This window comes from Echiichthys vipera (genome assembly GCF_963691815.1).
Source record: "Echiichthys vipera genome assembly, chromosome: 21".
NCBI lineage: Eukaryota > Metazoa > Chordata > Actinopteri > Perciformes > Trachinidae > Echiichthys > Echiichthys vipera.
Window position 1 is genome coordinate 18,416,562 of NC_139846.1, and position 144,179 is coordinate 18,560,740.

A 144,179-nucleotide genomic window follows, 5' to 3' on the forward strand; every position below is an offset into this window, starting at 1 on the left:
ATAAGGGAGACGATAGCGATAAATCACACACATGCTGAGGATTGCAGAGGGGGACCGCCAAAATAAATAATTACACAGATGACAAACTTCTTAGAAGAGGAACAGTATTTCTTGTAAGACAAGATCAAAACTGTCCCAAAATGAGGTTATCAAGCACTGTAAAATATACACAGTACACAAAATAAGAAGCTATAGAAACAATATAAATGATATCCTCATATTAATATTACAGCTAATATAAAGTGTCTGAAGTGGGTTCACATTTTTCTGAGAGGGAAATACAGCGTTCCCGAAATCTGTTTCTTTGTATCAGAACAGAAATCTAAATGGAAGGAAGTCGCACATCTTAAACTTTTTTTAACTTTGAATTATTCCAAAAATAACAATTTCAAACAATGATTTAACAAAAAGAATTTTACCCTGCCTGTACTTTAATAATGAAAGCTGTAAAGTAAGAGGAATCGGCAAAGGCCTAAGGTATAGGTCTTCAGAGACCTACAAAAAAAACCTTAAATATTGTAAATATACGTTTTTTAAAGTAGTGAATTTTTCACCCACTCACTCGCAGCCTCTTTAGCAGCCTCCTGTCCTGCCAGTATCACAGACGTGTCCCCGTTGACTTATTTCAGTCCCTCTATAAAGGTCAGGCAATGACGGTACGACGGTAGCGCCGAGGGGCCGTGGACACTTCCATTTTCACACCGTGCTGCTACACATTAATAATACACACACACACACACACACACACACACACACAAGCACACACACACAGACTGTAGGCATGCACACATGAACTTGCGAGCAAACACAGACAATCAGGCATGTACTCACACAGAAACACACATATGCAGCCTCGCGCTTACATACACAAACACATATATGGGGTCATTTCTCGCTCTGGCGCGCTTCCACTTGCTGAAAGACACACACATGCTGAGCGAGGAGGCCAGATGGAATCACAGCGTGGGCTGTTGGCCTTTCACACTCTGGAGACTTGATTTCTTACTGTTTCTTCTCCTTCACCGGCCTTTTTTCTTCTCCCTCCGCATCCCTCTTGCCCCAATTCCTCTGCTCTCTCTCATCTTTGTCAGTGCAGCCTCGCCTCAGTTTCACATTTTGTTTCCTTTCCCTTCTATCTGACCTTTCATTTGTTCTTCGATTGCTTTCCCATTTTGCAAACCTTACACGACAAAGGTTGATTGTGTTGAGCAGATTGTGCAATCTTTTTCTGAAGACACTTTTGACTCCAAAGGTATAGCGGAAAGTCAAGAGTTATCCCACAATGATGCTGGAGAAAAAAAACACCATCATCATCCTGATCTACAACCTGGAAGCGCACTTTCAGTCTGGCTGCAGTCTAACTTAATCAAATCAGAGACAAGAGAAAAGGGGGAGAAATGCTTAGTCCTCCAACCCTTTGGGTTGTCTGTGCCGTAAATATTGATTTCAGGTTAAAGGCAATTAGAATAATGGAGCAAAAACCTTGCAGCCTCTGCCAACCTTCTTGGCTTTGGTCTACAGTTTATAGAATAAAGATGGTGGAGAAAGCTTGCAAGCAGGTCGCATTCTGATTTAAAGAGCTTGAGTGTCTTACCAAAATAAGCCCTTAATAAGTCTTACTGAGTATAATGCACATTATACACCACTGCGCCAAACTTTTAAAAGGTAAACTCGTAATTGGACGAGGAAGTGTTTAAGGAAATCGACCGCCCGAAAACACTGAAGATTTAATTTGCGAAAAACAAGCAAAGGTGTTTCAAGTCCCGATAGTCTCTTTTCAGAGATCCTGGAAGTATCACATCATCACATGACTGAAATGATCATTTTCGTCTGCCCTATGCTGACATGCATGTCCGTTCGACCTACAACAAGCTATCAGAGCCACACTGACGCAGTGTCAGTGACTGCTCATGAACTCTGATCAAACAGTGAAACTAGGCGGCATTGATCAATTATGTATCACCAATCTGTTACTGTATTGCCTGTTTCTCACATTAAGTCTTTTTAGAAACATATTTGACTGTTTAGCTTTAAATTGAGAAAAGTTTCTAACCAAGTCGAGCCAAAAAACATTGATTTACATATACAACATATTTATTTTTTTGGCAGTTTTGTAAGCCTTTTATTATATAGGACATATAGACAGGAAATGGGGTGAAAGAGAGAGAGGGGGAGACACACAGCAAAGGGCCACGGGTCGGAGTTGAACCCCGGCAACTGCCCGAGGACCCCCAGCATCCCATGGGAGGCTTTCAAGTGTTACCTGTCTCATGTAACACTGACAAGTTTAGCTAATATAACTAAAAACTTTTTTTTTTTTACTCAGCTAGATTGAACTGTCACTGTTTAGGTGAGTTTGGTCAAGTTTCATACCACTTGGGAGTGAACTTTTTATCTACAGCTGTTTATATAATAGCTGCGACTCCCATGAAACTGCTCCACAATCTGCACATACCCCTTTGGCAACTAGAGAGCCCCCTGGAATACCCCCGGTTGACAGTTGCGTACTCTGCTGGTGTTGTTGGGTCTCAGGTTTCTAGTGAGTGGCGCTCAAGATGACAAGAAATATTTAATGTGAAAATGAGAACAGTCAAACTTCACACATGATGGTGGGATATGTCTTCGGTGGGACATTGACCATGTACCTGATGGAATAATGACACAATCTGTGAGGTCTCTTGATGCCAGGCTGCAGATGGCAGACTCCCCAGGGTCCTGATTCGAAGCAAAGCATGGGGAGCAGACCTGTTCTGCCTTACAGTCTGCCATACAGCTCAGGGCAAAGTCTGTATCACACATACACACACACACACACTCACTCACTTTCCCTCTGCCTCCCTCTCGACACAGGCTTTGTGTCATACTGTCGTATAAATATTTAAAGTCTGATCAGGGGGACAGTCGGGCAGCCAGAGATCCCTGGAGGGTCTAAACTCCCATTTCTACTTCTCAATGTAATACATTTTCCGTCAGACTCGATGCTTTCCCGTAGGTCCGAGTGTGATCAAATCCAACACACACACACACGCACGCACACACACACACACAGACTTTTTTTTATCAATACAACCATTCAATCAGCAGCACAGTGGGAGTGCTCCGTGGAATATGCTTCTAAACCCATATTGGCCTGAGAAACGTCTACACTAGATAAAACTTTACCCTATACTGAAAATGTTTTTTTTCCTTTAAAATGAAAACTTCTCCCTGAGCTGCACCTCTTTCTTGTCCTTGGCTAAAAAAATGTTCATCTGCCAGACCTAAATCACATACACGCTTGATTTTCTAGGTCGCAGTAAGCGTAGGGGGCATATATCCAACTCTGCTTGTAAGTAACTAACACACATCCACCTCCATTAAGAATCACCTTACTGTAAGTTACTGTAATGTTATTTTTTCCAGCTGAGACCGAATAAAGCGCACTATATGATGATGTTTCAGTCTCTACATCCATAAAGGTCCTACAGCCAAACTCAGCTCTGGTTTTACAAATAAATCAGTCCTGCTTGTCCATTCAGCCCCGGCGAAGGCAGGAATGTAAACTGGTCAACGGTTTCAACTTAAATAAACACGGGGACCCCTGTGGCCCCTCCAGTTTCTCCCATAGCCACGATTCTGCCCTGTGAGGAGGGTTTTAAGGATGGACTGACACATGGATACTTTCAAACTGACAAGGGAGTATGTGCAAGTGCGGGCATGTGGAGGGACGTGCATATTTGCTAACATTAGTAAATATACATGTGCAAACATATGTCCTTCATGGGATTGATATGCCTGTGTTTGTGTGCGCATGTGAGGGGGTGTTGTGCTACTCCCATGAAAGCTAATATTACATGCTTCTATCAGTGGTCTCATTAGGGGTGCGTTATATAATGACACACTCAACAGAAGAGTTTGACGTTTTGGTAAAATACTTGTTTGCTGCCTTGTAGAGAGTTAGATGAAGGGACAGTTACCACTCATGTTTGTCTGCTAAGTATGGAGCTAAAGCCAACAGGCAAGTAGCTTAGCTTAGCATAATGGATGGCCGGACACATGGGGAAACAGCAAGCCCGACAGTCAAAGTAAAATAAACATGGTGTATCTTGTTAGTTTGTTTTGTTAATCCGAACTGAAATGGAGAAAAAAGGCTAGACTAATAACGTGCTCCATCCTAATATTGAGTGTACAGACACATTCCCACACACAACCCTCCTCTGTGCATAGACTGAGGGGCCAGGCTCCTGCAGTAACTGGGCTAACAGCATTTCGCCAGAAATCAATGAAACAAAATGTAGTTATGAAATATTCAGGTTGAGTCCCTGCCAGCAGTGATTCACAGCAGCCTGATGACTGATAAAAGAAGCAGACTGGTCCCATGAACACTAGACCACATAGAATGCTAATGTTCTACTCAGGATACGTTTACATCAAGAGACTGATGTTTTAGCAGATGAGTGCTAATTTAAAACACTATTTAAAATCAGAAGGACTCAGCCTGGGCAAAGTATTATGAATATGCTCTCAGTATTTTCAATCTGGTGCTTTTTTCTACGGAAACCCTAAAAGATCATACATTACATAAATGTATTTCCTCTGTTTTCCTGTGATAACGAGATAATACCTCCATTTTCCCGTGATGAGGAGATAACTTTCCTCCGTTTTCTTTTGATAACGAGATAATTCATTTGAGATCTGGAGAATCAGTGTAGCAATGTCAGAGGAGCAGGAGAATATAGCTGCTTTATTGTATTACAGATAATGTTCACATTAGTGTGCGTCATCGAAGGCGGTTAGTAAGGCCTCAGCTTTACCGGAGGCGTGAGTGAGCCTGATGTCCTCACTAACTATAGTTTTTAACCTTTTTTTTTAAAACAAACTTTATTGTCAACAATATTATATCACAACAACATAAATACCAGTACAGGGAGGAGTTTTACAATGTGCACATAAATATACAGATTACAGTTTAATTTCATAACAGTAAATAACCAACAGAAGTCATCAGTCAGTGTTGTCAATAGTGTTCTGCAAGATATGAGAAGTCTTTACGAGGCATGACATGTCAGTTGTGATGGAAATCTCAGGTCTACACGTTTCACTCATTATCTCTCAAATAAATGATCTCGTTCTCTCAGGAAAACGGAGGGAAATCTTCTTGTTACCACGAGAAAATGGATCAAAATTATCTCGTTACCACAGGAAAACAGGAAATAAAAAGTACGTCATCTTTTTTTCTAGGACTAAAACCTGTTTTGTCACAGCTGTCCAAATTTGTAAACAAATCTCATTATGCAGTTCAGTTTCCTCATAATCGAACAAATGCCGCTACATCTTAATCACAGCAATACTTTTTCAGATGCATCTATTACCCATAGCATGTAGCTAAAATGTGTGCACAGACAATTGGTGGACATGTTCAGAGATTTGTCTTCAAGAAGTCTGTTCTGAAAGTGTTAAAGCGCAAGTTCATTATAATTTACAAGGTCAGGTTGGAAGCCCAGAGCAGGGATACAGCAGTTAAGACACAATGACAGATGTAGTGTAGCTATAAAGTACTGTGAGTTTCCATAAACATACTGATGATATAAAGTTAGCTCATGACTAAGTGACGTTTTTACAGCAATAGATGGTGTCAATGAGCTTTGGGTAGCTAACTCTCTATATCAGCCATATAAATAACAACACTCACATCTTAAAGCTCCACTACAATAAACCAGATAGGTTCAATTGAAAATCTGGCAGAGATTTATGTCCAGAAGGGAAATGGTTCATCCTCAGAGGAGTATAAATATTGGTTGTATACCAGTGCTTTGAGCTAAACCAGTAAGGCAGAAACATATTAACATATTAACATATTCACATGATAACAATGCTAACATACTGATGTTTAGCAGGTATAATGTTTGCCATGTTCAGTATCTCAGTGTAGCATGTTATCATGCTAACATTTGCTAATTAGCACGAAATACAACGGAAAAATTGAGGCTGGTGTGATTTATTTTGCAGGTATTTAGTCATTGACCAAATTCAACTTGATGGTGATGCTATATGAAAAGTTACCAGATTACCAACGTTGTTACAATTCATCCTGGGGGGGACATGAATTTGTGTACCCTTTAAAAAAAATTGCAATCCATCCGACAGTTGAGATATTTCAGCCTGGCCCAAAGTGATAGGCCACCAATCAACATGGCCATTCCTAAACTAAAAGTATAATGATTTATCTTCAGGTGAACATGAATATCTACAGCTAATTTCACAGGAATATGACCTTGAATGTTTGAGAAAACCTATAATGACCTTGTTGGTCAAGTGGAAATTTAACCTAATGGTCACACAAGATAAACATACCCAAAATCAGGAAACATCCTTTTGGACCTATGAATGTTTTTAGCAAAACTCATCGTAATCTGACCGACACACTGACAGATCTGATCAGATCAAAAGTACCACTGTCAAACAAGCTTCATGTATGCTGTTTAAAGCATCAGCCTTAAGTAAGTAAGGGTGGTATTGTTTGACTTTGCATAATTTAAATGAAAACAGTACAAGCGGATCATCTTAAACTGTAGCTGACAGGAGTTCATCTCAGATCCCTGAACTGATCTCACTCACTTCACTCTCTTTGATCCTTGATCCGCCTCTATCCTGCTTTCTGTCTCCAGAAGCCCCAGAGAAGTAAAAAAGAGACACATCAGACACATCAAATGGGAACACTTCAGTCTGGAGACCTTAAACAGGCTCAGAGTGGAGACAGTGTGTGAATGTGAAAGGTGAGATTCTGGGAATATGCTACAGTAGCAGTAGCCTGGAGTAGCAGTAGCTCCATTGTATTTTACTCTCAGATCAGTCTGGTAACTTGCGGCAGAGAAAATTTGGAGAAGTTTGCCCAAGCGACCGAACCAATCAGTGTGGGTTTTGAGGCAGAAGTGTGACGCAGTGAGGAGCGACTGTTCAGTGTAAACAACATGGCAGCTTCCGCACATGAGATGAGCACAGCTATCGAGCATGCTGCGTGTTAACGCTTTTTTTCACTTGGATAGTTCTGTTGGAATATGGACCGGGCACTTTAATTGGGCCTTTCATCCGTAAATTCACGTTACACAAACGGAAAATATCCTTTACCGACATGCTGTGTACTTTGCCTTGACGCTTTGTTAGTACGTCATACGCTTTGTTGATCTGATTGGTTGATTCGGCCTGTCTATCACCGACATAGCGATTTATCTAATCAGCAACCAGTATTTCCGCCTCTTCCCAAAAGATCTCCAACTGAGAGTTCCCAGATGGATATGCAGAGCAAATGTGAATTCTACGAATCAATCCATCTGGCGGAGTCAGGTTACAGAAGTAGAGAGAGAATGGAAAACAATGTATGTACTACATTTTTTTTTTGCATGCCCACATATTGATGTGGTGTGTGTGTGTGTTTGTGTATGTGTGTGTGTGTGTGTGTGTGTGTGTGTGTGTGTGTGTGTGTGTGTAAAAAAAAGGTTTCTGTAATGTAAATATGCTTAGTTTGTGTTTGCACAGGACAAAGGTTGTGTGATATAGGATATGAACAGAGTGTGGGGAGAAAGAGTTGGCGAACCCACTTGGCTGAAATTGCTTCCAGCTTTAAAGAAAAGAGGAAATACCATTCTGGGAGAGAGATCCTCTGCGTCTGTGTTAAACATCATCGGCATTGTTCATGTCTGCAGAGTTTAAGCTGAAACACCTGCTCAAAGAGGCCCCGTCAAGCTGAAATGCCTGATTTTCTGTGTTCTTTATTGAAGTTTGCCTTTCATACAAAAAGATTTGGACTGGAGAGAGTTGTCATATAATGGCCTTGTTTAACCTGCTGGGGCTATTAGCGTTTAGTTCAGCTTAGGAAGCCAGAAATGTTCCACAGACTAAAGCACACTGGACGTCTAAGTAGAAAATCACAAGGACCTGCTTGTATAGAACACGTGCTGCAGACAGAATCTTGAACATTTAACTACTCTTTCAAGGCTACTCCAGCAACTTCAATGCTATTTTTACAACTCACTGGAGCGAGGTGCCACAAACTTACATTATCCACGACTGCTTAGCCAGTTCCTTACTACTACTGCACAAAAAGGTATTCAAAATCCAACCTCAACTGGCTAAGCGGATCTAATAAATTGCATTAATACCACAGACTGAATAAAAAAAATGGATGTAGTCTCCGGGACATTACCTGTAGTTTTCCGAAGAGCCATTGTTCAAGCTCAGTATCGGTGAATCCGTTCGGATCATGGCGGTGAAGGGTAGTTGGAGCTACGGTCTATGTTCATCATTCAAAGCGGTGTAGCCCTTGATAATGCATAACTTTAAGCCTTAATTTAATTTAAAAAGGTGAGTTATATAAAAATGTACCACCCGTACAATAGTGGAGTTGGCTATAGAGACCAATACTGTTGTTTGTACCAGGCTGTAAACATGTTTATTGTTGTTGCAAATTTGGGCAAAGTACAATGTTGGCACTTCTGCGTTAAAAATGTTTTTCAAGTTTCTGCATGATTAATATGCAATGACCTGGCTTCAATTCATTTTTCTTGAAAAGAACATGAAGAGAAAATGTGTGATTTCAAACACCTGTCCCTTTTATTACGACGTTAAACATTGGAAAAGATCTATTGTGCTATTAAGTTAGCATGAACGAGCCTATAGAAAGTCATCATACCCTTTTGAAATGGTCATGTTTTTGTTTCAAAGCCTGAAATGATAATAATATTATTCCAGCGTGATTGTTTTTTTCTAAATTTCTAAAAATTAAATAAAAATGAAAAACTTGAATAGCAGCATTCAGTTTTCATTTCAAAGCCTGCTGAGTCATCGTCAGCTCCCAAACACTCATTGCTGTTACTCATTATTACTTTACTCGTTCATTACTCCGCACTTCACACAGTAATTAATGTTAAAATCACAGATGAGACAGTTAACAGGTGATGTTGGCCTCCAGCTGGTTCACTGCCTTTGTATCTGAATTGAAGTAATATTCAAAACAATTTCTAATACGCCCCAATACAAATATTGCATTAAATAATAATAAAGAATGGACACAATCACTAAAAAAATCCCCTCATATCCAAAAATGTTGCACAAAGAACTCATGAAAGTATTCGTAAAACCCAGCAAAGGCCCCGCATATATAGAATTTGAAAACCTAAACATATTGTGTTAACATATTTGGCTGAGCAGACGTTGATTGAAAGGATCCGTGGAAGCTCAGTGTTCAGAATGTGCTGGCTGATCCAAAGTACAAATGCATTTTTGTGGTAAAGCATATAGAAAGCAGCTGAAAGGCAAACCCCATTAAACAGCTCTATATATGCCAAGAATGAAAAAAAAAAGGCAGACATTTCCTGAAAACAGGCTTGTAGCTGATAAAATCAAACACACATGTTGTGCATACCACGCCAGTGACCAGGTATAAATACATAACTTACAAATTTAAACATTTTGGGGGGAAATGTTGTGTTTTTAATATCTTTCGATGATGATGGACAGGTTGTGATGCTCTATGATGATCACTCAGTAGAGAACATAGTTCACCCACCCACCTTGTCTTATGTATGACTCTTCATCTCTTTCTTTCTGTCCAGAGTGTAAAGTGCACATAAAGTATCTCTTCATCAGCCATTTGGGCCCAGACTGCAGCACCAGATGGATAAAGCAAAAACCTTTAAGACTGTGAAGGGAAAAGAACATTTTGTAACTGGTGAGATAAGAGGCAGGATGTTTTGACACATCCAACTACTCTATACCAAATGGCTTTTTATGCAACCATGCTAATTGATCATAAGTTTGTGACTCCAAGGGAAGGAATGAGAGTAAATGTGCTGAGTAATTAATGGAGTAATATGATGAGTTAATCACAGTCCACAGCTCGAAAATAACAGCATTTTGCTTTTCAGTAACGTTAAGTCTCTGACAGTGTTGTAAGCTAACATCATAGGGTCAGAGTAGGAAAACAGTCAAATATTTATGGACTAGACGCATTGAAACAATCTCCCTTAAAACTGGAAAAGAAACAGCAGCAAAACAGCCGGGACAAATCACAAAAATGGGGTTTTTGACTATAGGAGTACTGTCTGTTGGTTATCTTTCATAAAGTCCTTTGGTAGTGGCGACTTTCCCCAGATGTTTGCTAATATTACCGCGTTAATGTTATCCAATGTTTGAGCTAACTGCCCTTTCAAGCTAACCCTATCCTCAGCACTCTGTCCATTTCTTTGTTATGGGTTATTACATGTTATTTAGCATGTCTCTTCAAAGGTAGTTTTTACGATCTCACAGCTGCCGTCTGTGTGTTGGGTTTGCATTCGGAACTCTTTATGACCAAATCACGGAGTAACAAACATCACATGGGATTAGTCTCAAGCTAAACCCAGGAGAGTATTTTGGTGAACACAATACAAAAATTTCACTGACCACAGCTAAATCAAAATCTGGTACCAAGACTGCTGGTAAACACCATCATATCACCTTGTTGCACATGGCTAACATGGACGTTCCAGTTTTTCCAAGGCTGCTTCTACAAAGAGCTATTGCCATGTTGCAGCAAATACAGCTCTCTTGTGTGACTTTTAAATTGATCTATAGCCTAATGTCCTCACATGTCCTCCTGTTCACCCCAAGGGGCCTCTGAATAAATGGCATTCTTCAGTGTCTCATTGAACCAATCATATGACGACTAAGCTTGCTCGATGGCAGTGATACCCTTGAGGGGCACAATTAACCTAGTGAGTCTGCAGTTATAAGCAAGGATACGCATATATGAACGCGTCAACCCCTTGGTTGGCCTAATGAGACTGTTGCTTGGTGAAGTCGTCATTGATCACTGGACTGTCATAATGATGGACATGTGCTCAGATTCACATTGGGTTTATGGTGAGTTAGAGTTAGATGTTAAGCGGGGGCTGGAGATTTGAAATGCTTTTTTTCAACCATGAAAAGGAAGCCAGAAAAAGAGAAAGGGTAAGAGCTAGGAGCATTAGATGAGATGGTGATGACAGGTCAATGGAAAGCTCATCAGGGGTATGTCAGATATAAGTCAAAGGCTGTTGACAGGCCATACACTGCCTTCCAACCCTCCCGCTTAGATTTATAGCTTACTTGCCCTTGACAAACCAACCTTGAGACACAAAGGATTGTTAGGAGCAGAGTTTGTAGTGGAATATTGATACAGCTAGAGCGTACAAGACCTCTCAGCGAAAGAAATTCTAAAACTTACAGCCAAAGCACAGTTATCGTGCTAAATTGTAAACTGTCTCTGTTGACCTCCCTCTGAGACGCAGAGTAGCATTTCCTGCCAGGTCATTGCCATGAACTTGAATCACATTCTGTTCAGTTATTTTCTCCTATAAGTGCACCATGACACAGATGAAAATATACAGTACTGCAGGTCTCGCAGGAGTGGAGGGAGATGGAACTCATTCTGACAATCTCCAGCGGAGTGTCAGGGGTTGATAACACCCATAACCCCCGCAGTGCGTCCAATTTCTCAAGGTTTCACACTTTGGACATAAAGACACTCCCCTAAGGCTATCATAGAGTTTTATGCCACAGTATACTCTGACTCCATAAAATCTGTTCCCTCATAACTGACAGTGCTACACAAGCAGCAGTGTTTTTTTAAGTGTTTTTATCGATGTTGATTAGGTGTTTTTCTGTTCCTAGAGCCACTTTCATGGCTCCTGCCTGCAGCATGCAATACAAACAATGGGGGGTTAATGTCTTATTTTAGTGGTGCCTTCAGAACTCCTTCTTTGCGTATTAAGATTAGGTTTATTATTATTGCTCTCATAGGTGCACTGTCATGGAAAAAGTTTCCCCAATTCAATACCGCACTAGCAGCAGTGATAGCAACAATGCAAGGTTTCAGTAGGTTCAGAGCGAACTTCAGCCAGTTTGCCTCAAGGAGAGATAAAGAAAATAATGGGAGAGCAACCTGTTGTTTTATGATCCTTTTCATATTTGTCAGAAAATAAACTTTGGAAGACCTTCAGCTTTAATCATACAATATCTTCCAACTACAAGCCAAGAAACAACCATTGTTGGCTACTGGAAAGCTGTGTGCTGGTTTATTTGATCTTATGTCTAACTTGCGATTCTGTTGGAAGAGCTCTTGAAAATATGAAGCTCATTCACAATCATCCTCTTTGAAAGTTTGGTAAAGTCTCAAAAACCTACATGTAGGGACACACCAAACCAACAGTTGACCGTTGGTCAAAGTTGGGAGGATGCTGTGTGTCCCAGACTGTCGGCCCTCGTCAGCGGCTTTTGGCCATGCAGCATGTTGTTCGGCTGTGTCAGTGAGAGAAATCTTGATGGCAGTTCAACTTATGCGAATTTGTGCGCGAGAGAAGCAGATGTGAGGAAAGTGAACACATGGATTTTGAAAAACTAACTTTTTATACCAGATAAGATTATTTCTTTGAGCCATTGAGCTCTAAACCCAAAACTGTTCATAATCATTTGTGGTAAATGTTATTTTTTCATTCGGTAACTGGTTATGTTGTCAATGAGCTACGTAACTGGCTAACTTGAATCTGTCTTTTTTCATTCAGGTGTAGTATTTCTGCTGTTTTAATAGGACAAGAGACGGACATTCCCTTTTAGATTAGGTTAACATTTAAATAGCTGCTTTGTCAAATCAACAAAACCCACATATACTGTATATACATAGATGCCATCAAATGTATGTCTGGTAAATATGAAGCTAGAGCTAACAGCTGTTTAGTTTATTTTAGCAAAAACTGTAATACTGGAAACAGGATTGGCTGAGTGTCTTGAGTTTGAATGTTATACCCTTTCATAAGATGGACTTTCTCCTTGTATTGCTGTTGAATCTTGAGCCTATGTACCAGGGCAGCTGAAACAAGAAGACTGATTCAGAGAAACTTGTAAAAGACCACTGTTGAAAGTCTTAAATGCCGGAAATATTTACTTTTTGTGACACCCCTGAAAAGGGCACTAGCAAAGCAGACTCTTAAAGGGTTAAAGTTTAAATAGTTTAGTACAGTTAAGATGAACAGTTTATAAACTACTCACAACCTGAACCTGCAGCATCCCAGCTTTTTCTACAGCACGGTGGTTGAGTTACATCTGTGCTCACTGCAATACAACAAAGCTCTGCACACTAAGGAATCAACACACCCAGGGAAACACACACAGGGATGAGAGTTAACGTACTGACTGGCTGGGGAAATGAGCTGAACTAAACAGAACAAAAACAAACAAATGAAAATAAACCCGCTCATGAGACGATAAAAAGAAACCCAAAGTGATCAAAAAACCACCAAAATAGTTCCACCGCAAGAGCAGCTAATGGGTCGTTGGTGCTCTGCAGGGAAACACATAATAACGATCTTACAAAAACACATCATTGTTCTAACATTAAAAGACATACTGCTTAAATGTTAAAAAAACAAATGATCTTTAAGATACCTGGTACGTCGGTCTATTTTTACGAGTACCACCTTCAAACCCGTTGGGAAAGGGTTGTTCTGAAATACACGAACAATCATTGTTACTCACTCATTCAAAAACATAACACATGACGCAGAAGTGTCTCAGCCTACCCTTTGTTCCTGCACTAGGCATGAAATGAGGTGTGAACCTGCCTCACGCTGAAACCAACAGCGCTACCTGTGTTGCTCCTGCAGGTAGCCCTGTATCTAACTGATGTAGGCACCGCCCCTTACTGACTCTCTGCCCCCTGCCACATTTTCTTATATTATTGCTCTCTCGGGGGGTTTGTGTGTTGTTGTTTTTTTAATGTTTTTGCCACTATCTTAAGTATTCATACAGTATACTAAATGGCCAGAATGATCTATCATTTTGGGAATTGTTATATAGAGGACATTTGTGTTGATGACAGGCATTAAAACGGGGACTAATTCAGGCCAAGACTTTTATACATTTTTAATGGGAAACCGTTTAAAACAGGTGCTTTGCCAGAGGGCATTAACTGAATGGCCTCACAAATTTCTCCTTGGTAAAAGGAACATTTGGTGGAACCGGTGTTCATATTCTGACACAGCAGGCTGGGAGCCCCTGTCCAAGTATGTCATTAAATCTTCTGTTGAGTCGTGACTTCATTTGGAGGTGAAGAGGGGTTTATAAAAATCATGAAACGCCTAACGTCTAAACGTCCCGGGGAGCATTGTCTACATAAGTCTTTATTTTGTTCTGTTTCCAGCTGATTTGCTGACTGGGCCTGCTTCCAAATTGGTGGTGTTTTTGTTGATTTAAAGCTGATTTGTGATGTTCTTTGTTGTCAAGACTGGTGACTTTGGATTGCCAGTACAAAGATTTAACCCTTTCGAAAAACCAAAAATACAAAATCACCAGTGCAAGAAATTGATTAAATTGCTTATTTTATTTTTTGCTAACATTTGTTGTAGGCTGCAAATATTAGCATGTCCAGCTAGTTAGTTACTAGGTTGCATTCACATCACCTCAGGCAGCTCCGGGGAATTGCCAAAGGGAGTGTCACTTAAATGGCCCGTTTGTGTGACGATGAGTTTTGTATCATGCGGCGGCTTTCGGCACACCTCTAATATTCATCTGATTGCAATGCCCACATTTTAATAACACAGACCTGGATTAAAATGGGTAAAATATCTCTTTAGTGAAGGAATCCATCAGCTGTTGTCCAAACTCCTGGGCAGTAAAGTGCTTGTGTTTCGTTTACCCTCAACGTTTTATAAAACTTTCTTGTGGCAGCAATAGAGGCTAGGATGTTCATCAGGTTTTTTTTGTTTGTTTTTTAAATAAAAACATTTTCATGTTCTGCACAGTCTGGGCTTTACATGCAATGCAAAGACAAGTAGAATAAAATAAAAATAATGAAATACATTTAAAAAACACTAAACAAGGTAATAATACAGGACCTATTCATAATAAATTATACATCAAGGTTGGGTTAGGTTGTGCAACTTAACAAGTCCATATATTTTGGTTTCAGTGGTCTTTTATGCATCACTGTGTGTGTATATGCATTTAAGTTTGATTACAGTGAATAGGGTCAGTGGGTGTAGGAAAACCTTCAGCATAGTAAGTAACAGACTTGCCATCACATTAATTTACATGGCTTAGTAGCCATTGCATTTGGCCAGTATTGTTTTTCACATACTGCACTGCATATTGTGCATGTGATGAGTACAATGCTCGAGAGTCTTTCACTGAAATATAACTATTTTTTGCATAAAGAATACATGATAAATATTCAGGAAGCCCTTAGGCAACTTTTCCATGTACCCAAGAGTTGAGAAAGCACTATTCCTCCATGGCCGCATGTTTGGCCTTTATTTAAGCTTGCATGCGGTTGAGTGAGAAGACAAAGCTGCATTGTAAAGTACAACACCTTTTTTCTCTGAGAACCTGGTGAGCGCAGCTGATGCCTGTACAGAATGTGAGGGAGGATATGTTTTGAAAATGACCTGCAATCCAATCCAAGCTCCCCAGTTCCGACCTGATGGGACTCCTTTGCCAGCCTCTATTTTCATTTTTGAAAAACATCCTGAAGCACATTTCTGTAGAGGAGCGACCTCCTCTACAGGATCACACAGTACATGTGTGTGTGGTGTTGCTGAGCCAGGTGCCCTCGTTCAAAGGAAAACATGCATTTTCAGCATGGTTGTCTCCTGTGGTGAGTAAACCGCGCAGGCTTTTACAATAACAAGCTTTACCAACAGAACTGCACAGGACCTGCATGGCTGGGTACTCGCTGTTGTTAGACTTTCATATCAAATCACAATTGAATGCAATACAAAACTTTTATTCAATAAGATTATAAATGAGATGGAAGTCTTTGGGGGTAATTCTGCACAGAAGGCTTCATATACTGTTTTTCTGGCGCTATAAATATCCTCTGCCAGAATACATAGTGTTCATATTCTGAAAGAGTTCAATATGAATTGCAAATATTACAGTCATGCATTCACACTTTACAAATTCACCTAGAAGCTTGTTTGAACAAGCAGTGAAACATTTAGTCATCACATCTAAACTAGATGATTAAATCGCAGTGCACAGACGTTCATTGTAACTGTAACAATGCTGCTCTGTGGAGTGAGTAATGTAAGTGAAAGAAATGTAAATGAATGACACCTTATGCTTATTTAGTATGTATTATACACAGGGGTTAAATTGGGATTCATAATATCGGGGGTTCTGGTTTCAACATTGCTTTGTACCAAAGCTTGGAACTATCTTGCGTTTTAAGTCATAGTATCATTTTGAAAGCGCAAAACATTAAGCAGAATATTAATATACATTCTGTTATTAAATCTGACCGGTTCTTTTCCCTACCTTGCCATCCACCTATCACTCTCTGGCATCTAAAAAGTTTCTCAGTCACGCATAAAGCCAGAAAAGTCCAGATGATTGGCACTGCTTCCACATTATGGGGCCCATACAGCTTACCTTGCACGGCAGCTGGATGCTCACGATATTACACAAGAATTGTGGGCTTTCATGTCACCACACAAATCCCCATGGAGGTAAATAGGGGAAAAGGTATTTTTAGGCCCAATAGCATCATGTTGGCTTCAAAGCCAAGCGTACTTTGTGGGGGCCAATGTCTGACTGCTAGTAATGAACTGACCTCTTGCATTTTATGTCTGGTGGAAACCAGCTTTAAGGTGCATTATGGCCACGTTGACTGAGGCCGCTGATATGCCGAGTAGCTTATTTTCTTTTCTTTATTTGCAAGTTCTTCCATGCCTCGTTAAGGACTATGTTCTCTACAGCTCAGAAGACAACATGTTTTAGCATTAAGTATTAATACAAAGAAAAATGATGACATGTAGGTCTACATGTCCCAGGGTTTTAAACCCTGATTATAAAGTAACATGGAATAAGGTTAAAACCGGTGCTTTGTGGATCTGGAGAAGGCATATGACTGGGTCCCCCGGGAGGTACTGTGGGAGGTACTGCGGGAGTATGGGGTGAGGGTGTCACTTCTGTGGGCCATTCAATCTTTGTACACTCAAAGCGAGAGCTGTGTCTGGATCCTCTGCAGTAAATCAGATTTGTTCCCGGTTGGGGTTGGCTACCGCCAAGGGTGCGCTTTTGTCACCAATCCTGTTTTTGATTTTCATGGACAGGATATCGAGGCGTAGTCTCGTCTCTGCTCTTTGCAGATGATGTGGTCATGATGGCATGTGACCTTCAGCACTCACTGAAAACAGAAAACGGCTTTTGTTGTTGGAAATGAGGTTTTCCCCCTTCTCCCGACCGGGTTTGGCTTTTCCCTGCGTCGCTCTCATCAGCGTCAGGGGTTGGTTTCGATGTGAGTGGTTGAAGTAGCACATCAATAAAGATGACAGACAAGTGGTTTATCCAGGATTTGTATGTATGAGTGAAGCAAGGCGGAACGAAATTCATCTAGCGAGAGTCAGGTTACAATTATTCTTTTCTGACAGGTAACTAAAGCCGTTATCTATGCTCTCTTCAAAGCCACCTGACTTCTTTGACAAAGACAGTAACTATACTTCACAGAAAACTGGTGTTTCTGTTCTACAGCTGCCACAATTGGTTAGTTTGTTTGTGTTATCGTGTGTCTTTGATGCATGTTGCTGCTAGTGTCCGCTACGTTCCATAGCAACCGCCTTGGTATGTGCAAGCAGTGAGCTCAGGTAGGCCTAATTTATTGTATTATTTATTCATAAAAATCCATTTCATTATTTTAAAATATGTCTGACTTTCATATTGCCATACTTGATGGCCTCCACTTCTTATTGGACCAAACAATACCCCTTAGCTGTAATATATTTGCAACATACTATGGTTTTGCATGAGCTATTGCTTAACTAACCTGGTCAAAGTGGCAATGCTAACATGGTTTAATGCTAACATGTGATATTTAACAGGTATGTTTGTGTCTGTTAGCCATCTTCGTTTAGCTTGTTAGCATGCTAACATTTGCTAACTAGCATTAAACTAAGTACAGCTGAGACTGTTGGGAATATTATTACGTTTTTGTTGTAAAACAAATATTGAAGGTGACGTTTGTATAATAAATGTCTATAAATATATTTTCAGTACAAGAAACCATGTTTTACTTTCAATACCAGTATAGGTTTTTCTTTGATTTTGATTTGTGGTTAAAGCAACTCTTTACGGTTATGTGCCTATCTGCTTACTCTATTTGACACAGATTACATCCAAAGCTGCTCATTGATATGCTTTTCCTCTCTCTGAACTGCAGAACATTTTCAACTGAAGCTTCCTTCGCCTGCAACGGCTCCATCTGGGCACCAAATGACGAGTGGGTGGAGAGAGGTAGAGAGAAAGAGAGAGAGAAAATGAAGTGTGCAAAGTGACTGGAGTCCCTCCCCAATGTCAGCTCTGTAACAGAGACAGATTGCAGTGGGAGGGACATGTCCCATTTCTGAGTGTGAGTAACACTGAAAGCAGATGATAGCATGATCTCAATTAAAGAGGCTGTCAGGGATGGAGGGATCGACAGAGAGACACACATTCCCAAAGTGATCGATGTAACACGGCACACACAGAAAACAAGGAGTTTTGGGGCAAAGTGAATTCAACCCAGAATGGGCCAAACCAAATCTGAAACTATTTGTTGGGGGTAAAGTTTATTTGACAACTATTTTGAAGTAGGCTATGCCAAATTCTAAGAATAGATTTTGTGCAAATACTAAATACATGGTTATACTTTCCATGATTAGTGAATAGCGCCTTTAATCGAAAATCTCAGCAACCATCTCCAGATCAAGTCTTAAACTGTATTTGCATGTTTTGAATATCTCTAACCTCCCAGTAACAGACCACACTGGCACCCATGTGCCAGCAGAGTGATTATTCTGTTCCCACTTGGAACATCTACCCTGCAGCTGGCCACTCTGCTCAATACCCTCCCAAAGACATTGTAAACGACCCAATCAGATAATCCAATTCCACCTGGCTGTCCAAACGAGCGGCTGAGCCGCCTGGATGGTTATTAGGCATTGGTTACAGCACTCATTGTTGTAGATAAAGCTCCAAGCACCCATGTGCTGCACGCCCATACTGGGTTAAATGGATAATAATGCAGAGAGCAATGTGCGGCATTGATGGTAAGATAGCAGCTGCAGCTGTCGGGCTCAGTAGCAGGCCACTAGTAGAAGAAAACATACAATGGATTCATTACACAACACAATGGAAGTAATTGAGCAATTTTTACTGTCAAATGTCACTGTTTTCTTTTATAATGTGATTAATGATGATGAGGAAGTGAGCTGGCCTCAAAAGTCCATCAAGTTAACACACACAAAAGCATTCACACGCTCAATAAAATGAAAGGGGCTGCATATTCAGTTCCTACACTACTACAGATTATATTGCCATCTCTCATCTGGGCTTTTTGTAAGGAAGAAATGTAACAGTGCAAGCTTTGAGCTTCCATCTGTATGCAGACGCCTATTTTTTGATTGGTTGAACTTATGTATGTTTGTTCATTTTCTGGACTCCCTCTAGCTTCAAAATATTCAATACATAGATAATGTAATATTTGCAAATATCTTCTGCTGTCTGGTTCAGACTAGCCTGACTTTTCAAATGAATATATCATCTTATCATGAATACACTTTTGATAGATTTGTTTGAACCTGCGCTGTTGCCATGCTGCATACAAACAGCAGTGCTCCCTTGGGCTGCTTTTTATTTGCTGTGGCATTTTGATGTTCCATGAGCTGTTCATCAGGGTCCGCTCATCATCCTTGGGGAGAAGACAACGCTGACCCCCACTACACACTCAAGGCAAACGGAAGATAGTAATGTGCTCTCCCATCTGGGGGTCAACAATCAACCAATCCAAAAACATAAATGAAAAATGTACATTGTGAGATTTACTGTCAGTGTGTAAACACTTGGTTCAGTTTGGCACAATCAGCTGCTGTCTCACCTCCTCAATATAACCAATGTTGGGAATCCACCAACATCCCAGTTATATAAGATTGATGTAACAGTTAAACTGCCAATACCACATCTACAGTATGTATTTGCTGGTTTGTCTTTCTCCTAGAATTGTATGCTTATCCATGAAACGTTAGACATAAATGCATCCCAATAACATGTTAGCCTTGTGAGACCATCCTGATCTTGCAGGCTCCATTGTATTTTACTCGCAGATCAGTCTGGTAGCATGCGACGGAGACAATTTGGGGCTGTTTGCCAAGCGAACGTTGGTTTTGAGTTGATTTTAGTGTGACGAAACATGAAAGTGACTGTTGAATGTAAACAACATTGCGGCTTCCGCAGATGAGATGAGCGTAGCTATCGAGCAAGCCACTAGCTTAAGCTTTTTTCTCTTGGGTCCTTCTGTTGGAATATGGGCCGTGCACCTGAAATTGCGCCTTTATCCACAAAAATTTGCATTACACAAATGGAAAATATCCTTTACAACATGTTGTTTACGTAATGAGCCTTGCCTCGACAGTGTTAGCACGTGGTAGGCTTTGTTGATCTGATTGGTTAAATGGCCCGTATGTTAGTGATAGACAGATGGTTTATCCAATCAGCAACCAGTATTTTCGCCCCTTCCCAAAAGATCTCCAAACGAGAGTTCCCAGATGAATATGCAGAGCAACTGAGAATTATGGGACTCCATCCATCTGGCGGAGTCAGGTTAATAATATATTACGTACACATAAAAAAAATAGTTTGAAGCTGCCTCCTCTTGTGCTCAAGTGTCCCCAAACGAGCTGTCAGGACTTCCATATGGTTGTGATGTCACAACTATATTAAATATAGGGGCCAAAACAGTGCGGTCACAGTTAGGACTTTCATCAGTACAGGCTTTAGTGAGACAAAAACAAGCCTCATAGTACTTAAGATGGACACATCAGCTTGATATGCATGATTATCCGTTTGGATGATGTACTGAGATCGACCAGACACTAGGCTTATGTCGGGAATTCTCACGTGGTTCAAGTTATTTTTGTCTAATTAAAGTAAAAAAAAACTAACTTACAAACTATCCACAGATGCATGTGTTTAATATGATCAAACTGTTACCGTTAAAAGTTTCCTATGAGTGTAGTGTTGATCACCTCTGTAGCAAATAACTCTATGTTCTAATTCTGCAGCACATAATGAGTCAGACTGTGTGGTACTTTATGTACCAGAGGAAGATCACACTAACTAGATCTGACTTATACTAAAAGGCCAACATACAATAAATATCAGAGGATGTGACCTATTACATTCTCTGTGCAGGGATCCGATGCTGATGCAACACACACACACACACACATAGCACACACATTATACATCCTTCTCCACCCCAGTTGGCAGTTTGGTTTATGAGTCAGGGTCAAAAGCAGCAGGTGAACTTCCTGTGATGCAGTCACATGTGTGTGTGTGTGTGTGTGTGTGTGTGTGTGTGTGTGTGTGTGTGTAGGGGGGCTGCCAGGAAATGACACATTGTCTAGGAGGTGGTGCTGCCAGGTTGCACACACACACACACACACACGCACACACACACACACACACACACACACACACACACACGCACACACGTCCAATACAATCTTGATCCCTTAGAACATGATGCCTGATGTAATTCTATTTGTGCCCTCTTCATATGGACCACATCATCTCAGGGTGGGGCTGGTGGTGTAGGGCAATGTTGCGGATGTCAAGGTACTTTACAAGCTAAAATGATGAGAGAGCTTTATTTCCCATGGTTGGGGATCTGACAAGTTTGTTGGATATAGGCAACATGGTGGACTGAGAGATATAACCCGACACATAGTCCCCAGAAACGTGCCTGCAAATCTTAAGTCTTTTCCTGTAACATTAAATATTCATGATTTAAATAAGACACAATCAAAACAAGACTTATTCGAGAGCCACACCAGCAGTTCTGTCTGTATAAGGCACATCAGTGCTTTGAGCTAAATGCTAACATCAGCATGCTAGCATGCTCTATAATGACAATGCTAACATGTTAACATTTAGTAGGTATAATTACTATTATTTCCCTGATTCCAGTACCCAAACATCGCCAATACCGCATACCGATAAATATACAATGTAAAACTGTCTTTTATTATCTAGTTTGAAAGTCGGCCATAACAGAAAAAGAACATAAATAATCTAAAGTAGATGTTTTTCAGCTATAAATTCTGTGGTTTTGGATTGTTGCATAGACTCTCTTACTTACCAATGCCAGCATTTTAAACAGTATTGGAAGAATCTTAGATACCGGTATTGGTTTCTGAACTACTAAGTAAAAGTTTCTCTAAACTGTCGCAGTCAAAGTCAAGCTGTGGTGGATTGTCTGATGTCTCACTCTGGCAGTCTCAAGACTGTTTAATGTCTTAGCTGCAGGTGCACTCTGTAAAAGATATATTTTTAGGATTGCATTATTTGGTGTTAACAAGCGCAGGGAGCCCCCACTCCTTTCCTCTTACTGCTCCCAGTAGTGTTCCTACTTCTCCACTTTCTTCATCGGAAAGTTGGCAGTGATCTCGGTCAGGAGCATGTTCTTGTTTCTGTGTCACACTCAGACACAGTACCAAACCCTCTGTAGCCCCCCACCCCCACCACGCACACACACACACACACACACACACACACACACACACACACACACACACACACACACACACACACACACACACACACACACACACACACACACACACACACTCCTCACCAGTGTTCCCAATTCACCCTGCTCATTAGCATTTCCCTAAAAATGATCACGTAAAGCAGGTGTTTCAAACTGATCCAGTAAAGGGCCGTGTGGCTGCAGGTTTTCAGTCCAACCAAGCAAAAACACACCTGATCCAACAAATCAACTGTGTGAAGACAGTTCAGGTGATTGAATAAGTCGAGTCAGGTGTGTTCCTGCTTGGTTGGAATGAAAACCTGCAGCCACACGGCCCTTTACTGGATCAGTTTGACACCCATGATGTAAAGTCTTCCTCTTTATATCAGCTGCACATCTGTAGCATTGCCTCCTCATGAAGTGTTTCTTAACTGCTGGAGCAATTTTGTCTTTGAAAGCCCAGGGCTTTTTGCTTACAATTAACATTTTTAAAGGCCTCTCATGTCATAACACCTTTGTTTTAATGGGATCATTCATCTGGGAAGCATCTGCAGGATAATGGTTTTCCAATGTATTTCAGCTCATGATTATTCTTGTCCCAGGGCTAATTAAGCCCATTACATTTTTTAGATTTACATTTTAGACGAGTGGCACACTTTAATCTAGAGCTGCTTACAGTGAGAATTGGAGTAGGCTTCAATTTCAAAATCATTACGTTACCATGCATTCTCTGTATAAATACTTATTATCAGCGGTTAACCCACATTATTCATTATTATGTGATAGGGGTGGCTCATACCAATAGAGAATTATCACCCAGCTCTTGATTTCCCCTCAGCTCGTGTTTTAGCATCCCTCAGGTCATTGCTTTGGTCTTCTGGCTCTTTAGTGTTTTATTTCACTCTCACTGTTCTAAGTGTCATTACGTAATGCAGACGGCTGTTTTCGATGAAAAAGCAATGACAAACCATTGTATGCTACCTGCCTAGCACAGAATGGCACACATTTAGCAGCCAAAGGTATTGAAGACATAAGTACCTCAATAGTTGGTGGAGACCAAACCATAATCAAACACAGAGTGAATGTTGAACTTAAAGCTTGGTGAAACATATTTCTGTCCGAACCCGACCCGAGCCCAAGAGAGTAGCAACTGAGCCCGACCCTAACCTGACTATTGTCTATGTCCTAACCGGACCCAAACCGGATGCGGTTAATGTAAGCTGAAGCTGAAGAGTGTGTGTTATATGAATATTTACCTCCTGATTTAGTCGATATGTTGTTTAAACACAGTGGGTCCATCCATTCTATTTATTTTTACACTATATTTTAAACTTGGCTTGACTCTTGGAGCTCGGGTTGGGTCACCACACTCTACTGTGAACAAGGATTAACTCTTTATTTTATGAGCCCCTTATTAGAGTGAGTAATTTGAAACAACAGTATAATGGTTTGTGATCCTGATTCAATGTCACTTTAAATTTGACTTAGTTTCACAGTTGTCCAGTGCAGCTTGAGAGTGGAGCAGCCCAATGTCAGTATACTAAGTGGGCATTGTTGTCTAAAGAGGCCGTAGTTCCTGTACATTTTCTTTCTCCTCCATTGAGCTAAACACACTCACACTACATGAACCTGCCCAGTCTGGGCCAACAATTCAGACACATTTTCAAAACTATATGGGGCCTGCACTCAGGAGAGTCCAGGTATTCACTCTCCAAACCATTCTGACTGCAGGCTAATCTGGGCTAACAGCTGCACCTACCGCAGTCACACTCAGAATTAAAATAAAACTCATCTAGCGAAACGTAACATTAATTCATATGCTAAGTGTGACAGGTCTGGGCTAACCCACATCTCCAGGCTACAGTCTGCTTTAAAATGTCCCTGTGTGAAACTGCAGAGCCCAAAACCAATTGAGTGCACAGAGTGGGCCAGTGTGAGAAGCGCTTCAGGGAGCTATAATCAATCATAGTTTCTCAAAGTAGGGTTCTAAGTGCATTGCTCATCTTTCTGCTGCACCATTCTTCTTTTATTCAGAAGCATGTTGAGGTGGAGGGCAGGTTGTGAACGGCAGCCACAATGGTTGATCCATCAGTGAGAGTATTCCCACCTTAACGCCAGCCGTATTTAAAGATATTGGCTAAAGTCTTGTGTCATATTACTCACACAAAGCCGGTGTGTTTCCCTTTGAGTCTTTGGTCCCAGCCAACTCCTTATTTCTTCATCACACAAACACACACAGACATTTGGAAAAGATGGTGCAGATATCATTAGACCCTGACTGGTAAATTATAGATCAGTTGGCAAACAGAGCACTCTCTCTCTCACACTGTGCTAGAGCATTTTGTGCTTCTTCACGACAACATTTCGTGGGAAAAATACACCAACCATGAATAATGTATTGGTGGCGGTAATTCATACTCTTTTTATTTCAGTCTCGATGCAAAATAACATGCACCAGCGCTGCTGCTAAGATTCCTGGATCATATGGAGTTGTATAAACGGCAATCATCACTGTCAGAATCGGAATCGGAAAAGCAATTAAGCTTTTTTTTGCCATTTCTTCCTTATCATTGCACTGAAGGTTAATTTGAAATGTTGTTAAAATATCACGTTTTCTGAGCTAGAAAGCAAATATTACCCATAATGTCTCCTATTCCTTCAAGCTTTCATTATGCTCTGTAATAGGAAAAAAACACTCACCGCAAAACCATATTTATATTATTTTTTGATATCTTGACATAAAGTCCAGGAGGTGGGAAGTGCCACTACCTTCTTTAGTGTTGTACTTCCCCTGCAAGTTTCTCCCACTGAAGTTATTAACAGCTCTGTTATGGCATCAGTCTGCCTTATTCCCACAAGCACAGTTTTGAAAAAGAAACTGTTGACCACTCTGAGCCAGAGAGAGAGGGGGAGTTTGAGAGAGACAGAGTTTGCCAACAGCGCCAATCGACCTACTTCCGATTTCGCGCTGCGGATCAGTTTCAGGTTTTTGGCCAACGGGTGGCTGCATGGTACCAATGTTTACCCCGTACAGGAAGGGTGGAAACATTTTTGGTGCAGAGTGGAGACGCTGGGTTTCAGAGCCGCTGTAACCACAACCAATCACTGGGGAAAATCTTCCCAAGCCATGTATTTCTCTGTGTGTGTGTGTGTGTGTGTGTGTGTGTGTGTGTGTGTGTGTGTGTGTGTGTGTATTGAATTACATTCCATTGCCCTAACTTTGAAGCTTACAGTTTGGAGTCTTATCAGATCTATGGTGAGGTACTGCATAACTATTTTTTACATTGAAGTGGCCGTCGGTATAATACTGTATGTTGGCTAATACTATCAATATATGTCAATAGCGATTTCAAATTATGGCATTTTTCAAATGGCCTTCTATTGTAATTGTGGCCATCGGAACAGGCAGCGCCCGGAGTAGTACTGTAACTGAGCTTGACCCGCACCTGAATTCAGTTAATTAAGCTGAAGCTGAAGCGTGTGTGTTATATGAATATTTACCTCCTGATTTAGTCGATATGCTGTGTAAACACAGTGGGTCCATCAATTCTATTTATTTTTACACTATATTTTAAACTCGGCTTGACTCTTGGAGCTCAGGTCACCACACTCTACTGTGAACAAGTATGAACTCCTTATTTTATGAGCCCCTTATTAGAGTGAGTAATTTGAAACAACAGTATAATGGTTTTTGATCCTTAGTTTCACATTTGTCCCGTGCAGCTTAAGAGTGAAGCAGCCAAATGTCAGTATACTAAGTGGGCATTGTTGTCCAAAGTGGCCGTAGTTTCTGTACATTTTCTTTCTCCTCCATTGAGCTAAACTGACAAAAAACTCTCTGTCTGCTAAGTCATGCACTGCGTCACACTACATGAACCTGGCCAGTCTGGGCCAACAATTCAGACACATTTTCAAAACTATATGGGGCCTGCACTCAGGAGAGTCCAGGTATTCACTCTTCAGTCACACTCAGAATTAAAATACAACTCATCTAGCGAAACGTAGCATTATTTCACATGCTAAGTGTGACCAAAAAACATATATCGGAGCAGGCAGCGCACTGGTTGCCTTTCAGCTAGCTAGTTTGATTAACTGGCAAGTTGCCCCAGAGGTAGATCGCTATTCATTCAGTCCTGTTACATTAACGAGTGTGAAGTTTCCTCTTGTTGTGGTTTTTGCTTTTATCTGCAAAGTGACCAACAGGCCAGAAGAAAATCCACTGTCTTCCCCAAGTGTCTAATCTACTGCCAAATCAGCTGTCAACCCTCGCATCCGAACAGCTTCATCTCATTCACACATCTTCTTTTTGATCTCGAACCAACTCATGCTAAGTCCATCAAGTTATGGCTCTTGGGTTCATACAAGTGTGTGAAGCACACCACAACTTTGTTAACCTACATTTTTCTCAACATGCTTCTGCACAGTGGATCTGGTTTCAGGCTGGTTTAAAACTGACTGCATGACTAAGATTATTATGTAAATATCCAATCTGTTCTACGCAGTGGTATCATGCAAGCTGGAATCAGGTTATTTTTACACCGAGCTGACCCATTTCTGCTGTTTGCCTGTACGCCTATGTGTCCAAAGTTTAAACAAGTCAGTGCCCAGCTCGGATAGAGTCATGTGGCAGGGACTTTTGCGTCATGATCAGCTCTCTGCCTGATGTTACCACTTTCAAAAAGAAGGTGCAATCACATCACATCACAGATGGAGTGGGATCAGAGCCAGAGACCCAGATGTGTTAATTTCCTGTGTCATTTGTCCCTGAGAACTAAGCCAAGCAATGACTCAAAATGACTACTGGTTTTTCTATCAGTGCATATGCAGTGCCATATTGTGGCTGGTTAAATGACTTCTTATGAATAAATGTATGTGCAAACTGTAGTGGGGCTGAGCTATAGCAGATACTTGCATAAAGTTTCCCTTTGAAATGCAAAAGGAGTTGGGACGGAATGAGTCAAAACCTTCCAACATTAATTGAACTGAATGACTAAATGTACATTGGCAGACTTGAAATCCAAACTCCTATAAATTCACTAAAAATGGGGAAATTAGAGAACAAATGAAACACTTGAAATATAACATTTGAGCAGACACTTTAACTTGACATTACTTAAGGGGATACAAAAATTGGTTTTCAGTGTATCCCTAGCAGGCGTACATAAAACACAATAACCAAGAAACCCTAATGAAAATATAGAGATATACAGTGTTGGAGAAGGATATGTCGGACTTTATCGATCCTAAGCAGTCCCGAGCAGTTGAGGGTTTGGTGCCTTGCTCAAGGATACCTATGCAGCACCTAGGATGCGAACCTCTCCAACTACCAGTTCACACTCCATACTTGGTTTGTTTACAGGGACTTGAACCGAAGACCCTCCGGTTCCCAAGCGAGTTCTGAGCTACTCCCACCCCTTTTCTGTTGTGACTACTTGAGACTTTTTAAAGATTAAATGAAAAATTGTGACACGAAACAAACAAAAAAAAAGTCATGCTGAAAACCAATATGTGCAACCCTGTGAGGGTGAAAAGCACCCTGAAATGACTTTGGGTTCAGACCCAAGTAAAATGGTCCAACTGTGGAAAAGGCCCTTGTTGGAAGAGAGCAGTTATTTCTTACTTGAGTGTTTTTTCCCCTTTTCCGTTGGCTTCAGCTGGTCATACGATAACACGGCAATCAATCCGAGTCCTTGTTGAAAGGGGCGGCTTCTCACTGTGCTTCTAAGCCGACCCTGGAGCTTCTTCTGGAGAGACTATATGAGCTGATCGAGATCCCGCCCGACATCAGGGTGCACAACCGGTGTGAAGTTTGGGTTGGAGACAGGTTTAACGTCCAAATAAACGAGGGAAATGTCTGCTCCCAATAGCCTTTTGTTGATGAACTGGGGTACATTTGACATTTCAATGCACACAGGAATTGTTCAGTTGCTGAACAAAGGTACTCTAGGTTTTTATTATACCTTGAATACAGTTTTTCCCGAATGCTAAGATACTCGTGAATCTGGGATCCATGTGATTCACATCACCACTTTCTAAGCACAGCAAAAGTGTTCTCTTGCTAATGCGTTCACACTGTTTCATTGGTTCCACATATTTTTCACAACGTTTTTCAAAACAGTTAGCAATCTCTGATGCACCTGTGAGAAACATCTTTTCACAAGTCTTCAGTCAGGAATGAATGAACTAAATGTGAGTATTTCACCTCTTGATTTTGTTTTGGAGATATTTCTATCCATAAGTTGTCTTTGGTTGCTCATATGTTTACTTGTATTTACGGTATTCATACATTGATGACTCTACAAAATTGCCCTTAGGTGTGAATGGTTGTCTGTCTCTGTTCGTCTCTATGTGCCCTGTGATAGACTGGCGTCCTGTCCAGGGTGTACCCCACCTCACGCCCGATGTCAGCTGGGATTTGCTCCAGCCCCCCCGCGACCCCGACACCGGGATAAGCGGTTGAAGATGACTGAATGAATGAATGAATGCATTTCTACATTTTAAAAGGACGGAAACTAGACTTTATGTTGAAACAGTCTGTGAGTAGCCTTTTCTTTAATTTAGGTGAAATTCTTTATTGGTTCTTTGGTGAAGAAGTGGTGCAGAACCAAAGCTGTACCACAATGAATGTCTAGTCGAGTTGCTTACTGTTACTGTTAATTTTTTTTTTTTTACAGTATTTAACAGGGATAAAAAGTCCATGGGCAGAGTGCAGCAGGGTTTGTTTTCTCTATTGTTATCTACTGCTTGACTTTTTTGGCACGTACTATAACTCTGTACAGTATCAACAAACATAATACTCAAACTAAGATTGAACCGGTTCATGTTGTTCAGCTGTATTTTGTTGTTCACTGTTTAGTGATTGATTGAAAGAATAAAGTCTTTTGTTTTTCATGCCTTCATTTGCATAGGACAGCTGGAGTTTTGACAGGAACTGGGAAAGAGAGGTGGGAGCGACATGGCAAAGGGCCGCAGGTCGCCGTCGAACCAGGGCCGGAGCGGGGGGGCTTATAACCCCTGTATATGGGGTTGATGCCCAGCTTTTGTTGCACGTTTTGTGGGTGTTTGTGCGTGAGCATTTTGAACATATTTTGACCAGAAACTTTCAGTGTAGATACAGTATGTGTGTGAACTGTTTTGACAATGCAGCTTCTGAGTGGAACCATGTGTTCAAGTAAATGAGAGAATCTGTAAAACAATCACCTGGAGAAAACTTGCTTTATTGTAGATCACTTACGTATCTCCAGCTTCCTTTTATACACTTTTTTTTAATTCCTCTGCTCGGAGAGAAAAAGAAACAGACGGGAGGCTTTTGATTCATGCTGCCAGGAGATCCAGGAGGTCTGACTGGGAGCAGATGCAGCAGTTATGAGACAGAGTCAGGTTTGGAAAGGGAGGCTTTGAGGATCCTGGCAAAGCTCTTCGCTGGTGGGAGGGCCAGTTGGAAAGGGCCAGAACCTTTCAGAAAGGGTATTCAGGATTATCGAGTGAGAGAGGAAATCATCAAGAAGAGGAGAGGAAGAGAGACGGCGAGAGCGAGAGAATTAGGGAAGGGGAGAGGAAGTCAGGATGAGAAAATAATTTCAACAGCCAGCAAACCTCTAAATGAGCAGAAGGAGAACAAAGAAATGAAGAAAACTTTCACAGTGGAAGAAGTATTGTAAACTTTGATCACAGCTGAGTGCAGTGATTTTGATTAAATCCACAGGATAAAGAAACGGGACACAACTTCTTTGTCACTATTACTTCCTTTCGGGTGTCTTTGTACGGTTACTTCGGCAACAAATATTCAACCAAATGCAATGCAAATTAAACATCATCCTCAATAATGTTAAAAGAGCACACATAATATCCCAGGAAAGTAGTTTATAGTGCATTTCATCTGAGGGCATAATTAGCTATTAGCATCTAACAATCACATCTTTGCGGATAGCTCGCACTGTTACTATGTGTTTATTGCTAATGTTTGTCCAGCTCTGTAATCAATGCTTTACTACTGATAGTAGTAATATCCAGATAGAAGAGACTTCTTTGCTCCTTTCTTGTGTAGCAGACGAACAGCAGGAATTTCATGCTATCGTAACAGTTTTTTTTAAATGCTAACATTATGTGTGTGGACATGGCTTTAGAGCTCTTAATCTGTACTGAACATTGCTGATTTGGGACAGTCAAAGGAAATTTCTTAACTAATTTTTGTGTAGTCTGGGTAAGCATTATTACTGCTCCTAACTTAAGTTTATTGCTGGAATTTCATGCATCGTGTTAGCTAGCTACGGTCAGCACATCTTAAGCACACTCTGTACTTTCTGTGTCTGCCTCTCCGCAAGGGTCCGCTTTGTTCCACAGGACGTAAATGTCATCATCTGCCCTTGACCGCTAGAGTGTGCTAGCATTAAGGGGCCTTCACATGATAAGCTTTTTGCGCTGGGCTCGCCGCGAGGTACGGCGCAGAGACCCAGTAAACGGCTAAATCAAGGTTAGCATTGTAACAACCGTTAGCTTGTGAACTCCCTTTTCACAAACCTGGTTTGATGCTTATAAACCTCCAAGCATTACGTTTTCTTCGGAGATCGTGAAACGACTTTAATGTCACGTTAAATAGTTCAGGAAACTTAGACACACAGTAAGTTTTTCTAACCGACTTAATGCCGCTCTCTGGTTGCCTAGGAAACGTCACACTCAAAGCTTCTATCTCATTGGTTGCGCTTTTGAAAGGTCAGAGGCAACAAGGTCAAAGTTCAACTGATTGGAACTTTGAGCCCAGCGGCAGAGAGGCAAATCTGAGGGGTGCGCCGCCGCCATCTTGGGCGGTGCCGCTACATTGGGCGATACTGTATCTTCCATAGGAAATGAATGGAGCCGCTAGGGTAAAGCGTTTTTACCGCTTATCATGTGTAGGGGACATCACTGCCAGGCAACTTCACAGAGAACAATGGTAGTAAAGTAAAACAGCATCACAAAACTGTTTTTAACAAAATAAGCTCTGGTCTATTCTGACCTAATAACTATAACACCAAATCTGTCAGATTGTAGGGTGTTGTTCACTACCAAGCGGGTTTGTAACTGGAAAAGCTACTGACTACTAATGTTATCTTCACTTCACCTGTTCAACTGACTTTAAGTTTAGATAAGAGACACTTGACTGTCCTACTGTTATTACAGACCTGTGACACACAGACACTTGCCTCGTTCATGGAGCCGGGATGGTGCGGCGCTTCATCACAGGTATTGCATCATTGAATATTGTTCTGTTATCGTGGACACATGAAGACTTGTTAAACAATAATTTTGTCATATCACCTAAGCCTACTTTAGAGGAATACAGAAACAGCCAAATGCAGTTGAACTCTTGGCAATAAATCGCCACGGGAGAGATTAAAATGCCTGGAACGGAAACTGGATCGGGAAATGTGAATGCCTAAAACACAACAGACCAACAATCAATTGTAGAATTGAACCGCATGCATCACACTTTTTTGAGTTATCACTTATTAGGTAAATCAACCGTCTCTGTGTCTTCTATACATCTTTACAATTGTAAACGGGAGCTCAGCTGTGCAAAGAGCAAAATCAACATTCATCAAGTCTGCAGTCAGTATTGTTACGCACTGTATTAACTAATGGTTGTGTAAGTCAGCAGACCTCAGAGCACAACATATCCTTTATCCAACCCGTGATGAACTGTCACATGTCAACTGCAGTATCAGGCCGTGTTTGTCACTTACTGTGTCAAGAAGTATATTTAGTTCACATGTGTAAACTGTGTTATTGGTCCTGTTAGCATGATCATGTTTTTACCACTGTGGTGTGACACTAGAGAGACTCTTGGCTACTCAAGACTCAGCGGTCACACGGGTCAAACAGGTCACTGTGATAAACATAGTGTATCCCTGATGCCGATGTTTTTCCATCTTTAAATGGAGTTTTCCATTTAGTGTGATCAGTGAGAATTCTTCAGAGGATCGTGGTGGGGTGGGTGTGTGTCTGTGTGTGTGTGTGTGTGTTTGTGTGTGTGTGTGTGTGTGTGTGTGTGTGTGTGTGTGTGTGTGTGTGTGTGTGTGTGTGTGTATGTGTGTGTGTGTGTGTGTGCAAAGTGAAACCTCATCAATGGGCTAATGGTGCAGCTCACCTAACTGTGGCACATACACACACACACACACACACACACACACACACACACACACACACACACACACACACACACACACACACACACACACACAGAGACTTGTTCCTGATCCCCAGGTGTTAGTCTGAGTGGAAAATCATTGATCGGACTCATTAGATGTGACCCTTTTCCATTATCAGAGGAGATTATAGAAGGGCTTTTTTATTCATTTTTGTTTGTGTATTATGGGAAAGCCACATGTCATGACATAACACAATTTCTACCTCGCTCTCGCTCTGGCAGCTCTCGCTCTAACATCTCTCCTTAATTGCATGTATAGGTCCTGTTTGTGCATGTGTGTGTATTTCAGGTCTGTGTGTGTAACATGTATAATAATAAGAGTGAAAAAATTCAATTTCCCCGTGCGGGATAAATAAAGTAATTCTTCTTCTTCTTCTACCTTTTTTAATAGAAAGTCATATGTGGGGTTTGCCTCACAGTGGGGAAAAAAAGTTCCTGTTATTCTTATTTTCTATATTTCCCTGTGTTTATATTGTTCATCATTTTTCTAGATTTTAGTGTTTCTTAGTGATGCTTCTTCAATGTTTGCTATCCACTTTCCACTTTGTGGGAGTAATAAAGGGATATCTCATCTTATTTGATCGTATCTTATCTTTATAAATACATGAAGATGATTAGACCTTGATGAAAGGTTTGAAAGCTGAAACCTTGACCACATCACCTACTCTACAGTAACTGCAGTGACAGTCAGTGGCATCATCATCACCTACTGGAAACAACGATGAGACAGAAGAGACTGGAAGACTCGCTCACACTGTACACTGTGGGGTTGTGCTTATTTATCATCGCCCTCTAGTGGCAATGAAAGGCTTTATAGAATAATAACAATACCCCCCCCCCCTTCCCACACCGACAGAAATACAATGATACAACATGCAGTTTTGTATTGGTAGGGTAATATAATAACGACCAACATATCTGCATTATTTAATGAGAAGGCAAAAAAACAAAACAATAAAATAAACAACGAAAACACAAAACCGCTTTTGTTTTTCTTTGAGGACTCTATAACTGACTTTTTTAAAATTCAACCCTAAAACATTTATGTCAGGAAGAAAACTGATTAAGGATATATTAAAGCAATGTTTCCGCCACTTTGGCTCATGTTTTACCCTCGCTATAAATCAGGAAATGTGACTTTTCCTCCTGCAGTTTTATAAATAAATGTTGGCTACCCACAGCAAACCAGGTTAATCACTTGACTGATTGTTAAAATGTGCAATAATGTGAGTTTAAGCTACACTATGCTTTTATTTCACAAGTTATAGCCAGAAGTTGCCTTTGTTGCCTTGCCTTTTTTTTTTTTTTTTTTTTCACTGGACACTTTAACTTGCACATTACCACCTGCACTGGTCATACAAATACAGTCACTTATATTTCATGTATATAATGCCATATGTTTAGTTTTGCATGTGTTCATGTTTATATTTATGTAGGCACTGTCAAATCAAGTCAAATTCCTTGCAATGAAAATTGTCTGGCAATAAACCTGATTCTGATTCTGATTCTGATTCTGTAGTGTGGTAAACTGACACTCATGTGGCTACAAAGGTAAAATGATTTTACTAAAATCATTCAAAAGGTGAATATATTATTTCTTTGCATAAACAATAGAGCTGTAATGGACTGACAGGAGGAAGAGCGAGACTGAAGCTCGTGAAGAAACATTTCAAACACAAAGCAGAATTTGGCTCAGGAATGGGGATGGGGGGCGCTCGTGCCAGCACGCACATGCGCACTGGGTGGGAAAACACGATTGAAAACGGGCAGCTATGCCGCGCGGTGCAGAAAACGGGCTGGACGCGTCCGCTTGGAACAACGGCCGGTGTACCGCAGGACTGACCCGGGGACTGCAGGACCGGGAGGCTGCTGACAGGCGTTAACAGCGACACATTTCCCCGGGGGGCAACCTCCTCGTGAAACCGCGGCGAAAGAAGCGACGCGAGCGCTCGACGGATCCGTTCCTCCCCCCCCTCCCTCTGCTCTCCTCCGCTCCTCGGCACCGCAAGAGAGACACCGAGACATGCGGCGATGGTGCTGCTAAACGCGTAGGATTTATCCCCGTTGTTCGGTTCTTTGTATCCACTGTAAATAAAACTCTACAGAGACAATAAGAGACAGCAGCGGGCTTCACTATGGTCCGCAAAAGGAGATGCCTAAGTAGCTGCTGTATGGGGACGTTATGCTTGCAGTTGTTGCTGTGGATTTTATGTGCCGTGAACGGAGAGGAGCAGCCGTTCAGTGTAGAGGTGAGAACCGGGACCGTTATTTGTTGACATGACAGCACCACTAAATGCACTTCCTCTCCTTTTTTTTTTAAGTCTGCACATTTTTATTTGGTCTCATTGTCAGATAATAACACTGCATTTGAGGCACATTGTCGCCCGTGTTTAGTCCGTGTTGTTGTTTCAGTAACAACAGGGTCTTTGTGAGGCGCCCAGCTGGGTTGTACTTTCGTTATGTCCCTTTCTCCACTTTTGAATTTTCTCTTTAGGGATTTTTTTAAATTTTTTTTTTACAGTTTTAGTTGGGATATGCATGGCAGCATAATAACCCCATTTATAATATTTCCCTATCAGGTTTTTCTTCCCCACGTTGTCAAAGTGGGTTCATAATATTTCATATTTCAGCTGAACAGCAGTGTCACCGAGGAAGATGTCATTTAATTCACTTTCATTTGCTTTCATTAGAATATAAATGTCCCCAGAACACAGTATAGGCTCCGGGGCTAGATTCTCTAATATGACATCTTCCCATATACACTTTAAATTCCCATGTAAATCAATACTAAGTCAACAACAACAACAACAATCCTCCTACAGAGGTCAATGGGGCTGATATTCAGCACTGCTCCAGAGTCAGATCTGCACTCTTAAAGACAGCATATAAAAACCTCCACTTTAGAGCATTTCACTAGGACCATTGTGACAAAAGCAACACATGCTCTGGGGCTGAATTCTACAGAAAGAGATCTCATGGGTTCACAGGCAACATTGTGGGCAGCCAGAGGAGAAAAAACAACGTTTCTTTTCAAAGGGCGCCTTTATTCTGATCTAATATCCCCACTACATGGATTGTTTAAAGCCTTCTGGCTACAAGTGTTGTGCCAATAAACTTTAACACTCAATCAGCCTTTAAAAAGCATCAATGGTTTGTCTTTCCCCCCCTCAAGATTCTGTAAAAGTAACGCAAGCTTTTCTCCTGTGGGGTAAAGAGAGACATTTGGGTCATCTTTTTATTTCCAGAGAAAATCACCTCTGGTTAGCCAAAGTTGAATGCATACGGCTATGATGAAGTGTTACACTGCGACCCCTCGCTGTCTCTCACACTTGGCTGCACGCACAAACACAGAGACAGCGCACAGGAACATCCTGGCATGTCTACTGACAGTCATTCAAGTCCTACATCCACATATCCACATGATTTGCAAGCTTGGCATGCCGCACTGTTCCCTTTGGAGAGACAGGAAGCAGATTTTGTCCAGATGCTACAGGTTATTCAGTTAAAATGTCCAAACTCACATGACAGACGGAGAAAGAGAGTTAGAAAGATGTAAAAGGGTTTGTGTTTGGTACTCTGAATAGGTTTACCATTATTCCCTTAAATTACCAAAATAACCTTTTACTCTGGACCAATCAGATGTCAAAATCCATACTTTTCAATAAGATGGAGCCTTGTTCTTTGTTGCAAGGCATAATCAACAACGCAAATAAGCAGACTGGTGATTCTTGGTATTCTTATCCTCGTCATGTTTTATAATTTATGTCAAGTTCCTAACGTGGCTTCACATTCCCTTCTCCCACATCCTCTGCCTTCACTTGCATGTCATTATCCTCCCCGGCCCTTGTAGCTTGCCCTTTATGTTACAAGCTTTTCTTTGTTATACTTGCATGCAAATGTATTGTAGTCACGGGACTGTGAAGTAACAGCATAAACTGCAAGACATTCAAATGAGTGCTGAGATCTATGGTTAAAAAGAAGAAAATGTTTGCTCTAAGATTACGTTTTCAGAGGAAAAAATGTGAGACTAACAGTCCGTTCATTTCTGCATATATGAGATTAAAAGCATCAAAGCGTTCTGAGTGTACGTTGATGTCTGCCTCCTGCTGTGCCTGTCACGTGTCCTGCCACAGAATGCAGTGTTGAATAAATGTGGTTACGTTAGTTTCATATCTTCGATCGCTGTGTTTTCAGCTTCTGGTGATAGTGTGTGTTGTAGGAATTCAAAACTTCCAAGTTAGTGTAGAGTGGGCTTTTCACTGTAATGCGAGACATTTATGCCCACATAATTTAATCATTATCATTGTCCTGGGTATCCCAGAGATGAGAGGACTCCTTGGGCAGAAACATGGTCTGCCACAAACACACGTTCCTAGTGAACATACTGAATGTGCGCGCTTACGCACCGGTAGAGGTAACAAACGCCCATCCTCAGGGTGGCAACATAGAGCTAATCAGAGCATTTCCATGACCACGGTAGTAAACAAACATGGCGTCTGTGGAGGAACACGTTTACTGCTGTGCTTTCTGCACAGAAGGAAGAAAAAAAGGCGACGACGGAATGTGTGTCTGACTGAAGAGGTGACGAATTGTCATAAATATGCCGACACATATGGGCAATGTTCAGCCAGAGCTTTTTCCATCTGATATTTTGTGTGGACGTAAAACGGAGCACAAGGGGTCAGACCGCAGTTCGTGCTTGCATCGGTTAAGATTTTCAGGTTACACTTTCCAGAATGCAATGATGTATGAAACCGAACTTGTGTAGCTCAAAGCGCCTGCGTTTGTAGTGTGCTTGCGTGGACCATGTTTCTGCCCTTAAGGCTGCAGGAGAGCGTAGCACAAACATTTAAGCCCTTTCCAAAACTGACACACCCTTGGGTTTGAGCATCAAGTTGTCAAAAGTACTAAGTGAGACAGTGTTGGGCAGCTATCAGGTAACTGTGGATGTGAAGTAGGACGTCAGTGGAGACGAAAATGCGAACTGAGTGGGCTTAATGTAAGAGTTAGGAAATTAGGTACAATACAATGCAAAAATACAGTACAATGTTTTGTTTGTAGAGACTGTGAGCGATGTTGAACTGGTTTCATTGGAGCCATTCACTGGCCTTATGTTAACACATTGCTTAGATACAAATAGAGCCTGTGTATTAAACAGTTTCCCCCCACAAAAGACCCTAACAACTAAATGATACCAAGACATTTCTTCCATCCATTAACATGGGTTTAATGGATAAGATACAATAAATAGAAGCAAAGTAAAAATAATTGTTCAGTTTAAAAGGATTTCAGAGCAAGTAGTTAAGAGTGTTTCCTCGCTTCAGGTCCTATTTGCGCCTGTGAGACGAGGCTGAGACGTGAGCCGCAGTAGCCAGTGCCGACAGCGTATCTGCTGTGTGAGACATGCGAATGAAATACGTGAGATGTGGTCTAGACACAAGGTTACACCACAGGTCATAGTTTGTGACAATGAAGAGAGAGTATTTCCCCTAAATAACAGGTGTGGTTTGAGGTGGGAGGTCACCTAAACCCTTCCCTGTAATTGCTGGTCAGACTGCCGTCTTTTAGAAAACGTCTTGGATGGCGGCTTCAGTGCTGACTTCCTGGATTTGACTTCATGGCAAACTGAGTTTACTGTATTGTCAATTTTCTTCTTAATTACAATTTTCTTTGCTCTGGATTACATTTAACAGAAAGCGCAGCCTGTCACTGGGTGATAAAACAGTAATTAATACTTGTAACACCTCACTTCAGCCTAACACTATAGATCTGCCAGTCTGGGCTTACTGCTGGAATATTTCTCAAAGCCCCTCAGCTTCTGTTTATCCCTCCTTTATTTGTCTTCCCTCAAGAAGTTATTTTCTCCGCAAATTAGACAATGTCATTAACAATGGCACAGCTACAAGTTCATTCCATTTATCGCCTTGTGAGTTATATTTTCTGTTTCAATCCATATTGATTTTTTTAATGAAAAACTTACACCAGTGAAGTCGTTGTTTTAATACTTTCTCTGCAAGGCCACATACTGTACGCTGTAGGTGGGGTGAGCGAACGATCTTGGGTTATTTTTATCATTAACTTTTACATAACACAGTAATTACAGGAGAGATAATGGATTTTTAATCTCTTTTTCCTGTCTGTTTGACACGGTTGCGCACAGTTAGATGAAATTTCACTAAATATTGCACAAGGGCTGTGTGCCACAAACACACAGCCGACATGAACTGTGTTGAACTGTCCTCCCTTTTTCGTCCGCAGTGTTGTATCTTGAACTGAAAGATTTCAAAACCAACATCATATTTGGCTGTTTTTAAGACCCAGTTCACTGCTGCAACGTTTACCCTTTGAGCTGCTTTCCCATTGGACTGATGCCACCTTAAAGCTTTGAATGCAGGCACCATGTGATCAATGTGTTCATTTGTTCATTACATCTCATCTTAGGTCGTACTCACACTGTCCTTTTGGCCGGGGCCAAAACCGTTTTTTCAGCTAAAGCCTAGTACCTTTAAGCAGTGTGAGTGCACCCGCTCCGCGCATAACTGCGGCCTTGGAGGTGGGCTTTAGCGGAGCCGTTTGCACATGTACGAGCACGAGCGTGCGCACGTGTACGAGCACGAGCACGAGCCCTACGGCAGTAGCGTTATGTGCGCCTGTTCGGACATGTAAATAGAAGGACAGACCATGCGCGGACATTTAACAACAACAACAATGGTGGTGAAAGGTTCACGTTGGTGTGATGTGGAGGTGGAGTGTTTACTGCAGATTTGGTCGGATGAAAATATTCAAAAACAGTCGACGAGACGCACAAAAACTCCAAGGTCTGTGGAAAGATTTGTAAACAAAGCCACACACACGCGATCAATGCGTGTGACGTGTTACGGCGTGATGGCGTATGGACAGCAAGAAGTATTGGCCGGCCCTGGTAGTGTCAGTACAAACGGGGCCGGGGCGCGGGGGGGAGGAGTGGGACAAGTACCCTAAAGCCCGGGTCGCGGTACGGAAGGACAGTGTGAGTATGTCCTTAAATGCTTTTGTTTCCATGTGACCTGAAATAATGGTCTGGTTACCTAAAATCCTCATTGGTTTCCTTATAGCTATTTCTGTGCTTTGTAGCCTACCTTCTTTTCATTCTGTGGGGATTTGTGATATTTTGACTCATGGCTGATTTTTCTCACTGCAGTAGCTTTCTCTAGGAACATAACAACAACAAGGTGGAAGTGCCAAAGCCTCATGAGAGGCATCAGGTGCAGCGCTTCGCACTGAGTCACATTTAAGTGTTTGAATCATGCCACTATGCTCACCAGAGACAATAGGGAAGTGGCTTACTCAGAGATAATCTGCTCTACAACAAAGAGAGTGCTAAATTTCTCAGGTGTACTCCCTGTCTGTTAACACATCCTTTCTCAGATGGATGGCTGAATTAATTAAAGCTGGTGTGGCAAGACTCTGCTGACTGTCAGTTATAATAATTAACTCCACCAAAGGTTTTTCTCTTGCCTCTGTTTGCCTGTCTGTCAGCACGTTTTCTCAAAGATCTATCATCAGATCTGCATGAAATGTGGTGGACAGATTAGATTTTTGATCCAAAACTAGTCAGTTATTGACTCAGCCATACCTATGAAACAGATATGAACACAGTGTTATTTCAAAATATGAAAGATGCCAAAATCTGTTACGCCAGTCGATATGTTCGTCCTCACGGTACATGGTCCTTCTGCGTTGTTTTTTTCACATGAAATTTCTCTTAATGATGTTTGAATCTTCCTTTACTGTCCTGTGCCATGGTAGTTATCAGTACTCATGTGAACCACCTCACTAAACTGCTACACGATTGTCCAAAATAGCCTCAAATTGAAAATGCATTACTTTTGACACACAAACCGACTGTTGGTGTGTTTCATCAGTAGTTATAGTCTTACGGCTTTCATTCATTCATTCATCTTCAACCGCTCGTCCCCGTCGGGGTCATGGGGGGCTAGTGCTGATCCCAGCTTACATCGCGTGTGAGGCGGGGTACACCCTGGACAGGATGCCAGTCTATCGCAGGGCACATAGAGACGAACAGAGACAGACAACCATTCACACCTACGGGCAATTTAGAGCCATCAATTAACCTAACACGTGCATGTCTTTGGACTGTGGGAGGAAACCGGAGAACCCGGAGAAAACCCACGCAGACACGGGGAGAACATGCAAACTCCACACAGAAAGGCCCCAGCCGGGATGAGAACCTGGAACCTTCTTGTTTAGTTGAAAAAAAAAAAATGTATTCCTTTTATTTCTGTCAGTTTTTCAACTTTATCTTTGACAAAATAGGTGTGGAAATGTTGCTGTGGATGCAGCCCTATTTTCCTCCTACATGCAGTACACTTTGTATGTATGGGCTTACCTTCTGTGTCTGAGTGCATGCAGGGGTATTTACGAGTGTATTTATACTTGTGTGCTTCGCCCCTTTGTTTCTCACTGAGCAATCATATGGATTGCAAGTACACAAACACTCGCACAAACAGCATCCTTGACGTCATTTGGCTTTTGTAAGTGAGCAGACTTCGGAGCCTCTGGGGTGTCTGTGTCGGTCTGTTCACCCAAGCCTAGAGAATATACAACACCTGCACTGACCTAAATGATTCATAATCACACACACACACACAGACGCCAACACACACCCGAATTTCCTCAGCAGCCACTTTTTTTTTATGTGATGGTCCCAGTCTTTCTATCTGAATGTCAACAAAGTCTTTCTCGCTCTCAGATGTTTCTTTGGTCCCAGCTTACTGAGCTGTTAAATCTTTAATGTGACTGACAACGGCAACATTAGATGAGGCCAGTGGGGCATCACATGTAATGCTGTCAATTAAGCTGTTGACAGAAACGCTTGTGGAGGTGTGTGTTTGTTTGTGGATGTGTGTGTGTGTTTCTTAACTGCACAATCTTTGTGAGTCACGTCAACTGTTGCAGTCTGTGTCTGTGTGCAGTGATGTAATCTTGGACCAGTATGTTTGAATGTGTGATTGCAGTTCACCCAAAAGTTAACATCAGTGAATTATCATAATTTCTTTCAGCACTGAGAACTTTATGCAAAGTGAGTTAATAAGATGTCGCATGGTGTCAGATGTTAAAATCCAAGCAGGCATTTCATTGTCGAATGATCCACTGGAAACTACACTGTGCTGATCAGTATGTGTGATCAGGCTGTGACATTTTAGGTTGACATTTTTGTGACATTTCATCCTAATAAGGCCACGGAGATGGTGAACACGGCGTGCATTATGTATTTTTTGAGTGCGTGTATGTGTGTAAGCACTGGGGGCTAAATATGAAGCTATGCCCTGTTCCACCTCTGCTATAATCACATTGCATTCGGGGTCATGAGATGCAGATGATGGTGTTGGTATCGGTATAGATTTTACAGTATGAATTCAAGTTCAACATTTAAATTATGTGTGTATGTGTGTGGGCTTGTGGTCACTGGTGTGGGCAGGAAAGCTGCGGTTGCCTTGACGACCCTGGCACACTCGCCAGTGGTTCCGCGTGTAACCGATGAATAATTCAGGTTGGTCCGAGGCGGCATGCTTTCCCAGGAGGCCAGGGATCACGTTCCCACGAGTCACCTGTGCCCAAAGCTCCGGTCACTCCCAGCTGCTATGATACTGGACAAAATAGATCCGCTTTTCCACTCCATCATACATGACATGAAGTATTCTGTCATACAATCAGAAAGATCAGAGCCGAGCTGCATGGCACTCTCCTTTGAATAATACAATAACTCTGCTGAATACTTAGAAATGTAGCAGAGGCAAATCTAATCAAAATGTTGGAGAACACGCATATTAGTTGTGGCATGATTCCTCCTCATTGATTTTTTTTTTTTTTACCTACTGTATCCCCAAAAATGTATCACACAGAACAATAGTTAAAACATTTCATAATAATCCCAAAATATCAGGACTGGAATCCTCCAAAATGTGATTCCCTCCTCAACCGTCTTAACTTTTTAATTATTGGCAAACCTGATATTTGTGGTTTGAAAAGGGACTCGGGGCAAGGTCCTCTAGTGCTGATTTTCTATCCTAGCAGGGGGCTAATTGTATTCACCGAGCATCCCCGGGTGTAAATCATTCACTGATTAGATGAGTAGCCTGAAAAACAGGAAGGCTCTCAGGCAAGTAGTGACAGGAACTTGGCCTTAGCAGAGGAACTTATTGACATTTTACTGCCTACAGGCAGTTTTAAGACAGCACGTCTGTCCTGCTAGAACACCTGTGTCACTTATTGGTTGTGAAATTGTACCGAGTGGCATATGGCTCATAATTTGAGTGCCATTTCTGCTAAATTAATGAAAAACGTTACCCCTCTCTCTTCCGTGTAAGATAATTACAAGTTATAAGTAATATGTTAACTTTATTTTTGACAGAAAGGCTGAAACAGTTAAACTATTGAGACTGATGCATGATGGGAACGTTGCTGATACATACTGATGTGCATATGTAGTACACACACACACACACACACACACACACACACACACACACACACACACACACACACACACACACACACACACACACACACACACACACACACACACACACACAAACTCTTATAAAGATGCAGGAACAGTGTGTGTGTACACTGATGATGAGTAATACTGTTAAATATATAATCTCTTCTGTCCCCTTCTGCCTATAAACCCTCTCTTGAGTAGTTCAGGCTTGTAAACACACTCTACTCTTTGAGCACACTTACCACAAGCATTATTCTGATATTTTATGGAACAGCCTCAGCCTAATTACCTCCAATATTGCAGTGTGTACACGTACTGTCACAGAAACTGACATATAAACTTCAATTACAGTGAATTAAAGGGCATGCAGTGGTGCCAGTTCTCAAAGGTTTTTATGAGACTTAATTTATGGTAATATTTGCCATAAAAGGACTTAAAGTTTGTGACCAAAGAAAAGCCTGACACTTATAAAAGCCGTGGTCATATTTTAAATGTTAATCACCCGGTCTCCTTTGGTGGTACCTTTCCTTAGTGTATATGGCTTCCTGTTCAATTTCACCCCTTTTTTAAAGTTACTTTTAATGTCACAATGACACCCTCCTCTGCCAACTGCCATGTCCACATTTCACCATAATTAATTAATGCACATGTGAGTTGCAGAACACGTCGAACGTCCCTGTAATCTAATCTTATCAGCTGATCAGTGACAAACATCAGCTGCCACCGCGCACAATCAGCGTGTTGCCATGCCGACCGGGCTTCCTGAGGCAGATCTCATCCATAATTGAGTGATTCCATCTTGCAGGTTGGCCTTTTGATTGCACCCATTGGCTAATTGGCTTGCCTTCTGCGCGTCAGGTAGCAAGCCAAGCTGGACGTTTGAGAGGTGGTCCAAGGACATGAATGCTCCAGGTTCACCTCATTTCAGTGCTTATGTGAGATGTCTGTACTAGGACAAGACCTCTGAGTCACTCCACTACTCTACCCTCTCTTTCCTGATGCGTGGCGTCTGTGTGTTGGTAGCACAGGGGCTTTACCTGAGATGACTTTGCTAAGTGATTGTGAATTTAGTCACTCTGTTGGAGACTATTCTGTACCTGAAAGGTCTTATGTGAATGGATGAGCCTCAGAAAAGCAGAATATTGCATTTTCTATAGCTATAGTTGTTTTAAATGCACTGAAGTATCCTTTTAAGGTAGCTATGTGGACCTAAACCGCAAGCTGTTTATTTTTTCATAGTGTGACAAAGGTGAAAATGAAATGCACCGTGAAGAAGTGAGGTTATGCGAGGCTGTTCGCCCATCACAGCCATGAGAGAAATCTACTTCAAAGTAGAGTGAAATCAAGTGTGGAGAACGCGAAAAATAGGCACTGATGCATTTCAGACATTCTAGCCTTCATCAGGGCATGCTGGTAAACTCCTTATCTCTCCACTTCAAGAGTGCCTTGATTTCTGGAGAAGTTTAACCTCATTATAGCATGCCACTCTTTCTGGAAAACTCGCTTTTTTGTCTAACAGCATGATTATTAGATTACACATGAGAGACTTATTTTTGTTTCATGACATGTTCATACTTGGCTGGTTTCATTGAGTTACATCACAATGTTGGTAAGAGTTGGGTGAATGCGTAAATGGATCAAATAAACACGCCCAAATTATTACTGGTTCGTTAAACTTCAATCGTTTTTATCTGATGTCAAGATAGCTACACATATTTCCCCATTTATCATATTGTAGTACACAACATGTCATCTGTATCCTTTGTTCTAGCTTTCCTTTTTTGTTGACCGATTAATCCTCTCCTTTAACTCTTAGCAAGAAAGTGAATAAACATAATTCCCAAAATATAGAACTATTCTTTTAATGCTCCTATCCAATAAATTCTTGTCTAGATCAGCCTTCTTAGCTTAGATGCAGGAAAAGAGGTCCCATTGGTTTGGCAGTTGCGTTTAGTTCCCAATCAGCAGCTATCTCTATAAACAGATATCTGCACATGAAGGCAGCATCAGTAGGCAACCGGATAAGATTTTGGTATCGAAAGCAATCTGGTTTTCATTTGTAGTTTTAGGATTATTGACCATTCAAGGCGGAATGCAATCCATTTACTGTACATGGCTTTTTAATTTGATTGCTTTGCATTCATATGTAAATATCTGTTTATAGAGATTAGGGTTGTCTAAAAAATCGATACCCGGAAAATAATCGATACTAAAACTTACTATCGGATTATATTCATTAATTTGCAAAAGTATTGTTTACAGTACTTTTACAGTCAACAGTGCAGCCTCCGCCTCCTCCAGTTGACGCGTAACATCACCCAGCAGCGCTGCAGACAAAACTAGACAGAAGCTCAAGCTCATATCTCGGAGCACATGAATGCTGCTTCATCACGTTAACAACACTGAGCTGACTGAACACAGCTAGTGCTGCTGCTGGAGGACCTTGGCTGCAAGTCTTAGTAGAAAGTGAACAAAGCAGAAGTGCTGTTTGGAAGTATTTAGCATAAGAGGCTAACGACCAGGGAAAGGCTAAGGATGCGGAAGAACAAGCTGTTAGCAACTAACAATAAACATTAACAGCGGAGCTAAGCAGCTAACATAGTCAGTCCTGCCCATTTAGCTGAATACATAAGCATGGAGCAGATCCCTGTTTACACTGTGGAGAAACCTGACTAGCAATAACTGATTCAACAACTGAATGCAAGGTTTAAACCTCCTTCATGGGATCATTTAGTGTCCACAGAAATCCCTGAGCTATACAACACAAGAAAACAAACATTTGTCATATTTATATTCACCCTACTGTTGTGTGTTGTCCGTCAGACAACTTTTTAAAAGTGTTGTTATTGATGTTGTTTGTATTGTTCTAATCTTTATTTTTTTAAATTCTGCCTTCATTTTTTGTCATTTTCTCCCTATGGTATCGGAAATGGTATAGAGTATTTTCCTGGGTATCATCAACATCATGGGTATCGACTTTGAAATTCTAGTACCGTGACAGCCCTAATAGAGATTCTCAAGTTGCTAATCTGACCCCACACACTGTAGAGAAAGTCTTGGCTCGGATATCCAAGGGTTACACAAGAAATCCAGATATATTGGCAGTTGCCCCCAGACATTAAGTTTTCATCAAAGCGATAGCTGATGGGTTACAAGATTGACAATCAGCCAATGTGTAATGTTTACAATATCCTTTTAATTATTATTACAACAAGAAGTCCAAATTGCCGCTCTATTGCACAGCACCGTATATGCTTACAAGCTCCTTTGTTATCCATTTGCAGAGGTAGGATGGTGTGGAATTTCTGTCTTATTGAATAAGGGGGGCTGTCGAGCTGGAGCCTCCTGCTCTCAGGAATCCTTTCATTGGCAGTACACGAGAACCATAGATCATGAAGACTGAATCAATGAGGAAGAGAAGAGAACAGCGGAGAGGGAGGTTAAAGAAAGTAAACAGACTGAGATAAGGACGGATAGGAGATAGGAGAGTGAAAGGATGTAAAAAGTAAAGAGCTGGGTAATGATTTATCGAAACACATGTTTAGGATCTACTCTTCTCTCTAGGATTATAAGAAGAAGGTGGGCCACTATCCTGGAAGCAGTGAAACACTGAGAGACACGCCTTAGCAGTCAGATGTGTGCTCTGTTGCTTTTTAAGCAGTTGCCCCATATTTTTTACAAGACCCATAACGCAAAAATCCAAGCTCCTTCTAGTTTTTGCCTCTTCCCAAAACAAGTCATGGAATACTAATAACGTGTGAGCCGAGATATAATCTATAAACTTCGGCATGAGGAGGACATCAAAGATCAAAGACATAGATTCAATCTTTGAAATTTTATGCAGTATTAATGTATTTGAGCCTTGAACTAACAGTGTATGCTTGAGTCATGATGGTGTGTATTGTGGATTTGGAAGTGCAACTGTGGCAACAATTTTGTCTGGTTGACCATGAAAGTTTATACCAATCTGTGTTAGTGATGGAAGTGACCAGAGAAGTGTTGCAGAGATTTATTATATCTTACTGAGCAACAGTGGTTTCTTGAGTTCGGGTATATAGCCAGCTTTCTGGACTAAAACTGCAGTTACAACCACCCTGATGATGTCATAGTGTTGTCATCAGGGGTTATCTCAGTTTGGGCTTGGGAGACTACACATTTCTAACAGAAAGCTTTCTAGCTGGAGGTGTGGCGTTTGAAAGAGGTATAACAAAAGTACGCCATTTGTTGTATTATGGGAAATGTAGAATAAAGTGTTGGAGCTTGACCTGTACTAGGGTCTAAGGTAAAATGTAAGAAAATGTAAAATCAAGCATATATATGACACTTATCTGTATTTGTATACACATCTGTGCTCTTTTCTGCTGTATTCATTTATTGTGCCATCTTGCTTTCCCTGCAGTATTGTGTAAAAAGAACTGGTGTGACAGCTACACCCTCCATGTCTTGGCAATGTCTCTCCATCTCAATCTCTGAACAACCCCCTTCACCTCCTGCATACACACACACACACACACACACACACACACACACACACACACACACACACACACACACACACACACACGCACACACACACACACACACACACACACACACACACACACCACACACACACACACACACACCATCCAATATCCTGTCAATGTCTGAGTGACAGATATATCTAACAGCAGCCTCAGCTTTCTCTCTCTTTGCCTCTTTTCTTATACATCTCTGTATCTGATAATGGCTGCATTGTCTGAAAGCCCAAACACATCACACCGCCTCACTTAATACGTACTGCTGAAAAGACTCTCTGTCATGTTTTCTTTGCAGCTTCTCATTTACATAATAGTACTGTGGCTCATACTCCATACACTCTTTTCGTATAGCCGGAGCAGGATTTCAAAACATCTAGAATGTATTATAGTGACACATAGATAGTATGTGTCAACACACCAATGTTAAAGTTGTAAGCGCAAATTCATTTTAAATTCATGGATAGTTTCTTTATGTTTTCGCCCACGTGAGAAGCCGTCCAACTGAACCAATCTGATGTACTGAAGCCTCTACCAGATGCTTCTCTACCAGCACAGTTGTACAGTATTCTAAGACTGTAGGGGAAAAAACAACCTCATGGCATTCGGATTTTTGTTTGGCTAAATATGCAGTGCCACGTCTAAACTGAATACTTTTTCATCTGTCTTTTTTTCCTTCTCTTTCACCCAAAAAGCGGCAGGGAATTCGCCAGGGCAGTGGTTATAGGACGTGGTCACAATGAAAAACACTGCAATGTCAGAGAGGTGATGTGAGGGAGGTACAGAGAAGGAATTGGAAAGTTGACATTACGAGGAAAAGGAACGGCAGTAAAAAGTGACATGACAGAGAGAAGATGCATTGCAGAGAGCAAGACGGAACAAGTCAATATCTTACCCCGCGTGATACCTGCTGCTTTAAGGGATTTGAATGAATTCTGCTTTATTATGTGGCTATAAAGATGATTGTTCAGCCTGTAATTGAGCAATATTAATGTTAAAGTTGCTCGAGGTATAATCAGATTTACAATCATAAAACAGAAGATTTGGAAGGATAAACACAAGTTCTGAAAGTCTCAACTGATTTGAAAAGTTAAAAATAAGATTTGAAGGATTAAGTAAGATTTCAATGTGTGCACTACCAAGATTTCATTTTATTTGTGGCAACCCATTCTGAGATCCACCTCACTTCTTCAGAGATGAAAACATGCCCTTTCAGCTTTTGCATGCTTATACCTGTGATACTATTCTAGGAAAAGCCACGGTCTCACACACACACACACACACACACACACACACACACACACACCCTCCCCCCCTTGCAGCCCAATTGTTGACAAAGGCGTGCTAAAGTACCCTCATGGGGGCCAAAACGTGTGCTAAAGTGCCCCCTGGAAGCCAAAACGCATGCTAAAGTACCCTCATTGGGGCCAAAACGTGTGCTTAAGTGCCCTCGTGGTCAGACACATTCAAGGATTGGCAAGAGACTCTTTATGACCAAATTATAAGATGGCTACTTGACTCCGGTGTGAGCCTGTCATGTCCTGCAAGCTCTACCCAGGCGTCAGTGCCACATAGTATTTCCAGTAAATTAGAACGCGTCTGACTAAGAAAAAACTGAACATCTGAGTGTGTTTTGGAGAGAGAGCTTTTGATCTGCTTGCTGTGCGGCTGTAATATTGTCTTGAGATTTCTTCACCGATGTTTGTTTGTTTTGTTTTTGTCATGGCTGCGCTCTCATCAGTGTCATCGGGCTTTAGCGTGTGTGTCACTGTTTGTGAGTACAGCTTGTTTGCAAGTGCTTCATGTTTCAAGTGTATCCATGTCTCTGCGCACATGTGTGTGCATGTGTGTCAGATAACAGCGATGTAGTTTCACTGCCTGGGCAATCAGATGGAAATCTCACCCATGCACCTCTCTCCGCCAAAGGTGCATTCAGAGTGTATATGAACCTGACACACATCATAATGTTATCACCCACTCACTGGGTTCTTAGGGAGAGAGGGGCAGGGGTGTAGATAGAAAAATCCTTTAACATGGAACAGAACTCCCAGCAGCGAGAGATGAAACATTAAAAAAAAATGGAGTGAAAAGGTTGAAGGAAGGAGGACAGAAGGAGGTACCCTAGGCAGAAAGGTGCAAAGAAATGCAAACCACCATGATACATGCATAACATTTTGACATCTGCCACACTGATGAGGGTGAAAGGTTGATAAGTCATTGCTACACTGTGCATGTTCCTACCTACAGTCCTCAGGGGATGGGAAGCAGAGAGGGAGAGCGTCATGGATTTGCCAGGGTGCCAATCACAGCACACACGCACTGGGAAGATGAAGTCTAGTTTAGAAACTGTAGGATCCTCTCTGTGTATCCATTTTAACGGAAGCATGAAATACTTTTGATTTGTGTAAAAGTGCATCTTGAGTTCTCTCTGTTATATCTGTTTGTCGTATACAATTCAATATGTTGTAGTGTCAAGATCAGCAGTTCATAATCATTTGTTATGAAGTGTCCTGAAAAACAAAGTGTACTGTGGTATAAAATTTAGGTATTCATTCATAATTCATTACCTACTTTATCTATTTTGTGTTGTATGCTTGCCTAAAGGCATTGTTGCGTGTTCAGTTGACCTGCTGTGGCTGCACTGACTAAAAGACTCGGGGTTACAATAGCACTTAATTGGACTTAATTCATCGAAAGTTGAACACTTGACTTGAGCAATTAAATGAACAATGAACCCAGCGAAGAAATAGTGCACCCTCCCATAAAACCGCAGCTTGTTGCTTTTTCAGTTCTTTTTTTTGGGTCCAGGTTTTGAAACGAGAGATAACGTGTGAATTTATGAGCTTTAGATGTGCTTTTTTTTTTTTTGCTCTATTTTTTTTTTTTACTATGTTTAATATTGTAGGGATGAACGACGACTCTTTGCCCCTTTTATAAACCCCTTATCATGAGCACCTCAAACATGTATGTTTAACTTCCACCCTTGTAAGTATGTATCGATTTAAACAACTATAAAACAAACTATCAAATAAGAATGGTGTGAGCATTATTGTCTGTAACAAATCCCACGGACAAAAGTGGCTTTTAAACGAGGCCATTGTAAGTGTAAAGCTATGGCATGCACTTTTTAAACATTCATTGCGTTCATATGGAGTGACACTTTCAAACATCTCCGTCAATGATCGCTGTCTGGGGGGATTTGACTAGCCTTGGGCACTGGTGCTCAGCATTTCAGCCATACAACTGTCGTACAGGGCTTTGTGGGTTTTTTTAAGTGCTGGTACAGGTTTGTAGTTCTGCCCTTTGAAGTAGCAACAGTTGCACCGCATGTTCTGCAAAATAGCCCTACCTAACGCTGCGCAGCATCATACTTTTGAAACCAAAGTAGTTCCACACAACTGAGGTGATGTTTCTCTTTGAGACTAAAGTCTTCGGTGACTTTGAGTTTCCGACTGTTCTGTTGAGCTTGACGCCATTGTGCAGCAGGTTAAAGTGCAGCGTGACTGATGCTTGTTGTTGAAAGCGAGTGCTCCACTTGCTCGCGTATTGCATGACCCGTGTAACTGCATCCCTTGCGGTTAGAAAATTGTGTTTTATCTAACGCGATATTATCGCAAATGCAATTAATCGTTCAGCCCTACAGTATTGTACAAACTATATATGTGAAATGACATTGCCCACACATTTATTCACAAGCTGTTTCTCAGTGTTGCAGTTACAGTTCAGGTAGATGAGCAACATCCCCAAGCTTAATTTAACGTTAAGGCAACCAAAACCAAAAGTGACAAAGACTGCCATCTTGTACTGTTGTAACTGGCACCTTTTTTGTCTCAGTTTGTCACACTTCGTGAATATCTACAAACAGCCCGTGCAGTGAGTTTTATAAGAGCTCATTGTTGCTGCTCGGAGCCTGACACGAGGCTCACTCAATGTAACGGAAGCTGTAGACTCACATTTGTTCCACTGTTGAATAATGGTTTGCCTTTTATTGCATTCTCCTTGTCTGCTCTCACACTATGCTTCCCTCCCTGTTCAGTGAATTTCCTTCTCAGCGTGTATGCTATCCTGAGCAGCAGGCCACTGGAATGACTGAAGCAGCTTGACAACATTGTGCACGAGAATAGAACTCAGGTTTCACAACACTGTGTTGCTGAGTGAAAAATAAAAAGGGTTGATGCGAATACGCTGCCTGGCAGTTCATCGCCTCTCTGAGACTCTGTTTTCGTGCTGTTTCTGTGCACATCAAACAACAATTATTTTTTTTTATTGGTTGAATTTTCTTTTTATTGTTTGGTTGGCTTCAAGTTGTTGAATGCAGCAGTTAGTGAATCTGTTGTTTGCCGTTTTTATGATGAAAGCTGCGAGAACGCTGAGAGGCTTGGACTATCCAAATCCCTAAAGCCTCTTCTGTGGAAAAACCCATCTTCTCCCTGGTCCAAAGATCTGAGCTGTGATTCCCTCTGGACAGATTTTATAGGGGGACTGAAAGCTCTATTACACAAAAGCCTTCCCCTGACAAGCCAAATGACACGATAACAGATGACATTCTGCACTATAAACTTGTGTAGAGAATTCTCTCTTTCTGATCATGCCCTTTTCCTTACCAAAACATCTTGGAAAATGTGCCTTTAGATCTGTTATTTTCTGATCTCTTGGATCTCTAGCTCTCATGTTGTAACTTGATGGACATTAAATGTCCCCTAGTGTAAAAAGTGAGTTTTTGTTGTCATAAAGCAGGTCACAGAGCTATATAAATACTGTGAGAGTATCAAAACACTCAATCCACAGAGAAACACACCCAGCCTGAATTCAGAAACTGTGTCTTTAGATAAGCCGTCAGGACTTCTGTACTGTTGTTATGTCACAACTATACTACAAATAGGTAGAAATTGCCATGGCAGGGCTGTTACAGTCATTTACCAGCTGCAGTGACGGTGCAGAGACGCTGAAAGTGCATAATGAAGCATATACATTGACCAATCACAGCAGATTGGACCTTTTAAGTAGGGAGTAAATACATGTATGGAGAGCAGGAAAAAAATAATGTGTTTTCGAAAACTTAAGCATGTAAGCATGTAACCCAAAATACAAGCATGAACCCAACAATTAGCATAACATGGCCCCTTTAAAGGGTTAATAGAACAGGGAATGAAACAGTTTATTTAACCATTAATCTACCATCACCCCTTGTGTTATTTTAGACATAGACATTAGCCTCTCATGTAGAAACACTACTGTAATGTCTCACCGTTACCTCTGCATGTTTTTTGTCCATAGGCATGGCTCCAGAGGTATGGCTACCTCCCTCCTGCAGACCCCAGAATGTCGGTGCTGCGTTCTACTCGAGTCATGCAGTCCGCTATTGCTGCCATGCAGCGCCGCTACGGCCTCAATGTCACAGGGTCTCTGGACGGCAGCACCATAGGGTGAGTCACAATATGAGACCTTGAGTTTGGAGCTCTGTTCATGATGACTTTCTTCAAGAAATGAGGAAACGTAAGTCGGGAGTTAAAAAAATGTGAACAGCCAGGAGGTAGATCATGCAGTAACACATCATGCTGATAAAAACTAGGCTAATGTCATTTATTGTCTTTCATTGTTAAGACAGGAGACAAATGGAAGATTAGTCTCTCATTCATCCTCTGCTTTGCATTTTGAAGTCACCAAGTTACCCTAACGTGGATCAGGTGGGTAATTTGATCAAAGGTGCCCCTCTGTTGTCAGATCAAAGGCTGCAAAAGTATTAATTCTGAGTGGAAGAGCGAGAAGAACAAGGAAAGTGTTCGGTTGCTCCTCTGACAGACAAATATGAGGCAGGTTTGAAGGAAGAACTCACTTTTTTGTAGCAACAATAAAAAGAAGAGTCTTTCTCATGTTGCCTGTTGTGCCTACTCATGGCTGTAGCGGAGGGTAAACCCACCTGAAGCTTACAAAAGACGTATCATAAAATTATACTTTGCATTAGAAATAAAACATACATGTATGGAATATTCAGTAGTACAGTTGCACAGTATACATATGGTTTTCAACCCACTCACATCATACCCAGTTTTAACCCTTTTATTCTTAACCAGACATCTTTTTACCTGTAAATCATTAAAACCAGTGTTCACTAACATTTGTCCCAACCAACACTGAAATGCCATCCGTGCTACAAATAGCAATGAGCTCAAATTGGCCACTGAACTGTAAAATGGCAATGTGGAGGCCAGCAGTGTACGAATGCAAACTAACAGCTATCCGACCACTGGGCTGAAACAGAGTGAAATGTGTTAAGCTAACAGTATGCCTGTGTTTCTCTCCTCTGCTTCTCTCTGTTGACGTAGCGATAACACAATAAGGTGAGACTTTTGTGTGTAAATACGTGCGTGAGTATGTACATTTGTACAGTATGGGAATTGTGAGAAATTGCATGTGCTGTGTTTAGACTTTGAATGAACTTTTATGTGAAGTGCATTCATGCATTATCATGTATGTGTTTTGTCTGCATCCATCTTCTGCCAACACTTTATGTGTTAGAATTGCTTTTACACACAAATGCACAGAGGACTTCATACGGATCATTGCACGGACAAAGTCTGCCTCTATTCATAAATGTAAAGAGCTACATTCAACTAGAATTGTTTTTTAGTCACCATGTCATCATTGTACATCACTTTATGAAAACTATGCTCCCCTAGCAGAATGATCACTGTAGCTTCAGTGTTGATTGGTGGCCTCCTCTCGTCTGTCCTGTAGGTGGATGAGGAAGCCCAGATGTGGAGTTCCTGACCAGATAGGAGGTGCATCCAAATTCAGTGTCAGGAAACGGCGGTACGCACTCACAGGGCAGAAGTGGCAACACAAACATATCACATACAGGTGGGTGGTTTTAAATGTATCAAGATTGCATTGGTTATGTTTGTTGTAGCTTAATATAGAGGCGGTGTAATCACAGCATTTTATAATAATCCAATCCCCCTCCGATCCCCATAACCACCCCGACATGCACAGAAAGTCCACAAACACACACCGACTCTACCCATCAATGGGGCTTTTGTCAAGTTGTGAAGACATCCGGTCAACAGCATTAACCCAGTTTGTGCCCGCAGCAGGCGCACACACAGAGGCATGTGCACGCAGACAGGGCTTCAGGACTTAACCAGTGTCATTGACCTTTTCATTAAGATAACATTCCTTTGAGAGAGACAGAAAAAGAAACAGATGGGAATCGAGAACCGATACCAGTTGAGAACCGGTCACAGATGGGAATTGGAACCAGAATCATATGTTTCAAAGCTCATCAAGTCCTTTTTTCAATGCCGGCATGTTGTCTGCACATTACAAAACAATGAGGCTAAACTCACTGCTACACTTCTGGAAACTTGGGACAAGAAGAAGTGAAAGCGTGGCGTTATAATAACATTAGCGCCACGAAGGCAGGCTGAGCATTTTTTTCTTTGAAATCTTAAAAACCAAAGAAAGCACGAATATTCTCTCATTTGATCTACACTGTGTTCAGACTCGGATAATAAAACGACTGCATTGATGCTGTTTTTCCACACAGAGAATTGATCAGGGAATCGATAAAGAGTTGGACCGATACCAGAATCGATACCAGCATTGGGATCAATAAAATCCTATCAATTCTCACCGTTATCCATATGTGTCTTTTTTTTTTTAAAGTGTATCCACCTTATTCCTAGCTCCTTTGATACCTTGTGTGAATTATTGGTTTGACTTTGGGCATGAACCGTAACCAGCTTTTTTCATGCTACGCTAATCCTCTTTCATAGAGCGACTGGGAAATAAAAAAAAACACCACCTGTTACACTCCAAACAGGATAATGGGATCAATCTTCTTCTATTATTGAAAGATGCAACCTGAGTAAGGGGCCTCAGATCATTCACACTGGCATATTTAGCTGCTTTTTTGACTCTGTTGCTACAGACCATAGACTGCACAGTAGGTGGCGGTCACACACCCCCAATTTGGAGAAGCAGACAGAAAATAAACATATTTTAGCCATCTAGAAGTAAACAACTTTAATATCTGTTAAAAAAAATAGCAAGCAGTAACGCCTCTGAGAATAAGGTTGATAGGTCCCTGTCTGTAGGCACAAAGTGAACACAATATTTGGACTTATATAATGGATAGAATGCTACAAAACCAAAGATTAAATCAAAGTGTTTTTAAGCAAAACCACAAACCTTACACACAACACAGACCATGTTCTTCAAAGCTCGGACTGCAGGAGAAGCAGATTTGTCCTCTGAACATGTAGCACAAATGGGAAAAGGGTTTAAATGCAGGGGCAATACATGCACTCGTCACCAATTTCATACTTAAGAAGAACATTTTCCAGCATGCAGCTACATGAGTTATAATGTATAGGATGTGTTGTATAATATTTCCCTGATGAGTTAGTGAGCTGAGTAGCCCAGATGCTGTAATATTTTACACATACTGTACCATCGCTAACCCCCAGCTCTATGTTTCATGGGATAATCCTCAAGGAACGGGCTTGTTTTTTTATTTTTTACTCTGCCTGAGGATAAATGTATAAGCAGTATTACATGCTGAATGTAATCTAATGGATCAGTGACCTACAGCTGAAGTAGGACTGTATATCACTGATGGCAGAGCTGCCTGTGCATTATTCCTTTTCTAAAACAGGACACTGGGATTGGTTTTGGAGCTAGTTTCAATAGTGCTTGGTGAATAGAAGAAAATGAGCAGGCTTGATGAGGAGTGGAGGAGTAGATGGTGAAATTGGGGAGAGGGGGTGGGGGGGTGAAGAGTGGAGGGAGGGTGTAGGAGGAGAAGCAGCTGCAGAGAGAAAGAGAGGAGGAAACCCCAGTGGAAAGCAGAGGGTGCTCTCTGACAGATTAGGGTTATGTAATAGGATGGGAGCTGTGTGTGTGTGTGTGTGTGTGTGTGTGTGTGTGTGTGTGTGTGTGTGTGTGTGTGTGTGTGTGTGTGTGTGTGTGTGTGTGTGTGTGTGTGTGTGTGTGTGTGTGTGTGTGTGTGTGTGTGTGTGTGTGTGTGTGTGTGTGTGTGTGTGTGTGTGTGTGTGTGTGTGTGTGTGTGTGTGTGTGTGTGTGTGTGTGTGTGTGTGTGTGTTATATGGATGTGTTCCTGGTCAGTAGTCAGATGTGCCTGCAGCTGCTCCTTTTAACTCAAACTGGTGCAATGGAGGCAGTTAGCGAATGTAGCATTTTTAGATCATCTGAAGACATCCTAAGCCGGTTACCTTAAAGGGATCTATGTGTCGCTTTTCAATGTTCATCCATCTTTGCCATTTTGAGACAATATTATCAAAATGTTAAAAAATACAAGATTCAGAGTGTGTTAATTTTTTTTACTAACAAGTGAAGTCGCTGAGACTTGGGACATTGCTACAACAAATGGAGCCAAAAACAGTAGTCAGTGATTGGACATGATAGGATCACACTGATGTCGTAACCCATTATTTTAACTGGTGGGGGGGGATATCACCATGGCAACCCTATCAGACAGGTACTAAATACAAACATCACCTTGAGTAGTTCTGCATGAGCTTGCACAGAGCGCACTGGCTGAGCTAACTGGTTCTAAAAATGTTTGTTAATTCTCTGACTTTCTGAATAACATTGTATCTTTCCTTTAAATAAATTGACTGAAATAGGTTTAACCAACAAATCTCCACTTTTTGTCAGTGTCCTTTAAGTTGAATTTAAAGTTGGGAGTTAATGTAAGAGGGAACACGTGCTTCCGTTTGTAATGTCAGTCACATCGATTCACACTGAATTGTTATTTTCCCCCCTGCTGGTTAGGTTTGACAAGTCACACCTGTAAAACCGCAGAGCCGATTTGAATCACGCTTGAGGTCTTCAAACTATAAGCTGAGCAGTCGTTAAAAAAAACTAACTCTGGCATTTGGAAAAGTATAACAAATGCATGGCTGCCCCGGGTGTGTGCTAGTTTCCATGTGGCCACACACAGCACTTGCTGTGGGGGGGCACTAATTAGCTTTGGCATCCCTACAGTTCTCCCTGCATGCAGGTACTATTATAGCACACGAGTTGCATCCGGAATCATTATCGCCTCACAACACGGAGTTTAATATTTTATACGGCCTCAGAGCAGGTTGGGATTCTTGCATTTGTCATTTTGCAGCCTCTCCCTGCATGTGTTTCTATCTTGCCCTTAAAATAGGAGACACGTACAGTGAGATGGGCAAGAGACTCAAATGAAACCATCTTTGTATTCCTCCAGAAGCCACAGTTTTTCTGTCTTCATTTGAATCTCAGAGAAAACATTTGTGCCGTTGCAGACTCCCTCTCGGTCAGTTGATGTCGATTTGAAGGCTGGCTTTTCTTGTACATTGCTAATCTCTATCTGCTTTACATAAGCACTTCAAAAGACAAAAGGGCCATTTGTGTTGCCTACATAAGTGGCTCCAATCAGATAGAGACAGTTTGCTTACTCAAAAGCCAACCGCTGCACTAACACTACTTCAGTTGGCGTTCACGATTGTTCCTGTAATTCAAGAGTACTGGTAACTCTTGAGACGGGAGCATTTATCAGTCACACTTGTTTTAGGACAGTTGAGGACACACATTTTCAAGATCACAATTTATATCACTTGCAACAAATGTGATTACAATCAACAAGAAGCCATCAAAACAGGATTATTGTTGCTTTGAGCTCATGGACCTTTTTAGCATATTTCAACTCATTGTTTTGGTTTAACTGCCCAAAAAAGTAAAGTTTAGAAGGAAGCTCTTGAAAACCTGGCCAGCATCAAAAGACTAGTAGGTGAACACATTTTAGCTGTGCAGTAGATGTTTCCGTTCAGCTGTCGAGCAAATTCTAACTGAACTTTTCAAATGATGAATGAAGATATTCAAATGATGTGTGTTTCCATTAACTTGTTTGGAGCGAATAAACTGCTAGACTGCATAGTTTTGGCAGAAGTTGGCACTATAGGTCAACCATCGCTGAAATCCTCCAGTAAACCAAGCGGAAGAAGTCTAGGTAGCTAACCAGGAACAAAAACAAGTCCCCTCAGTCATCTAACCACCTAGGAGAGAAAAATGCAGAGAGGACTTCAGGAATTTAACCTTTGTCAACTGGACAAAGGTTAATTGTTCTTTCATATCAGCAAGTATTGTCCTTGTTTCATGCTGTCGGGAGACAAAGACGTGTTATGAGAAGATGCCGAGAGCAGACGCAGCTAATTAGTCACGTGAATTAAATGCTTGCTACGTCAGAACTTATTCGGCGAGGATGTTTCCGATTAGGTAAAAACCACCTCAAGTGAGAACTCATTAGAGTAATATTGCAGCTATCGCATTTTGCCATTTCCATTAAACCTAATCTAATGCAGATCTGCAAAATGTTATATGGAATCACAGCTATTTAGGGGCTTAGGAGCTTGATATGTCAATTAAAGAGTTGTTGGAGACCAAAGCTAGAGCTAAAAGGAGAATGATTAGACTCACATGCACATCAGGTGGACACAAACACAACTTCAAAGGAACACATTTGTAGATAAATGTTTGGGTCACATGTTTGGGATGATCAGCTCACCCAGACAAACACCAGTTGGATTAATTTATGTGTGTGTGTGTGTGTGTGTGTGTGTGCCTGTGTGTGTGCCTGTGTGTGCGTGTGTGTGTGTGTGTGTGTGTGTGTGTCTGTGTGTCTGTGTGTCTGTGTGTCTGTGTGTAGCAAACACGTCCTTGCTAAAGTGGTAGTCAGCTGTCAGCAAGCCCGTCTTGAAAGAGCAGGAGGAGAAATAGATGCAGTTTGTGGTTTGGTATTAAGCAATTAAAAACATTTTAAATGAACATTGCAGGTTATTCACTGGCACTCTGTATTTATATTTCATAACCAGCCTTTATGCTTCCCTTTTCACTGAGCTCGATTCAATAATTAATCTCGGTTTACATACAATATTAATACGCAGTATATAAATGTGCCTTGCAGCAGTCTACCCGCCATGCAGAAGAAGATGAGAAGTAGAGCAAAAGTCAAAGACAAAAGGCGTTCTGATAATATTTATTCCTATTATGGGAAATGACAGCCTGGCAGCCAAATAGAAATGTGTGAAGAACAAAAATGAAAACGTGAACAAAGGAGAGGAGGTGACAGGGAGTACACCAAGGAAACAGGCTGGATGGGAGGATAAAAGGGGAATTCTCAGAGCTGCTTGTAATACCTGAGCAAGAAGACTTGAAAGAGAGAAAAAAAAAGGCACTGGCACAGCGTTGCTTTGCTGCTCACCTTATTTACACACTGCATTTATCACCTGAACATCAGCCAACCAACTTTAAACCCAGCTCAGACACGGTGCTACAGGCATAAAAAAAAGTCACAGAGTATTGTGTGTTTACAAGCATCTAAGTTAAATAACGTAAACTATACTCGTCTATCTACCCCGAGAGAGAACCCAAATTTTAATAGAGCGTTACACTGAGGTATTTTTCGGAGCTTATGAAGTGGAGTGAGGTTTTCCTGATTGCCCAAACCAGACTGGGACTCTCAGCAGGCAGTGAGCTGTTGATAATCCTTAATTAGAAAATAAATTCCAGTGGCAGGAAATTGTCCCATCCTCTCCGCACCTGCAGCAACTCAAAGCTGGCAGGGGAGGACTCAGCTGTTTTCTCTCACAAATCGCTCCATTTAGCTCTCTGCTGGCGAACACGATGAGTGTGAAGCGGCAACATGCAGGGCAAACACTGATGGTGATGGATTTAATTTTTTTGTTTGCTGTAGTGTTGTCATGTAGATTGACATGCGATATTATCCTCTTTTTTTCAGCCTTTGTGTTGGTAACAGTTACCACTACTACTAAACTGACTATTGTCTTCTATCTCACCGTATCTCATGTTTCAGAGGTGTTGGAGGCCATTTACTTTGCTTGATTAGATTATAATCTTTCATTTTCCGCTGAGTGGACATCCAGCAGAATAAGCTACTCTGTGGTACGTTCATTTTTGCCATTCGCTCAGAGATCCCAAGAGTCTTATCGGACCAATTTACAATAGATTTGCTCATCCTGAGAGTTGAAGGAGACTCGAGGCTTACTGGGGTGTGATGATAAGAGAAAATTATTTAAGAGTTCTAGGGCTTCCCCAGTCTAACTTTTCCTTCCCGTATCTCGTGTCTCTGCAGCATAAAGAACGTGACACCCAAAGTGGGTGCAGAGGAGACCCACGACGCCATTCGGCGAGCCTTTGACGTTTGGCAAAATGTGACGCCGCTGCGCTTCGAGGCTGTACCCTACAGCGAGCTGGAGAGGACCAAGAAAGATGTGGACATCACCATCATCTTCGCTTCAGGTTTCCATGGCGATAGTTCGCCCTTTGATGGTGAGGGTGGCTTCCTGGCCCACGCCTACTTTCCAGGGCCGGGAATAGGAGGCGACACACACTTTGACTCCGATGAACCCTGGACACTGGGCAACCCTAACCATGACGGTAAGCATTGATTACTGTTTTTTTTTTTTAAATGTCAGCTCACTCACCTGGAATTAATTAATATGTGAATGTAGAACATGTTAAGGGTTGATATTTTGACTCTAGGTTGTGACCTCATCCCTCCTCATAAAGAAACACAGCGCTCAGCCCAGCAGGGAGTGGGGAGTAACCATAATGTGCCGCATTTCCACTGCATGCTTGAGTCAACTCTACTCACTCTATTTTGGCTTTCCATTAGCAAAAGCTGTGGATAATACCTGGTGCTTTTTTGGTACTTCCTGGGTTCAGGCTCCAAGTGAGCTGAACAGATACTAGAGGGTGGAGTCAAAGCACTGCAGACCACTGATTGGTCAGAGAGAATCGTCTCTAGAATTGTCATTTGCACGACACGGGCTATCGTCATCACAAAACTGGCAACTCACAAAGGTACACCTTACAATACATAGACTACCCAGTACAGTTGTCAAAGTGCAGACGTTTCTCTGTTTGGGTTGCCGTGTGTTGCATTGGAGATGAAACTGCGGTGGAAAACGGAAAGACTATTGGACCCGGTATCAAAAGTGAGTGGAGTCAAGCTGAACCATGCAGTAGAAATAAAGCAATAACTTATCCTCTAAGGAAACCTAGGCCCAGAGCCTACAGGTGGAGCAGAGCTTTCGAATTGCCATATGAACAACAGCAGCAGCCATAAGTGATAGCATAGCTTTCAGGTGAGCGGTGCAGCTGCAGGCATGGCAGCAGAAGAGTCTGTAGATCCCTGCTTAAGTAAACCACCGTCTACTCTGCTGTACTGAAGTGTTTAATGCCTGGTGGATATTGGTTTTGCTGGTCAGTGTGTTGAAGTTTCCTATCTGATCTGGTGTGATTCAAGTCTGATCAGTTGAGGCTTTTCTCTTTAAATACAGCTTGTCAGGATGTGTGTAAGCCTTTTGCAGGGTCTGTAAGTCATTCTGTTATATGGGTTGCATGTTGAGCAGCTGTGTTGCTGTTTATCATTGTGTGTGTGTGTGTGTGTGTGTGTGTGTGTGTGTGTGTGTGTGTGTGTGTGTGTGTGTGTGTGTGTGTGTGTGTGTGTGTGTGTGTGTGTGTGTGTGTGTGTGTGTGTGTGTGTGTGTGTGTGTGTGTGTGTGTGTGTGTGTGTGTGTGTGTGTGTGTGTGTGTGTGTGTGTTTGTCAACCAGTCGACTTAGCTCCCAGGTCGACCCCTGACCCCTGCACAGCCTTCAGTGTGGTGATGTAATGGCTTCATAGGAGAGTAAATGGAGGAAAGAATAAAAACAAAGACCTGAAATCTCATAAAAGAGACATAATTCAAGTAAAGTTAAGTAGAGCAAAAGAAATCCAAGTAAATAGTGAACGTTAAATGGATTCTTGTTTAATATTCTTGACCGGAGGCTTGTAGCAGCAAGGCAATATGTTTCAAATGTAACCCTTCGATTCTAAAAGATGTTTAGTTTTCAGCTTTCCTTTTTGAATTCCTCATTAAATCTCAGGGGGAAGCCTGCCCCGTGGTCCACGGAGACAACTCAGGAGGAGTCGTGACTGTTAACGAGTCATGAGTCAAAACAATGACGGAGAGGGCTGAGATGACTGAGCGAGAGACAGGGAGACGCTCTTAAGAAATAATGACACAAATGAGAGCAAACTAGAGGAGTTATTAGTTGCAGGGAGGCAACAGAGATAACAGAGAGTGAAAGAGAGGGTAAGAGAGAATGGCTGACTATCTCTAGACAAATATTGGAAGTTCAAGAGCTCACAAGAGAGACAGACGGAGAGGGAAAGACTAAGAAAGCAGCGTAGCGAGAAGTTAAGAAAGGATTTGAAGGGGAACGGGGGAGAGAGGAGAGCAGAGATGAGTGGGAGCTGTTGAGCGCTATGCGTCGCAAATAGAAGTGAGGAACCTGCTGGCAAAGACTGAATTTTAAGTAGGAGCAAAGGGGCTTTTGTAGGCTTAAATATTATGTTGTGGACGGCTATATTCAAGGCTTTTGAGGTGCGTAATTTGATCGAGCTGACAATAATCACTCATGCAGGTTGGATAACACAATGGAAGTGATAACAATAACCTGCCCGTAGAAACTCGTATAAAACATTTAAACATAGATATGTGCTGGTGAATATCCAGCCCGAGCATGCACACACACACACACACACACACACACACACACACACACACACACACACACACACACACACACACACACACACACACACACACACACACACACACACACACACACACACACACAGTGTTGTCAACACTGCTGTTGTTCCTTGGAGGAAGGAGAAGCAGCAGACGTTGAAGGCTATGTTTCACCCCCTTCACATACAGACACTCTCTTTCTCTCTACCCCTCAGTGCAATATTAATACAGCCCTGCTGCAGCCCACACTTCTGTGAAAGCATCCCATAATGCATGCAGTTCTATTACGCACTCTCCAGCTGGCTTTCTTGCCAAATATGAACACGCACTGGCTGAAGCCTAACTGCTCGCCTCGGCGTGGAGTGCTCTTATTTCTGCATGATGACTGCTGTTACACTGAGATGACTTTCTGAAGGCTCACACAGCTTGACGCTGCCCATAGACAGTATTTTGTGTTTGAGATATTTCTTCAGATTTCACAATTCTCTTGCCAAAAATACAACAAATATCAGGTACCGGTATTGTTTTTTGTCTTGGCACAATAGCAAACTTTGAGGCAGTGAGTCAATTCTGGCTGTCTCAAACCAACAACCTGTAAGATAGTGTAGCACTACAAGTATTTCTAATGTAACTAATAATCATAGTCATGTGTAGGGATGTCAGGAGTCACCAGTTTTGCCATTACTGCAGTTACACACACAAGAATTGTAGAAGCTACGATCCTGTGTCCAGACTCCGGCATTGATTCCCAGTGAAAACAAATCTACAATACACTAATAACAAGTGTGTGTGCGGCAGCAGAGGTAACAGACATTTCAGCCTTGTATCCCCCCAAAAAACGCCTTAAATCGGCAATTTTTGGATGTCTGAAAGAATGACCAGGGAGTTGTTGTTAGGGATGAGCACGAGTAATGTTTTCCAAGATTAAATAATCACATTAATTACTCCAGGGGGGGGTTGATTCCTCTTGGAGGGAAATCTATTCTTAGAGCGCATCCTAACAGCAAACCAGCCTCTGAATATCGCGTTGCATCAACGCTCTCTGTCCGCACTGAATCCGTTAAATATGGGATAAGTTGTAAAACAGGCGTCTGAATTACTGTGCGCCAGCTCAGTGCGTTCAACAAATCAGGGACAAGCATGGTCACGTCTCCCCAACGTCTCCTGCACGAAATGTCTGTGTCCTCACTGCACCGACAATAACCGTGACATCAGTATACCCTACAGTGACAGTATGTGCACTTTTCAGCTTGGTATTTCATGACACAATCAATGACTCACAATGACTGATATGATATCGATACTCTGGCTGCTGTATCTCTGAGTCGGTGATGCTTTCTTTCTTTTAATGAACAGATTTCAAATCTGAAAGGCCTTTGAAGCTCTTTGGCATTGAGAAGGAGTGCGTGTGTGTGTGCGTGTGTGTGTTTGTACTTGTGCGTGTTTAATCTTAGCCGTCTGTAAAACGGAAAGCTTGTCATAATGTAATAAAAAATGCATTATGCTTTGTAAAAATAAAGCCTACCTGATAGCGGATTTTTTTTAAAGCCAATACTGATATAACTATTTGATTATAAACAAAATCTAATGATATATTGAACCAAAATTATTTTTATAAATAAACACATGACATACAGTATAACAATAGATAGAAAGATACTTTATGATGAAATGAAGGAAACAGAAAACACCATGAATATTCAACATTTTACAGCATTATATCATTCTGAATATTAATACAGAATAGATAAAACGATATGGAATAAAACTATAAAAAAAAGGGAAATGTACACAAAATGTGTCAGTTTATTGTTCCGCAATTTCTTTTTGCATCAGGTTTATTTACCAAGCAAAATGATTTGGGAAGTCCAGTTTGAGTAGCAGGTCCAACAAACTGATTGATGACTTATGCGATTGGCTGGCCGGCTACTACATGACCCAAAGATGCAATCCCAAATCAATTTGGTTATATATATATTATGTCAGGTGAAAAGCCCACATCTCAAAAATACATCATTTTAATTAAAAAAACAAGCATGTAGATGTTCATTTTAATCCAGATATTGTCTCAAAATCTCTGCCAGTAGAGGTAGATAATTCTTCATATCTCCAATGCAACTGGCTTCAAGGATTTGTAATCCATCTATCATTCATCGCCTCTCTCCTCCTGTTCCCATGGTTTGTAGGGAACAGCTGGGAATGATGTAATTTTAGCTCAGGACAGCACATGATGTCTGAGTGTCTGGCTTTGCTTTCCTCTTTCTCGTCTCTTTCTTTTAGTCTCCTCTCCTTCCTTTTTTTATTGTGTTGTATAAACCACACACACACACTCTAGAGATGAGCTCCTGTCCAGTAAACCTCCCGTGCCTGCCGTGCCTAATCCCCCTGTGCTGTTGTCGGGAAGAATCCAGCGACCGCGGCCAGCATTGCACCGTAGAGGTTATTGTTTATGTTTTGGATGACGACGTCACAGATGCACACTTGATGATTAATCCCTGTCTGCATGGAGCGCTCGCAGTGTTCACACATACACGCTCACTCGCTCTCACACACTCACACATACACACATACACACATCCACACATCTGCACTGTTTTGTGTGCACCTTCCCTCACGCTGCAAGTCAGGCATCTGAGGATAGAGGATTACTCAAAAGTTACATTCGGTGGGATTTTAGCACACACAGCAGAATGAGGTTCTTATTAGGATTAGCTAATGGCATTTGTAAGAGACTTGGATACACAGTATACAGCATCTGCTTTATATATATTTGATGCTTTTATGATGGAGAAGAGAAAGCGGTGTGATCAGCAAAATCATAAACAGTTAAAAAGGCAGATAACCACACTCACATCAAGTGGGACTGATCTGAATTACAGTTATTTATTTACATCACAGAGTTGCATTCATCTGCTAAAGCTCGAGTGCCTCCTTGCTGTTTTGTTCCTATTGTGACTGACTGCTTCATCACCTTCATCTACTAGTGGAAACCAGAACACTTTGGATACCAAAATCCTTGTCTTATCCATGGCTGTTTATAGAGATGACCTGTAATGTAACTTTGACAGTAGTAGAGACGCCCCTACACAACAGCAGCGGCGTGATCTGTGAATCATGACCGCGGAAGTTCTCTGGGGAAGTGAATCTCACTTCCATCCTCAGTCAGACCTGTGTTATTGCCGCTATTTCACACTAAACAAGTGCTATTGTTGGCAGTGGAATCACGCCACACATGCCAACCCCCCACCCCCACTACACGCCAGCACCTTTAATGTGCAGCAGATCATGTCTGAGAAGAGTATTTGACACAGATGTTTCAGAGAAATCCTTTTTCTACGAAGACTAAGTGATGGTTTTACCCGTATTCACCCTTCCTCCCTCCTTTCTCTTGTACGCTACAAAGTACGTGTCAGCACGAACAAACATTTCCAACAGTGGATTACAGAAGCGCTTTTGGCTCGAGGAAATTGTTTGTGGGTTTTATTCCATCATAATCAAACTCTGTTCATAACAGAGTGGTTGTGGTAAAGAAGTGGATCACATCTCCAAATTACATAGGAAGTAAATAGGATATCCACCCACCTGATAGTGGGCAAATTGTGAGCAACATCCCAGATAATTTGTGAACTGTTGGATTGGTGTAGTCATGTTGGAGGTAGATAATGACTTTGTTATTTAATCTCAAACCTGTTGGCCCCTCTCAGTATTCCTTTTTTATGTTTGAGCTGTCTAAGAGGGATAAAGTCAAACATTAAAAAGAAACACACTGACTGACATGGTGTGTCCTTGGATCTGTTTTTGTTTGCACAGCCCTCTCCCTGTCTATATCATTTCATCCTGCACAGTGAGAATTCACACGTTATGGTGTTAAGGATTGCACAATGATAGCTGCTAGCTTATTTTCGCCAGGATGATGCACAATGAGAGACAACAGCGAAGGAGTGCGCGGGGGTGGGTGATTATCCAATATCCCCATTGAGAGTGCAACATCCCCGGGGGCAAAACAGAGAGAAGTGGTCCTGGAGCTCCTACAGCTGCCCAACATTCCTAGACTGCTTGGCTTCAGAGACTGATGGATGAATAGCTGTGAGGGATCAATAGATGGAGGGATAGATGGATGCATGGGAGAATAAACTAAAGACATAATAGGTTGCGATGGGGGAGGGCAGAGTTGCAATGGGAAATTATATAGGGAGAGTAAGTCGATGAAACATGATTGGATGAAACATCGCGGAAAATGTTTCAACAAAGGTAAAATCTGGATGCAGAGCGCTGGAGGGCAGAAAGGAGAGGATTGTGGAGGGATTTAGTGTCAACACAGGATAAGGGAAAAAAACTGGAACTGGAGGTAGAGATGATAAGATTGTCTTTTCATCAGAGCCCAACATGCCACGACCACTTTTGAAAGGGAGCACATTTTCAGGAGGCATTTTTTTTTTTCATTTCTGGGTAAAAAAACCTGCATGCTTTATCACAAGGTCATCTTCATGGGCTGAGGCTGCTCTGTTTTATTTTGTGAAGAATCTAAGCGATGCAAGCAGGAAAAGATAAGACGGACTCCATTTTGACTTTCAGTCAAACTGAGGATGATTGGATTTTCAAAATAATAAAAAAAACCACAACAAAAAAACAGCATGGCACCAGAAACAAAGAGGTCCATCATGACCACTGCATACCATGGCTGTACAAAAGCACCCATTCTCACATGAGGGTGACTTATAAGGCCTGGTATGCCTTCAAGAACCTCCAGTAATATCAGTGAAAACTATGTAACATAACACAGCATGCAAGTTAGACCTACACACAGGAAATTAGAGATTCCAGGGGACTTATTATTTTCCTTACCTTTGCCCCCAAAGATAAGCTGAAGAGGTTAGTTAAGAAAACAAACGGTCACCAGGAGGAAAAATACGCCAAGAATTTATGGTTCCAGGTATTGGGATTAGATAACGTGGGCTAACTTGGTGGGGGCACTCAATAACAGAGCGATGATTAGCAGAGGGGACAGGCTCAACATTGATCAGCTGATTTATTGATGGCCACAGGAGAAAGCTCAGCTCCTTGGCATCGATTGGCAGAACGGTTTATCATTGACATCCAATCTTGTAACTTGATTGTTGGTTCAAAGCATTCGTCATTTTGGGTGTCTTTTTTTACCAGCAGGCGATCAAAGGATATCAATATTCAGCCTCTGTCGAGTCAGAAACTCAGAGATGTTAGAGCAGGTAGAGTACAAGAGAGGAAAAAAGAGGGGAAGTTGAGGAGCATATGGTGTCCTTCCAGGTTTATTATTAGGTCGCTACTCCTACTGGGTGATGAGGAGGAAGCAGTGGACTCTTTCCCACCTTCTTTTACTTCTGTTCCTCCTTTGTAACTCTCGCACTCTCCATTAAGTTCAGTGGGTTTGGTTGGCATGTCACATTATGTTATTCCAAAGCACTGTTAAAGCTGTTGAAATATTAATGACTCCAAAAGAAACTGGTAAAAACAAGAATAAAACAAAATCCTATTCATATATGCGAGTGACTGTTTGTCTGCAAGAAAGAAATGGAGAAACCCACTTGATTTGCTTGATTTACTTGATGATATTTTCTGCTGTTTTGACTGGAAGTAACATATTTAACAGCCAGCTCTACCCCAGACGGAAGGGTAATTTCTCCCTCACTGTCCAGACATTAAAATTGCAGTGTATATTTTTCCAAATGTCGGAAAGAATGTCTCTTCATGTTGTTGGACAAAGTTTTGCAGCATGAAGTGAAGTTTGTCTGGGATGTGAGGTACGCTGTATGCTGTGGGTCATTCAGTCTGTACATCGTCATGGTCTTTCTTAAGTTTCTTATCAGTTATTGTGGTCTGTCAGTCTGCCACTGCATGTTGTTCCATTGCCACAAGTGATGGATTTTTTTGTTTTTCTTTCGTTAGAATTCGGGCTAATGTTCTGAATGACCGTCTCCACAGTATTTTGTGTTTGGCTAATATTTGTGATGCAAACTGGGTATTTGGTTCTATGCTTACATAAGCAGGATACAGCTTGATAATTTTAAGGGGTAGTGTCACCATTTTTGCTGTGGCTCCAGATCTTTTTACATGTTAGGTTGTGAGCTTTACGAACTAATACGTTTGCAAGATTTTTGTCCCAATAACTTTGTGGAAGACTAGAGCCCCATATCTCACTGAAACCCAGTGCAATACATTCTTTGATGCTTTCTGGAGCTCTGCAATGCATTATTAAGTGTATTACTTTGCAACACCTCTGTCCTGGGATGAAACAAGGCTTTGAAATTCGTAGGATAGCATTTATTGATTGCATTTATGTAAACCCCACTAACTTTTGGAGTGGAATTCCAATTTGAATTGAATCCTGGTGTGTTATAAAATGAAAAACTGAGAAAAATGAATGTGTAGAACAAAAAAAATTGATTCCCAGTTATATGAAATTACACGTAATTTCCCTTTAACCCAGATAATTTTGTGAGTCAACTTAACTTTGACTGTCAGGGTGCAAGTCTAAAAGTGATAATGGGAAGGTCCCAGCCACATTAGTGTAAAAAGAAGCGTGTCATCTGCATAAAGGAGGATTTGCCCTCTTTGTCTTAAATTAGACAATAGCTTTCATAATGTCGCAAACCTCTTTTATTAAATTTAAAAGATAACTGATTACTCATCTTGTGTTATTGTCTCCCCACTCTTTCTCAAAAGTCAACACAGAAAAGTTCAATAATTCCTCATTCTTTCAAGGTTGTTCAGCTTTTGAGAAAACCTGCAGCATGTTCTCTAATGATCTTCAATCTTGCCTATGTCCTTCTGTCTCTATCTCTGTCCCTCTATCTCCCCTACTCTGCCGCTGCCTCGCTCCATCTCTCAGAGAAATAAATGGGGAGAATCAGATGCTTTTTCTTACCGCAAGAGCAGATCTTTATCTTTTACTGGAAGCTTGTGTATGTGTGAGTCCTGAGGACGCTCAGAATGGCTACATTTGGGGAGGCAGTAGAAACAGTATTGATGGTTGGTTTACTGTAAGTACAAGACTTTCTGGGAGGACAGATGTGGTAAAACAGCACAGAAAACCACACACACACACACACACACACACACACACACACACACACACACATTTCAAGGGCGTTGAAAGGACTTACTACCTTGCAGGCAGTTTATCTCAAGGATGCAGTATGACAGGTGGCATTACATGATGTTACACTATATGATACGGTGAAATATAAGTGTAATATTTAATATCAGTGTAGGACACTACATGAGCAGCCTGTGTTCTATGGAGGTTTGTTTGGCCCCTGTCTATGCCTCTCAGGCAACATACAGGCTGTTCTAACCCGTGATTGGTGGAGGTTGTTGGGGCAGTACATAGCATGACAGGACCAGTGCAGACGTTATTCAGGACACTGCAAGCTTTTCAACACCTTTTTCAAATACAAATATCAATAATACTCACTGAAAAATACACTACAATTGAACATCCATCAAAGATAAGGCAGTACAGCCAAGTTGCTTTGGGTAAAGATGCAAATAAAACATTATCTACCAATGAAATTAAATGTGATTCTGAATAGGGATATGAATAACACAGCAAACCTCTTTCATCTTCATCCTAATGTATTATTTGCTAGAATGATATAAATATATGCAAGTGTAGGAACTAGCATTCACACAGACTGGACACTTCATTTTGTCCACTCCATATCTAAATCCAATCCAACACAATTAGTGGCATCAGTATTATTAGAGAGCAGTATTGAAAATCCTAACACCCAGTAAATTGGGAAGATCTGTTAGTTCTCTAAATGGTAAAGAAATAGAGACAGGCTGCTTTATGTTGCAAATCAAGAGCTAATGACGTCAGATTTTGCTGCACTGGCAGGTGGCGGCTTGAGTTAAAGACCCATGGATGGGGGAAAAATCTAGTGTGTAAGCTCTCTACTGAAGCTGAAGCTGCCAATAACAGGGAAGGGTGAGGTGCAGAAATTGATTTTATGGCATGAAGCCAGTGAGTATATGGGAAATTTACTTTTAAATATTGGGTAATATCCATTACAATATCACAGCTGTGAGAAAATGGCTGCTAAGCTTCTTTATCATCTATATGCTAGTCTTTGAATTGGCCAGATGCATCACCTTTTAAATACCTTTCTTTATCTTGTGCAAAAATATCTATGGTGGTCACACACCGTTTTTAAATTCCCAACTATGAATATCATTTTTAAGAGAGAAAGGGGATTAAATAATTGCTTTCCCACTTTAACAAAGAAAATGAAAGAAAGAAAGCAGAGATATCATATCACCATGCGTTCCTGCCCACCAGGCTGCCACTAGAAATAGACGGCCGCCTACTGACAGCAGTACCCATTTCCACGTGGGCGACAGTACTCTCTTCCGCCCCCACACGTGAATACACAGACACACACGATTACGCTCTCAGCAGCATACACACACACACAAATCGCGCACCTAGGGAGGCTTGCCCTCCCACCAGTCAGTCAGATGCTTTCATAACCTCGTACCCATAATCCTCAGCAAACAAAGTGTAAACAGCAGTGCCTCGTTATAAGAATGCACATTTTATCACTTTTGTGTTTAGAGATGTTTTTGTATTGAAATAATTAATTATCTGCGTTATTATCAATGTCATTTCTAGGGGAACATTATTTAGAATCTAAAAGGATGATTTGGCTGGCACACTAGTGACCCACTTAGCAGCTCATCATACTCTCACCCTTTATTACTATTTAAATCATTAACAGAAAATGTGTTTGATACAAGCCCAGACAGTAACTTCACATTAAGACTGTGACACATCCACAAGGCAGCATATGTCTGTAAATATCACATTTGTAGTTCTGCATTCTCGAAGAAAGTCTCACCTTGCAATGCTTCCTTTGATCCAGTCATAAAAGCAAGGAGTTTAAAAAGCAGTATTATTTTCTTTTACTCCTCAAAAACACTACATTTTCTAAAGAAAGTGTGTGTGCATGCTGGTGAAATTTTGCAGTTGAAATATTTAAAATTGTTTCAGTATAGTCACAGTTGAAATACAAATGCTGAAATGAAGTGAAAGTGCTGAAAGGAGGAGAAGGTTCTGTTAAAGTTGAAGCACTAGGAGGAGCTCAAATGTCAGCCAAAGTGTTGGTGATACGCTCAACTGGAAGTTTCAAGTCATTACAGAAATTGGTGCCAGTTCAAGGGCATGAACTGAAACATAATGGCTTCTTCTGAAGTGTAAGCACTGAAAGCAGTTGGAGTAAATTGTGTATGATCAGTGAATATTTTGGGAGTTGTTTTTGCTGTTGATGAAAGAGACCTGAGATCTGAAAGCAGTGGCATATCCAGACTTTGTTGTCTGGGGTTGCCTAAATGGGGCACTGATTTATGCAATAGTGTCATGAAGTATGGGCCTACACACACACACACACACACACACACGCACGCACACACTCGCACTCACGCACACACACACACACAAACACAAACACGTACGTCAGAATACAGTAACACTAACCTCTTAACGTTCCAACGGGCCATTTTTGATACAGATATCTTGAGGTCAGAGGTCAAGGGACAGATTTGAAATGCAAATGCCAGTTTTTCCCTCTCCCAAATTGATCAAATATTGGAGCATTATTTAGCCCTTAACAAGCTAACATGTCATGGTTGTTACCAATGGATTCCTTAGATCATCTACAGTAGATGCTTATGATACCAATATATGCACTTTAACTAAAAGCTAGACCCTGCTCCACCCTCTTGAAGACACCCTGCAGGTGTCTGACTGGGGTGGCCAATCAGACCCAAGGCAACGCCCTAGAAACGCCCCTGCCTGATAGACTGCAACATGAAGTTCAATCATTAAATGGAGAAATATCAGTTGAAGAGATTCAATTTATATTAATACACGTCGATTAGAGGACTAATCACTCTCAATGATGACCACTGGTCAACCAAGAAAATCCTTGGTCGAGGGCAGCCCCACTCATAATGCTAATGGAATTGAAAAATAAATAGTTGTCGGCAAACCTGGTAGTGTGAAATCGACCCACCTCTTGACCTGGGGCATGAAGGCGAGTCAGTCAACATGGGTTTACTCTTTCTAACACAAAATCTACCCTGGTTCAACCTTGATTGAGCCTTGGATGTGAAAGGGGTATTAATTAACTAAGGAGGGTCCAAAGAGATGCTCTACGAAGTATGTTTACTTCGGCCATATTAGGAGAGGATTGTTATTGAAGATGTTTATCACATCCGTACTATAGTTTTCTGGCCTTATGGGTTTTGTAGGTTTATTGAAAACGAGTTAAAATTTTTCTACAGCATTTTCGTGGCGAAGTCACAGTACTGTTTGCTGTGTCCGTAGACACAGCTGCAGAAGTGTGTGTGCGAACGGTTGCTTGTGAATGCATTATTAATGATTAATGATCACAATGAAAATGTACACACATCCCCATCTCGCTCACAGGTGCTGCACAGAGATAAACATGACAAGAATAAAGAATGTCCTTTCCTTGGCAGCGTTTTTTTCCCCTCCTTTCCTCCGCTGGTTTATTTACCTCGAGTCCACAGGAACGGCCAATATTTGGATCCCTGGCAATGTTCCACACACAGAATTTCAGCGTGTAGCAGTCTCTGTAAATAAATAATTACTCCGGTGTACATATGTTGCTCCCATCAGCCCGGTTTTTGTTCTCTGACAAGCTTGTGAGAATTAAGTGTAATAGATTCAACAGCACAAGTGTTGCTCAACCAGAGTCAGCAGCCTAGAGCGAGGGGAACGGAGAGAGACCCAGAGGCCAGGCAAATAGTGAATGGATAGAGGAAGAAGAAGAAGGGAGGAAGCAGACCAACCGACTTTGTTATTTCAATGGGTAGTGCATGGTACTGACACTGCTAGGGTTAGGACTTTGATTAACACAGGGGGTAATCATGCTAGCACTGTTCATCACTAGGCCATGGTAAAATTAAAAAGAAGACAGTACCAGTAGAAATACCACTACCCTTCAAGTGATACTGATACCACAAGAGTGCTTCATTTGAACTAATCATCCCACATGTTCTGCATTTTCATTTTTTAGATGCCCTAGGTGTGTAGCATGGCGATACTTAAGAATATTTTTGTGACCCCATCAAATACACTACGCCCGATACCACCACAGCAGACTGCATGGGTTGTAGCTGCCGCAGAAGTGAAACCCACTTGCAGTTATTGGGTGTGACCAAAACCATCCTATTTTCCTCCTAGATCTGGGTGCAAAAAGGATCAAAAGCAGGTATTTATTGACTGGAGAGGTTTCAATGCTACTTGGTACTGGGTTATTATTAGGTTATATATAACATTCAGCAAAAGAGATCTTTTCTGTGTTGAGATATACAGTAGTGGAGTAATGGCGTCCTGAGCAGAGAATGAAGTCACTCTCCCTCTGTGTGTGTTGTCATCCGAGTTTCTCTGTTGTTTGTTTTGATAGCCGGTCCAGCCGTGCTTGCATGTGAGCGCCTTGTTCGTCAGTATCTGATGGCGAGGGCCGTGAGCACCTAAGTAGAGATCCTTTAAAGGCATACCTGTATCCAGCCCTTGTCATCCCCGTTATTTTTCAAATATCAAACATAATCCAAACAGAAACAATGTGATAATAATACTGAACATTGATGGTAGGGTGCAACAGCCAATCAAGATTTCTTATTTCTGGCAAAACCATTACCTACCAACGACTTCTTAATCTGAAATTAAACCTGCAATAAACCAGAAAGGAATGACATTTTCACTCCAACTTGGTTCCTGGAATTTCCCAAGTGAAAACCTTGGTGTTTATACTGGTGAAGTGCACCAAATGGCACACTGTGCTTGTGTTTTGTCCTGTGAAGGTATGTTCGAAGCAGACAGAGTGTGAAAGTGAAGCGAGCAGAATGCAGCCATTGTACTTCGGCTGCATTCTTCACACAATGGTCACTCTGTCAAGTCAGGCACACAGCTCTGTTTTGACAGCCAGCAGAGCTCTGTGTGCCCAGGGCCCTCTGAGCCAGGCACTGAACCACTGGGCTGAGATTCTCTGGCAGCTTGTCAGTACAGCACAGCACTCCTGGACAGCCAGCGCTCTCACTGTTGCCTCGCTGGACTCTGCTTTTCCTTCTCACTTCACGTATCTCTATCTTCCTTCAGGGGAAAGTTTGTTCTGATTTCTGATGACGTACCGGCTCAGAGAAACAACATCCAGCGTCAGTATCGTGAACTTCACCGCGGATAGTGGATAACAGCTGGTTTCCTTCCTTTTCCTTTTCCTGCTCTCCACTGTTGAGCTCCCAGGCACTGTCAGGGACAGCAACATACTTAACAGCAGTTTCAACCTCCCACTTTAGCTTCTTGAAAACCAATGCCATTATTATTAAATCAAACCAAACACCAAATCAGGCGAGACCCCTCTTTAACACACCGATTCCTCTACTGTGTGCAATATGGAGGCTAGTTAGATATTTCACCTGTGTACCTGACCAGCAGTGCTACTTGGATCCCAGTGGGTAGTCTTGTAGTCACTAGGGAGTACATGAAAAGATTGTGTATAGCTCAAAAAGGAGAGTGAATTGTGGATACATGGTTGAAATAGCTAGCTTTCGCTACTCCAAGTGGTAGTACAACAAATGTAAACATTATGACTTTTACACTCACCGGCCACTTTATTAGGTGCACCTGTCCAACCCCGACCCTAGACAGGGTCAAGACGATCTGCTACAGTTCAAAGCGAGCATCAGAACGGGGAAGAAAGGTGATTTAAGTGACTTCGAACGCGGCATGGTTGTTGGTGCCAGACGGGCTGGTCCGAGTATTTCAGAAACTGCTGATCTACTGGGATTTTCATGCACAACCATCTCCAGGGTTTACAGAGAATGGTCCAAAAAAGAGAAAATAACCAGTGAGCGGCAGTTCTGTGGGCACAAATGCCTTGTTGATGCCAGAGGTCCGAGGAGAATGGCTAGACTGGTTGGAGCTGATAGAGGGGCAACAGTAACTCAAATACCACTGGTTCCAACAGAGAAATGCAGGAGAGCATCTGTGAACGCACAACACCACCTACTTTCTAGCAGATAGGTAACAGCAGCAGAAGACCACACTGACACTTTATGAAGCAACAGGCTTAAGTCCAATAAACACCAACCCCTTGTTGCATTTACTTTAACGTGTAACGCAAGGTTGCAGTGTCAGTTACCCAGGGAGTTGTAGGAGCTGAACAGTGGGAAATATTTGAGGTCTTCTGGGACAAAGACAGTGCTTGTGCTTGCTTAGACTTGGACGGCAATGAGATGACAGCAGTAACAGTGGCAGCCGTGTTTTCTAATGAAAGGGTGGCAAAGTTAGAGATGGTCAGCCCCTGCTGTGCACCCTGTTCTACAGTAGCTTCTATTGTGGGCCATAGCTAGTTCAAGATGTGGATATGGAGTTAGCGTTGCAGGGATTATATTCTCGGAAGCTTGCTTTACTGGAGAAGAAAAGTTTTTCTCCACAATAAAAAACTAAAAAAGAGCGATAATAAACATCCGAGAGCTGAGGGAAAGCTTGCATAATGGTTTAAAGAAATAGAGAAGCTAACAAGTGGAAAGCATACAGGTCACCCATGCTTGAAACTGACGTCAGATGTCATTTTATTGAGTGAACCACGGGCGCTTAGTTAAACCGTAAGGAAGCAGAGAGGGGTAGAGGCCCCTGGAGGCCTGCGCTGACAACCTACGCTATTATTGCAATTGAACACTAGTGTCCAGGGCCCTATAGCTGATTTGGCCGGTGTGTGTTTGTCTCTGTGTGTTTATGTCTGAAACCCAGTATTCCCATATCACGTGCCCCCAGCCAGCAGATGGGATGTAGCAGCAGTGTCATGTGCAGGGAGCCGGTAAATTATGGAGAAAGAGCAGGTAGAGGTTTCTGGTTTCTAATCAAAACCCCTGTTTACTTTACTGCAACCCTGTGGGGAAAGACAGAGAGGGGTACTTCTGATCATAAATCTCCAGTGGCTCTCCTCCTCTACCTTTTCCACTTTATCTTCCCTTCTTTATTTTTTTCCCCTTCTTGGCTACACTATCTCATTAACAGCAACCTTGACCTACCCTGAGGAGAGAGTCGGCAAGACTGCTGCTGCTGCTGTGGGCTGCCATTATGATCGTTGCTTACCTAACACGGAAAACAACTTGATTTAACAGTGCTGGGATTTTTGTGTTGTTTTGTTATCATTTAAATAATAGCTTGGGAGGCATTTATTTCATGCATAATTCTTGCCCAGACCAGTGGATGGCCCAGATAAGAATAAACAATATGGTTAAAATGTACAACTCCCTCTCCTCTTCTTCCCCTACAAACAGAAACACAGTTGCCCTCAGTGGGCTATCACACAAGCCCTGCACAGCTTTGTAATTTATTTCATCTCCTAGCATTGTTTTCTTCGACTGTATCCTGCCGTTAAAGCCCTCTCACTCTATTTTCCGAGATACAGCCACTGACAGGAAGGTGATGTTCCACATTCCAAGGTCAAAGGTTACACTTGTTATAATTCATCATCTCCATCTTTTCTTGTGTGATTGCAGGGACGTTAGAACATCTCACAAGATAACAAGTAGTCCCTAGCCTTGTTGTTTTCCTCGCCTCAGTTTTTCCCCTTCTTTTTATCATCCTGTTTTTCCCCCTACTTTTCCTCATTCAGCCATCAGTCCAAACGCCCTTTCTCCGCATCGTACCTCAACCTTTTTTAATCTCTGCATTTATATCCTCTTTCGAATCTTCGTCCCACTTATCTTTTCCTCCCGCTGTTACTTTTCCTCTTGCCTACATTTTCTCCTCGTGTTCACTATCCCTTCGCATTAGCTCTTTTCGTTTTCGCCCTTCGCTGTCTGCCTCGTATCCTCTCCCGTCTCTTTCTCTCTCTCTCTAACCTCGTGTGTAGGCTCTGTATATACCATCCAGCTGATAATTAGCCAGGCAGTACAAACCTCCTTGGCTTTGTTTGTGGCCCCGAGGCCAACAGGATGTCCCTGTCTGCCACATCTTACTTACATAAGCAACCGAAGCAAAGTGACAACACTGACCTCAAATGGCCCCAGGAGGCAGAAAGGCTGACTCAAGATTGAGGGATGGAACAAGACGGAGATGAAAAAAGACAGACAGTCTTTCTCTTTGCTCATGCAGCTGATGTGACCAGAGCATCTATAGTATCAGGGCTGCACTGGTACAGCTGTATTGCACTTGTGCTGCATTTGTCACTGCACTTTAATAGCATGTGCTTTAGCATTATAGTTTCTTACCATTTGTTTGTTTGTACAAAATATTTAGCTTATGAGTTTTTAATGATACAAAATGATTCATGTATCACATCATTAGATGGGTGCTGTGATGTTTACGTTTGTGTGCCGGGTTGTTTTCGGATTGTCCGTTCTGTTCCATTTTTGTTAATGTCATATCTGGAGACAGTGTCTTTACATTTGGCACAAAAGTCCACTTGGACTTAAAGATGAATTGATTAAAATTTAGTGATCAACAACGGTCTAGGTCACGGTGACCTCATTAAACGTGCTTTTGGCCCTAACTCCATCATTTATGTTCTAATTATGACACAATACACTTTATACCTCTAGTCAAATTCCTTTAAAGTCTTCACTATACAGTACGTATGGGAGTCTGGACAGACATGGATGTAAATTAGACATGACTAGTTGGCGGCGTTATACAACCTCAAGGAGGAAGTTCTAGTCAAGAGTCGTTTTGTAAGGGATAATATAAAGAGAGTCAGTCATTGTTGCGAATAGAACACCTACAGGGTGATAAGGACCCTGACGCGATGCCCAGTGAATACACCACTACTTACTAAAGGAATCAACAATTTGAACTAAATATTGTTGTACATTTTTGTGACATCTGACAAAATCTGACATCAAATCTTTCAGACTTCTATCTGCGCGTTCTCAGACGTGGTCCACTCAGGCTCTAGGTCCGTCATAACTGCCTCCTTAGCAACGGCCTGCTTTTCAATAGAAATGGTCTCTTTTACATAGCAACAAGGCTGTGTAATTATAGGTATATAATGAATTGAAGTCTATGGAAGTCCCATTGTAACTACGGTAACACGGGAGCACAAACATTCATTCACACTTCAAAATACACTGACGAACTGTGCGTGTGCTCACAATTATGACATACAGTTATGAGTTATGCGTTGTGTAATGCATTGCAGTCTATGGAGGCACATTTAGTCCAATTGTACACTTGTATAACTTGACACCTATATACAGTATAAACTCAATCGGAAATTAATATCTCTGTTTTGAAGTCTTCATTTACCCCTATTACATTTATAGCTCTGCCAGTACACGCTGCCAATAAGTGAATTTTCATATTTTAAAAAGTCATGAAAATGATTCCAGTCAGCATCAGTGCACGCAGCAATCACACATTTTTTTTCCAAATGGCTTTGGTAGTTGAATGTGTTGAAAGTCCTTTGCAAACCTACCGGTTGTCACACTCAGACTACTGTCAGATTTCAGTTAAATCATTTCAAGAACTTCTGTGTAACACAATTCATTTGACAATGATGTTTAGATGTTAAGAACGTCTTCATTGAGCACCTTTACTCTCCTGCTGCCGCTGCCATCATAGGAAATGAAGACGGGTCTGCAGCTGCAGAGGAGTGATCCTGTTTCCTCTACAAGTGATTCCTAATTCACTGAGCCGTTTCTCTCCCCTCTCTATCCCCCTTCTCTTCTGTGCCTCTCTTTATTTGCCATAAGCTTTATCTCCAGACACTCCAATATTACAAGCTTGCATAAATTTCCCTCAGTTTCTGTATTTTTACAAGCCGCCTACTTTCATCGGAAGAACTTGGCTGAAGAGTAGAGCTTTTTCAGCAAAACCCTGGATATTAATGCAGTCTTTCCTTTTACACCCATGCAATGGAGGCCTTTACATCAACGTTGTAAAGACGCTCTGACATTTATAGTCTTATCCTCCACCAGATTCCAATCAAGACATTTCTCAGTTGTAATCGGGTCTGTAAATTTTTAAGCCTTGTACTGTACCTGCTAAGAAGTGATCTGAATCACCGTCTGTATCTGCTGATGTGTTATTCATGTGACAGATTTGCAGCAGATAAGTGCCTCACTTTAGGAGGAATTGCAATGAATAAGTGAAGCTCTTTTTCATTCCTGTGGTGATAAGAAAGAGAGAGAAAGGTAAAACTGAAGAGAGATGGCAGCGGGGAGAGAGGGACAGTCTGCCAGAGGGACAACCTTGAAACAGAGAATTTTAGATCTTTTGCAAAACATTCGACGAGTCCATTGCCCAATTCCTATTGCAAAAGCCCTATTTTCACTACCAAAATTTAGTGATTTTAATGCCAAAATGTCCCCGTTTGCCAAAACACTTCATCCATGAAAGGGCAGAAAAGGGTTTACTTTGAAGCACATTTATTTTGAGACATTAGATGTCTCCTTGGAATCACATTAATAGCTTCCCACAGACAGCCAGTGTGCTATTATAAATTATACATAGGGCCTAGCAGTCTAACCCTAATTGTATACCCATTCTCAACAATGATGATGAGTTTCTTTATGGGTTGGATTCAACATATTGGCGGAAACATCAGAGAGTAGAAGTGTTTTTTGTTGTTGTTTTGGTTGCCAGTGACGTAAGTTGAAGAACTTGAATGGGGCACAGAGAGGCGGCTTTAAATCCCAAATATCCAAACCTAATACAGCTGGGATTGGGTTGGGGCTTGGCTGTCAGCCACAGAGAGCTTCTGAGTCAAAAGGTCAACCCAGTGTAGTCATCGGATTACCACAGCTCGACACTAATTACAGAGAGCTGGGTTTTCTGTGCTGGGAGTGAGGGGATCGTGTGTGTGTGTGTGTGTGCGTGTGTGTCTCTGTGTGTCTCTGTGTGTGCGCATGTCCCATCGGTGGCTGTGGCTCACTAAATAATAAATCCTTTTTATTTAAACATACTGTTGTGAGGACCATACATGGCTTATTTTACTGTCTAACCATGTACTGAGCTGAAACTTTTCACTTAAAAAGCTGTGTATTTAATCAGTTAGTGAAGAAACCACAATGCCACTGCCAACCAGAACAGGTGCCACTCGTGAGAGGTATAAAATACTACAAACAAATTTACAGTCGAGCGCAGAAATGACACACTGCTCTCTGTTTTTCTTTTTCCCTTCTCCCTCTTTTCCAGGTAATGATTTGTTCCTCGTGGCGGTCCACGAGCTCGGTCATGCGCTGGGCCTTGAACACTCCAACGACCCCACAGCCATTATGGCTCCTTTCTACCAGTACATGGACACTGACAACTTCAAACTGCCCATGGACGACCTGCTGGGCATCCAGAAGATTTATGGTAAGGCTTCCTAGGCTTCATTGAGATGTACAGAGTAATGATCAGTCCAGTTCAGGTCTTATTTGAGTTCACACAAGTTGACCTTAATACATCCAAAAAGAACTAGATTTACTCCGCCTATACAAATCGACTAATTGTTGTGCTTAAATTGACTTCACTGCAAAAGTGGTTTGGTATATTTGCTGTTATTCTAACCCAGTTACAGCACAGGATCACTTTAATAACCCGATAAAGCACTGATCTGAGATTAAAACCTAAATCTAAGATCACAGGAGGCGAGCGCTTCATCATCACAGCACCTACACATTCCTCTGTGACACACATTTGGACTTGTCAGATGCTGATTGCAGTGTTTTGTCTGCTCATAAAGCTGATGTAGCTCTGGGGCGGGTGTATCACAAGTGTGAAATTCAATTTTGACGGTAACAGATTTATGTAAGTATCTGCGTAGTCTTCATTTATACACTCTCAGAGTTGAATTAGTGGTACATCACGGTGGGTGTTGTTGAGAAGTTGTCTAGACACATGCTTTTTTTATGTGAGTTGTTGCGGAGGAACCCAGGATTGTTAAATTCATGTAGTCTCAACCTCAGTTTGACATCCAAGTTCAAAAACAACTCGGTGGGAAGTGACAGTATTGTCCCGTACAGCTGTCGACGCTGTAAACCAGTCAAACTCCGCTGAGATGAGTCGGGTCTGTCACATGAATGGCTGCACACACACACACGCAAAATAACCTGCCATCTGCTTACATGGTCAGGGCACGTCCCTCTGGGAGTGACAGACCTGGGCAAGCGATCAAATCTCTCTTCACCCCACGCATGTTTAACTCCTCTCCTCCGCTGCTGCTGCTGCCCCTCCCTCCTCCTCTCTGTTGCACCAAGAGTTGAAGGGCAGGACAACTGATGGCAGCTCCTCTCTCAGTCTCATGTTGTTTTTTTTCCAGCAGCAGTTGAATTTCTTTTCTTCCCCGTGGCAACAGTGATGTGGAGGCTAAACAGGGAGAATGGGTGGGAGCTGCACATTTTAGATGAATTAGAAGGTGGGGACATGAAGGTGTCGATGACTTTCCATGAAGTAAGATATAGTGAGATGTGAAGAGAATTATGGCTGTGGTGAAGAAGCCGAAGAGTAAGAGATTTACACAGAAAGGGGGTGTTGGAGTGGAAATGGGAAGAAATGTCGAATTCAGGACTTTGATTTGCAGTCAGTGGGAGCCTGGCCGGATCACACAGTGAATTGTGGGAAGGAAAAACTCTGACAGCAGTAGGATGAGCTTGATGGGGAGGATCGATTCACTTTTACACGTCTGGACATCTGGCTGTACTCTTTCTGTTTCTAACCTCAGTGTTAAGGCCATCATAGAAGAAGAAATGCCTGCAATGGTGGCATTTTTTCCTCAGATTGCCTTTTAAAAAAAAAAAAACATAACAACTTCTCATGAATTATTAAACGCCTTAACTTCACTGGATGTGTATTGGCTTAAAAACTGATGAAAACTTTAAGCAGCCTGCAAGAAATTAGAAAAAATAAAGTGAGATCATAATAAATAAACACATAGATGTGGAATTACAGTCTGTATTTTTTTGTTGTTGAAGAAAATGGCCTACTTCCTGTTTACACAAGCAGCAGAGTAAAAAAGGCGCTCATATTTCTGTGCATGATAAAGTTGCCTGTGCCAAAACACTGCATTTATCAGAGTCATAATTACACTGAACTTCATCTCAGCACCTGAATATATAAAGATGGTGTAACTAATAGAAATCAATCATTTGGCTCTTAGAATGCATAATTTAGGAGTTAAGAATCGAATAGTGCCAAACATAAATCAAATGTATTTGAGTATATGTCAAACACACTTAGTGGTGTGTCCTAAATCCATAGGGTGTAGCAGGCTGTATTCGTCCTAATCCTCTCACTACAGGACCTTTATTTTGATATGTAACTTCCTCTGATCGATTCATCTTGTGACCCAAGTAATAGCTATGAAAATAGTCCTTAGCTAGGTCTACTAGCATGCACAGAACATAAATTCTAGAGCTTGAGTTTTGCCTGTTAGTTACAGCGAAAATGGACACAGATTAGTGGATGGAGCGATGTGTGTATGCCAGCATTGTTCAACTGAGGCCAGGCGTGTCTGTGTGGAAACCAACTAATGCTAAGTCATTTAAGACGGCATCACCTGAATGTGTCGATTGGCGGAATGAGACGAAAACTAACTGAAAGGTGAGTCCTTCTCCCCACAGCGTTCAGGCAGCCTCACACTGCACATTCAGATCCTTATTTTGCAATGTTAGCAAAACTCTACCTTGCTGTACCAGCTACCTCTGTCCCCGGAGAGCGGGTGTCCTCCACGCCCGGGGACATTGTCAGCTCCAACAGATCTGTCCTCTCTCCAACGTGGACAAACACATTTTTTTCTGAAAACAAACCTAAAAATAGAGGAGCACGATTTGAAAATAGTTTTGGCTGACTTTGTTAGAACCTGAAGTGAATAATTACGTTAAAAGCTGAAATTACACCTCTTGCTTGATTGAAAATTCAAATCAAATGTCTTTATGGACTAAACTAGACTAGGGAAGAGGCTATTGGCCCATCACTTTGCACCCCTGGCCTGATTTGGCTCCGTAGCTGTTGTGATTCCAGATGCGATCTAGTTTTATTCATTTTCTTCTTGAGAGCACAGGTCAGAGTCTTACAATGCAGCATCACTGATATTTGTGGTCTGAATGTGTATATTTTTCAAAATAAATCACAAAAACATTGTTTTTCTGATATTTTTCCCCTTGCTGTACTGAAAACATACCAAACCGTGACCCCAAAACCGAGGTACAAACCAAAAAAGTTGTTTAATACCTACAGTACTGCATACTTACTGTCATGGTTTATTATTTTAGTTATGCGTATAGGTAGAAATCATACTTGGCTCACTCTAGGGAATAAAAAGTAGGACATCTCAGCGTCTGGTGTATTGAATCTCAACTCATCAGCTTATGTGAACCCCCTTTAAGGACACTCGCAAAGGCTCTTCAGACTGCTTTGTGTTCAGTCTAGACTTGATTTCCATCTTTGTTCCTTTAGTAGTATACAACATTTCCCCGTCGCCATCACTTCACCAGCTGAGCTCACTGATGAGATTCCTGCTCTTTGGTCTAATCATTGGAATGGGCTGCTGGACCTTGATGGCACATGGGTAACCACTGGTTCACCTAAAGATCTCCACACCATTGGGGAGAAAGCTGTGGTTTAGTGACGAAGACTTGACTTGTTGGGTATGTGTGCATTCACGTTTGTCTATCTGACAGCGAGTTCTACCAATGCTTACATAACAGCAGAGTGCTTTGGTGCCACTAATCTGGGCTGTATTTCAGAGGATTTAATTCAGTCAGTGAATGGACTCCTGTGTAGAGCCGCTGATCAGTTGTGCGGACTGGCCAATGTCTTACAGAGTAGCGTCCCCTCTTAATCCTATGATCAGTTAGTGTGTCAACTATTGCCATGGTTTGTCTTTCTTTACTTCTGTGTTTCTTTGCTCACTATAGATCGACTCCTTCACTTAAACAATTGGTTGCTCATTCAGTTCTTTTTAATCCTGTTTTCATTCACTGACTTTGAAATGATTTGTGGAGCCAGGTAATCATTCATAAATCCAGAGTGTTTACAGTAGTTTTCTAGGTCATCATTTATACATGCCACCATTACGCATTGATACATTTTAGGAGTGAGGGATGGGGGGGTCGGCGGGGTTGCTTGTCACATATGCATCTTTCATATTGCAGTCATCTATTTCTGCATCTGTTGGCCCCCAATCAACACATGGCAACTCATATCCTGGTCTTCACAGTAACACTGCATGTTATTCATGCGTTGTCATGTGCTCAATTATTCATACACACAACCCACTTGCTTGGCCTTGCTCTACCTCTCTCCTCGCTCTGTTTTTCCTCTGTCTCTCGCCCTCTTTCTCTCATGTAAATCATGAATGTGAAATAACGCCAAGGCATGTCTGGGCCCCCAGTGGGGAGGGCAATTTTATTTTTTTGATCTCTACAGTGTATACCTTTTTATTCCGTATGCTTTTTATGCCTGTTATATTCATCTTAATGTATCATATTATGCTTCAGTGAGCTGAATCCTTAAACTTGGCAGGGTTAGACTCTACCCACGGATTTTTTTGTATAACCTCATCTTGTTTTTCCATCTTCTCCTTTATCTCTCGTGTTCTTTTCCTTTTGTGCTCAACTCTTGGTTGCTAAATTTCCTCTTCACATCTTACCTCTTCCTCAGCCATTGTAGTTTGGGTTACAGGTGAAAAATGTAACTTGGCTTAAACATTTAGCTCTGTAAATGACACTGGAATAATAAAAGTGGTTCACACGAAATTTGCATGTCTCTTTACAAACTTAAAAATCGAATAACTCTTGTACGTAGTTTTCCTGTTCATTGCCAACCCTACTCAGTCCTAATGTAATTAGGAGAGACTGAAATTAATATTTTTGAAATCAGTCTTGAAAGTTTTCTACATTGCTTGATATACTCTTGCGTCATTTGAAAAGAAACGATCGATGCCACTCTCTTGTCTGACAGTAAATATAAAGCTAGAAGCAGCAGCTGCTTAGCTTAGCTTAGCATAGACTTGAAACAGGGAAACAACTATCCTGGCTCAGTCCTACTATAAGGTAGCAAAATCCTCCAACCACCTCTACTGTTAAATCACGTTTGTTTAATGGCCATGATGACTACTTATTAGCCAGGAGCAGTGACATCCTGGATTTAGTTTGGTCGTCCCTCTGGAAGGCGAAAGTTCATCACTGCTTGCCGAGCAAAACCATGTGTTAAACAGTGATCTTAAGAGATGCTAGTAGGTTGGAATTGTTGATTTTAGACCTAGCCAGGCTAGCTGCTACCCTCCATCTCCAGCATCTGTGCTAAACTAAACTAATTGGCTGCTTGCTGTAGCTTCATATTTGACATAAAGACATGAAAGTGGTATAAACCGTTTTATCTGACTCTCTGCATGTAAGCAAAGTGTTAAACTATTCCTTGTGGAGATATCTTTCCAGTTGCTGAAGGAGAGTTTAAAATTTCTGGTTGCTAATTGTACGTGTTGCAGTTGTATATATCACAACAAGTGAGAGATCTTTCCTTGACTTCCTCCAGGGCCTCCTGATAAGCTTCCCCAGCCCACCAAGCCTTTGCCAACGGTGCCCCCTCCCCGCTCCCATCCGCCATCAGATCCCCGTAAGCCAGACAGGCAGACGCGACCTCCGAGGCTGCCCCCAGGAGACAGGCCGTCCCACCCCAACGCTAAACCGAACATCTGCGATGGAAGCTTCAACACCCTTGCCATACTGAGAAGAGAAATGTTCGTATTCAAGGTAAGTAAAGAGTGTGTTATATGAAAACAAACCCGGGGCATGTTTACATTTGTTTGTTTTACCCCAAACGTGGATCTCTTAGAGGTGCCAAAGCACATTATTCAGTGTTTACAAGCCAAACAAACTTGTTAGGTCTTTTTGTAAGGGTAGTTTCATTTCATATTTCCAAACCAATAATGTATGCCTACAGAGAGCCCTGCCCTGCATGAGATTTCTGGCTATAACGTAATCATCTGATAAATTCAACAAAAGTACAACTCATCCCTTGATTCAGAACGAGGGAAATGGCCTGCAGGTTTGAAAACACCCTGTGGAGAGGGAGAGAGCTTGCTAGAGAGCTTCGAGGATTACCTAAATATACAGAGGGTGGGGGCTTTTCTGCTAATCTGCTTCATGTTCAGTATGTGCACAGTGTGCGTAATGGGGAAACGGGCCACTTGGATCTGATGGTGCTTTAAGTTTTCTACACGTTAGTAGAAAAGTTATTTGGCATTCTTCGGGGGGAACAGTTTGACAGTTATAGCTTGTATAAATATAGTGGACTCTCCTCAATTGTCTTAAAACTAGTGCCTGTGTACTTCAGTGCATAATTAAAGAAGCTAGTATGTTAAGAAGGAGCTCTCTCCATATTCCTTTGGGTCAGTTGAGTAGGAATATGGACAAAATGGGTATTTTCCAAAGAAAAAACACCCTGCATTGCACAGTGCAGGAACAGCTTCCCTTTTTCCCCGACAAACTCCAGCCTGGTTTTCATGGCTTTGCAAGAGAAAAAGGTACACATGTCCCTTAATGCATCTTTATCCTTGGTCTAAGCTTGTGAGCACAAGACCTTGGCAACATGCGGTAAGGAACAGAGAAAAACCTTGAGGCAACACAAAGATGTCCTGTGTTCTCCGCAGAAAGGAGAAAGAGTGCTTCTGGTGCTTTATGTGAGTGTGACTATTTTCCTGTGGATATAAATAGATAGTATTCAATGGTTAAATAAGAGGCTTGTGAAGCCAGGGGGAAAACCCTTTCTGTCCTCTCTGAGTGTGTTCTTTAAACTATATAAGTAAATAAATCAAGGTTGGAACCAGAGCTGCTACCTGTGGAGGCATTTAACCAAAATTATAACTCTGTTATATATATATATATATATATCTGCTTGCAACAAAAGTCTAAATACAGACCTGTTTCTTTCACATGGTGTGTGCTGTAGCGCCTGTCACCTTGCATTACTTCCATGGCAGCAGCCGGTCTGACGGAGTGATGAGGATCATGGGGTTTCTGTAAAACTCAGAGGTGCCGCGGAGACAAAAAAGGATGTCCAGCAATCAGCAAATCTTTTTCATAAAACTAAAACACCTGTAGTTTATCTGCAGTTTTGAAATTGAATGTGTGTGCATTGGTGCGAATTGTCTTGGCACTAGATTATAAAGAATAATGTGAGCCTTCCCGTACCTTAAATCATCAATTCATCAATGCAATTCAAGAAAAACAAAATAAATGTTTGTAGAAACCTTGTGTATGAATTTTCATACAACTGTAGCTCAGTTCATAGTAAAAACTCCCACTTGTGTGTCAAATGACTTTCTAAGCACACTTCGGAGGCAGATCCACAGGGGCCACCCATGTAAATTGCAGTTCAGCATGAACAGCATGGCTCCCCCCTTTTTGTTTAAACTCTCCGCTTATTACAGCAAGCTTTCCAATTAATACTGTGAATGAAATGCACATAGTTAACTCATAAGCAAAGGGGAGGAAAGACAGTTGGCATCTTCAGCAGTGCAGTACAATGTAAGGTATGTGCACTGTATAGAGGAGTGAATGTTGTTGATTCAAGACGTTGATATCACGATTATTGTCAGAGGAATTATCACGGTTTCAAGGTTTTCACATTTATTAATCAGGCAATTTATTATTCAACACTATGAAAGGAAAAAGAGACACAGGCATTTGGTCCTGCACATAAAACATGCCAGCCTACTTTATAATGAAAATAGAGGGTTCTGCACATACTCACAGTACTGGAGTTACATCCAGGTTGCTACTGCATATACCCGCTAAATTCCAAAAGTAAACCGCAATGCGTTGTGAACTACTCCAGCTAAATTTAAACTGTTTCGTTCCAGCTAAGTAATGTTACATTTAGTGTGGATAATTATCTTGAAGATGTGGGAACAAATTCGATTTGTCGGACTCTTTGCAGTCACTTTTAAGGTGTTTTTTTGGGGCGGACATAAAATTGTAATGTCAGGTCTCTCTGACATTTTTACAGTTCTCTCTCACACAAAACACAATGGCGCGCACACACTTGTTACGTGACTTGCAAAATTCTGTTTCACAATGAAACAGTGCAGGATTCAGGACACCACAGATATCGAAGCTTCTACAGTTCTAAGGGTTATAAAACCGTGACGTTATGGAACTGCAGTTTTTGCAAAAATGGGTGAGCGTTGCATTCAGAGGGATCTTATAAATCAACCAACATGCAAATGGTATAAACTGACGCGTCTGCGATTCCAGATTTTAAAATGATGTGTGAAATAAAAAACACTGATTTTGGCTCCATCATTTGGGAGGCTTTGATGAATGTTTCTCTCTTTTGGCCTTTTAGAAATACTACCAGCTCACATTTTTCCAAAGGTGGAGAGTGGAGGGGAACGACTGGCAGAGAGGGATGATTTGTTGTAGAACACATGTAAGCACAGTTGTAAATCCACTCACATCATTAGGACCACCAGTAACATTATGACTCCTAAATGATTTGCTCGCCTTTTAGCATAATCCACGTCACAGCCAGTGAATCAAATGTGTTTAGTAAAGTGAAATCAATAAGACATCACACACTTGGATCCGCTCTGTAAGAGTGTTTCACATGGGGAGCAGGTGGTCCTAATATTTCTTGAGTTTCTCAGTGAGTATTTTGCCAATTTTCTAGGTATCATGTTAATGCCTTCTTTCCTCCGGGTAGAGGAAGCTGCCCAACTGTAAAACAGTTGATCTGGAATACTAATTGGAGATGTATGTGTTACTCCAGGGCTTATAAAAATCCCCTTAGAGAATGCCAAGGTCTACATATGAGACTAAAGAATAGTTAAAATGGTGGCTCACAGAATAGGAATGATTTACATCTTTTACTTGGTTTTTATTTGAATTCACGTCTCTTGTTACGGCCGTTTACAGGGATGGTTTCTTCTTCCTTTTTTCCGATTATACGATTGATTGTCCGCTTAGTTACTTCATGCTGTAGGTCCATTTGGCCTGAACAGCTTGGTTATACTCACCATCCCCACTTGATTGTTTTGGAAGAGCGGAGTCAAGTCGATGCCAAGTCATTATAACAGAGATCTCTGCAGTCTCACAGCCCCTGAAGTCCACAGGTGGTCCAGCGATGTAAAGTAGGCGGCTTTAGAGAGAAGACTTAACGAGAGTTTATCTCGTGAATATACTGAGAGCACTGTGGTTTCTCTCACTCTTTGACAGGAGAGTGAGTTATCATGTGCTTTTGTTTACTCTGGTTTTCAAACTTTAGACCCGCACTGTCAACATTTTAGCGTTGTTCTCCAAAAGGTCACGATCAGCTGGATGTTTACAGAGGAACACCTCATTCATGCCACATCTCTGAAAACTGTGTGTGATTATTCCTGCTTGCTTGTTTTCTGCCTTTGAAAGTATATTGAAGTCCACAGATCTGAAGATTGCCTCCACACATTTCCATGGAAATAGAACATTTTTTTTCCAATCTTCTTTCACCATATATAGGATGCCAGGAAGCTTTTAACAAAAGTTTTCTGTGCTAGACTTTCAGAGTCTTTTTTACTTAATAGAGTAGTCACATTAATAATGTGCACTAGTACAGGTACCTGCATCCAGAGGCCTGTAAAAAGAAATTGACAGCCCAAAATAGTAAAACCAGGTGTCCCACTTTGCCCTACAGAGACGGAGGTTATTGTTTTAGAAAATATTTCAGAATCAGAAAGTGGTGCAGCAAGAAAGAGATTTATAAATTATAAAAAAGAAGAAGAAACATGTGCAGCAGAGACAAGAGATATCCTGACTTTTGGTCCTTAGTATGAGTTAAGCTTTGAACATGTGGGATCCTCAACTTCCCTTAATGCAACCCAATAGAATCTTTAATTAGACCTCCCTTCCTCTGAAAGATAGAGAGTGAATTGACTTTGTTTCCAAGATCGCAGCCAGATATAATAAAATACAAACACGACTCAAATATGAGTTAAATCTGTCAGTATGAGCAATATTACAGTGTGCTTTTCCAAATTATTCAAGTGTTCTGATATGTTCTAGATGAGCAAAGTTATAAAGTCTGATAGCACCAGCCAGGAATGATCTCCTGCATCGCTCCTTTGCACAGCAGGGCTGAATAAGTCGGTTGCTAAAGGTGCTCCTTATCTTGGCTGTCCTGTTGCGTAGGGCGTGGGAGGCGTTGTCCTTGATCGCCAGCAGTTTTGCCAGCATTGTGTCCTCTTCCACCTCCTCCAGTGTGACCAGCTCAGATGCAAAGGCATATCCAGCATTCTTTTATGAATTTATTCTGTCCGTTAGCATCCTTTGCCTTGATGCCCTGAGGCCAGCACACCACAGCTAAGACGATGGCGCCCGATACAACACAGCATTAAAACACGTAGAGCATCCTGGTGAAGACATTGAAGGGCCTGAGCTTCTAAGAAAGTAAAGGCCTTTCTTGATAGATGTCCATCCATTACTGTTTGTTTTCCAGTTGGATGCCCAGGTATTTGTTGGACGAAACAATCCCAAGGTCACTTCTGGAAATCCACCACAATCTTCTTTGGTCTTGACCATGTTCAGCTGCAAGTGGTTTTCCCCACATGAGGGGGGTCCACCAAGCCCCTGTATTCCTCCTCCTGGCCTATGGCCCACTTCTTTTTAACTCCGCACTTCCAATGTCTAAAGCATGCTTTCTGTTAAAAAAATATTATGTTTGAATCACAAGCCGATGTGACCCTGATGACATCATCAGGGTTATTATTTCAGACTTGGGAGAGCTGCTTTAAGAGCCACAGAAGACATTATACAACTGTTTCTTTTAATAATCCTTGAGACATGTAAACTGAACTTGTGTGAAATTGATTTAGTGTCCCTTACACTTCCGTGATAATGCTGCAGTTAGGAGGTAAAAGGCTAATTACTTTTATTAAAAACCTTGTAAGTTCTGGATTGAAATTGAATGAGCAAGACTGAAAAAATGGTAATACTCTTCTGGAGTACTTTGATTATATCAAGAAAAAGAATGACAAGATAATCACAGCTGAAGGATCTACGTTTCTTGAACAGAACTACTGCAGATGAGGTGCCTGATTTATTCGAGGCACGTTAATCTACAAAGGCAGGTTAGGAGTCACGCTTGTTAAGGTTGGAGTTTTACAGTCGATCATTTTTCTCTCCAGTGGGGTGACAGAGGGTCGTTTAAGGTTCACACAGTCATCTGTGTAGATCAAGTGTCGCCAATAAATGCCTCAGTGAAATTACACAGCTACCACTTTTATGACTGCCAGCAGGTTTAACTTTCTGTGAACTGTTACACCGTACGCTATCCCATTGGAGACAGAATCACTCATTCATGTATATTCATGTGTACATGGAAGGTGCTTTTCTGAGGCATTTTATTGCGGCTGTACTAAAACTGTACAAGACTATGACTGCATCACATATACTGTCAGACAGCAAGCTCGGACTGTAGTAAAGAATGGACATACACACTCACCGGCCACTTTATTATGCATACCTGGTGCTTAAGAAAGTGTCAGTGTGGACTTCTGCTGCACAGTCGCAGGGACTGTGGCTCAGTGATAGAGTGGGTCGTACTCCATTCGAGAGATCAAAGAGATCACTAGGAGTTCGATCCCCAGCTCCCCGGGTCTGCATGTCGAAGTGTCCTTGGGCAAGGCACTGAACCCCGTGCGCATGGGTGTGTAAATGTGGTGTGAATGATTAGATGGTATGTAGATGTCCACTGCCATCAGTGTGAATGGGTGAATGTGACAAACAATGTGAAAGTGCCTTGAGTAGTCAGAAGACTAAAAAGTCCATTTACCATGTTCCCTATCTGCTAGAAAGTAGGTGGTGTTGCATTCCGCTGTTGTAACCAGTGGATATCCTGTTGCCTTTCTATCAACTCCAGTGTGTCCATTCTCCTCTGACCTCTGGCATCAACAAGACATTTGCGCCCACAGAACTGCCGCTCACTGGATCTTTATCACTTTTTTGGACGATTCTCTGTAAACCCCAGAGATGGTTGTGCGTGAAAATCCCAGTAGATCAGCAGTTTCTGAAATACTCAGACCAGTTGCTGCCATGTGATTGGCTGATTAGAAATTTGCGTTAACGAGCAGTTGGTGCACCTAATAAAGTGGCCGGTGAGTGTAGTCTCAGACATCATCCAGCAGCCGTTTAGTACTGGGTTTGAGTTTATGGCTCTATGCCATCTTGTCGGTTTGTAGTGGTAAAAAAAATCCAAACCAGGTTTTTGGTTTTAAGCCAGACATGCCCTCGAACATGATTTTCTTAATGTCATGTCGATCATTTTGACAATCAACACAAGGCCTCACATTACAAGATACAAGAAAGGAGAAAGAGGTTGTTGTTTTTTTTCCATTGACTTCCATATACTTTGCAGATATTTAAAGCCACTTAAAGGCATTTAAAGGCCCACAGGTGACTACAACCTTTATGTGAGAGCTTCAAAGAATGCCTATTTAGGAATGGTTGTAAAGGCATTTCATTGAGTATACCTCTGCTATCATTTAACAGTGCCTAATTATGATGCATTTGCCTGCTCTAACGTTTAGCTGCAGACCCTTGCATAGACGCAATCAGAACTTCTTGTGCTGCCTCCAGTCAGGTATAATAGCGGGAAAAAAACACCCAGTTTTCATCCTGAGACAGTCTATAATAAGGGAAACTAGCACCCTCTACCACCTCCTCTTTCCTAGTCCTCTATTCAATCACAAGGTTCTTGCCAGTCACGGAGAGACCTTCCTTCCTTGATGTGGACACATTTAGAACAGGGGATTCTGGGACGCCAGAGGGGGCCTTGTGGTTCGGGATTGGCTACTTGGCCGCTGATATTGGAGAGAAGCTTTGTTTCCGACATCCATTAATGAGAACACAGTGGCCAAGTGGGCAGAGAGCTGTCTACTCTTCTCAGTATCTGAGAGGGAGGGGATGGAGCGTCCTACACCAGCAGGGTGTCTGGGTGATCTCAGAAGATGTGAAGGACTTTCATGAAACCAATTAGATTTCTTTTGACTGTTTATTACTTGTTGAAAAAGTCAAATATAGATAATTACAGTTTCAAGTTAAACAAAGTAGATATTGAGTCTTTTTCAGATGTTATAAGGTATAAGGCGGATTTCCTATATAGAAAGTTCAAATCCCAGTATGACTGGTGCGACTCACGGAGCCCCGTGAGTGGATGGACGGACACGGAGCCAGCCCCGCCCACTGTTGAGCTAATGTTAGAGATCTGCAACTAAGTTATAGTTTCGGCGTATTGAGCCCGGCATTAATCACACCCAGACTCAGATGAGGAATCTGTTTTTAAAACGTTGACTAGCAGACCAATCAGGATGATACGTGTAGTTAGCATATGTTGTTTGTTAGCTGGTTAGTGTGGAACTGTCAGTGGCACACAGCTACTGTAGGATGACAGTTTGTTTTCTCTTTGTACTGACAGTCCGTTCTGCGCGGGAGATTTCAGGTTTCTTTGCTGGTGATGCGTCAAAGTCGTTCCCTTGTTGTGTTTCACATATTAGACAGCAATTGATATCGGGAATTTCAGAATTCAAAGAAGTGCACAGACATCTCCTCCTTCAGGGGAGGAATGTGAAAACCCCTCTCTAGGGAAAACTTGACTCAGATTCAAGTCAGTATAGTCATTGTCAGACATAAACTTTAGAAAAACATATTTTTGAGTGGAGCAGGACTTTAATCAACCCAATACCTCATACGCTATATATAAAGGACAAGGAGACAGTTAGCCTAGCATTAAAATTCGACTGCCTGCATATTTCCATCTGCTCTGTTGGCATTTATTTGATTAGTACATTTTTCCACATGTATAAACTGTAAAGCTGTCATAAAAGAATGTAATGTAAATAAACAGCTGCAGGTCGAAAAGATGAACCAGTGCTTCGACCGTTTGACTGCTTTACGAGGTCACAATTCATTATTTACAACAGTTGCAGTTTTGTCAATGCCGTTTGGAGAATTTTACTTCCAGTCTGTGCAGTAGCTTTTAAATGAGAAAAAAACATCACATGCGCAACAATTCTTTTTCTGCGTGATTTTCTTCATAAAAGGAGCGATTTTGATAGATATTGTGTTCTCAGACTTCAACCCTAATCCTCAACCGCCCTGAATTATTTACACCTGCATTCTGTTCTCTGTCGAGCGAGTGTGTCACATTAATCGAGGTCACTAACATCCAGTGACATCCCTACACCACAGCCTGTCATATTCTCACCTCTTCACTCACACAAACACACACATGGCAGCAGCAGATGCTCACCAGGCGTTGACCTGGATGTCGACTATGACGAGGTTTTAGGTTAAACCTCATTGTTTGTTTGTTTTTTTTATTTATCAAGGACAAGTATCGCAACACTAGCCACATTCAGCCACTGCATCATCCCCGGCGCTCCTGTGTACCTGCTGCTGGAGCATAACAACGCACAGAGCCAGGATTGACAGGTCATTCTATACGATTAAAAAGTGCCATCAAATTTCTATCGCTAATAGCTTTATCATGACAATGAACTTCACAGACATGTAAAAGGCCCCCATCCCCTCCATAGTTGCAAGACACAAAGACTTGTCTTACTTTGTTGTTGGCTGGCAGTTCTTGTGGTCGTTTGTCATTTTGAAGTAATTTTGAGTCTCCTTTCAGCGATTTGATTCACTTTCCAGCAATAAATATCAATAGTCAAATATAAGCTCTAACACAGTGTTCCTGTATAAATTAAGGGGCAAAGCAGTTACCGCTATGTATCTGTTCTGGAGCTAAAAGTCACTTCAGCAGGCCACAAACTTCAAAGTGATGTGTTGTACAATATTAACTGAGTTCACAGAACTCCCAGGGCTATTTCTCCAGTTTGCGTTCCGCTTTGTGAACTTTCCTCGCCACTGACAAAACCTCATCGTGAGGTAGTTTGTGAATGCTGTGGAGCAGTCCAGAATTTATATTCCTATAGAGAGTGTATAGTAATTCAACCTGATTGCTCTGCACACATTATCATGGGAAGGTATGCATGACAAACTCTCTCTCTCTCTCAAAGCAGAGAACATGAACAATTTGAGATATAACATTTCTGCTAAGACTGAACTTGCTGATTCGAGACATTCCTGCACTTGCAAAGTGCTGGCTGAAATGTTCTACATGTGAAGTCTGCTCGCCTGAGCTTTATTTTCAGAGTAGGAGTGGGACGGCAGGGTGGGAGAAAGAACATTTTCTCTTTTATAAAGTCAAAAGGATTCAAATGGGTCGGATTTCACGGTTTGATCTGTTTTCAATTACTGGGCCGGGCAGTGTACAGAAGAAAATGAACAATTGAAATCTATGGGGGGCAGTAGGTAAAGAGCAAGAAAGGGAAAGGTAGAGAGGGGAAATCAGGATGAGAGACTATAGGGAAATGAAAAGAAAGAGGAGGAAGAGTCCAGGGAGAGAGAAGAGTCCCCGAGAAACAATTGGATTAGACAGAGAGAGAGAAATAGAGCAGCGGAGAGAGAGTGTTTGATAAATGGCCTGTTTATTTAGCTTTCACTGTGAATGAGTCAGGGTGTGATGATGTGTTGTCTCTCTGTCTCTGCGTCCCTCTATGCCTATGAGGTCAGGCTTTGTGGCCCGAGCGCTCAGCCCGTTCGGGAGACGCAGTTGGCCGTTTATCGCCAAAGGGTGTGACATCTCGCTGTGTCCTAATGGCTTTCACAGCTGGGTCTTCCCCCCAGCTCCCTCTGTCATCAAGTTTCATCCCACATCAAAAAAGACACACCTTCCACTTGGTCGCGCTCACGTCCCCCCCACCCCACCCCGAAGGAAATCAGAGACTCTTGGCTTCTCGTAAAGCTCCTGGCTGTCACTCTGCCCCCGTTACTTGATGGTTTTCCCACTATGTTCTTCAAGTGCTGCGTGCGTAGCGACGGTCTCATGGGCTTCCCAGGCAACCTGAGAAAGTATATGTGTATCCTAAAGCCATCAGGGCTATCACAGCAGCAGCTTGAGTTGATCATCGCCGGCAGGCTTTGTTGAGGAGCTGGCCTCAGTTCACCGCTATCAGATGTTCTAATTTACCGCAGACTGTGATCTAATATGTAACATTCATTATATTTCTTTTCCTGGGCATTTATGGGGCTGTTTGTTTGGTGTCCATCAACTTTTAAGCAACCTTGACCATGCTTCTGTCAGTTTCCTAACCGTGTCCATTGTTCTCTTTCAGGACCACTGGTTTTGGCGGGTGAGAGATAACTCGGTAATGCCAGGATACCCCATGCTCATAAGTGTTTTCTGGAGGGGCCTGCCACCCAAGATCGATGCCGTCTATGAGAACAGCGAGGGCAAGTTTGTCTTCTTCAAAGGTAAGCGTTTCACCCCCATCATCACTGTTGTCACTGTCACTGCTGTGTGAAGCGCTTTTCCATTAGAGGAAACATCGGAACGCTTTGATTCATCTTCATCCAGCAGTTTTGAAGCCCCGTCCAAATATTATGTCTGTATTATCCTTCCACTGGAATTCCTTATATATGTTCTATATACAGTACATGGCCGTTTTGTATAAACTCTATGCACATGTCTTTTTAAGTATTCAGCATGTGTTTTCTAGGTGTCCGTATTTAGAAACAGAGGTTTTTTATCTTTAATAACTGCTGTATATTATCGTGCTGAATCAAAGAACTGCCTTGATCGTAGATGTGTGTGTGATCCGTGGAAGATTAAAGCGATGTTTTGCTCACTTGGTTGGAAAATGCGCCCTTAATCCACCAGTTTTGACTTTAAATAAGAGAGAGAGAGATAAAACATAAAATAAAAAATACAACTCCACTCCAACCTGTTTTCTATTTTCAACCCCAAACAATTCCTGGAAATGCAGACTGCTGTTCCCACGTGCGCCACAAGCTCTGAAAGTTTGATTTTGGGGCTTTATCCTCCACGCTGCTCTCTTCCCGGGCAACAGGATTGCACACAGATTCAGACATTTTATACTAACAGAACACTATTTTTCATTTGTACACGCACAGCTGATTTCCCAGAAGGCCTCATTCTGTCTGTCCCCATTTAGAATAAAACATTAGGGAGAAAGTCGGTCAGAAAACAAAATGCAGCAATCTAGGTCCTCGTCTAACCAGCCGTTCTGAATATCCTCCAACATATCCCTATCCTGTCTGATGAATTCTAAAATAAATGCACAGATGGAGGCTTTAGTTTGCACTGAATTCATGGCTGGGACGCTGATTGGCTGAGTGCTTTAAAGGCATCACAGAGCAGGTCAGTAAGCAGACACCACTGGCATACATTAGAAATAGATTCAGCATGTGTTCTTTATTCCTACAGTGCAGCTTCGTGCTAGTTTTGATTCTTTGTTTGTCTGTTTCCATTCTGCTGTGACACTGAATCTGCACGTCGAGAATGTGTAGTGTGCTCATCGTGTGAAAACGTTAGAATTGAGCCTATTGTCAGCTTTACTAATCAGACTGAATGTGTTGATGTTGATGACAGCTGCATATGTAAATATATCACTATTTAATTAGCTTAAATCACAAAGTAAGAGGTTGCATTATGAATTAAAATGAATCAACCGTTCTTTCAGTCGATTGGTTACACAAATGCACCCTACACATGCGGCAAGATCTAGATGTCAATGTGTGTGTTTTCCTCCCGGGAGGCAGGATCCAATCAGAGCTTGATTGGTGCTTTTTGTGTCAGATGAAAGGCGGAGCTGCCGGCTTCATTTACCTCATGCAGGCATGTCTGAGAGTGTGTTATTTTAGATTAAAGCTAGACAATAAATCGTCCGTGCCAAAATGTCCGCCGATATCAGTGAACTGCACATATTTCAGTATTGGCATGTACATTCTGAGATAGAAAAAGAACTTGCAGAAATGCCAAATATACGTCTGAGACAAGTTTGGAAAAGTTACAAAAAGGCGAGCAATTTTCCTCTGGGTCACATTGGGAATTCTGGTGTGTGTGTGTGTGTGTGTGTGTGTGTGTGTGTATGTGTGTGTGTGTACGATGTGCGTAACAATTTCAGTACACACATGCACATGTGTGATTCATTTAGCTGTACAGCATGTGTTTGTGTGGGCTCTGTAAGGAGGAGGGGTGTCTTTTTGGAACAAATTTTCATCCTATATAACTCTCTTCGTACAGTGTCGAGGGCAAGCAGGGGATTAGTCGTTCCACTGAAGCAGATGCTTGAGACGCTGCTACATCAAAGCGGCCCTCACAGCCCTTAAGATAAAGTCAGACTTTTATGTGAAGGGCTATGCAAGTCGTCTTTTAATTAAAAATAAATACATAAATAAAGGGGAATTCCATTAAATGTCGGATAGGCAGAGAAGGGATAGGCTTTTTTGTGAATCAAGTTGATCCTTTTTGGAGATGGGAGATTTCAGGGTGTGGTGGGTTCGTTTGTGTGTGTGTGTGTGTGCGTGTATGTGTGTGTGTCAGGGCCAGAGGAAGTGTGACCCAGAATGAGTGGAGCACTGTAAGAGAAGGAACTGAAATGACAGGAATTTCCTTTCCAAAATGAGGCCACTACAGGTCTCTCCTTCCCACTTACATTCAGCCAACACTCTGTCCCACTGTTCCTCCTTTCCATCTATAAATCTCCCCTCTTCACCCCAGCCATATGTTAACACTTCTTGAAGGCTAAATGTCAGATATGTAGCAAGAGAATCACTTCTGATAATGTGTGCCTTATTTCACACCCATTTCCTGTATTTGTTAAAGAAAATGGCAGGTCATCTTAGAGCTGACCTTGCAAAAGTCCCCGTCAGGTTGAGAAAAATGTGATATTACACCTGATTCATTGAAGTCAAGTCATTGAATGTTGATAGCCCCAGGCCTCACTCCAATGATGAATCTAATGAATTTGTCTGAAAGAAATATGATAAGATTAAAAAAAATACTTTGACATGATTTGGGAAAGAATGTTAGGACAAAAATATTTGATATTTTTAGTTTTTCCCTCTCTCCCTACACCATCACGCTTCTTTCTTCTCTCTCTCTCTCTCTCGTTCTCGCTCTAACAACACACTACTCTTCCACTCACCCCCCTACCCACTCCTCCTGGTACACCCTGCACCTCCACCAGTGACGAAGAAAAGCACTTCCTGGGGTCACATGGTGTCAAAAACCTGCTGTTTAACGATTTACTCCACAGAAGACAAAGGAGAAGAGGAAAACAATCATGAAATGTAATTTGATCATTTGATAATAATCCCAGGGGGAAATTGTTTAACAATAAAACGCATTACATGTTTTGTTTTTGTTTTGTTTTTTGTTTTTCAACAACATCATTAAAGTCCTCCCATGAATATCTTATAGTTCGGGTATTTGTTGGCCCCTTGGGGCTCGGAAACTTGTTTTAACGGGACTCTTTAGTCGCCAATTTTCCTACAAGGGTCGTCGCTGTTTCTTTTTATCTCAGCCGAGCAGTTACCGGTTCAGTTTGGCAGCGCTGAAAAGTTCCCAGAGTACCTCTGAGCAAGGGCGAGGAGAACTTGTCATCGTGTCTGTGTCCTATTTCAAATTAGGGACACATCAACATCAAATAAAGCAATACAAGGCAACAGGTTATTGCTTGCTATTTGTTACAAGGCTTGTATCTGTCCTTGTAAATCTGCCCTTGTCTTGCGCTGCTCCTGGAGGCTAATCCCAGCTGTTCCTTGTCCTTCTAATTTATTTTTCCCTTCTTTTTCTTGATGTGCAGGGAAGCAGTTCTGGGTGTTTAAGGACACGGTGTTGCAGTCCGGATATCCCAAGGACATCAGCCAGTTCGGCCACGGCATGCCGGCCCAGAGCATTGAGACCGCTGTGTGGTGGGAGGATGTGGCCAAGACCTACTTCTTTAAAGGGGACAGGTGGGTGCAAGTGGAGGAAGAAGACTGTTTTCACTCACGATAAGGAACCTTCAAGAATTCAGAAATTTAGCTGCAAGTCCCGTGAAACTGTAACTCCAGTGGAGGGAAGAGAATGGTCTTTACACGTGGAATTATGATACAAGATATGAGATCAAATACCATCTGTTGTCAATTCAACCTATTAATTCCTGCATTCCTGGACGTACAGTACTGCTTTGCTTTCCTGCGGCTCATCATTTGTTCCTGTTTAGGTACTGGCGATACAATGAGGAAATGAGAACCATGGACCCCGGCTATCCCAAGCCCGTCACAGTGTGGAGAGGTGTGCCTGATTCGCCACAGGGGGCCTTCGTCGACAAAGCCAATGGTACAAGTTGTCCTGCCCGATACTCTGATTTGGCAATAGCAGCACGCCACGTGTGCCTGCCAGCATTGATTTGAGCTGGTCACTGGCACGCGCCGTGCGGGACGTAAACCAGGGTAGCATTGATTGAAATTTGCCCTAGTTATTATACTGTGTTTTAGTGGGTGGCACGCTTCCATATGTGTAATGTCAGGGGAAACAGACGGATAAAGAGTGTTTGTGTATAGCAAATGAGAGATGAAAAGAGGTCAGTTTTGAATTGTTTCACCAGCAGAATGTTCCATTATCATTGCATCCTGCTCAGTGTGCCATAAGACCCAGTTGGAGCAGGATTGTAGAAAGCAAAAAGGACAAGACCACCGCTGGGCGCTCATTCCGGTTAAAGCCAGTTGGCCCTCGCCATGGTTGGGAGGCAGGATTTCTAACCCTCAAAGAGCTCTCTCATAGGCTAGTCAGATAGTGTGAGGCAGAAACAAGCTTTTCCCATTGGATGTATTATTCCAGGTGGGTTCAGGCTTGGTCTTGGCAGCTCCTGGGTTGGAAAAAGCAGGGCAGGTGGTGCTGAACGCTCAGGCCATCTGTTCCATGGAACTATTGCCAGATCTGTAGCCGGGTGTGTCTTCTGGTGGGGCCAGGTGGAGGGGGCATCAATCAGAGCATGAAGGGTGAAATGACATCCAAGGGGATGACGGGTGTTTGATCGCATCACATGTATTTCTGCTGGTATATGTGTCAGCCTCCAATTTTTGGCGGGCTAGCTGTTTGCAGACATTGTGTCAAGTAGCACGCTCTTAACACTGACCCAGATAACCAGGCATAATTGAGTCTGCTGCTTCTGCCGACGATAGTGCGTGTGAGGCAACACGTTTCAGAGCAGGGACCCGAGGGCAATGTTGACCTCCCTTCCCTCTCTCTCCCTCTCTTAAAATTCATGCTCACAGTACTGTGTTTGTGCGCCGAAACCCATTTATCTGTTGCCTTATCGCGATCTCTATGTCTCTTAATAACTTCTTTTTCACCTAATTTGCGCTTAATGTAGAAGAAAAGTGTGGCAGAAGCTGCTGCCAGATTGGAAAGGAAAAGAATCCAGTGAGCGGTTACATTTCTTTGGCTAGTCACAATGCTTGGCTGAACTCTAAATGAGAGTTTGAAGGGTGTGGTGTGTAGGTTGGCTTATGTTTCATTGCATACACCACCACAAGTTGCTCAGACTGTAACTGCGCTGGTTTTGAGGATCAAGCCGTGACGCTGTTTCCTTAAAAGGAATTGATTTAAAATGAAAGGAATTATTTGACATTTTGTGAATATGCGCTTATTGGCTTTGTTGTCAAGAGTAAGATGACAAGACTGATACCACTTGGCTGGGAGGTAATTAGCTTAGCTTAGCATAAAGGGAGCCGTGAAAAACAGCTAGGCTCTATGTCTGTTCCCCAGATCAATATATTTTAAATATTACACATTAAGAAGACCTTTCACATGGTTTTATGTTCTCTGCAATGTTTTCTTTAGGTCAAATGCTCAAAGTACAATCAACCTGAAATGTTTCTTGACTTTAGGCATTTATACCTCCACAGTGGCTGAACACATTTTACTATTCAAACGGCATTTGATATTTTTGATAATGTGAAATGAGAAGATAGCCATTTTCAGTCCCTCACCATGATAGTTTATACCAAGAACATAGGACCCATGTTAATTTGTCAGCTTTTTATGGCTTCCAGCCTTTATTAACCTTTCTTAGCTAATTATTTTTGTGAAGCTAATTATTTAGCAAAGCTAATCGCTTCCTGGCTAAGAAGCTGGTTTTCCCAAAAGGAGCCCTTTGATTTCCTACTGCTGGTGAATTAGTTGTAAGATGTCAGTTGTATTGCCATTTCACAGCCTACTGGGCATTAAAACACCAGTAAACACCAAAAATAAATATGTATTACAGGGTGAGTGATTTTAAATGGGTCTGCTGCTATCAGATGACCTTGAACTTGAATGTTTGTTTATTTGTTTGTTTGTTTGTTTGTTCTTACATAAATAGAAACATATTGGATAAAAATGAAATCCTTTATAAACACTCAGAAATCAGTTTATTCTCACAAACTCATTAGAGGACAGAAAGACTACACAGATTGAACTAGTTCTGAGCTCTCTCTTTCAAAGATGAATCTTTTTACAGCTCCGTCCTGCACTCCTTCACTTCCTCACCTAACAAGTGATTTAAGAAGCCCTGACATTTACAATAGCTTATTGGCCATCTGACTGGACATTTGGAACATGTCCTCCCCTATTTTCCCAGAGAAGAATGTGCATGAATATTATGCCGCAAGAAACAAAGTGTTAAGGGGGTCGGCGAGGGAGAGGAGAGCTGTCATGCTCAGTTTTAAGCAGCAGTTTTATTTTCCGAGAAAAGCGTTTTAAGTTGCTCTGACGTGCAGGTCAACTCACATAAACACATTTTCAAACAGAACATTCACAATAAGGCACAGGAAAAGTTGTCATATTATCACATTTATAACTTTTCATATGTTTGTGCTTCTGTCCCCATTTTCATTGCTCTCCCATTGCGGAGGGAAGAGGGATAGGCTTGGGCAGTATCTATTTTTTCATACTGTCCTGACATTCACCGGGGTATACAGTATAAGATGGCATTTGTGTAAAAAAAAAAATATATATATATAAAAGCTGAGCCGCTGGTAAGACAGGAAATTAGCCTACTTAGACAAGTCTTTCTGGGTTTTGATACTTATGACCCATAGAACATTGAAAGAATAAGAACATAAGCTCCCTTCTTCCATTCATTCTTGCTGGGTGTGTGTGCTGTGCCACTTTTTCGTCTTTTCTAAGTCAGTCAGGTTTTTTTAGGGCACTTCCACTAGTAGAGGGTGAGATTGATTTCTGGTGGCGCGCACTGTGCACTGCAACAGGCAACATCCCCTTAATACAGCAACTCTGTATAAGTTAAAAAGCAAGAGGAGCGTCTGTATTTTTGACAGTATTGAAAGGGCTCATCTGCATTTCTAAATATCCTGGTATAATGTAATAAACTTGATATCACCCAAGCATAAAGTAGTGTTTTTGCCCTTAGGGGAGGGCATCAAAAAATGAGCACTGACTCACTGTGTTAGTAGACTTATAAATATGTGTCACATCGGGACAACTGCCCCCACATCCCCTGTTAAAACTGCCCCTCTGTTGATTAGAAAAGCACCACAGCAGTTTGGCTGTTGATGACATTTGTTGTGCTGTTGTGTGATATTAGCTGTGGGGTTTGGTTCCTGGTTAGATGTGTTTCCTTTTTTTTTATCACCAGATATAATTAGTCCACAGGGACAGTCAGAGACATCTCAGCTGAACAACAGAGCTGAAACGAAAACAATACTGTAAGTCAACAACAGAGCAGCAGACACAATTGTTTGACGTGCACCTGTTCTACAACACTGGCAGGTTATCACTTTGTCGTCAGTTTAATCAGTTTCAGTTTTTGGTTTTATGATGATTAGAGACGCAGGTTATCACTTTGTCGTCAGTTTTAATCAGTTTCAGTTTAGAGTAGAGACTGAAAGTGATAGAGAGAGAGTGATTAGAGAGGCAACGTACTTGGAAAGAGAATTCTCTCCCTGAACTGAAAGTGAGCTGAACTCTGCCCTGCATGACAGACATACTGTAGGAAGAACGTTAAAAGTCCCATATTGTAAAAAGTGAGATTTTTATCTATTGTTATTATCATAAAGCAGTTGGAGGTGCTATAAAAAAATACTGTGAAAGTATCAAAGCGCTCAATCGACAGAGCCTGTATCCAGAAACTGTGCCTTTAAACGAGCTGTCGTGACTTTTGTACGGTTGTGATGTCATAACTATAGTATACAGAGGTAGAAAGGGCCACTGCAGTGTCGTTACAGTCATTCTACTGCTGCAATGATGTGGAAACGCTTACTACTCAGAGCAGACTCGGCTGTTTCAAGTGGGGGGGCTAATGAGATAGGTGCTAAAACAGAGCGTTTCAGACAGAGGGTGAATCCAGGTATATTCAAACAGACAGTATGAGAAAAATGTGTTTGCAAAGAAAGATAACATGTTCTAGTAGAAACCCAAAATACAAGTCTGAACCTGAAAATAAGCATAATATGGGACCTTAAACTCAGACCATCTGCTTCCCAGTATCAGTGATATCATTTGTGTAAAGGTGTTCATCAGAGATAATTGAATTGTGTCTAGGCAACCAAACGAAGCAAAAAGGCTCCAACACTTAGATCAGTGGTGGAATATTAGGTATAAGCTAAACTAACTTCAGAAAACAATGTACTCACGTGTTTCTGTTTCCTCCCCTCAGGTTATACCTACTTCTACAAGGGTAAGGAGTACTGGAAGTTCAACAACCAGTTCCTTCGAGTGGAGCCGGGCTACCCGCGTTCTATCCTCAAGGACTTCATGGGATGCGATCTGACCCCCGTCGACCCCGCCCGGCCGCCTGCCGACGACGGCAACACCGACGTGGTGATCGAACTGGACAACGAGGCGAACACGGTGAAGGCCATCGCCATCGTCATCCCCTGCGTGCTCGCGCTGTGCCTGCTGGTGCTGGTCTACACCGTGGTGCAGTTCAAGAGGAAGGGTACGCCACGCCACATACTGTACTGCAAACGCTCTATGCAGGAATGGGTGTGAAACATCGGGAAGAGATGAGAAGGCAGCAGGAGAGACAGGGGAAAACAGGAGGAGGACAGCGGGGCTTTGGACATCTTTAGTGAAAACGCACAGCCACGTCTCCTCCTTTTGGGATCTGATACCCTTGTTCAGACCCGCAGAACCAACCTCCAGGACTTAACGTTGACCCCGCCAACCCTCAGCCTTTATAACAAACAGGGGAGCTGAGCGACGGTTCGAGGGAGAGCTTCAGTCCCAAAAAAAAAACAAGGAGGGTCGACATCACTTTGTATCGCAGAAACTTGACTTCCTGTCCCATTCCTCTTTTGTTTCTTTGCCCGACTGCTCTTAATCAGAAGGAGGACTTTCAGGGGGACACGCACTCTTACCACAGGGCACCGCTTTGTCATCTTTGTCATATCAGGTTGTTGATGAAACAACAGTTTTATATTTTCTGATCTTGGTGCCCCCCTCACCCCGCCGCCCCTTCATACTCCGCTCAAAAGAAAAACACGACTTAATCACATTACCAATCTTCAATTCCTTTTGGGTGTTTGTTTTCCCCTTTTTTTAATTTGAATTCTTTTGAGAAAGGAGGTCCTCACTGTTCCCTTTAACACGCTCCTGAGGAATAGACCCAACGAAACCAAATAAAAATCAATTTCTCTCCAAAGAGGATCACTTTTTTTCTTCTTTCCTCATTTCAGTTCATCCCTCCTTCCCTTCTCTGGATCCTTGCCGCGATTAGGAGTCGGGGAGCTCTGACTGTTGTGGCAGTCTGTTTGAGACACAGGGGCCAAATTATTCTGCAATATTTTAACTCGCCTTAATTATAGATCATACTACTTGTGCTTGGTTTTTGCTGTTCTTGGAAATGTTGTTTTCTTTTCTTTTTTTTTTAATTTGTATACCGCTTTTGTTTTTGTTTGTAAAAGAAGCTAATGGAGAGCTTCTTGTGATTGGTATTTTATGGTTTTTATTACATTACCCAGAATTCTCAGCACTGGCTTGCTGAGCCGTTCTGGACAGAATATACAGTAGGGTCAGCCTGTATTGAGAGTAATGTATTGTGTCGTAAAAAGTTGTCGGAAGGTTCTGGAGTAAAGCCACTATTTTTGTGTAAGATATTTGTTACTGTTACTTTTATCATTGCCATACAACAGAAATCAGGCGAATTATGAGCTTGAGAGCTTAATATTGGATTTGCTGATGTTATTTTTTGTCCTTGGCCCATATCCCCGTCAGTTTAAAGAGGCGAGCATCCAAAATGGTCATTCTGTATGATTATTTGTGAATGGACAGACCCTTTTTTAAAAAAAGAATCCTGTTGACTGCCTTGTTTGAGAGAGCTCACAGTTCCCAGAATTCTCTTGTCTCCTGACTGAGGACCCACAAAGTGAGACACCAAGTCAAGATCAGTGCCTGTGTCAACGTGCATGCAAGAATTTACTGTACATCCAACCGGTTTTGCTCAATGTGGCTTTGGAAACCCCTCAAAAGCTGAGGAGGAATTTTCTCTTGAAAATACTGTTTGCATTTATTTTTATACATTTTAAGAGTACCCCTTACCTCCAGGTACAATTAAGTCTAAGAAAAACCTTTAAACTATTCAAGTGGTACATTTGGGAAATGTTTGGGAGATCTGGTAATTGGCAAATCAAATTGGCCTAAACTTACAAACCAACTGTTGGCAAACATGTAGTGTCCTCGCCGTCACGGTGAGCAGTCTTTGAATGTGTGTCTGTTTTCATGATCACATACTGGTTTTTCTTTCTTTACTGTTTTCTGGTCAAAACTAATTGGACATCTCACAATGACTTCTTTGTGTAAGACTTTGGGACAATGGGGAAACGTGTCCTGACAGAATGAATAAATTGATCAATATATGATTAAGAGCTGCCTTCGAACTCTCTGACCATCTTTTAACATGTATGTAGAGTGTGTGTGTGTGTGTGTGTGTGTGTGTGTGTTCAGTGTGGTCTGTTTATGTGTATATGCGCACATCTTGGCTGAGTGTTTGCCTCTTGCTAGAGCAATGGACTAAGATACAGTAGCAACATCAGCATGCTAACATGCTCACAATGACAATGCTGACGTACTGATGTTAGGTAGGTTCACCATGTTAGTTTAGCATGTTGGTTAGCCCAAATTACAGCTACTCCCGCCGCTAGAGGTAAAGTCAGGTGATCTCCAAAGGATATAAGGATAAATCATCTGGGAACCATGGATAGCTATACAATATTTCATGGCAATCCACCCAATAGTTGTTGGGAAAGTGATGGACCACACTTACAACACTAGGACTGACTACAGCAGCTTCACGCTACAAGTACAATGATGCTTCTTTAACAACCACAACATTAGCGTGCCTGCTATAGCCTCCTTATCTGATTTACAAAAAATAAACATACTTGTCCTGCACCTAATCTTGTTGATGAGCCACCAAATTAAAAATCACCAGGGGAACAATGCATTGCTAATGTCCGTTTGCAGGCTACATAGCTAATAAGCGTCTCAGCTGCAGCACATGGACAAGCATGTTAACGTTCTTGCAAATGTCACTCGGGTCTGTTTAGATGCATGTGTGGCCCTCTCTCTTCTATGCCGCTAACGAGCTACAGCTTGTTTACGTCGTGTCTTGTCCACCTGCCGGCGTGACAAAATGTGATTTTAGTCGACTTTGAATCTTGGCAGGATCGGGTGTAGAGCAAACACTGAGGACGGAGGGCCGGCCTACAGTGCAGACAGATATGGGCTCAAACTACGATGAACTCCAGAGATAAACTTAGCCAGCTGATGGAAAGAAAAATTCAAAAGTACATTCTGGAAAATTGTTGATCTGGGCATGAGAGCTCAGCAGTCTTATTGCGTGCTGCTGTATTTTTGGGTGGCGTGATAAAAATCAGTGCTTTAGATGTACGATCCCAGCAGTGCAGCGTTGGCATTTATTGCGGATTGAATGTGAAACGGGAGCCGTCTACAGTCCGCTAGTGTTTATTCTAGCTTTTGTGGGACACATCTGACATACAGTACAACAAAGAAGCTGAGGTCAAGCCAGTATACTAACCGTGGTCATTGTGTGTGTGTGTGTGTGTGTGTGTGTGTGTGTGTGTGTGTGTGTGTGTGTGTGTGTGTGTGTGTGTGTGTGTGTGTGTGTGTGTGTGTGTGTGTGTGTGTGTGTGTGTGTGTGTGTGTGTGTGTGTGTGTGTGTGTGTGTGTGTGTGTGTGTGTGTGTGTGTGTGTGTACATGTGTGTTTGTGTGATGAAATTACACTCTTAGGGATAACACTTCATCGGTTCTCATCACAGGACTGTTCAGTGGTGAAATTGCCTCTCTACTTTTGGACAAAGGCATTATACGCTCAGCTATGTTTAGATCGGGGCTTTTTCCTGAGGCTCTTACTTATTGTCTATTCTCTTGCCATCCCTGTAAATACAGACTGAGTGTGTCTCCATGTGCCTATTTGTGTTCTCCCTTATGTACCCGTCCCGTAGCAGTAATACAAGCAGTTCAGCGTTAAAAAGTCAGTCAGCACTCTTTCTTTTACTTGCATTTGTGTGTCTGTGTGTACAGAGTGCAGTGTGGGTGTTAAAGAAGTAATGAGTTCGTCCACAAACCCCATGGTGCTTTGCCATCCTATGTATCTGTGTCTCTGACTGGCTTAGAATACTGCATCTTGGTCCGTTGTGTGCTTACTGGACTATTGGTGCGTGTGTGAGTGTGTGTGTGTGTGCGTGTGCATGTGTGTGTGTTTTCTAGCATGTCAACCTCACAACTGGAGCCTGGACAAACCCTGTGGGCCCAGCAGCCTCTTTTATGACTGCCAGGCTAAAATATTGGTGCTTAACTGACCTACACTGGCCCGGGCTGTTTTTCTACGGTGCTATTTTTGTCAGCCCTCCTCCTCCTGCTGTCATGGCCTCAAAACTTGAGTGATTACAACGCCAACCGAAGTAATACATTTTCATTTAACCCAGGTCTTTACAGTGCACTGCTTAATGGCTCCTCTTGGGTTCAGTCTGGTCTAGTTGTTTAGTGCTGGTTATTACAGTGCACAGTGAAGCAGCTGAAGGGCTTGGGTGGAGTTCAGCAAGGGGTCAAGCTGTTGCATTGGCCCAGATGAAAAAGGTTAAAACATATAAAGAGACCCTAAAAAAGATGAATGGCTGTTTACTTGTACTGTATTTTGCAGCAGGGAAGCCAGTGGGTGATCAATATTCAGATATAACATTGTTTGTATCTCCTCTTGCCACTTTCTGTTGTATTTGTTTGATCATTATGTTAATTTCATGGCATTTCTGTGTGTATTGTATGTGTGTGACATCTCAGCACCTCCTTTTTACTCAATCATTGTCATAATTGACTGTTGGTTAAATCCTTCCAATCTGAACTGTAACCAGGCACAGCAGGTGTGTTTTGGCCTTTCCAAAACCAAAATCACAAGTGTAAAAGTGTAATGCATGGAATAAGTAGTGTTTGTCTGCTCTAGCGTAAGCTAGGCCTACTGTACGATCGTTAGCATGTCCGGCTTACGTCCTACAGTAGTAATTGAGCATTACAAGTATCATTCATTAACAAGGTTACATTCGTTTTTTTGGTTTACAGGTTACTATAGTTAAAACATGTCCTGTCCTACTCTGCCTCCGATTGGATTACGCAGATATTGTCCTAACCTTAAAGGGGAATTGCAGCATTTTTCTATTTCGCTATAAGTGACTGATGGGAAAAACTATTTTTGAAATTTGTCCAGTATTGAATGAGAGCACTGAATGATGATCAATGTACTCCCGCTAAAAGTGTCCTTAACCTGCCAATGAAGGCAAGTATAAGCCAGTAAGAGGCAGACAAAGGCGGGACATCCCTTCGCCATAGTTGAATTTGTATTTAGCGTCCTGGATGCAAAGTTTAGGATAACATGGGGAGTTTAAGCAACCCCTGGCAAGCTTGTTCTCCAAAATAGCATTATGTTCACCAAACAAAAATCAGTCTGCATCCTTAAAGCATCTTGTAACGTTAACCGTGAAAATATGAACAATAAAGCATAGATCTAACCTGTCTTGTCCAAGTATGTTAGCTATGCAGCTAACCAGCTAAACAAGGTTGGGTTAGAATGAAAAAACAGTCTGATGTTACATTATTCCTTATAATTATTCTTTATTTCTGTGTCTTCTTCATGAATCATCAACTGGTTTTATAACACCATTTCAAGGAGCTTACGTGAGCTTAATGAGCTAGCTAGGATAGTGGCCAGACAGAAAACCCGCTTTTGTTTTCTTCTGTCTTAAATGAAGAGCTTATTGTTAAAAGAATTACTCAGAATTTAGAATGGAAAATCTGTTGTGTTATCTGTGAATGTCCTGGGCAAGAACAGTCTATGGGGAATGGGCTTAGCGAACGGTCAATTGACCTGTCCACTCATGCCATCATGCTTGGCGCACTCTGAAATCACCCATTTAAAACAAATGTCAAAACTTTGTATATCCTTTTATCCACTGAATGTCTCTCTGCATCATCCTTCTGTTATAGTCTGTCTTTGGAAGCTCCGCACTGTCAATCAATAAATACATTTGAAAAGATGTCGCCATGCATCCTTGTCAAACTCATGTTCATGCATTCATGACCCGCAAACCATTTCCAGCAGGGATACAGCCGAGCTCACTACTCCTACGTACTCGACGGTTTGTAAACTTAAAGATGATCAAGAAACTTATCTCATCTATTTTTTTATATTCATAGCTTGATCATATGTCAGCCTCTAATGTCCTCCCACATCCATTCAGATATTCTCTATCATTCCTTCAAAGAGGTGCATGGAGCCGTATCTTGATTTTTTTTTCTTTCTTTTATTTGTAAAATAGCTACTGCCGCTATGCGGAGTGGAACAGATGAAAGCCATCTTCCAATCTCCCCCAGGTCCATTCAGATGCAGAGAGCCTTTTTGGCCCTTCCACAGAATAAACCATTTTCATATTACCGCGGCAATAAACCATCTCTGTAAGGACGGGAGATTTCAGATGAAGGATGAAACACTAAAGTTTCTAACACAGCACCACGTAGAATGATATTGAAAGTACAATTCAATGGCAACTCTCCGCTGCAACACGCCGGCCTCTGCGTCTACAACGAAATACCCATTTCTGTGTCTGCTGGCTTTAAACAAGCTGTTTCCAATTTCTATCATTCCCATCGTTGGTTCCAAATGGTTTTTCGGCCGTGCACCTTCTCCCTGAAATCGGCTTGGAATAACACCTACACGCATATGAAAACATACCCGGGGTATATTGTACATTCCAGACACTCAAATGAGACACATTATGCTTTTGTTGAAAGTATTTCTGCACTGTCGAAACAGTATTAGATTATTTTTTTCTCCTTCTAATTGCTGACATTTTGTTTGGATTTCCCACCGTGTTTTGACTGAGGTTCTTTCTGGTTTCTGATTCTCCAGCTGTCTCCGGCACTGCTGTGTGTGTGTGTGTGTGTGTGTGTGTGATGTGTGTTCACATCATTAACTTCAGTGGTCTGGGGCTGCTGGATTGAGACACAAAGGGAAAATGTTTAATAAAGAACAGACCTAGATTTAAGAAGAAGAAGTACTTTTTTTCTCTACTTTCACTTGCTCCCTGTAGCGTCCATTTGCCATCCCTATAAGCATTTGGTTTATTAGTACAGAGTACTATTGGCACAACCTACAATCAGGCTGATAAGCTTGGAGCTGCAGGCATTATCTTACTGTATATAGATTAAGGTAATATAGATTATTCAGATTACATGCTGAACTGATTTCATTTAGAGAAGCTCCACCTAAGCCGCAGGAATGAATGCTAAAACCCACAAATGAGTTAGCATTTTTGCACTTTCAGTTCCCTCAATCTCAACGCCAATTTTTTTTTTTTGAATGCCTGAAATAAGGTCTGTTACAGTATAAAATATGTCTGTATTTTGAAGCTTGTATGTGTTTTAAAAGAGGCGGTTGCTAAGTGGTTAAATGTAAACTTCCGAAATCAATTAGAAGCTAGTGGTGCTGACGGAGCCATGTGACCATGGTGTAGTTTGTTTTTAGCCTAACGTGAACTTTTTATGCCTCTGCACCAGTGATAGCTTTGGCCGGAGGCATTATGTCCGTCAGTCCGTCCGTCCGTCCGTCCGTCCGTTTGTCGTCCATCCCATTCTCGTGAACATGATATCCCAGGGAATGCCTTGAAGGATTTTCTGCAAGTGCGGCACAAATGTCCACTTGGACTCAAGGATGATATGATTCGATTTTGGAGGTCGATTGTCACTGTGACCTCATGTCTCTTCCATTCTTGTGAACGCAACTTCATGCTTAAAAAAATCCTAAAGTTGTGTTCATTTGGGAAAGAATTCCTCGCTGAACAAAACGTGTAAGTATCATGAACTGTTTTTAAACTCTTCCGCAGAAGTTATTTTCCAGGTTGGCCTATATTACGCCATCCCTGCAACACATTATTACGGTACCCAAAACCTCTGCAAGCTTTTGCTTAATACCAACACCGCTGCAATTAATAATAAAGATAACAATAACGATACATTTCAGTTAAGGAGGATGAAATGCTCACTTTTTTAGTCTGCCAAGTATATTTTATGAGATAATGTATTTTCTAAAATGCACTTGCCATTTCAAATCAACTTGAATTTTCCAAAATCCAAATTTTCAGCGTGCCTAACAGAGATGTTCTTGATGTTCTTCATTGATGTGGTTGCTCAAATATAAGAGATGGCCACCTCACATCATGGTATTACTAAAGATTATGTTTCTTTAGGTGAATTAACCCTTTAAAAAAAGGGAAAATAAGGAATAAAGAAAATAAATATTACTATATTCATCATGAAGGGTCACAATCAGGAGCTAATGGAGTCACAGAGCTCAGCTGATTCATGTTGTCAGCCTAGCACATCTAGTCTACAAGCCCCTCTGGGCCTATTTTTTCTCTCTTCTCCTGCACGGGTCACAAGTTCACATTTTGTCATCCTGAGAAAACCAGCCCCAGGAGGCTCCTTATTTTCAGTTGTATTTCACACAAGGGTCTCAGGTGGCCCTTGCAGCCACGCAACCTAAATTCAGAGAGAAGGGCGTAACACATGCGACCCTGAAACTGAGCTCAAGGTTTAAGGTCAATAAGATGCCTTACTTATTGTGACTGTTGGATGAAAAGTCTAAAATGTCAACTTTGCACGGGCTCAGAAAAAAAAACGCCTGCAGCATGTTAACCATATCTTAACCACAATGCATTTGAGTTTTGAAAATATATGTAAAAACAATAGATTTAAAAAAGACCAACAACTGTCAAGGTTGTTTTTTCATGAACCGATCATTAAACAGCTGTTGTCCAATGATAGCATAGCAAGCCTGTCAGGTTCAAGAGTTGTGCTCCGTATATAAAGACTATAGAGGACTTCTTTTTTTTTGCCCTCCCATAACCAAATATACAAGGTAAAAAAGTTAAGGAACTGTCTACCCAGCATAAGCTCCAAACATTAACATGTCCAGCTGTGACTACTTATATTATTAACTAGAGCTCTGGTTCTCTGCCCAAACACAACTGGGCCCAAGAGGTTAATAATGCAACACTTTTGGTGTATATTGTCATATGAATCAATAGGCTACATATACTGTATACCCTCACCGGCCACTTTATTAGGTGCACCCGTCCAACTGCTAGTTAACGCAAACTTCTAATCAGCCAATCACATGGCAGCACCTCAATGCATTTAGACATGTAGACGTGGTCAAGATGATGTGCTGCAGTTCAAAGCAGCATCAGAACGGGGAAGAAAGGTGATCGAAGTGACTTTGAACGTGGCATGGTTGTTGGTGCCAGACGGGCTGGTCTGAGTATTTCAGAAACTGCTGATCTACTGGGATTTTCACGCGCAACCATCTCCAGGGTTTACAGAGAATGGTCCCAAAAAGAGAAAAGATCCAGTGAGCGGTGGTTCTGTGGGTGCAAATGCCTTGTTGATGCCAGAGGTCAGAGGAGAATGAACACACTGGGTCGAGCTGATAGAAAGGCAACAGTAACTCAAATATCCACTGGTTCCAACAGAGGAATGCAGGAGAGCGTCTGTGAACGCACAACACCACCGACTTTCTAGCAGAGAAGGAACAGCAGCAGAAGACCACACTGACACTTTATGAAGCACCAGGTGCACCTAATAGCGGAACAAGGTAACAGTATTAGGAGAATATCTACAGTTGTTTCACTGATTTTTCCCTACTGTTGGCATATCATGTCACTGACAGCAGTTGCCTAGAACGAGACTCCCGAGACATTGAGGAGAAATGTTATACAGTCTCTTTTTAATATGGAAGTTTGACAGTTTGGGCTGTGATGAACATTTGTTTTCACAAATACACGTGAAAAACCACACTGAAAAGACTGAAGCTTAGTTAAAATTATTGTTAATGTAAAAAAAAAAAAAGTTTTACAACGTAATTAAGGGTTTTATTGAGTTCTGGCCCAAAACTGCTGCTGCTGGGATTCAGGCTCGGGTTGTGGGTTCATGAAGGGTCAGGCTGGACTTATTGGGCACAATCATAGCTATATTATTAACTACTGTAACCATTAAATGATTCGTATGTACATCTATGTTCATATTTTAAGGGCAATACCAATTTATCTAAGAGTATAAAGCTGTTCATTGCATACATTTGATTTCTCCTAAGATTTTATCCTTGTACTGGTGGAAAAGTCCCTGAAACAACACGTTCAGACTAAAACTCTCCATCCTCTGAGGAAATATTGTTATGAGACAGGTAGTAAGTGCAAGGTAGTATTTCAAGTCAACACACTGTCAGAGGTGGACACTGCTGAGAAGGTCACACTGCGTAAGCCGCAGCGGTGCTTTCAGTGGCTGCTGCAGATAGTATCTAAGCGTCCTACGCTGCAGTCCCTGAAGACCAGTCGTCCGTGGCTTTACCCTCCACTGTCCTCTGTCTCTCCGCGGGACTCTCATTAGTGAAGCAAACACATTATCCACGCTGACTTCCATATAGACAGGGGGAAAGAGGAGATGGAGAGCAGGAAGTAATGATCCGCAGTGTCCAGGTAAAATTAGCTCCATTAATCACACCATTGATTGGTCAGCCGCAGAATGCAATCCCCCTTCCCTGTCTCTTTCAAAAGAACTGGTTATGAGCATTGAAGACTGGATCTATGTTTAACTATAAATGATATGTTTTGATTGTGGAGTAATGGTCTTTGTGGAAATGTCTTTGTTTGTCTGGAGGCTCTTTCCCTGGCTGTTTGTGTTTTTCAGTCCTCAGAGGAACAGTCGATACCTGTCTCCTTGTATATTAAGAAGAATTGGACTTGAAAACTTCCTCCATCCCGCGCTCAGTTAAAGAAGTGAGACCCAGCAGCAGTTTGCCAGAAAACTTTGAAATCTCACTTTCTGCATCACCACCTTCGTCCTCTCTCCGTCCTCCCAACGATAGATTTTCTGATGGCTTCTCGACCCAGACGTTATGAACTCTTTTCATTTTCTAGTGGCCATATTCCAGAGTGGGAGTGAGAGAGCTGTTTCTTTTATTGATATCCACCTTTCAGAAAGACGTATGCGATTTCAAAATGAAGAGGCTAGACAGGCCGTTACGCATCAACTGCCAAATACCTGCAAACTATTGTTATTTTCCAAACCTATGACAGATTGCTGCCTCTTATACAGCACAAAAACAATGGCGGTCTGTTTCATTTTACTGGCGCAGTTTACTTTCTGCCATTCTTTCTTTTGATATGTTTCCCTTTAAAATGCAGCCAAACAGTTGTATCTGTTAGTCAAAAACCGGTTTGTTCCCTCACTGATAAATCACTTGTTCTACCCAGCCAAAAGGAAATGTCCGCAATGTACACTGCAAAACCACAAAACATTGATCTTTAACGTTTTTGGCACCAGTCTGTATGAGTCGCACGAGGCCTTTAACTCCCATGTAACAGCAATCACGTCAACATCCGGAAGTCAGGTGACTTTGTATAACCAAGTCTGATGAAGGGCTGGGGCTCGAAACGTTACATGGTGCATTAAAAACCCTATTTGGAGCTGATTCTGTTGTGCGGACTCCCCGTTTATTCTTGTACTGATTTTTTTTACCGGCACCAAGTACTTATCTTTTTGGATGTGCGTTCCTCTTTAACTTTCTTGGACGCAGTATAACAAGCCCCAAACTCTGTCTAGTGAGGAGGTCGGGATGGATGGGTCCATGTGTGATGAGTAGGAAATGAGAGCAGGTTGCAGCGTCTCAGAAACTTTGAGAATCAACGTATCTGCGGTTTGCAGAAATCTACAATACCAACATTTTATTCTGGCAACTGGGCTGGAAAACCTTCACATATTTTACATTTACCGTGGCGTTTCTGTCTGGGGTTTTCATTCCTCATTCACAGCGGACCGTCCAGCCCCTGGGTGTATTTAAATTCTGCATGCCTGGCTGACATGTCACCACTGTCTGAACATGGAGCCGTTCTTTTCTTCCCACCTGCTACAGATGAAAAGCTAAAAATGGATTCACACACTCTATTCCTTCACCCATCCTGTATATACAGGTGCATCTCCAAAAACTAGAATATTGTGGAAAAGTTCTTTTTTCCCCCGTAATTTAATTCCAAAATGAACATTTTCCTTTATCTACATTCATTACATATAAAGTGAAATATCTGAAGCCTTTCAAGTGTAATAACATGTGTCATGTCAGTTCCAAAGACTTAAGTGTTCGCACTGAACATCAAACACCAGTGAAAACCCCCACTTCCTAAGTGATGATTAACAAGCCAACCTGAGCTGAGCTTACCCTCATGACTTAAAGCTCCCCAAAGAGCCACACAAGATAATATATAGTACATCTGTTTTCACTGACTTATTAGCACTGGTCCCAATGACTTGACTGACATGTGTAAAACCGGTAGTGCCCCTTTACGAAAGTTGGCTTTGAATGCTAAACGTCTGCGTTCTGACCTTTGCCGAATCCGATACGTGAGCGTGAGAACATCAGAAGAGCAAAAATATCACTCTATTTTTTCCTGCGCTGATTTCGCAGCTTCCTTCGACAGTGATAACGTTTTATCAGCAGGAGACATGGGATACAATCTGTTCATGTTCAACACCCGTTTCTGAGGACCTCAGCAAGAAATCTGCTAAATCAACACACCGCCAGACATTTTCCCGTTTTTTTCCCTCTTTGGTGATTATTTTCAGTGGGTTGAAACTCAGGCTCAGGAAGTGTTACGCATTTCAAACAGTCCAGAGAGCATGGATTCCCGCTGGCACTCCATCTTATTTACTTTCCCTTGCTTTTTTCCTCCCTCAAGGCTCCATGCGAAGATAATATGAGGGGGTCTGCTCTGGACTATTTTGGTACTACAGCCATGATGGACCGTGCTCAGCAGAATTTCACTCAAATCTCAGATCAAATCAGGATAAGATCTATGGTGCTTTATTAGCCTCTGTCAAACACATCTTGAATTTTAAATACAAACATTTTACTTTCATAAGTAGACTACATATGAAAGTATAAGTCTTAGTCTCTAAGGGATATTTAAAGGCAAGGAAGTTGGGGGTTAGAGTGAGATGACAGCAGGCTATATGAGACATACTGTGGGAAAAGACTGGGCACTCCATGAAGCCATCAACCTGATGTAAATGGCTCTACACAAAGGAAATGGGGGCTGGGGCCTTGTAACGCAAAGTGCATGTTATGTATGCTGTTCTCTCTGATCACAAAAAAACGGACTAAGGGCATTGAAGGGTATAGCCACATGCTTAGTTACAGGATGTATGGCCAGTGGCCTGAACAGCCTGAAATATGTTTGCGTGTGCATATAGCATGTGTGTCAGTGTATCTGTCTGTCTGTCTGTGCATGGATGTGGTTTTTTCCGTAGCCTATGACTCATACCTGTGCTGGTGTGTTTGTGTACGTAGGTTTGTGCTCGGTAACTCATGGCCCTTAGGCTGAATATATGTAAGATACATGTCTCCATCAGGCTGCACTGGGAAAGGACATTTAGGACAGCTTTTTGTAACTGGATGCAAAAAAGCTGTCAACCAAAGAAAACAACCAAAATACATATTTAGGTGTACATATGTGAACATAACATGTCCGACAACTTGTAAAACAAATAACTCTCTTAATGTAAGTAATCAACTGGGGAAGTTTCACAGTGATATCTATTAGTTAACCCTTTTGGAGTAGGGTATTTTTATTTTACAATACATACATTTAAAGGCTGTTTTCTCAAAATGAGTTCGTTCTCATAATCTGAGCCAGAAATCTCCACTTCAGGGTAACTTTCATGCATCAAACTTTCCAGTTGTAGGCTATTCCTCACTATATTCTGATTTTACAGAGGGGGTTGTTCATATAATCATTCATAGTCAGATTCATAGATTTTATTCCTAAAAAAATGGCCAAAATAGATCGTTTATTCATGGCTGTATTTCCTGATTGATAAAAATGAGGGATCCAAAAACCTTTGACTTTAATACATCAACCAAATGAATCGAGAATATTGAACCTGGCTTTATCCAACGCTCACAATTCTGTTATGAAAATGTATGCATCATAATTAATTTGTTGATTATAAGTTGTTTTAGTAATTAGAATCTGTAGAGTAGAGTAACTAGTACCTAAATGAATGCTTACCTTGTTGGATGGATTGGGGATGATGAACATTGGTTAGTGGTTTTAGAAAAGGTAATTTGAGGGGCCATTGTAGGGTCATTTAACCTGCACAATGACCATGATTGATAACTGTAATGATCTCTATTTGCTCCAGTCTCACTGTTCCCTGTTATTCTGCTGCAGTATTGTTGAGCATTGAAATACGTCCCTGTCTCTCTCTCTTATTGCTTTAATGAAAATTGCTTTTCATAAAAGAGGCTAATTAAAAATGGTACTAATTCTAACACTCGCTATGGATCTTATCTCTGCATAGATTTTATTCCTAACACATGGCCAAATAGATGATATTTTATGGCTGTATTTTCTGATTGATAAAAAAGAGGGATCCAAAAACCTTTGACTTTAATACATCAACCAAATGAATCAAACGAATGAATATTGAACCTGGCTTTATCCAACGCTCACAATTCTGTTCTGGAAATGTAAGCAGCACAATTAATTATTTTGTTAATTATATGTTGTATTGATAATTGGAATCTGTAGAGTAACTAGTAACTGAAGTAAGAGTACTTGAGTAAACGTACTTTACTCAGTTACTTCCCCCCAAATGTCCTTCAGGCAGTTTTGTGTTGGATCTATGACGCTGCTCCTGCCATCCGGATGTTGCGCGTTCAACGACTGAGAGGAATTACGGTAATGTCAGCCCCACTGCGTCACTTCAATAAGCTAAGTGTTTGCTGTTTGCGCTAACAGCCCGCTGTGTTTACGGCCATTGTTTGCTTCACAGTCTGAAACGGCTGCTGCTGCTGCGGCCATGTTGTTGTTATTGTCCGGCGTGGTGAGGGCGGTGACATGGTGCTAGCTTCTGCTTTTGCTAGCTGAACTTTTCATGGGACTTTAGCTAATTATGCTACTTATATTAGCATTGTTGTGGAAACTTCTTGGTGTATTTTCTTTAAAATGTCAGCCTGCTGTCTTGCACATATTATACATATTGTTTCCATGTAATTTTGGCTTCACTGGGAAGTCAGTAGGGTTTTTTTTGCATTTAAGTTTAGTTATCAGACACATTTTCTCCTTCTACTTTACAACTAAGTAGGCTGCTATACTATTCTACATTCACTGCTGGCTCCTGTGCTTTGGTGTTGCTACAGTCATTGGCATCTAATCATGCTACTGTAAATTAAATATTATCTGCATGTTAAAGTCTGCCTCTGGTAGATCACATGACTTTTTATCCATCTCTGTTCACTGGATAATATGTTTTTTATAAGCTGTATATGTCAAACTCTTTACAAAACATGAACACATAAATAGAATTAATGCCATATAACTTTCTCTTATTATATTAATCAATATGAATATCCAATCTTTTCAGAAATGATTGATAGCTGTATTAATTCCACTGTGCAAAATTCAGCTTTTGGGTATCTCTCTCCTTAATTAAGTAAGACATGTCAAAAACATGGAGACATTGGGCATTGGGCAATCAGCAGTATGTTCTGTCTATAACCTACTGGTGTAATTTTACCCTGGATGAAATCTGTCAGAGCGTTAACATGCAGTTTAAAAACCCGATAACGATCGGGTTAAGGGCATACTCCGGTTTCTCAAACACCATGCAAACATCATACTCTGATTTTACCCGGATAAAATCAGAGTTCTCAGACCCCAGTTAACATACCTAGATAACCTATTTAGTATCTGGAGTTCTGCCTTACCCGGATTATTATCAGGTGTCTCGTCTGCGCATGTGCCAGGGTTAGACCCCCCCCACTCGGGGCAGTGGCTTTAGACCCAGAAAAAGAATAAACCAGGAAACGATGGCGCCGAAAACAGCGTAAAAACAACAACAATAGAGCGTTACCTTTAAAACAAGGGAGGATTTCGCCATGGCAAGTAACATCGCTACCAAGAAGACCTGTTTTCTGTCGGCCGTCTTACCCGCTTGTGATTTTAACAAATGTGAACCGAAAGAAAAAGCCGTATTCTGACCAGCTGTGTGTTGACTCAGCGCCACCTGCTTTACCTGAGGTCGAGTTACCCCTGTCATTTTCCCATTAAACCCTCTGACGGGTACTTCAATATGCGATGATTCCCTTAACCGGGGTTAAGCCATTTTCAGGTTACTGATGTGCATGTAACATGAGAGTAGTTAACAAGGATCTTTGCTCTGAAGGCTCCCGTGAACCCCGCTCGTCAAAGCTGGTTCGAAGGAACTGAATGTGACGTCAGAAAATGAACCCTTCTGCCTCATCAAACTCTCAACATGTGCACGACTTGACGCGACTTCATGAATCGATTTCAGGCTTCATAATGGAATTTTCATTATTAATGATTCAGTGGCAGGCATGATAAAACTGGTAGTGCACCACAGATGGTTCTTTGTTGGGGAAACAAAGTACCACAAAATGGTCGCTCATTTAGCATCTAGTGTAAGCTGGCTGCAGCTCAGTGTTGTCACCTGCGTGGACACACAGAGATGTCTATTTACAGTATGAAGCAGAGCTGTTGAAATGTGGCACTCAGCAGACGGTGTGTATTTATAGTAAGCGCCTGTGTTAGTGGTGAGGAGCTGTGGCTCCCTGACAGAGTTACTTAGCAAACCCCTGTGGGCTCAGACTATCTATCCCCTTTACAGGGAAGTCATTATAGAAGTGGATTATACACGACAGCAGAATCTCATTTCCAAACCTCTCAGGAAGGCAGGCTGAAATGTTTGGATTAAAATTCTCGGGCAAAGCTGATTCCAAATATGAAACATAAATTTGCACTCAATCTAAAATACTATGTGTAGTTGAATTTTAACCCAAAGACGTGTACTTATCAATAAGTAAGATGTATTTCTCAGCGTACACACTGAACCATGTTGAGTCACCCTGGACTGCGAGCTAAAGCCTCAGTCCTTACTTCTTGTTATAACTGAAGGCATCTCAGATTGGGATCTGATTTAATCTCTCTTCTAATCCCACAGCGCACTAATTTTGACCTCCCAAATTTATGAGTTGATCATCCAACCATCTCATTTCCTCGTTCCTTGTCTGCTTGGGAATCAAGGCTTCAGTGATGTCAAGAAAATGGATTAGTAACACTGTATTCAAACAGTTCTAAATGTGTTAAGATGATATTTATGTTAATCAAAATATTAGTCAAAGCAACAGGTTTTTATAATAAATCAGATACCACTGGGTAACCTAAGGGTTGTCCTTCATTTCAAGTGAAATAAGAAATATTTTACTTAAATGAAAAACCATCAGCCACACTAATCAGCTCTCTGACCAAAAGCTTGACCTAATTTTTTAATAAGTATTTTGTAAGACTTTTTAAGTCTTGATATAAAATGAAACTGGAGCATGAATTTGAAAACAGATAAGGCTACAGTACCACAGGACAGCTGAGAACCAATAGGGCTTCAGCTAACAATTATTTTTATTATTAATCTGATAGGGTTTTTTTTTAAAAAGCCCAAGGGGATCCTATGAACAGTCCAAACCCAGATATACTGGTTAGTTGTTGTTTTTTTGTGTTCACATTAGAGATGGAACCAGTGAATTTTTGGCCTTTTTAAATTTTGAATTACTTTAACAATTAATTGATTATCAAAAAGTTGCAGATCCGTATTTTGTCAGTCGACTTTTCTATTCATCATTTCAGCTCTACAACCAACACATGCACACACTTGTGCCATGGACTGTGTTTCTCTCTTCATTAAATCACCAGAAAACAACTGTAACACACACACACACACAGACCGGTCTACACACACCAGACGCACAACACAGGCTCCATGTGTCAGGTGGTGGCCACGCTTAATGAGAGGGTTTATTACGGTCACAGTGCAATTTGAAATAATACAATTTAGTCCAAGAATGTTCTGGGAAAACGTATTTTGCAGTTCGCCTGTAATGATAAAAGTAAACAATATATACAGTATATATTTAAATATATCGTTATCAGGATATGAAATGAGCTATATTGTGATATGAGATTCTGGTCATATCGCCCAGCCCTAGATTTTTGAAAACATTACAGGAGAATGTCATTTGTCTAGGAGTCATATACCAGTAGGGGACAGTAAGGAAACATTTTCTCTCATCTAAACTGCAAAAGGATTTAAAGCTTGACATTGTTGCCATGCCAACTGAGACCAAACAAAAACTTCATGGAAGAATTCACAATAAATGTCCCTCTTGGTGTTTTCAACCACGATTCTTGGCCTCCATCCGCCTCCTTAGTGGATGGAGTTGCTCTAATGTCATGGAGATGGTTCAATCGTTACCATGTGACCAAATTATGAAATTTCTGTCACATAACAGGTAGTCATGTATTGGGGAGAGATAGTAACCCGTATTTCTGTTAAAGGATGGTCTCTGTTGTTGGATGTGAATGGCCTCCTTGATTTTCTTCTCATACCCTTCCTTGACTCTTGGTTGATGACCTTTGACCCCTTCTCAGGCCGTGCCGTGGCTGCTTTCATCTGGTGTTCACAGATGTTTGTTCCAGCTGCTGTTTCCGAGCCCAAAAACGTCACATGTGGTACGGGTGTTTGCTTTTAGTAAAAATAATATCTAATGTTTAGTGTATCTAAATCAATGCTTACCAGTCGCGTCAACATTACATGTTCAGAGCAAGTGCTTCGGAAGTCAGGTAACGTAGAATAACGAGCCCCAAACTGCGTCAAGTGAGGAGGTCGGGATGGATGGGTCCGTATGTGATGAGTAGGAAATGAGAGCAGGTTGCAGCGTTTCAGAAACTTTTTTGCATCAGGGTATATATTCACCTGTATCATCAAAATGTGTGGAATATTACAATACATATATTTAAAGGCTGTTTTCTCAAAATGAGTTTTCCCCCATAATCTGAGCCAGAAATCTCCACTTCAGGGTAACTTTCACGCATCAAACTTTCCAGTTGTAGGCTATTCCTCACTATATTCTGAATGTTTTACAGAGGGGGTTGTTCATATAATCATTCATAGTCAGATTTATAGATTTTATTCCTGAAAACATGGCCAAAATAGAGGACTTTTTTTATGGCTGTATTTCCTGATTAATGGAGTGATAAAAAGAGAGATCCAAAATCCCCTCTGTAAAAACCTTTGACTTTAATACATCAAGCAAATGAATCGAGAATATTGAACCTGGCTTTATCCAACGCTCACAATTCTGTTCTGGAAATCATGCATCATAATTAATTTGTTGATTACATGTTGTATTAGTAATTAGAATCTGTAGAGTAGAGTAACTAGTACCTAAATGAATGCTCACCTTGTTGGATGGATTGGGGATGATGAACATTGGTTAGTGGTTTTAGAAAAGGTCATTTGAGGGGCCATTGTAGGGTCATTTAACCTGCACAATGACCATGATTGATAACTAATGATCTCTATTTGCTCCAGTCTCACTGTTCCCTGTTATTCTGCTGCAGTATTGTTGAGCATTGAAATACGTCCCTGTCTCTCTCTCTTATTGCTTTCATGAAAATTGCTTTTCATAAAAGAGGCTAATTAAAAATGGTACTAATTCTAACACTCGCTATGGATCTTATCTCTCACTATCTGTGCATTGCGTCAAAAGCAATTAAGGGAACTGGATGGGCTAAGTTGGCTTTTGTTCGGAAGTCAGTTTAATTAGTATGATGAATAGTGTAAGAACCAGGATCTAAATGCCATTAAGCACAAAGTGTTCTTTGCAGTCTGAGAAAAACACATTGTCTTTGCCCTTTATTTCAAACACTGTAAATGTTTTTGGCTATACATTGCTTAGACCTGCTATAAAAGCAGCCCAAATATTAGTCATCAATTGCACGCTGTGGTTGAATATGGGCTCTCTTAAATAAACACATGAACTTTATTCTTCCCTTCTTTTTCACTTGAACTACTGCAGTCATGTTCCTACTTTAATCCTATAGTTTGTCTGTATACCTCTTATCCCTGAACAGCATATTCACAGTCCCATCACTCAATGGCCTGAATAACTCAGACTCACTGATTCCGGAGGTTGTGGTCACTGTGGCCCTGAAGTGGACTCTAAACAACTATTTTTCACACTGTTTATTAACTGCAGCTCTGGTACAAAGAGCCTTAGCCGTGTGTGTGTGTGTGTGTGTGTGTGTGTGTGTGTGCGTGTGTGTGTGTACGCACGTGTGTCAGAGAGAGCAAGAGATAAACGTCATATTAACTTGTTTCTCTAGAGACATTGATCCAACCCCCTGACCAATCGTGAGTCAATTACAGCTGTCAATCATGACGTTTCATCCTATTTTCATAGCATTAAATAACTAATTTAAATCTGCTAAAGTGATACGAACTACCTAAAATAACATAATCTATATGTCAGAAAAACTAATTTGATGTGTACTTAGATTTTTGTAGATTGGCTCATGTCTCGTCCACTAACTGCAGGGGGAAATTTATGACCTATTCTGCAGCTAGCCACCAGGGGGCGACCGAGATGCTGTCAAGCCGTCCATCTTTACATACAGTCTATGCGCATTTCCCCTCTGCTCTATGATGCTTTTAAGCATCTTTCAGCTCGTTGTTTTGGTTGAAGCCAGCAGTGTTACTGTTTTGGTTCACTCTCACCACTCTCAAAATGTAGATTTCTTAGAAGCAACAGACAATTGTTTTCAATGTAAAAGGTCGACAAAGATGACCCCAAATGAATGCTAATGTTGCTCTGTATCTGCTGGATATATTAATAGGCAACGGTGTGCTAACAAGTTCCAAGTATGAATTTAAAGGTGGTAATCTGTCAACGTTTTACTCAAGTAACATCGCTAAATTATCCGTGGTCGAGTTGCATTGTGGGTAGTGCAGGTGCCAGGTTTTGACAAGAAAGATTTTGATCCTTTTTAAAACTGCCCATAGTAGTGATAGACTGATAAATCATTACATTATTAAGTCATTTATACAAGTAACCATTGTGAATGATTTAATACATTTCCTAGTTGCATCCTTTGCTCCAGAATAACAAACCTTGAGTCTTCAATGCCTGAAAATGGTACTTTATATAACATTGCAATGCAATTATTTATAGCAGAGCATCAGCCATAACCGGGGTTCATTTTCTACAGTTTGAATGTTTAGGCTTGTTTTCTATGCCAAACAGCTGTTATAAATACAGTACTTAAAGCGCTATTAATTGATGCAGTTTATGCCCCAACATCAAAAGCGTTAGCATTTCTGCTGTGATAGCTCACTTGAAATCTTTAAGTTGCTCAGACTGACTCCTTAAAGAGACATATTGTGAGTTGTATGTAATCGTATACATTTATTGCAGGCGTGTTTCCACTGATTATTTATAGAGGCGAATACACAGAACGGAGTCTCGACTGGAATGGAGGCAGATACTCTATCTGCCTCCATTCCGATAGCAGGACAACCAGTGGTGCTCTTTCAAACAGCACCAGGGCCTGTTAGTGTGGAGGAGCATGTATTCACACACACTACCCTAAACAGAACACGCCGCACCGTGATGTACAAATTTCACAAATGAGTCAGAACTGATCTTCAGATTTACTTGTATCAGAGCGTGGACCAGCCTCCTGCATGATAAATGATGCGTGGCAGCCGGCTATTGAGACAAATGGAATGCATGTCCGCTGTGCGTGACACATATATATGCAGAAACGGCTGCAGCGCTGGGGAAGATAGATGATCCGGACTTCCTCGATTTATGAAAACATGAACACACGCTCACACACTTATTTGCACACACACGATGATAGATAGATGGCATTCTCTGGCCAACCCGCCCCATTAGAGTTGCATGCGATCCTCCTCTCGGCTCTACCCACCAAACTTCACCCAGGGGGTCAACAACAATCTAAATTTCAATTAAAGTGGAAAATGCCGCTGATAGAGACCGAATGAATGTTGATGCCTCTTCGTCTGAGGGTTCAGGTTTCAGCGGCTGCTTGGGAAAAAAGCATTTAGGGCAATTATTTCATTATCTCAAATCCGCTCACAGCGGGCCGGGGTCACAGCCCTGGCTGAGATTAGGCGGAACCACAATTATTATTACAATTAGAGAGCAGACAGCCCCAGCGGAAGTGTTTTGCCCCGGGAAAAACTGAATGTCAACTTAAGACTGTTATTAGAAAGCTGAAGGTGAAGAGAAGATTTAGAATGCAGAGAGGGACAGGGCAGGTTTTGGAGATGTGTTTTTGTTTTTTTTAAACTGTTTGTTCTTAATGTTGTTCACAGGCTACAGCATGCAATTTGTGCTTCGCTGCACAGCCTGGAGTCTGAGGGAGGATTTAATGAGTTGATGAAAAAATAGGGAAAATCGAATCCTCTCTACATAACCACTTAACATTTAAAACTAAGCTAAATAAAAACAAAACTTTACCTGCTATGGTGGAGTACGGAGGAACGATCTGAGAGTAAAATGATTGACACATAAGCACGTTGCACACATGCACCGCCAACCTGAAATTATCTCGACATTACCCGATGGAGCTGTACGTGAAAACGCAAATTCAGTCTTACCCAACATCAAACAGAGTTTACCCTCCCAGCTCCCTAGAACAAAGACCATTGAATCTCCGAGTGGGCTCATGTGTGAAGATAGTCGCTCATTCTCCGTTGTATCCACAGAGAATGAACTGGGTGAGGTTTATATAATGCTCTGTCTTTAAGGACTGACACCAAAACCATCAGACAAATTCTATAAAACAGCAAGAGATTCTGATGTTTCCGATCAAATACCAAACTGCCTCTGTTTCATCTGCTTCATGTAAGTAAGGTCCAGTAAGTGAGAATACGTCTTCGGTTGTGTGCTGCATGTGTGAAAGAGAAACTCTGGACTGTCTCCTGACCCTAATCTCCTGACATCATCCGGGGTTCATTAGTGAACTGCTATGTATGCTACTAGTAACCTGTAAGGATTGAACTAGTGATGTTTGGCCCGCTGAACTAGCTTAGCTTCTCTAAAATAAATCACACTTTCAAGCTCGTATTCATTGACTCTTTGGAAAAGAACTAGAAGAGAACGCTTTGATGCCAAGAACGAGAGGTGCACCCTGTACCTAAGCTAATACAAACTTTAATTTGTATTACAAATGGAGTCCAGCTGCGTTTAACTTAAATCCCATTACTGTTAACAAAAAAAAGGGCACGCTCAGCAGTGCAGATCTGTCAGATCAAAGATGGAACAGAACAGGCTTTGTGGTTATGGAGGAATAGCGGAGGTGAGAGCAGATACTAAAAGAGGGAATTAACAATGACTGGTCATGGTGTAAAATAACAGTTCTCTAGATACCTCCTATGACCATTATCTAAGCTCATTTAATCACTGTTGCTACATCTTCCAACTGTCAAGTTTTCTGGTGTTCTGTGGCTATATCCACTCTTTTAAAATTGCCTTTTAAATGCTATATAGCTTGTCATCAACCGGTCATACGGTAACTTAGGAGACAATATGGCTTTGTGCGCTCTTATTAATTTGGCATGCAGGTAACACACCAGTCACAATTTAGTTTTAATGAAAGGCAACTCCTAGCATTTGTTTCTGTTGTCCTTCACCACTGTTTTGCAAGAAGGAAATAACAGGCGAAACAGCTTTTAAAGTGACATATTTGTTACTTTTAAAATAAGTGCTGTAGGGTGGATCTTATTCATGTTGATGTAAAGAGTAACTGATGAATATGTAAAGAAACTTTAAAGATACTCCAAGAAAAGAGCTGAATGACATTTTGAATAATAAGAATAAAAAAGGAGTGTCTATCATGCTCCAGGCTAAGGCTGGCTCTCTTCTTTAAAGCTGTGTTTCCTGCTGCAGGCTAAACTGGGATATCTATACTGGTTAGCCATCCACCAATGTAATGGATTACCTTCCTTGGCAAGGGCATCTCCCCCAAGTTCTTGGTCATCCTCAGCTTCCCCCTCTATATGCTCTTCTTCACTGCTGGTTTTCAGAATTGAGGAGTGAGTCAAGTAAAGAGATCCATTCTAGATCCAGGAGCAGCTTCAGTGATGTTGGAGGTGGCATGGGTCTGGTCATGATCCATCTCCCTGTGTGTGCATTTTAACATGCACATTGAAGACTTCCCTGGGCGTCAGGAACTTTTCGTTTTCCAAACCTCAAGTCCAGCACAGAGAAAAGGATCACGGTGGTAGGTGCTTTGTCAGAGAAAGTAGTCTCCTTCTTCCATCGCTGTTGAAGCTGTTTAATACTTGACTTGGACTTGACTTGCAACTGTCACTGACTAGATTGTTGTGTGTTTCAAAGGGTTTAAGAAGCTCTTCAAGCATGCTCCACTGGTTCTATTAGCCTCTTTGTGTGACAGTTGAATCGGACAGCATTACGGTAACAGGCTATCTTTGCTCAAGCAGTCGTTATCATGTAGACAGACTGTTCCAATTGGTGTTTACATCCTGAACAAGCTTGTGCTCAGGATTGAAGGCTTGAATGTAAAAGTGCTCCCATACCTTTGACACCTTGGGTTGTACACTTTGAGAGGTAATGTTAGGAAGCAAGAACTTAGTTTGGCTCCCAAGGAGTTGTAGCATTTCTTCACTATGCCTGTGAATGTTCTCATTCGTCCAGGTCATCGTTATCCTCAAAGCAATTTCAGTCAAAAGCAACTGGACTTGGTTCTTTGTCTTGAAAGACCTTTTCACCTCTCATCCAAGAGGCTTCATCAGTTCATGTACGCATCTGACCAGGCTGACAAACTGTACACTAATTGCACTGCTATATTCACAGTTAACGCTACTCTCAACTTCATACTCACCGCCAAGGGCACTTCCCTTTCTCTATCTCCACCTTGTTGTCCCTGCTGTCAGCAGACTTGGCTCACTGCTGTTCTCATAGGGAATGAATTGAACCTCTCCACTCTGACGTTATCGAAGCTGCCTGTGTGGGCTGCAGCTGTGGCTGTGTGCGCATCATGCATGTTGTGTATGTGTGTCTGTAACACTGTCTGTGCTGCTGTTTGCACCAAACATCAGGCGGCACATGTGTGCAGAAGACAGCGAGCAGATGTGTTGGCTCGTCCAGATGCTTTCCTCATTGTTTTACATTCACATGCTTAGGTGTCAGGCAAAAACTCTTATGCCGTATAACGACATGGACACTGTGTGTAGGATCAAGACCTCAAATGTAAACAATATTGAGATATGGAAAATTAACGATACTGTCAATACAGTGGTAAACAAAGTGCTTCTGCAGGTCTATGAGAATAAAACAAAGCTGTCCACTAAAGCAGCAGCAGCAGCAGCAGCAGCTCTCACAGGGGAAGGGAGTTTATTGGCATTCTCAGTCTTTTTCTTCTCATCTCTATTGGAAAAAAAAGTAGGAAAGCTGTGTTTGGCAAGTGACCAATCACTAACATCTGTTTGTTAATGCTATACTATTGTTCATGCTGCAGCAGCAGGGGCAAATTGCAATGCAATTACATTTTCTTTGGTTTACTATATTGAAACCTGTCAAGAAAAACCTTTTATCATTTCAAAAACAATCTGTGAAAACAAACATGTTTCACTTCAGGGCGTATGCTGTGATGTAAATCCCCACTGATCACCTGGAGGTCCTTAGAACATGAACACGCATATTCATACTGGTTCATAAATATGAAATAGTTGTACTGTACTTAGCAGCGCAGCTATGATGCTATTAGGGTGGACTGGCAACAACCAGAGGGGTTTTAGTGAGGGAATAATAATTGGAAATCTGAAGAGGTCATCCTCACTAATTGACTTAAGCTTAGAAGTGGCCGTTGGCGGGCAGTTTTCCCAGCCGGTTCCTATTGATAGTTGACATTAATGTTGCGGTGAGGCAGCAGAGATGGCATTCAGAGCTGCTGGTGTAACTAGTTTTTGATTTGTTTCCTGGCAGGGAAGAAAATGGAATGAGATCTCCATTATGTGTTGGTGTTTCCAGCACCAACACATAATGACAATCACGGTCATAACATTAGCATCTCAGCGTGACAATGGTTGGAGCAGCAACGTTAGCAAAAGCTAATGGGGACATAATGACTGTGGGTCTGTTTGCTGGGAGGTGGGATTTGTCTGGTGTATTGGAGAGTGCTTTTCTATCAGAGGAAGAGGAAGCGGAACACAACTCGGGCTGAGTAATATGGCCCAAATCTTCTTTGTTCACGTAGGTCATTTCATATCTCGATAAAGATGTATAATAGTGTATATAGCATCTTTTTTAGGGATTCAATAGATCAATAGTCTATATCAAATAAACACATGGTAAACCCTTTTTCCGTATACTCATGTTTGATTTATATTCTCATTTTATTAAAAACTTTAGTGCAAAATGAAAATAATTTCAAGAGCAAAGTATCGACACATTTCAATACCAAAATGATATATCTATAATATCCAAACTCCATAATACAGAAAGTACCAAAGCTCAACTGTATGTTATGTGTTTAATAACTTAAACTAAATACCTTTTCTGAGGAATTTGAGTTTAGGACTATAACTTTACATGTTGAATTATCGCCTCAACGTGCAGCTACATACAAAGAACTTTTTTGGCTGGTATTCATGTAACCCTCCATTAATTCATCTTTATCTAAAGAGCAGGCACAGTTTCCACCAGTGGCAAACATTTATGAGATAAAGTTCATTTGATGTTACTGATAATACAGTATTATTACAACAAACCATCAAAACTAATTTGCTATTGGATTATTCTACTTTAGATACTTCATTGTTGTTTACTTCTGGTTCCAACAGTTCTCTACCAAACATTGAATATTAGTAAAAAATGATATCATATATTTTTCATCATATCATATGTCATGTTTTTTTAAATAACATTACATTTAACCACTTTGTGAGAGCTTGCAGTGTGATCATCACAATTTTTCCCCCTAAAGATCATAAAAATGATAATTCAATAATAATCTAAAAAGCATTTAATTCTTAACCATTTATTACATGAATGTAAACAGAAGGATTAGATTTACTTACTATATTTTAGTAAGTATTTTATTTAGTCAGTTCTTAATGCACAACTTTTGTCATTCTGCAAGTCATTCCTCTCTCCTGCCTCTCTTCCTTACCATCTTCATTAGCAGTCAAAGCCGTCGGCAGTGATCGCGCATTATGGAGAAGTCATGCAGTGTTGCTACACTGCCGGAAATGAGTGCCGAGATAATCAAGCTCAATGGAGGTGGATGCAGCAGGTCGGCGGGTGATCAGCTCCTGATTAGGAAGCTTTCTGACTGAGTCGACCGTCAGCAGAAGAACTCCTTATCAAGCTTTAGTAATATTCAGAAATGAGTCGTCCTCTCCGCTGATAGGAGAAGGGCTCTTGAGCAAATGGCAACATCAGTGTTTGTAAATTATAAATCATGAATGTGTCTGGAAATACCTTGTGTCACAAGTGTGCATGGGGTAACTCACAATGTGGGATGTTTACCAGGGTTACTGCAGGTTTGGATGTTTCTTTTAGAGCAAACTCACACTTACCATTCGACCGTGCCCAAACACGAATGACGGCTAAAATGAAGTTTGTTTGACCAGAGTGAGCACAAGTGTTCCGTGCTCAGACACGGCATGCCTTCCAGCCGTGGCCCGGTTGAGAGAGGTGGGCTTAAATATAAATATTGCATCTCTTGTAGACTTTCCAAATGCTATTGGACTGAATGGATCAAATTCGGACAGTGAAACATGTCGTTTTGAGAAGATTATGACGCCCAGAACTCATCCACCGTTTTACAGCCTCAATAGCAGCGGCCATAGACTTGTATAACACAAGTTCAGCTAACTTGGTTGTCCTTAGCCAGTGAGCCCAGCTCCGGGACACATACATTTAGCAGCACACTCATGAATGACAGGCACAAAGACAGGACAGGGCAAGGCTGCCGGTAAAAACTTTTTGAAAAAAGTGGGTGAATTATTAAATTCATGCATGTCAGTCGGGGCCCTTGGGAGAGCAGGCCTCTTTAAATTGATAGCTAAGCCCTCCACTGGCTGGCATTTAACCAGTCAAGGCTGCAAACCAAGTATGGCTGAGTGAAAATAAAACCACAGGACTGCTCATCGATGCCATTAACCACTCCCCATATTTTACTGATATCCCGGTCGTGCTGTCCAATTCTTTTAAGGTATTACATGCGTGACAGAAATGTATTAACTGATTGATGCTCTTGTTGCTGACTTGGGGTCAGCATCCGATCAACTGTGGAGTAAAACATTATCTGGCTAACCATGTGTTTACTGAACCAAGTGACACATCAATGATCTCCATGTAAATCATCCTTTTGCTGATTTACTTTTGAGATGGCAGCATGCCTGGCTCCCTATAGTGCCTTACTGCTAATTATTAATAAGTCCCAGCTATATGGATCTAAAGTGCTAATGAGATGGCACCCCCTGCTTTTCCCCCCCTCCCCGTCAGCAGCAGCGACAGACCTTAGTGAAGGTTCTAAAAGCGTGCCATCAGCTGACACGTGCCACGGACTCAGCTGCCAACTGGCTCCGGTCATTGATTCAATGTGACTATGAAATGGATTCTTTTTTTCGTCTAATAATAAATTCACCAGGGTAATGATCGGTGTCTGAGCTGGCTGTAGTCAGAGAGCATGACTGTTTATCTCTAATGGCCAGCAGTTTGCTCATTTGAGAGCACACACAGCTCAGTATATCAATATTACCCTTCTTTACCCATAACTTCCCACTATTACTCTCCTCCTTACATCTATTTCTCCTCCTTTCAGCAATCCTTTCTCTTCCACTTTTTCACTCATCCTACCTTTCCCTCCCTCTATCACTTCCTCTACATCCTTCTTCACTCTTTTTTTTCCAAATGGTGCCATCAGTCCTTATTGAGGCCATTGCCCAGGCTGATCTCGCTAAGTGCCGCTGGCTGCAACTGAATGCATCTCTATGGGCTATAAGTGAGAGCCAGGGGACAGGCTGGAGGATACATCGTCCATGACAGTAATGCACTGACTCAGCGCTCAGTGCGCAACACTGTGGAGTGAGAGGAGTCTGGACATACATACAAATATGCCCGCACACACACACAGGAAGTCAGCAGACGTACACAGGTGCACAATGGAAGTTTGTTTGGATATATGTCTGGAGATTCCTTAAAGTTGAGCAACATACACATGCACACAAATATATACAGGGAGAGTCAGCTTCCCAGTGGGACACCCCTGGTCTCCTCTTATGTCCACATAGAAATCCAGACGACAGGCCATTTTCCAGCGAGCATCTGGAATACAAAAACACATCGACCCTCTGGCCACCCGTTCTCTGCCAAGATAAAACTTGCTTCCTTCCAGCAGCGTCTTGTGTTTGCCTCTCTCTTCCTGAGCTTTATCTCTCTCCCATCATCGTAAATTGCCTCCTTTGTGAAATATACAGTGTGAGACAGAGGGTTTCTTAGAAACACACACACTTGGGGGATTTTGTGGGGATACAGGGAGTGCTGCAGCTGTCGTCCTAACTATGATAAATGGCAAAGAGACAGGTTGAGATGCTTTTGTCTTTGTTTGCTTCGGCATCAATTGTCCCCCTGAGCAGAACGGTGATAATGCCTTTAATGGCTCAATCTCCGTCAACTTCATGACAAAAACATGTGCAGACATGTGTGCCAGGACGCACACGTTCACAATTACGGTCTCTCCCATATGCCACGATTGCCATGTCCCCCCCTTCCTTCCTCCTCCCTCTCAACTGGCCTTGATTCTTCAGCTCATCTGTGCTGCTCACTCTCTTCTCTTTGTTCTTGTCCACTTTTTGTTCCACAGCATCGTTTGATGCCAAGGCCGCCTTAATGAATATCTCACCCCTCATACATCCTACTTTCCAAAAGCAGCATGGAAGCAAATATGTCATAGATCATCAAATGTTGGGACAGCAAGCTGAGGGAGAGAGCACTGCAAAAAAAATTACACTAAAATATGTTTCTGAAAACACTTGCGAGAAAAAGACCGTACCGTAAGAGAATTTTAGGATAGGATTTGATAAGCCCTGTCTAGTTTCACAGTTTGATTGGAGTTCACAAGCAGTTATTGACAATGCCTCAGATTGCTCATCTCTGAAAGGCTGAGGTTTGGTCGCCGGTGGAACCTAGCAGATGCCACTGGGAGCACACAGGGAGCACCGGCTAAGTGCAGAGATACACCAGTCTTTCACAGATCGTCTTATCACCTTCTAAACTCGGAATGTGGACATTCTGGCACAAATCACACTGGCGTCTTGATCTCAATCTTGGAAGTAGACCATAGCAGAAGACGCAGCAGAAGCACTTGAGTTGAGAAGAGGAGGCGATGAGGAGGCGTGATGGCGTGACATCACATATGCGACATGAAATGTAGTCTTCCTCATTAGGCTTTTTCCAGAGCCTTTCACTGAACAATCCTACAATAAAATGTCAAATGAAAAATTAGCATTTAATTCTACAAACATCATATGTGTAATCCAGGACATATAATGACCGGGACCAGAAAATAATTGTTCCATTTCCATAGACACAAATGTAATTTTTTTCGGAGTTGAGGTCCCATGGACTCTATTGAAGGGGGCGGGACTTACCACCCCTATTGCATGTCCTTTTGCGTACGTCGCTCTCTTTGCTTATGGGAAACTATCATGCTGAACGTAAATGAAGAGAGTTTTAATTCTTTAAAGTAGTTCAGGAACAAGCTGTGTGGGTTGTACTGAGCGAATCAACTTAAATTAAGGTGGTTACTTTTTGCAGTGCAATGGACAGCGAGAGAACAAGAGAGGAGGCGGAGGAAGTGGTCCCAGCTGACCTCTCACTTGAAGCCAAAGAGACAGTAAAAAGTCATCTGTGTTTGTGTGCTTGGCAGCAGGCAGACTTTGTGTACACACCGCCATGGAGGCCTAATAATATTTTCCAAGGGACATGGATCTGTTTTTCTTTTAGTAGTTGCTCGGATGGATCTCAAACATTTTTTTGCTGAACTAATGGAACAAATGGGATGTGTGCCGTTAACACTGGCTCTGAACAGCAGGTTCGCACCGTCTTCCTTGGAAAGCGGTTTCAGCTAGTTGGCCTCACCAGACAGATGGAAGGATAGGTGTGGACAACTGAACACAAAGCTCAAATACCTTTTTATTGTGTGGTGTGTCTAGTGTATCATCTTGTTATTAAGAACCAAGTTAATTCTGCAGTAGAATACTTGGCACCGAGTGGGAAACATGAAAAAAGGAGGTCCAGCCTGTTGGTTAGATCAGGTTTTTTAGGATGTTTGATTTCTGGTGTTTCTAATATGGCGACTATTTGGATATTTGCTCATTGGGTTGGTATTCTGTCTTCAGTTTTGGTGTTTTGTTTTTTTTACACAAACTTTAAAAACAAAATGCCTTTAATTTAACCGAAAGACGCTCGTTGCAGCACAATGTTTGCATTTCAGTTCACCGTCTTGACTGTGTTTTATTGTCATTTAATGTCGCAATATTAGCCACTCTATTTCAACAGTAGTACTATACCGAACGTTTATTTTTATAATCGATTAGTCAGCCAAATATCTCTTCGATTAATCCCTTGGTCCATATAAAGTCAGAAAATACTAAGGTGACCAGATTTCTGAAATGAACCCACAGACATTTCAAGCTCAGCGGTCAGTATATCATTGAAATAGCCAATGTTATTATCTATTAAATAAAAAAGGAGGACAATTCCAGTTTCATGTATTTTGACCATAACTAACTTGTAAAAGAAAAAAACACAACAACACAATTGGAACATCAACCAGTAGGCTTCGCTGACTTTCTTACCACGTATAATATTATTTCAGTCTGTGGTCTATTTTTAAAATAGTTGCAAACCGGGACATTTCCAGGGACAGGCCACAAAAAACGGGGACGTCTAGTCGCCCTAGAATATAGAGAAACCATCGCTCATTAACTTTAACCTCCAAAAAAATAAAAACTAGCCTGTTACAAAAAAATCCGCCCTCCTCAGTGTTGTCGTGGAGATCTGACCTAAACATACAGACTATAATGCTTTTTTGTACCAGGCCTAAAAAGGGTTTAATTATGCTGTAAAAGCCTGTTTAACATGGGGGTCAATGAGAAACCGCTCTATTATGATACTTGCCCCTAGTTGCCACTTGGTGAGCTGCAATATTTGGCACTTTCATATTGGATCAACCAGGATTTCGCTGTGGTGGGGGCTTGAGAGAAACATGTCCATCCCAGTTTGTCAAAGTCCAAGTCTTAAGGGTCTTGTTTTGTCAGTGCAAACTTCAACACAGAAACACTGCAGTGCTGTGCCATCCAACTCAGTCTGGAACTGAGAAATGTCTGTTTGTGTCGAGTAATAACCGAGTAAGCTGATGTGTGTAGAGGTCTGTGCGGTTTTACTGTAGCTGCCTGGTGTTGCGATTTAAGGAAGATAAGCACCGTTTGCGGGCTGTGTGTAATGCCAATGCTCACGGAGCTGACTGTCTGGCTCCGTCTCTGTTCTTAAGTACACCGATATAGCTTTCAGGGCACAACAATGTACACAGGTGCAGCCCAGTTCCATAGCTAGGCCCCCTGAAGGAGGTGGTAGAGATTGGGTGCAGAGGATTTGTGGCCACATCCATAGCTAGGCCCCTGAAGGAGGTGTGAGTTTGGGGACAGGCCCTCAGGAAAGCCTTCACATCACTGTCAGAGGCAGCAGAGCAAAGCAGCAGGTGGATTTGGATAAAGAAAAAGGACCCCAACTGGGCTGCAAAAGAACAGTAAAGAGGGGTAAGAGCAGAACGAGGCTCACCCGGGATGCCAAGTGCTGTCGTTGAGCCCTTTAAAGATGAAGTGGGCCTATCAATGAAACACCGGTGAAGGAGGGTGCTCACCTGACCTGACCCTGATGATGTTTTTACCCCTCTCCCCACTTTAATCAAGGAAGTGCTGATTACTAGGGATATTAAAATCAAGTCCTATGAGCTGAAACCAAATTGAATCTTGGAGTCTTGAATCATCCTGAAGGGATTTCCTTCGCCATAATGACCCTCTCGCTTCGCTCTATCCTGCTTATTACACTGCAATTTACTAAAGAAATCAATAATTTGATACACAACAATGATTTCAACAGGAAGCTATATTTTGTTTTTGCCTCAGCTGACATTAGATTTACCAGTCTATTTCCCCAGAGACAGACATGGTCCTCCAGAACAGAACTGCTTTGATAGCAACACTGTTATACATACAGCAGTGGTCTGCTCTACAGAAATAACACACTGTAAAATGCCGTAACTGACCACCAGAACAAAGATGTATAACAAACAACACTTTTAAAGATGATTTCAATATTGATCTCAATCAATATCAATCAAAAGCCTCTCTACAATTAGATAATTTGGCACTTACATGCCTTAAATAGAATTCTAGCCTATTTAGGAATCCATCTTATTGATTATTATTACTATTATCAATACAGAATTGGGTTAGAAACTTCACACAACATCAGTTGCAACAGAATATGACCTCGCCAAAGATCCAGATATCTCTGAAGGATTTCAGTGACTCAATAATGTCTGACAAGAAGACAAGAAGAAGAAAAGTTTCTTCTAAGAATGAGGTGGGCAAATTAACTGCATAAACACCAGCGTCCTGTCAGTAAAGCACCATGAACAGATTGTTCGCCCATGGGCATTCAGCCCATAATGCATTGGCTGCAGAAGCCTGGTTACCTTTACCCAGCTCTGTAATGAGTCTGTGGTTGCTGGCTGGTGGGGAACAAGGGAACTCAGAGAAGCGTGATTGAAAGTCAATGGAATAGAATGAGTCCCATTGATCTCTGTCGGAGATGCTCAGTGGGAAAGCATGCACATGCTGCCAAATGACCCCCTTTAACTATAATGTGTAAAGCCCCAGTTATTGAATCACCCTTCCACATACAAGTCAGTATGCTAAACTGTCCTGCAGATCTAATAGCATATGTCTGACAGCAGGGTTAAGTGTGACGATGGTGAAGCCTGAAAAAGTAGTGCATGCTGATCCTCTGGAGTGCAGCGGGGGCTTTATTGCTCCCATAAGGACTAATTGCTGTTGGATAGTGGGAAAGATATGGTAACATTATTATTACATTTTACTCGAAGACAAATTACTATTTTATTTCTGTCTTGGTTCAGTAGTTTCATTTAGACAGTGTGTAATCACCCCCTCTAAATAGTGCACTGAAGTTAAGTTTACCCAGAAACTATAATTTTCTTCATCCTAATTTAATTTGTTTTCATCAGGATCAGTAGAGTCGACTTTTGGTTTAGGCATGTGTACTCTCAGCTTGCCCAACTGCTATTAAGCTACTCCACATAAAGTATACGTAGCTGTGGTTTTACATGAGCAGCAACCTCTGGGACATAATCATGAAGCCAGCATCTCTGACTCTGGCTCCAAAAGTAAGCCAATCCTCATAGACCCCAATGCTGAAATGCCCAACTTAACATGTTTTGCAGTGTGATGCAAAATACAATTACAAAAAACTCTAGGGGGTGAATTTTTATACATGTCATTTGTTTAAATTATATTAAGGCTTAATCTTCATTCAGCCTGCCTCTGCTCCATCTACGCTCAACCTCTTCACCCATTTTTTTGGATGAGCCGGGAGATGGGTGGTGTCAAGCACTGTCGGGCAATACCAAGATGGCAGGTGCTGTGTAAAAACTTTAGCCTTAACACAAGTACAGTAATAAAGACAGAGAACTAAGTGTTTCTGTGGTTTATTATGAGCTTTTGCAAAAGCGGACAACAAAATACAGCTACAGAGAATCTGCATTGGATTGAAAGTGACCACAGAGTAACAGGTTCTTATGCATACAGTTGTGTAGGGGGACCTTGTTCGCACCTGATGATTGATGAACCAGTCCCAATTCGTTAGTGTCATATTCTATAGTAAGGAGTGTTCTACCTCCTTAAGTACAGTACACAGGGGATGCTTAGTGGTGGATTACTGGAAAGTCCTGTGCTTTCCTTTAATCGTTTCTTCTAGTTCTGGCAGGGATTGGTCTGTAAATGATGTTATTGTATGACCCCATAACAGGCCCATAATACTCTTATTTATATTGTTAGACAGGAAGCTGATCTCATCAGCAAGGGTCAAGCAGAATCCAGTCCCGGGGCCACTTGGAGTTCAAACATTTGGCTGCAACTCTACAGTTTATCGACTTTTGTTACTCTAACATTAGACCAGTTCCTTTTTACATTGGTATCAGTATCTTTATGTTAGGTCACTGGTATAGAAGATATCATTATCCAGATAGAAGGATATACATTAGGATCTCTATCAGAAGACACTATATGGATTTTGGCCACTACAGCAGGAGTCACTCAGTGCTGACCAATTTGAGCTTCATTTTGGCTCTTCATAAACCTGTAGGTGACATCATAGGGACTACACCTTATTTTTTAAGTCTATGGTTTTACAGCACCAACATAAAGACAGGAGCAGGAAGTCCTGCCAACTTCAAATCAGTAAGAAGGACATGTCAAAAAGACACATTTGAAATGTAAAATAACCAAAACAGTTGTAACTATGGAAAAATGTTGTAACACTTTGTTAGGACCCTAAAGAAACTCAAAAGAAGCTGATTGAGAAAATCGACTTTTCTGGGCCTTTAACACATTTTATCAATTTCTTTCATGCTTCATTTCAGAGGGTGAAGATTGGAATCAGAAAAACAAAAGGAGAAAGAAAATACCCTCTCAGAGTTCCCACACAAAATGAAACTTCTCTCAACAGGATTATTGTATGATCATAAAAACAGGTGGCTGTGTGTGTTCTCATGCAGAGATCTGGTAGTTGTTTGTCAGACGCTCCCAGGCTGTCTGGCCTGCCCTTAGGTCATGGTTGGCTGTCTTCAATGACACATCTGTCTCTTTCTCTTTCTCTCTGAAAGCCTGGCCCTGCAGTCCAAAGAGCCAGCTCTGGTTACCTGAGGGGCCTCCCCAGTACTCTGAGCCCATATCAAAGCGGGGAAAGAGGCCACATTTAAAACCTCCAGAGGGAAGAGAGAGAGGAGCTGCTGAGAGACTGTTTTTGCTTCTCTTTACTTTGGATACATCTCAATAGTTAGAGGAAGTGCTCTTTCCACGAATCCATTTCTGTATTTTTGTTAACTTGTAAAAAGATACGCCATAGAAAAGATGGAGGGACAAAGTGAGAAGGGACTTCAGAACAAGAAAAAATGACCTTCATCAAAATATAATGGCCTGAAATCATCAGGTGCTGACAGTCCTCTGCCATTAATAAGCCATGGTGAGGTGACATGAGGACAGATTAAAAGGAGACAAAGGAAGAGAAAGAGGCTGCTGTAGGGGGAACCTATGGGACATATTTTCATGTTGTGCAGGTTTTTTTTACAAGAACAATAGTAGGTGTGTTGGTTGCGATTGGATTCTTTCTTTGCCAGCACCCACTTGGTTTCACAGGTTGTCTTGACTTCACTTGCACCATGATATGTACGCTGAATGGATTGGACTGTGCAATTTCACTGTGCAAAAATTTCAATCAGCTAGGCCTACAATTTCATTCGGGCAGGTGCAGATGTGTGCAGCCATGACGTCAATAGCATTCAAATTACAGGGCTTCATGCTCAATTCCAATTTTCCCCCAGATCTTTCTGCCTAAATTTTTCATATTCATGTTTCAAGTGAGCGATCTGACATTCGTGTGTCTATGGTGTGAATCGATCATTGCCCCGAAAACGCCTTACATGCAACCAATGACGTCACACACATGCGCATTATAACAACAACACCTTTACTTAACCCCTTGAGGCGCTGATAAAGGTATGCTTCCTAAAGAAATAAACAATAAAACCCTTAACTGAGCCTTTTTAGGCAAATACACTCATCAAATAAGCCATCTATTTTTTTGTGCACGAACAACTAACAGAGAAATCCGGGACAGACACTAACAGACCCCTACAGCTAAATGCTGCTAACACAGATTAGCTCTGGCGGTGAGTTGAACGCATTTAAACAGCTTTTTTAACCACTAACGCTGCTCCAAATAACACCAAACCTCTGCGGTAGCATGACAAGAGTCCTTACACATTAACCGAAGCACCAACAACGTATTTAGTAAACCCAGAGTTTATTAAAGAGTATTTTGAAAGACCAACGCGACCGATAGCAGCTCCTCTTGTAAGATCCATTCAAGTAGATTACAAAATGTAATCAGAGCCCAAAGGAAGGAGCCCATTGATGGTTTATTCCAGCAAAACACGTAAACCTTGTGGTTTGATAGTTAGATGATCTCTATTTTTGACTGCAGTTCTACTTCTCTAAAGTTTGAGGCTACCTCCAGCTGAATGTGGAGCCAGCTGTGAGCTTATACTTTGAGGATGAAGACATCCCAAGGGCAAAACAAACTCCTTTCCTGCAACAACAACACACCTCAGCAGATGGATCATTTACTGTGAAAGCACAACACTTTTCCCAGTTTCTCATTTTGCTTCGCCTCTATCGTTTATAACTCCTACATTGCCTTCCTCATCCCCATGCTCTTTCTCGATTTCTTCTCTGATTTAGTCTCCATCAGGCCTTTCTCTGGCTCTTCCCCTCCCATACTCTCCTTCCTTCTCCCTGCTGCTCCATCTGCCTGGTATCATTACAGGAGGGTCATCAAAAGATGCTTATGTGTACTGATGCCTTCCATTACAAAAACACGGTTCAGAAATATTGTCTTTCAAGGCAATTGTGCAAGATGGGGCCGAGGTGGACGCTTTGTAACATCGCTGCCCGAACAGCAGCTGGGGCTCATTTGATTTCCCACTCGGTTTAGAGGTGCACCTCGATCACCAAAGCTGACAGGGCTCTTGACATGATGGAAAGGCGGGTAGCAAAAACAGAAAGCCATGAAGCTTCCCATCCAGCTTTTGAGCGAATCAGCAAGTCTACAGACACCATGTGCACTGAACAAATAATAGCAACAGGAGGTTAAATTATCTCAAAGACTTGGCCGTTGTTGATAAAAGTATGTTTGCTCTACCTTGGAATTGAGTATATGTGCCAGTGTTTCCATATCAGAGTTTTGGAAAATGACAGAATTCTCAACGAATAAACATTTTATATGACGCAGACCCGAACGTTAAAGTAAAGAAACTGCGTGAAAGACAAGGTCGCACTACCAAGCAGCTAAAGACTGACCTCAGTCATGTCGTAAAAATGACAACTGATGTCCTACAACCGGGCAGAATGAGGCCTTGCATCTTTTGATATATTTCCCTCTTACTGTCTCCCCGCTGAAACAGGACCACTTCTCTCAGGACGGAGGCATCCTGCAAACAGCAAACAGCTGTGTAATGTCGTGGAACAAACTCCTTCTAGGCTCAGGGTAGCAGCCCATTTTGTCTGCTCAATCTACCAGTCAAAGGCTGACAACGAGATTTACGAGTGAAATAAAGGCAGCCATTGG

General features: G+C 41.6%; 1 protein-coding gene across 1 annotated transcript; it reads left to right on the forward strand.

The window, feature by feature from the left end:
• The first annotated feature begins 34,499 nt into the window (after nt 1–34,499).
• On the forward strand, nt 34,500–109,299 carry mmp16a (matrix metallopeptidase 16a (membrane-inserted)). The gene is made up of 10 exons (XM_083935687.1): nt 34,500–34,987; nt 53,037–53,185; nt 54,498–54,620; nt 60,901–61,205; nt 81,553–81,714; nt 86,875–87,092; nt 97,547–97,685; nt 101,042–101,192; nt 101,444–101,559; nt 105,878–109,299. The coding sequence occupies exons 1-10, from the start codon at nt 34,874–34,876 to the stop codon at nt 106,210–106,212; spliced, it is 1,812 nt and encodes a 603-aa protein (XP_083791813.1). The 5' UTR covers nt 34,500–34,873; the 3' UTR covers nt 106,213–109,299.
• Nucleotides 109,300–144,179: the final 34,880 nt, after the last annotated feature.

Coding starts and splice junctions, on each gene's coding strand:
- mmp16a (XM_083935687.1), top strand. CDS start 34,874: ATGGTCCGCAAAAGGAGATGCCTAAGTAGCTGCTGTATGGGGACGTTA. Junction 97,686..101,041: donor CAAGTTTGTCTTCTTCAAAG/GTAAGCGTTTCA, acceptor CTTGATGTGCAG/GGAAGCAGTTCTGGGTGTTT. Junction 101,193..101,443: donor TACTTCTTTAAAGGGGACAG/GTGGGTGCAAGT, acceptor GTTCCTGTTTAG/GTACTGGCGATACAATGAGG.